The 119,646-nt window shown below is 35.6% G+C and overlaps 13 protein-coding genes across 28 annotated transcripts; 9 read left to right on the forward strand and 4 right to left on the reverse strand.

Moving 5' to 3' along the window:
• Nucleotides 1-6,479: 6,479 nt before the first annotated feature.
• LOC110782727 (uncharacterized) lies at nucleotides 6,480-9,841 on the forward strand. The gene is made up of 5 exons (XM_056843385.1): nucleotides 6,480-6,638; nucleotides 6,868-7,145; nucleotides 7,412-7,558; nucleotides 8,944-9,062; nucleotides 9,386-9,841. Exons 2-5 carry the CDS (start codon nucleotides 6,932-6,934, stop codon nucleotides 9,485-9,487), a joined length of 582 nt encoding a protein of 193 aa, XP_056699363.1. The 5' UTR covers nucleotides 6,480-6,638; nucleotides 6,868-6,931; the 3' UTR covers nucleotides 9,488-9,841.
• Nucleotides 9,842-12,048: 2,207 nt separating this feature from the next.
• Nucleotides 12,049-35,332, reverse strand: LOC110782729 (meiotic recombination protein SPO11-1). 8 transcript variants are annotated; one of them, XM_056843391.1, is made up of 18 exons: nucleotides 35,156-35,328; nucleotides 34,937-35,036; nucleotides 27,743-27,816; nucleotides 27,512-27,613; nucleotides 27,120-27,193; nucleotides 26,654-26,670; nucleotides 25,762-25,831; nucleotides 25,638-25,680; nucleotides 25,448-25,489; nucleotides 25,312-25,370; nucleotides 25,210-25,241; nucleotides 24,966-25,071; nucleotides 24,638-24,758; nucleotides 24,460-24,523; nucleotides 24,263-24,372; nucleotides 22,782-22,855; nucleotides 22,517-22,697; nucleotides 12,049-12,454 (listed from the first exon to the last, which is right to left on the reverse strand). In XM_056843391.1, the coding sequence occupies exons 1-16, from the start codon at nucleotides 35,208-35,210 to the stop codon at nucleotides 22,833-22,835; spliced, it is 1,092 nt and encodes a 363-aa protein (XP_056699369.1). In that variant the 5' UTR covers nucleotides 35,211-35,328; the 3' UTR covers nucleotides 12,049-12,454; nucleotides 22,517-22,697; nucleotides 22,782-22,832. The 8 variants fall into 8 exon arrangements, with proteins under 8 accessions (XP_056699369.1, XP_056699371.1, XP_056699364.1 ...); XM_056843393.1 differs by lacking the exon at nucleotides 22,782-22,855 and having other exon boundaries at nucleotides 22,517-22,781; nucleotides 24,263-24,367; nucleotides 35,156-35,332; XM_056843386.1 differs by lacking the exon at nucleotides 22,782-22,855 and having other exon boundaries at nucleotides 22,517-22,781; nucleotides 35,156-35,332.
• Nucleotides 12,837-13,360, forward strand: LOC110782576 (uncharacterized). The gene has a single exon (XM_021986741.2). It carries the CDS (start codon nucleotides 12,881-12,883, stop codon nucleotides 13,184-13,186), a length of 306 nt encoding a protein of 101 aa, XP_021842433.2. The 5' UTR covers nucleotides 12,837-12,880; the 3' UTR covers nucleotides 13,187-13,360.
• LOC110782728 (uncharacterized) lies at nucleotides 17,028-18,096 on the forward strand. The gene has a single exon (XM_021986955.2). The coding sequence runs from the start codon at nucleotides 17,061-17,063 to the stop codon at nucleotides 17,871-17,873; it is 813 nt and encodes a 270-aa protein (XP_021842647.1). The 5' UTR covers nucleotides 17,028-17,060; the 3' UTR covers nucleotides 17,874-18,096.
• Nucleotides 35,333-40,659: 5,327 nt separating the features above from the next.
• Nucleotides 40,660-48,516, forward strand: LOC110782732 (two-pore potassium channel 1). 2 transcript variants are annotated; one of them, XM_021986959.2, is made up of 4 exons: nucleotides 40,664-40,912; nucleotides 46,362-46,560; nucleotides 47,052-47,988; nucleotides 48,210-48,516. In XM_021986959.2, exons 3-4 carry the CDS (start codon nucleotides 47,078-47,080, stop codon nucleotides 48,400-48,402), a joined length of 1,104 nt encoding a protein of 367 aa, XP_021842651.1. In that variant the 5' UTR covers nucleotides 40,664-40,912; nucleotides 46,362-46,560; nucleotides 47,052-47,077; the 3' UTR covers nucleotides 48,403-48,516. The 2 variants fall into 2 exon arrangements, with proteins under 2 accessions (XP_021842650.1, XP_021842651.1); XM_021986958.2 differs by lacking the exon at nucleotides 46,362-46,560 and having other exon boundaries at nucleotides 40,660-40,912.
• Nucleotides 48,517-48,668: 152 nt separating this feature from the next.
• LOC110782733 (two-pore potassium channel 1-like) lies at nucleotides 48,669-53,356 on the forward strand. 4 transcript variants are annotated; one of them, XM_056843395.1, is made up of 5 exons: nucleotides 48,669-50,635; nucleotides 50,734-50,805; nucleotides 51,496-51,694; nucleotides 51,815-52,753; nucleotides 52,921-53,356. In XM_056843395.1, exons 4-5 carry the CDS (start codon nucleotides 51,846-51,848, stop codon nucleotides 53,096-53,098), a joined length of 1,086 nt encoding a protein of 361 aa, XP_056699373.1. In that variant the 5' UTR covers nucleotides 48,669-50,635; nucleotides 50,734-50,805; nucleotides 51,496-51,694; nucleotides 51,815-51,845; the 3' UTR covers nucleotides 53,099-53,356. The 4 variants fall into 4 exon arrangements, with proteins under 4 accessions (XP_056699373.1, XP_021842652.1, XP_056699374.1 ...); XM_021986960.2 differs by lacking the exon at nucleotides 51,496-51,694; XM_056843396.1 differs by lacking the exon at nucleotides 51,496-51,694 and having other exon boundaries at nucleotides 48,669-49,458.
• Nucleotides 53,357-53,860: 504 nt separating this feature from the next.
• Nucleotides 53,861-63,670, reverse strand: LOC110782730 (DExH-box ATP-dependent RNA helicase DExH12-like). Of its 4 annotated transcripts, none has more exons than XR_008932690.1 (7): nucleotides 63,446-63,670; nucleotides 60,112-63,061; nucleotides 58,578-58,967; nucleotides 55,190-58,473; nucleotides 54,938-55,070; nucleotides 54,672-54,815; nucleotides 53,861-54,186 (listed from the first exon to the last, which is right to left on the reverse strand). XR_008932690.1 is itself a non-coding variant. In XM_021986957.2 (4 exons), the coding sequence occupies exons 2-4, from the start codon at nucleotides 63,055-63,057 to the stop codon at nucleotides 55,291-55,293; spliced, it is 6,519 nt and encodes a 2,172-aa protein (XP_021842649.2). In that variant the 5' UTR covers nucleotides 63,058-63,061; nucleotides 63,446-63,670; the 3' UTR covers nucleotides 54,896-55,290. The 4 variants fall into 4 exon arrangements, 1 of the variants encoding a protein (XP_021842649.2); XR_008932688.1 differs by having other exon boundaries at nucleotides 54,916-55,070; XR_008932689.1 differs by lacking the exon at nucleotides 53,861-54,186 and having other exon boundaries at nucleotides 54,614-55,070.
• Nucleotides 63,671-68,087: 4,417 nt separating this feature from the next.
• On the forward strand, nucleotides 68,088-72,587 carry LOC110782613 (uncharacterized). Its single transcript, XM_021986779.2, has 4 exons — nucleotides 68,088-68,397; nucleotides 70,038-70,138; nucleotides 70,250-70,520; nucleotides 71,075-72,587. Exons 1-4 carry the CDS (start codon nucleotides 68,343-68,345, stop codon nucleotides 71,077-71,079), a joined length of 432 nt encoding a protein of 143 aa, XP_021842471.1. The 5' UTR covers nucleotides 68,088-68,342; the 3' UTR covers nucleotides 71,080-72,587.
• Nucleotides 71,116-72,441, reverse strand: LOC110780705 (UDP-glycosyltransferase 79B2-like). The gene has a single exon (XM_021985039.2). It carries the CDS (start codon nucleotides 72,439-72,441, stop codon nucleotides 71,116-71,118), a length of 1,326 nt encoding a protein of 441 aa, XP_021840731.2.
• A 5,138-nt stretch (nucleotides 72,588-77,725) lies between the features above and the next one.
• LOC110782734 (anthocyanidin 3-O-glucoside 2'''-O-xylosyltransferase-like) lies at nucleotides 77,726-79,396 on the forward strand. Its single transcript, XM_021986963.2, has one exon. It carries the CDS (start codon nucleotides 77,777-77,779, stop codon nucleotides 79,148-79,150), a length of 1,374 nt encoding a protein of 457 aa, XP_021842655.2. The 5' UTR covers nucleotides 77,726-77,776; the 3' UTR covers nucleotides 79,151-79,396.
• Nucleotides 79,397-80,158: 762 nt separating this feature from the next.
• LOC110782735 (cysteine synthase 2) lies at nucleotides 80,159-83,998 on the reverse strand. Of its 2 annotated transcripts, none has more exons than XM_021986964.2 (6): nucleotides 83,653-83,998; nucleotides 83,280-83,354; nucleotides 81,981-82,124; nucleotides 81,470-81,859; nucleotides 81,154-81,389; nucleotides 80,159-80,771 (listed from the first exon to the last, which is right to left on the reverse strand). In XM_021986964.2, exons 1-6 carry the CDS (start codon nucleotides 83,884-83,886, stop codon nucleotides 80,549-80,551), a joined length of 1,302 nt encoding a protein of 433 aa, XP_021842656.1. In that variant the 5' UTR covers nucleotides 83,887-83,998; the 3' UTR covers nucleotides 80,159-80,548. The 2 variants fall into 2 exon arrangements, with proteins under 2 accessions (XP_021842656.1, XP_056699375.1); XM_056843397.1 differs by having other exon boundaries at nucleotides 83,706-83,881.
• An 11,094-nt stretch (nucleotides 83,999-95,092) lies between these two features.
• On the forward strand, nucleotides 95,093-95,954 carry LOC130472437 (uncharacterized). The gene has a single exon (XM_056843398.1). It carries the CDS (start codon nucleotides 95,282-95,284, stop codon nucleotides 95,567-95,569), a length of 288 nt encoding a protein of 95 aa, XP_056699376.1. The 5' UTR covers nucleotides 95,093-95,281; the 3' UTR covers nucleotides 95,570-95,954.
• Nucleotides 95,955-102,173: 6,219 nt separating this feature from the next.
• LOC110782736 (DEK domain-containing chromatin-associated protein 4) lies at nucleotides 102,174-112,931 on the forward strand. The gene is made up of 12 exons (XM_021986965.2): nucleotides 102,174-102,345; nucleotides 102,743-103,763; nucleotides 103,847-103,880; nucleotides 106,759-106,838; nucleotides 108,415-108,474; nucleotides 109,484-109,594; nucleotides 110,023-110,103; nucleotides 110,206-110,274; nucleotides 110,540-111,032; nucleotides 111,641-111,753; nucleotides 112,267-112,297; nucleotides 112,432-112,931. The coding sequence occupies exons 2-12, from the start codon at nucleotides 102,828-102,830 to the stop codon at nucleotides 112,599-112,601; spliced, it is 2,178 nt and encodes a 725-aa protein (XP_021842657.1). The 5' UTR covers nucleotides 102,174-102,345; nucleotides 102,743-102,827; the 3' UTR covers nucleotides 112,602-112,931.
• The last annotated feature ends 6,715 nt before the right edge of the window (nucleotides 112,932-119,646 follow it).

Consider the following 119,646-nt stretch of genomic DNA (forward strand, 5'->3'; position numbering starts at 1 on the left):
TATATATATAATTTATTTATGTGAATAAATAAACCACAATTGGTGGTTGGTTAAGATGGTAATGAAACTTATCTTCTACACATGAGGTCTTGTGTTCGAATCTCATTGCATTAGTTTTGGTTGTCTATGACATGGCATAACACTTGGTGAGTGGATGATGTGGAGTAAAGGGGAGAGTACTATGTGGCACATATACATTTTTCACAACGTCTTTTAATATATTATATAGATGGAGGGAGTACCAATCAACAATCAATACTCTGTATATATTTTTTAAAAAATATTATCGTTTTATTAAAAATTTGCTAAAATGTAGGGTTGCTGTTTAAAGTATCTTAAAACTTGCAAGTTGCAACTACTTCCCATCTTCCGTAACACAAAAAAATCTAAAATATATCACATGAAATATCAGTATGTGGTATGAACATAAAGTAGTGGCCACAAATATTAACACGTAAACGCCAAAACAATTTGTTACACAACTTATTTCATAATTGGAAAACATAAAACCGCTTGAAACAAGTATCCAACACAGAATTTCCACCTCCCATAACGCTACAACTGTCACACGCACTCACAACTGATTCATACGCGACAGTACATTACTTGCGATCCAAGCATATTCCAAAACACGGTTCAATAAAGGCCGGAGAACAACTCACCACCATCTATAAGACTATAAATAAGGGGGTCTTTTTTGGGCGTGTTCGGAGGTAGCGTTTGAGGTAGCGGACTAGCGGGTAGCGGGTAGCATTTTGACCTAGTCAAGACGCTACTTGTAAAATTTGTAAGTGTTTGGTAAAGTAGCGATTTAGGTAGCGGTTGAGGTAGCGGTTGGGTAGCTTTTGTCAAACGTTAAAATTAGTAGCGTTTAAGATAGCGGGTAGCGTTTGACAAATTTATAATAAAGTTTTAAATAATATTCTTGCTTTTATTTTTATTTTTATTTTTATAATATCAACCGCTACTTTTACCGAACACTCATATTAGTTACCGCTACTTTGACAGCTAACCGTTACCCGCTACTATTCACCGCTACTATTCACCGCTACTCGCTACTTTAACCGCTAACCGCTACCCGCTACCGCTAATTTTGCCGATCAGGGCCTTGCCCAATGTAGCGTACTCTATGTAACAACCCAAGGGTTTCAATGTATTCCTAGGTTATCAATCTAATTACTTAGTTGTTACTTGTTAGTATGATCGAATTTCAATTCCAAATCTACTCTTTCTAATTTGTTTTACCTTCTCAAATGTGAAATTGAACATCAATATTTCAATTAATCATCATATCCCTTAGTCCGAATTTCATATCAAATCTTTTTCATAAGGTCAAATAATATTAAAGAAGGTAAAAATAAAAATTATATCAATGCTTAATTATGCATTTATGTACAGAAACAAAATAATGTATATTCTAATAAGAATATCACCATAAATTTAAAAATAGGCTTGGGTAAGGATATACGATCGACTCAAATTATTAGATACTTCATCCGTTTCAAAAAGATATTTACACTTACCATTTGCACGGACTCCGGTGCAATGTTTGACCGTTAATATATCCAATTTTATATGGAAAAAAATTATAAAAATTTAATATTCTCAAAATGAATAACGAGACCAATGTAACAAGATCTTACATGTAACATTTTGATGTATATAATAGTGGTAATTTACGGTCAAATTTTTTATACTTTGGACACATTTTCCAAAGCGTAAAGAACTTTCTGAAACGGAGGTAGTACTCCTTAGTAGGTTTTGGATTCAAATGATAGAGCATAGTTGTTCGGGAACTATATATACTTGTATACATATTGGAGCTCGGCTCAAAATTTTCGTTAGCTACAACAAAGCAATCGACTCGTGAACAAGCTGAATTTATTTTGTTACAATTTTATTCTATCTATATATTATATTTAATTTAAATTAATAATAAAACTTTAAATAATATCGGTGAGAAGTTAAAAAGGAAAGAAATTAGCGCAAATATATATACTTACTTCCTTCGTTCCATTAATTATTATTGTACCATGGGGTAGGGCACTACATTTTTTGTTGTGGAAAAAGAAAGAAAAAATATACAAACTTGAACGGCCATGTGATTGAACCATTAAATTAATTAATCAACAAGAGTTAACATGTGAGGGCATATTGGGTATTTTTTAGTGTGAAAGCAAATATTTATTTCATTCCTAAAATAAAAAAAATGGTTCAATATTTGTGAAAATTTCTCCAAAAGTAAATGATGCAATAATATTGGAATGGAGAAAGTATAAGTTTTAGAATAGGATGAACATGAAATTTTAAGTTCGATAAAGCTCAAGGCTTGGCTCGAGTTTCGATCGAAGCTTGAGCAACCATAACTCGTTCACAATCGTCTCGCTCAATGATCCTCATTCCTCAAAGTCCATATTCCTTTATCAATTTTAGGCTATACTTCATGATCCTAACCTGAAGTTAGCTAGAGAAACCCTACACAACACAAATCAAACCCTAGCCGATTATATATACTCCCTCTGTCCCTTAATACTCGCACCGTTTTGACTTTTTGCACTATTCACATAATTCACTTTGACCCTAATTTATTTATAGTATGTGAAAACAAATGTTAGTATATAATATATTATTGGCTTCATCTTAATATATATTTTCAAAATATTAATATTTTTATAAGTTTTTATAATATGTAGTTAAAGATTTTGATGGTCAAAGATGTACATTGGCAAGCGTGTCCAATTGAAACGGTGCGAGTATTAAGGGACGGAAGGAGTACCGGTATATACTATGTAGCATGCATGATGCATGGGAACACAAATTGATGAAGAAAATGAGTTGGAGTAAAATATCTGAACATAAAGTGGCCACGGATTCTCACACGCAAACGCCAATTAATTTTGATACTCAATTAATTTATGTTAGAGATGGCAAACAACAAAACCATTTAATTTGTACAAGTTTCTAGCAAATAATTTCCATCTCCCATAACCTTCCAGCTGTCACACTTTTATAACCTACTCCACCAAATTATACATTTATTAATTACTTGCAATTCAAGCAACTTTTTTTATTTTTATTTTTATTTTATTAAAATGAAAAACGTTTATTATAAATAGGGGTCTCTATTCTTGTGTAACTTGGTTTAAAACACTTCTCTCAAAACCTTTCTCCTTCTTTTCCTAAGAGTTATATATGGCAATGATGAATTGGGTGTTCAATTATGCCATACCCCACCTCATAACGCAAACAACGATATACTCAAACCACGACGACTATAGAGATTTTAAAAGGTCTACTGAAAGTGAAAAACCTAATAAAAACAACGATGTGGTAACAAAGTATTTTAGGATGCCCCTTCATTATCCGAGGTATACTAAGGAAGATTATTCGAAGATGGAGGAGTGGAAGGTGGATATGCTACTAAAGGAATATGGACTTGAGAATCATATCAAAGGTAGTCTTGAAGAGAAGAGGATGTTTGCTATGGGAGCTTTTTTGTGGCCTGATCAACTTTAATTTCTATTTTTTTTACTCTTTAATTTAGCAATAATATATACAAGTACTATGTACCAACCAACATAAGTTGGTAGAGTTGGTGGGAGTCACAAGTTCGAGCCCCATCAACTGCGATATGCTTGGGAGTGACTCAAACGATGACCTGCGAAGCTGAGCTGGTTTACTGGCCTGTGCTAGGTGCTGGTTTAGTTTAGGGTCTATTCTTCTTACCTATTAAAAACAAAAAAAAACCAAGTACTCTGTTGTGTACTAGGTATGTCGAATTTCAATTTCATGTACAGTAGTATGAAGTATAATGAAGTTGTATTTCATGCCATGCATCCTATTGTTTATCTTTTGTTTTAATGAAATTTAGTTCGATTAACTTAATTTTGACAACTTTGACAGTACAAAGAAGTAGGAGGAAACTTTTAAAAAAGAAAAAAATTAAAACAAAATTGAGCTTTGCAAATGAGCCCTTAATTTGATAATTTCTTACTCCGCAGTCCGCACCAAAATTGACAAGTGAACCCTTTCTCGTCTCTCCTCTCTCCTCGTTGGTTTTTTGTTTTGTTTTAGTACCCGGTTCATCCTTAGGGTTAATCCAAATTCGGTGCGAGTTTTGGGTGGATAGGTTTCAGTCCCCTCCCAATTGTGTAGGTTCAGTGGGGCTGAACTTGCCCCCTACGTATGTGTTTGATGGTGGTGAACTATGGACCCGGTCCATGCTATAATTAGCGTGGACCAGGGTGTTTTTGTAAATTAACAATCAGGAATATTTCACGTGACCTAACATACCTCCATTCCCTTCTTTTTCTCCCTTCCCTGCACACCACCCCTTCCATTTTCTCTCTCCTCCCTTTCCCCATGGTTAGTAACTTGTTAGGCTTAATAATAGTAGTTGGGCCATAAAGGTTGGATTATTTAGAAATATCGTATAGGTAGGCTTAATTAAAGAAAATAGGGCAAAGATTGGATTAATAATTACAAATTTTCCTATTTAAAAAAGATATAATTCTAATTCTAGTTAAGCTTCCTTGTAATAAATATATTTATAATTTTAATAAAAATACGGGGTACAAGTATTACCGACAGTTTTCAGTTTTTTCGTTCTGTAAGTTTTTTTTAATTATTTTATTCAAATGAGAAGAAGAGTTTCGAAATAAGGAAAAAAAGAGCAAGACTAAAACCAGACTAAATTTTTATGCACGGGTTCAATTTAAATCATACGGCTAAGCGCGGAAAAGCCACACCCCTAACATCTTCCTTCAATTTTTTTTGGTTTTGTAAGTCTTATGATTTAAATTGATTCATGAACTAAAAAAATAACCTAGTTATAGTAAGATTGATTTTGAAAAAAGACAATTAAATAGGATAAAGACTCCACTTAAGTCTTGGGAAAACTCACACTAATCAGATTAATTTTGAAAACTGACAATAAAAAAGTAAAAATAACTTTTTATGATTTTCATATTTTGTTTATAATCTAGTTATGTAAAAAGCTGAAAATTGAAAAACAAAAAACGATATGAAAGGAGTAGGGGTGTCAAATCGGATCAACGGGTCGGGTTTGGGTCGGACTCATCGGATTCGGGTTGAAACGGATAGGATTGGGACGGATTAATTTGGCTAACGGGTCGGATCGGATCGGATTGAAAACTTAACGGATTGGATCGGATCGGATTTTTTATGCACGGGTTCATATCGGATCGGGTTGTAAACGGGTCGGATTTTAGTCGGGTTGGGTCGGATCGGATCGGATTGGAACATGACGGATTGTTAAAGGATTTATCCGGACTATAACGGGTTCGGATTCATATTGGGTCGGATTAATCGGGTAACGGGCTAACACGGGTCGGATCGGGTTATTGGGTAGCGGGTTGAAATTCGAGCCGGGTACATTTGGTTCCAAATTATATAATTATAATATCGATGACTTAATTAGGAGATGAAAACGATAACTAACTTTTAAAAGTAATAAACATTTAAGATCAGTAATATAAGTTAGTGAGTATATAATATATAACTTAGTTTAATACTACATCCGTTACTGAAAGTTCTTTACGCCTCAAATCTACATCAATTACAAGTTTCATTTGAGTATAGTATATAATTTAAAGTGAGAATGAAGTACAAGTACACCGTATAACTAATAGTCATACACTTAATTGGTAGTGCATCATAATTAATGTTCTCTTATGGGTTCTGAACGATTTGGGTTAAACGGGTTCAGATCGAAGTTGGTTCGGATTAAACGGGTCATGGGTTGAAACGGTTTGAATTAAACAGGTCACGGATTACAAACTGATCGGATTATACATATTTTCCTCGGGTTCAAACGGATTGGATCATAAACGGGTTTCGAATCGCTTCAGTTCGGATTAAACGGATTCAGGTTGTCACGGATCGGTCTGTTATCGGATTCAGATCTTAATCGGATCAATATTAACGGGTTGGGTCGGATTCGGGTTGAATATAATCGGACCGGATCGGATTTCGGATCTTAGATTACAGTTCATATTCTAAACGGTCGGACAAACCCATCAGGTTTATTGGGTCGGATTGAGAATTGACACCCTGGAAAGGAACTAACAAAATGTAAGTCTTTTTCTCGTGGCAATTATTTACACCCGGTTACACGTAGTTCTACGTGTAACCAGTTCATTTTATACTTTTAACCCCTCAAAAGCATATTTTTATAGTTTAAAAGCACATATTTACAAATTAAAAGCACTTTTTTACAGTTTTAAAGCACATTATTAAAGATGAAAAACAAAGTTTTGCTGGTAAAAGGAAATGAAAAATATATAAGTATGTGCTTTTAAATCATTAATGTGCTTTTTAAGTACGGAAACTTTTGTGTAAGACCGCCTTACCGAAAAGTTTGTATGTAAACGTGCTTTTAAGCCGTAAAAATATATGTTTTTAACCCGGTTACACGTAGAACTACATGTAATCGGAGACCGGGTGTACCTTATAATTTTTGTGTGGTTTGTTCGTCTTACATAAACCAAAGTCGATTTCCCCCCTTTCTTCTCCAAAATAAGAACACTTGAATTCGCTACAGCCGGGGCCTTACACAGTCTATCCACCCTCTTCTCCCCGGCGGCACCGGTAGCCCAGTACTCTGTTTCAGCGTCACGGTATTCAACTCTATCTCTTTCTGTCTCCAAAACTTTTAACCCTTTTGTTTGATTGCAATTTTATCTACTCAATCTTGTACGTCTTTTGAAATTACCAGTACCCTTTTTGTTTCCATTGTAATTTCCTCGTAATAGAACAATCTATGATCTTGTTTCTGTTTTCCGGGTGATAATTTATAGATTCCTGCTTTTCAATTGTTTAATTGTCAAGTTTAATTCTTGTTCCCAGATAACCAAAATAAACCCAAAATTGAAAGTTCCCCAGTTGGGCTTTGTCTAAAACGACGAAGAAAATGAAGTACAAATATGCAATGGTGTGTTCTTCGAATCAGAACAGAAGCATGGAAGCTCATTTCTTGTTAAAAAAACAAGCGTTTGATGTCGCATCCTATGGTACTGGTACCCATGTTAAGCTTCCTGGACCTTCACAGAGTAAACCTAATGTTTATGAGTTTGGTACGCCTTATAAGCAAATGTTGGAGGAGCTTCGTCGCAAAGACCCCGAATTGTATCCTTCTAATGGTTGAGAAGTTCAATTTTTACAGCATTTGAATTGGGTTTTGATATTTGTTGTATATTGTTCTTGAATTTTGGTAGTGTGGATTTGTTATAATGTTTTACATCATACCTTTATGTTTAAATTGGTGAGTTTTCAAGTGGAATAGGTTGGATTTTGGTTTTTCTCTTCTTAAAGATCAGTTATGTGTGTTCTTGAAACTGTATCATGTTCTACTATTGGTTTTGAGCTGATTTTTATCCTTAACAATTTCCTATGTACAAGCGTAATGGCATATTGCCAATGCTGAAGCGGAATGCATCTGTCAAGCTTGCTCCTCAGCGGTGGCAAGATAATGCACTTGATGGTGCATTTGATGTGGTGTTCACATTTGAAGAAAAGGTCTTTGATATGGTTGTTGAAGGTAAGTTTATTTGGAATCTCCCAAAGTTCTTGTGGTTCCTGTAATTATATTCAGATATTGGAAGTGGTGAAATGACTTAGAAGCAAGAATAATGATCTCAATCTTCTTGAACTTGATTAGTTGTGTTTTTTTAAATTACTTTTCATGATGTTTCCATTTGAATTTATGGTTTGAAATATTGCTCCGAGGAGAAGGGATGATGTTTTATTTTATTTTAGCTGTAGGAGTAATTAGTAATAACCTTAAATTGATTTCCATAAGGATATTGAGTTGTGAGATGTTTAGCATGAAATGTTGACCTACTATACCACTTGATAATGACAATTAAGTGAATAACATAGTTTATTTAACCTCTTCTTAATCTAGTATCATGGGCCATGGAAGCTCAACCAAAAGAAAGTCCCTATATGACTGAGATTGACTTGACATCCACTGCATATTAGAGTTCTGTTTCTGTATAGTTTTCTCAGAACAATTGGGATGCAATTAGGTATATCTCAATGTCTTTTAAGTTTTTAAAGGCCTATATATACATCTTCAAAAGTTTCTCATCTCGGGAGGCAAATACTTATGGTGAATACAAGCTTGCATGCCCCCAGATCCACTCATACTACATTTTGTTGAAAATAAAAGGACCTATAAGAAAGATGTGAGAACTAGAAACAGAGTCTGTGATGTATGGAAAATATAGTCTATTCAGAATGCTGCATTGAATTCCCTTCATGGGTTCTTGAATGGTTATACCCCAACATAAGGCTAAATTCATAAGGCTAAGAAATTTGTATCAAAGAGAAAACCCATTGTCAACATTGGATTTCAATTGCTGCTGGCTTTGAGCTGGTGGAACTAAGATAATAAGAGATAGAAAAAGGCATTCATATTTCATGTCATCCCTTGCTGTGATAGTGTGAGATAGAATCATAGTCCTTTTATTTTTTCTTCAGTCCTGACTCTTGATCCTGTATATAATACATATCAGTCTACCTGATGCCTGTTACAATCTGCGCTGTGATTTCAAAATGCTGTATAAAAGTCATTTTTAATTGCTTGAAATTACACTAGTGACTAGTGAGTGCCCGAGGAAGCTTTTACCTTGTACATTGAATAATGGTAGTCAGCATTTTCTGGCGTATTTAAAATGTTTAAGTTGTAGCCTAAGATAATTAGCCTATGTTTTAGATTATTATCATGTTACATATATAGCTGAATCACTTTCATAGTTCATTGCATCACATATTATCTTTTGCTTCGGGGTGGTTTTCATTCACTAGTTTTAAGTCTCAAGCTCCCACCTCTCGTCTGTAGCTTCCTCACTTTGTATCAGTCGAGTCATGCTTGATTATATCCCAGAGCATTCAACTGAAGTATTTCTTGTTTTTGGACAGATTTATACAAGCGTGACCATGTACTTATGAAACCTGTTGCCATCATCAACCTTGAGGTTAAAGACAATCACGAGGAGGCGGCTATTGGTGGTCGCCTTACACTTGATTTATGCCAAGAGGTATGCACTGTTCTCCTCTTTTATTAGTAATCAATCTCTCCATTCTACCACCAAAGCGTGTGTTTCCTTCTATTTTTTCGGTGGTTGGGTGTTTGTGGGTGGGGACTATGTGGGGTGCATAATTAAGATTGGTTTCTTGTTAGTTGTGCTACTCATTGAACATAACTTTTTTCTTTCTACTTACGTTTTCGTTAGCTTTTTGTAGTAATATTTTACACTTGAATTGAAAGTAAAATTTAATTCAAAATGTTTTCTTTTGAACAAAAGCACAACCTAGGGGAAATTTGCATTTACAACTTACTAGTTTGTGTAAAATGATGCAGATTGATGCAACTGATTCCTGGGAGGATAAGATAGATGAGATAATTGCTGCTTTCGAGAGACATCATAGACGAAAGATCGTCTACACTATTTCCTTCTATTGAAGATATTAAATAGACGTTTCAATTTCGCCTCTCACTCTCCGAGTCCTCACCCTTGTGCTATGCTGTATATTTGGTAACCAACCTGCTGAGAAGCCTCAGGAAGCTTTTCTCGTGCACAAAGAATTTTTTACAGAGTGTTGGATTATTACTTGAGACATTGTCTTAAACATCAGATAGTGTAAACTAGTTTTTAGCAATTTTACTTGAATATTATGCAAAAATGATCAGTCGGTAAAAATAAACACCTTTGAATCATTGGTTAGCCTGTCGAAACTAAAGGGTATTTTATATGGTTTTCTTTGGATATTGTATGTCTTGTAAAATTTTCTTTCCAAGTAACTCTTGAAAGGTTCAGGTCTATGTGCCTTTTTAACTCTTACGTAGTACCAGGAAAAATGACTTGAACTAAAGGATGAAGAGAGGAAGAGGCAACACGACAACAATCACTTATAAAATCAAAATTAGAAAATCAATCACACAAAGATTTCCACCTTCATTTCCATATTTTGAGTTGAAAAAACATTCCTCAAAACCACCACCCTTATGTAGATCACAAGAGCTACTACAATGGTATGCATAGCTCACACGAATATTCTTGCGTGGACCTGGTCCACACTAATATTATTGTGGACCCAAAATCAATAATTTTCACTAGTACCTTTTTACACTCATAGTGACCTTTATTGTTTATATAGTAACTATAATAAATTAAACACCAACATTTTTAGACATAGTAACCATTTTTTGAAGCATAGTAACCCTATATTTTTAAAAGCGAATTATGACTTAAAGTTACATCATTCAAGCAAAACATGTATCAACGACACTAATTATATATTTTTTCCCATAATAACCCTAATAAAATGCCAAGATGAATTAGGTACAAATTGTTAACTTTATTTTAAGACATGATCCACATTCGACAATAAATTTAGTGTAGACCAAGTCCATTTAAGAATTATACTAGCTCACAACACCTCTTTATATCCTCTTTAAACCTCACTGCATCAATCGAGTTAAAATGTGGTAATCTCCAGTATGAATGCTAGTAATTGACAAATTTTCTTAAATAAAATAACGTTCTTCTCGTCTCTCTAATGTTATCAAAGCAAAGTTGATCGCCTGACAGTGAATTCTCAAAATGAACCTGATGGGTTTACAACTTTACATATACTGTTGTTTAGACCTACAGAAGCACATTTAAAGTCCATTTTACGGTGCCGTAATTTCTGCACCAAAATCATCGACTGGTTGGTAAAAGCAATTAGCCAATGATAGGTCAAACTAATTTGGACAAATATAAAAGTATATACTCCCTCTGTCCCGGAATACTCGACCCGGTTTGATCGGCACAGAGCTTAAGGGACTTGAATTGACTTATTTAATTTAATAGGTAGTAGTTGATAGTGGAGTATTATTTTAATGTAGTTAGTGGGAAATGTGTAAAGGGGTGGGGTTGGGGAGCGTAGGGGTTGAATTTTTAATTATTTTTTGCATGGAGTAGGGGGTAGGTGGGTTAATAGGTGTGGAGTGAGAAATAATATAATATTGTTAGAATATTTCCATTTTTAGAAACAGGTCAAGTATTAAAGGACGGCCCGATAAGGAAAACAGGTCAAGTATTCCGGGACGGAGGGAGTAACTATCACAAATTCTTATTTACAAGGGTTGTACAATAAATATTGTACACCGAAGTAAAAGTTAACTCAAAATGCTTAAAAGTTAAGCTTATATATGTAAAAGTTATCTAATTTTTAGTGATAAATTTTTTAATTTTAATAAAACTTATTTCTTCAAAATCACTAATAATGTATAAAATTAATAATTGAACTCTTTAAAATGTTTATCTATCAAATTTTTTTACTAATATAAAAGTTAATCAAAACTAAGTTAAAGTTACAAAAAAATGGGTAAAAGTTATCTTGGTGTACAATAAATTTATTGTACACCTTGTGCACACAAGACCTTTTGAGTAACTATTTGCTACAAAACTCTTGATTGCAACAACATTCTCTTATAATGGTAACAGATTTCCCTTTTGTTTGTTTGTATACCACTATTATTCCACCCCTCCCATATTTATAGTAATATTTTTTAAATTGGGTGTTCTAAAATGATACGGAATAGTTCTGTTTCTATTTTTAGCCATTAAGTTCTCCACTTTTCCATAAACTATATTAATTTAAAATACATTGAAAACACAACAAAACTTCCCTCATATACTATATTCCACTTCTCCATGTACTATAGTCCCTACCAATTGCATGTTGGTTCAGTGGTGATTGAGACTGAACTTGGTACAGCAGATCGCGTGTTAGATCTCCGCAACAACAATTGGAAGGGGATTACCAGAACTCGTCCCGAATCCGAATTAGCTAAGGGTGAACCGGGTGGTAACACCAAAAAAGTACTATAGTCCATTTTCCATGTATTATATTCCACTTTCTCATTCACAAATCATTCATCAATGTAGTTATTCCAATTACATATGTACGGTATTCCACTTTTCTTATATTTTTAGTCAAACGAGATTCTGAATATGGGACAGAGGGAGTAGCATATTCATACAAAATTCTGTAATTATTTTTCTACCAAAAGACAAGGTAGGAGAAATTAAGTGTACGCAACACTCACAATTGTACGCGCAATATGGCTGGTTCAGTTACCACTTACAATGCCATTCACTAATGACTAGCCCAAGCCTTAGTGTAATGTTTTTTTCCTGAAATTTATGTCATTCACTTCGGATTTTGTAGGCACATTGCTAGTTTCATCAAACTCACATTACTTTTACAAATTACACGTATTATTACTTTGACAGTTAGTTTCAGACGATAACATATTCAGGTTCCAGAAAGGTTCAAGCAGTTTATACAATCTTCTGCTTACTAAGCGTAGGAAATTTCAAGTCATATATGCAAGAGTTGTAAATCTGACGCGAACAAACGCCAGCAATCCAATCTTACCCTGCACATACACACAAAAAGTAAGAAGAAAGGCCATCAATGAGTATTTGGAAGGACTTGAAAAATCAATTGATTAAGTCAATCCAATTATAATTTAATCAAAATTATGATTATAATTCACAAGTGTGAGCAAGAACTACAAGAAGCAGTTTCTAATAATCCAATGCACTCACTTGCTGGCATCCTTAATTTCCTTACAACTGATATTTCGTACAACTCAAGTTCAGCAATAAAAATAGGAAGCTGTTTTCACTCATTTTCATTCAGAAATATAAAAAAATTAATAAATCAGCATTCATAGTTTTTGATGCGTATAAGTAATGTATCTAAGACCATTATAAATGGGATACTTTCTTCACCTTCCTTGGTTTAATACACTCTTTTCTCATATCTCAAATCCCTTAAAACTTCCCTCCTTCCTCAAAATATGGCGGCCTTGAAGTGGCACTTCAATACTGCCTTCACTCACTCACTCGTACACACACCTGATCAGAAACAAGAAAGCCAAACTGTCCAGAAAGTGAATTTACAAGCCAAAGAGAATGATGTAAGCACATTCCAGATGCCTCTCCATTATCCGCGATACAAGAAGGCGGACTATGAGAAAATGGAGGAATGGAAGGTGGATATGCTGCTGAATCAGTATGGTCTTGATCATCATGTCAAGGGAACCCTAGTTGACACAAAGAGGAAGTTTGCTATGGGAGCATTCCTATGGCCTGACCAACTCTGAATCACTCAGATTTCCAGCACAACCTGTTTCTAAAAGGCCTTTAAGCATTGGAGTTTCCTAGACAGTATGGGACATTACAAGACTTGTTTATGTTTGAAAAATATATACTACTACTACCTCCGTCTAAATTTAGTTGTCACAAATTACTTCTAGACAGAAAGTGATTATCTTATATAGGGAATAATACAATAGATGATAGGTGGTGCGACTAGCATATCGTGCAAGTTCTGTAAGTCCTGGTTGTCCACAGTTTCTGACAACTTAGTATGAAGTTTGAGAGAGAGAGAGAGAGAGGGGGGTGATTTTCAAGTAAGACTATAAGAGTATTCTTAGCTAATAGATTGAGGAGTTTCTTGTTAAAGTATTACCAGTTTTCCTAAAGGTGTGAGCTATGTGCTATTTGCAGTTAATATAGGATTTTGCATCATTTTCATTTCTCAATCAAACAACAATGAGAAGAACCCCATTCATCATGATTTTTTCAACAGAAGAATAAGATTAAAAGAAGAAAAATGACCGTGAACAGATGAACTTAATAAGTGTAACTCATGCAGAATCTTGACAATTTGGACTTTCGAGGTATTATACACAAATGACAAATTTTCAAACTTCCAAACAGTTTCTAGAGCTGTCTAGCATAGGGCATAAAAAAGATATTCAATAAACATGCGAACCCCGCTTCTCCCCAAGCAATGATAATCTACTTCCACAATTAGACAAAAATCACAATCTCAAATAACATTGTTTTACTATTGTAGATAATATCTAAAGACATTTACTTTTTTCTCGATTAAAACACTTGAGATTGATCAAATGAACCACTCCCGGGGTATGAATGAGTTCAAGTGTTCAACCTAAAAAACATACTCGTGAGTTCAAGGTACAGGTACGAGAACAAGAAAATAGAAATGATAGGAGTAACAGGTAAAACTTTTAGTAACATAAACAGAAAGTAATGATAGTAGGGGGAAATCCCAGCATTATTCCTTTTAAGTGGGAGTAAATGGATTTGGGTAGAGGGGAAAAGGTTAAAATATAATTTATGTGGGCTCAAATTAAAGATTCAGCCAAAATCCAAGAACCAGAAATCCAAAAGCATTTGATACTCCACTATTGACTATTTTACTTTCTCAACCTCACGATACTCCAAAAATAAAATACCCACTAGCGCAGTTGCTGGCTTTTGAAAAATGAAAACTAAAGCAGTATATTCTCCACAATTCCAAATAAGCTCTACAAAATGACCGGTTCCTTACTTTGGTCTGGCTATTAATCGCTTCTTTTTTCCTGAAAGCATGGCTACCAATTGCTTTGGTCCTAGCAGAATGTACCATACTCACTATTACTAAATTTTCAACACTCGACCCCATAATTTAGTGTGCAAAGTCAATGGTAGGTAATTTTCTATGTAATTTGGTATAACAATTTTCGCAAGGAAATTATTACAGCAATACCACTACTGCTGATAGAATAATTCGCTAATATACTATGACCAATGATCCGAACCATGGGTGTATCGCGAATTAAGTAACAGGATAGTGCTAAGCTATATCAAGGAAGTAAGGAATCCTAAAATTCACCAGATCAAACCTACTAGACAAGTTTTTGCAAGTATATAAGATGTCAATATGTCATAGATCATATATTCTACAACTTTTCAGAAAGAAGCAAACGGTTCAAAATACTGCCAAGTATGAAGATGGACAAAATGGACATAGCAGAAAGTATCACTATACACATGAAACATATCACGTGCAAGAGGCCTACAAAATGAAAATTTGGTGGATAAGAATGCAGGAGGATTTTTACTAATCAAATTCTACTAATAATATACTTCGTATGAAGATTGATACTAAAATAAAAGTAGCTAGATTGCTAATCACCATTAAAATAATGGAAGAAATTCTTACACCCTTTTATTTAGAAATAAATTATTGATTTCTGAGAACTGATGTGGAGCCCTATGACTGTGAGTCAATACTTACATAAGTATGCACAAGAATACATATACACGCATGATAGCCAAACAAGAGGAGGTTTGGTTAGGTGTTGTCAATTTTATATTGTGTTGTACAATTAAAATTAGTGTGGCTGCCATTCAAGATTTTTTCTTTTCTTTTTGAAAGTAAATACTTCAAGTTAGAACTTCATGAAAACAAGATATTAAGGCATCATAAAAATCTAGCTAGAAGCCAGAATAAATCAATCTTTACCTGATAAATGGACTTGCTATAGTAGAGCTATACAAGCTAACATAACTGTTACTTCTATCAAGGACTTTTGCATTTCAGCAGGAAATTTTGATGTTTGGACATCATCGGACATGGCCAAACGTCCTTTCTTATGAGGTTTTGATTACAAAGTACCCATACTACATAAGATTTATAAGCTATCTACTTGCAATGTTCCCATCCTCCACTGTTTCCCTTGATTTTCCAATTAAGAATGTAATATGATACTTTGTACGGTTTTACAAGAGGATATTTCAGAAAGTGTACGGTTTTACAAGAGGATACGAAGAAAGTTGAGGACATTACTACCATCTCCTCATAACTTTATCGAAATAGAGGTACGCAAAAATGACACCTTTTTTTCCCGAACATCCTAAAAAAGTACTTCATGTTATTATTGTTTCCGAGCAAAAACTATACTCTTGGGTCCCTAACTCATCCTTTTAGGTTTACACCAAGTAGGTTACTTCCCTCCTCGTCTCCTCCAGAACGACACCTCACTCTAGAATCTAGTTGGGTCCATTGCCACTCATCACATAATCAAAGGGACTGAGCTCTTGATCTACAATTCGTAAAGTGACTAAATACACAAAACAGGATGGTATAAGCAACAGGAACATGTATTTTGGACCAGAATAAGCATTGGTAGCCTGGTAGGTTTTATTGTATTCCAAAGAAAGAAAGGAGAAAAAAAACAGGTAATATTATATGCAATTAATGTAATGTATACTATTGATAATTGAAGTCGTGTTGTTGGAGAAGAAGGATTGTCATCTTTCACTATATGGATGACAAACTTCTACATGAATTAGTGCTTAAAATGTGAACTTGGATTTTAGCTCCTAAATTTCAAGTAAAGTAAGAAAAAAGGGAGATTAATCCATCAAAGAATTGCATCTACGCGTCCCTTTTCCTGAAAGGCAGCTAAATATCCCCCACCTTCAGAATGTTGGCAAAGCCTAGTAAGGTGACATGAAGAGGAGGAAAATTAGAGAGAAAGAGAGTATAATTTATTTTAAATGGGAAATGCCAAATCTATTTCTTAGAATAAAAGATGGTAAGAGTAGAAATATTACGTATTAATGATACCAATCAACGTAAGATTTATTATGGTTTCCAAAGTTAGTATTTAATGCTTACGCATAGCTCTTAGAGCTACATATAACAAAAACATATTTGAGCCCGAACTACGGACCTCAACTGCTAGATTAGTTTCTCCTCGGAGGATCTCTCTGTCTCACAATTCTTGGTCCAAAATAAATGCCTAACTTCAATCATGTACCCGGAAAGCAACTCCAACTTGAGGGCAGTAAGCAGTATGCATGAAGGCAACTTTTACCGGAAGGCTTAATGACACATAAACTGTAGACCATACTTTATGTAAATAGGAGTACAAAATGCCCCACATCTTAAAACAAACAAATCTTACATCACATAGATCCAAGAAAGAGGTACTTAATTTGAGGGGCCTTCCGAAGCCTCCACATATATCAATATATAATAATACCAAGGGCAATTATGTCCATTCACATGCATCCCAGGTGTTTTGATCCCCTATATAAGGGAAGCTACTAAACCTTCATGTTCTAAAATCAATCTTTGAAGTTCAGATAACTTCCAGAAAGTTTTCCCTCTTAAATCACATGACACCAGAAACAGAGACAAAAGCAGTGCATCCACAAAAAGAAAAGCTTCAAAACATGCACCAATCTTCCCCATTTTACCAGTTTCTTAAGAAGCTCATCCAATTTTCTATTTCCTTCTCTGTTTTTTCAATCTTATTTATGCACCCATCTTGTACCCCCTTATTCTATTCTCTCATCTCCCACTTATCTACATTTTCATCCCAGCTATTATCCCTTGCGACTGACAAGAACTACATATTCCTGCTATGCAACGGAATCCTAGTTTTCATCGCAAAGTACTCATGTCACACAGTTGATACTTGTCCACCACCCCTGTCCGAGACAAGTCCTAATAATGACTTATATTACAAGGCATACAGGCAGAGTATGCAATCGTCGACAGAGAAATCACTCTTGATGGAGGATGTTGCCACCAATGAAGATGAGAATGAAAACGGATCAGAAGGAAATGATGTCATTTCAGAGGAAGATGAAGAGGAAAAACATGTTGTGTACCAGATCACAGATGGAACGGAAGACGACAATGAAGAAGATGTGATCAGTGATTGTGATAACAATGAGTACATGAAAGAAAATCCTTACAGGTACGATAATAATGAGTACATGAAAGAAAGTTCATACAGTTGGTCTTTTGAGGAACAAGAAAAGGAGGACAATTATGAAAAAGAAGAAGATGAAGCAGAACAAGAAGAAGAAGAAGCAATTGCCGAGATGAGTACAGAGGAATTAAACAGAAAATTTGATGACTTCATTAGAAAGATGAAGGAAGAGCTCAGAATAGAAGCCCAACAACAACTTATAGTGGTTTAAACAGATTAGTGAGATGAATAGATGACTTCCTTGTAACATAATAACCTTTCTCTCTTCCATTATCCTTCATAGTTTATAGACAATTAGATATAAACACTTATTTCATTCTCAATCACGCTTTTCTTGTAGATAAGAGATGTTAGCATTTTACCAAAATTATGGTGTACATAAATCTTAGTTCGTTTGGTACAATATTATCATACACATCTTCCCTTTTCAGTTCTCTTGTCTTCTAGAGACATTCAAGTTTCTACGGAACACGAGAAAGGAAGCCCAAAAACTACAAATACTAACTGTCTAACTCCATAAAAGAAATCGGCATATTCAAAAAATTTATTTTAAAAAAAAGTTGAACACAAACACAAGCAAAAGAAAATGATCGAGTTATATTGGTAGAGACTTTTGATGAACACCGTAAATTGAATAGACTGAATATCCTCATGCAACTGAAGAAGCCCTATTTTCCATTAAGTTTCAACTCCTAACAAACAATGGTGGAAATATGCCTCTCTAAGCTTAAACCTTAAAGTTGCTGACATCTCTATTGCCTATTGGACTGACATTAAGCCCGCACCAAGCAAAGATAAGCAAGAATAGCCGACTAGGCCCATATACTCGTCATTTTCATATAATTTATTCCTATGTGAGACCAAAAAAATTCCCACAGATGCTAGGGAAAATCTCAACAATCTCCATTTCTACCTGTTCACCACTAATGAGTAATGACCATGTTAAATACGAAGTATAAAAGAAGAGTGGAAACTGGTGTGGGCTATCCGTGGAGAAGTGTTGACTGTTGAACAATAACCCAAAGAGAGGTTAGAGAAATCAAATTGGCAAAGAAGAGAAACTCCTCAAGGTTATAAGTTAATAGTAATTATGAGCATTGTGCAACAATTCAATTTGCACATAAATTATACAAGGCTCAACACTTTTGCTCACGTGTTAGTGTCCCTTAAGCAAACTGGAAAAGTAAACATCAATAGTCTTCACTGGGTCTGGACATCCAGTAGAGGTATCTTTTCCAGTTGCATGATTAATGTTATAATATGAAAAAATCTTCTGATAAAATGTAATCGAAGGTTGTTGAGGATGAAAACTGATCCCATGCATATAACAGGATTGTAGTGGTGTTTTCTGAGGATAATAAAGAAGGGTGCATCAAATAATACATCAGCAACTCAGCTGATTTTAAAGTGATAGCCCAACTATATTTTTTTGGCCCTTTTCCAAATTAAAATCACACTCTTTAGACCTCCAAAATAAATCATCAACATGAGGTGTGGGGATAGTTTATTAGGTGCATTTAGATTTATGTGCTGAAAACTCACTTAATGTGACAACAGTTTAGAAAAGCAAAACAAATATGGTCTCTGTCCCAGTGTCCCTAACCCTAGGCTTTCCAACCATCAGGGGGTTAAGACTGGTTAGGCTCGAGTGTAATCACCATCCCTCTATTTGACACATCATAAAAAGTTTCTTTCATTTCCCGAACTATGAAGCATTAGGGCTTGATCCAAATATTTTTTCCCCCTTTAACTTTTTTCCAGATGCAGCCATAATTTAACTTCTTTCCCTTTTCCTGGAATCCAATAACATTTGTATCAAATAGCCGAAAAATGTTTTTGACATCCTCTTACTCAATATATATAACTGCTCTAGTTTCTATTCATTTCAACCCAGGATCTCTATTCTCCAGTCGTCTCATGAATATCACCAATCATGTTGACAAATTCTTAATCCAAATATGTCTCGTATGTGTACAAGATTCTAACCACCCTATAAAAATAACCAACATAAAAAAGGCTTTATGTTCACATAATAAAGTGATAATTCTATTTAAATTTGTGTGAATGATACACGCTTGGAATTGTACCCTCTATTTGGGAGCAATAGCGGTTTACGTTAATATAATGTTCAACAATATCTATCGTAAAATCCTATCATAAGTTCATAATCATAATAAGGACAAATGATTGCTAATTTCAGTCAAACACGAACTCAATTATAATTTGCAATCACAAACCACTCATATTTTGCACAAACATGCAACCATTAAAATATGCTTAGATATTGATAATTGTCAACCAGCTGTGAAAACAATCAAGGATCTGTGATGAAAAGATATCAACAACTTAAATTACCAGACAGAATCAATTAATCCACATGCTCAAGTCATGGTTGGAAAAATTAAAAAAAATGGCTGCAGCTAACATAAATTCTACCCCGTATACGTCATTAGTTTTAATATTATAATGAATTCATTTGACTTGTATAAAAGTCTATTATTATGATTATAATATACATTTAAATCATTGTACGATTGGAAATCTGAAGTAAAACAAGCCACGATACGGGGAGTGACATGGCTTAGTTAGTCTTTAAACACGAAGACAGTCGGCAGAATGAGAGATTAAACCACGTCGAAATCATCTTAAATACTATATACTCATAATACAACCAAGTTCAATCATGGTGTCAAATTAGTCAAACTGTACATGATGATTCATAAGATTTAATAATTCCACTAGCTTGTTTTACTCGGCTCATTTCTTGTTTCAGTGAAATGGCTCAAACTTAATTTTCAGAATTAGTTTTTAATGGCTTTTGAATGAATGAATTACATATTATTACTCCGTAAAAAAGTTTGAATTTTTCTACTAAAAGCTTACTCATCTGTTATACGGAGTACCAAATATAAAGACCTTAATGGATATGAAATAAACAAAATAAAGATTAAATCTAAGAGGATTAGAAAACAGCGGGAAAATAAACCTTTTAGTGTTAGTCAATTGACGTGTTAGCCTCATGAAAAGGTTATGAGTTTATGACCGAGTACATGAAAGAAATAAAATAAATTAATGTAGGAGCAGTAAAAGCATAATCCAAATTCTTTTTCACATCATCAAAAGAATTGAAGGAAAAAAATCAACATGTTCCAAGCTCTCCGGACCATTACCATAAAAATGGCACCTTTTCTTCTTAGAAAAATAACCATAAAATAAAATAAAATAAGTTCATCAAACTGTTTACTGTATTGCAATAGATTCCTCCCTATTGCCGGGGATAGGGTACAGCCGCCGTTTGTACTGACTACTGGGGAATAATCTCCTAAATGGTTTGATATGGGGTAGAAGTCTAGAAGATGGTTTTTTTGGAATGGTTTTTGGCATTGACCACCATGATTGGGAGACAAGGGAAAAAATTATTGTTAAAAACTGTCCCACATTTAAATGAGTTTGAGATATTCATAGGACAATCAAGGACATCATGTGAGCAACACGTGGTTCCAATGGAAAACACTATTTTGACAATGTTTTTAATCTTAAAAATGGATAATTCTAGAGAAGTTGTGTCATTGAACTCGAGTTCTAAGAACTTTAAGTCTTAGACAACAGTAAAAGTTCCTTGGTGCTATACCCTGAACTCCAGAAAATGTGAATTGTGATACTTGTGGGTTGGGTCTCCGTGGCGCTTGGCATGGTTTTTCTAAAAACAGTGGCGGAGACAGGGGATGTCAAGGGTGGGCCACCAACCACCCAATTTTGTAAAAAAAAAACCGTTTATTCCTTATATTTATTAGAAAAAGTAAATTAATACGGACTAAATAACTGTTTTGCTAACATGTCGACTCCCAAATTCAATAATCCTGGCTCCCCCATTGTCTAAAACAATAAGAATGTGTTTGTAGAGTTGTGAAAAATGAAGGGCCTCTTCAAAATATTTAGGGGTGATTTAAACTATTCACAAATCACTAGGATTCATTAGAACCTTTCTTCATAAAACAACCTTTCATAATCACTTAGATCAAACTGTTATTGAGTAAATTGATTATTACAACTACATATCCCACTATTGGAAGGGTATAAAACTATAGAATAAAGTTACATATATATGCAACTTTATCCCTAACAATCAGTCTTAGCCTCTCCGCTATTAAGATGAAAGTACTGGCGAGGATTCACTAAATCCCCTGGCAATAAGTACCCACACTAAATCCTGGGCCACCTTAGAAGCTGAAATCTTTATGAATCTCCACATTTTTGTTCCCACGCTCTGGCCTATTCACAGCTGCCTGATTGCTATTTATATTAGGCTCAGGTCCAAAGAACTCAATGATTAGGGCAAAACGAATTATGGCTCTTCCACAACTTCCAACAAGACGCCACAAACAGTTACTGCCGACCCTCACAAATATAATGAGAAGAAAAAAGAAATTATATATGGTACATTGCTCCACATACCCGAACACGTCATCCATTTTACAATAAGAGACAAGAAAAGATGTCATCCAAATGTATATAGACCTAAGAAATTAGAATGACCAACAACAAGTGGAGGGGGGGGGGGGGACTAAGACGTATAGACTCTATAGTGGTCTCTTAAGCATGCTTTCACATTACTATCAATACTAGACAAATAAGGTAAATGTATTAATCTATCTATTGCCACCTATAGCATGTGTATTTCAGAATTCAGACAATATAACGTGAAACAATAGTAAAATTATGCGAGAAGAAACACTAGCAGATCGACAAATTTGCCTAGGAAGTTTGGTTTTTGGAGGAAAGAAAATAGATTGTGCACCACATGAAGCATTAATTGAAGAGATGGTGAAAGAGATATATCCTTCATTTACTCACATTGTATATCACAGGTGGCTAAAGAATCCATCACATCTGCATACTTGTTTGGCTAAATCTTCAAATGCTGTCGCTTTCCCATTCTTCTGCAGCTTTTCAATATAATCCAAGTTCTACGAAATTTGGTCCCCTAGATCACGGTGAAGTCGATCTAAATTTGATTTAGACCGGTGTCTAATCCCTGGAGTTCAATAATCAATAAGGCAATGAGATAACCCTTCAAATTTAGTGCTTATCTGGAGAAAAATGGTATGACCACCTGTACCTGTTCGCAACAGAAATTGAGACAAGGAAAAACAGTGTGTCACCAGTTCATCTAACGGACCAGTTGGGACATACCTGTTAGAAAGATAAGGGGAGAGGCAGGAGAATTAAGGTAAAAAATTAATTGAAGATTACTGTTAAGTACATTCGTGAACAGTAAATAAGTTAAAATAATGATATAGTACTAAACAGAATTAATTCACCACCAAGCCTCCATAATAAACACGTTCAACTATAAAAGATTTCTCCAAGCTGAAAGTAAGACCTGAATAACACTGTTCCTGAAAGCAATTTAATAGACAACAGAGAAAACTTTTATAAAACATATCAACCAGTGAGGTCCATCAGCATAGTGACTTAGTCTGTCTCTATCACTAGTTAGGTTTAAGCCCCATTATTATGTGGGATCTATGAATCAACAAATCCTAACCACACGAATGTCATAGTTTAATCCATAGAATTGATAGTGGATGAGACTACTAGTGAGCATAACTAAATCATGATGAATTAAAATCTGACTCCCGCAAACTAACAAAAATGATCCACAAATACATCAGTGAACAACAATGGTTAAACCAAATCCATTTTTGGATGTACAATGGTACATAAGTTCTTCTCAGTGAAAGACAAAACAAATGAGGTTTTTAGTAATACAGAGTTGTGCACTCAGGCCACTTTCAGTGTATCTATAAACATATGAGACCCTTTTGTTGCTGCAGGTTGCCAGAAGTTCCATAAGTATACATGAGGTAGGCCATTTCTTCAGAAGATATATGATTGTACAAAAACAGTGAGACTATATCCATTTTTACAGCAATTAAAATGGACGATTCACATTTTAAAATGTTGGTTTATAACTTATAAGCCTTGATGATTCTAGACATAGAAGCATTCCAAGTATTGCAGCCTTGCAAGACATGAAACTGAAAAAAACATTAGGCAAAAGATTCACTTGTGCATTGAGTCCTTTCACCTAAACAACACTCCTAAATAAAATCCAAAAAACAGGTCTTCAATGAGCACTTTGATCACTTAACTTAATAAAACATCTATCTGTCTTCATCCAAACAACACTCGTACATAAAATCCAAAAACAGGTCTTCAATGAGCACTTTGATCACTTAACTTAATAAAACATCTATCTGTCGATAACAAAGTAACAAAAAAAAAATCTAATACTGCATGACATAGACGCCAATAATTAATTTGCATTCTGATATGTGCAATGTGCAGTGCACTTATATGCTTAACTCAATTAATGCCCAAATCACTAGAAGACAGCAACAAACATTCTCACCGCTCGACAGTAAAATACACCATCTAGAAGACTAGAACACATACAAATATGCATTTTATACCCCTTTATATGGTGGAGGTGCTTCTCCAAAGAATTAAGATAGCCATCCACCTAAAAGTAATTCCTAAGCGTCTGCAAATGCTAATAAATTATCTAACAAATTGAAAACTAACATTTTCTCTTACATTGGATTTTCGAAGGCAAATACTCCTTTGTCAAGAAGGAAAGTGAGTTGACAGACAATGCTTCAATCTCAAACTTCACACCTTTTTCCTGCATCCTCTGTAGTTCTAACCTTAAATGGAAAGAGAAAAAAGATCCACAAACACTGAGACACTCTAATGACAAAGAAAAACTACTAAAAATAAGGGTGGTGAAAGACCTCCAATGTGGTTCCTCATGCTGTAGGTAACACCTTTGTAATAGTGCTTCAATTTTATTCTTATCTGTAGGATACAGAAAGCAGAAGAGACGAGCAATTCAGCATATAATTTAGGAAAGTAATAAAAGAGAACAATCTTATTTCTTAATTGAGAAAACCACATATCATTTCCTTTTACCTTCAGTTGTCAAGGGAAGCAGACACTGTGAAGGAAGTGCAAATTTCTCATAATCTGACGTAAAAGCACCAAGCCAGCAGATATTTGGTACGCACAGAAATTCCACATCGTATGCCATTTCCTTGGAAAATCAGATAAAAATATTTACAATTTAAACAATAATGAACACATCCAGAGTTCCGGACTAGCTGACTACAGAGGGGCAATTAGAATTGGTAATTATGTTCATTAAGAAGTTTCACGGCGTAATATTCTGCACACATCACCAGGCCTTATTGTCACATGGATCACAAGAAAGCATCTGAAAACAGCTATAGATGTCACTAACCAGAGAACCAAATCGATAAGTGGCCAGGATGTCAAACCCATATGGATCAGAATCCACCAAGCAATATACGGGAATGTGCAACTTCTCAGCAAGGAGGCGCAAGAATCTGAAGGATGGATAAAATTCATGCATATCATGAAAAATAGATGAGTGACATCGTCAACTGAAATGGTAATCATAGAAATCGAATAAGGAATTGACACGTTCTTTCGAATATGCACACTATCAAAAGGCTAAAAGATACCTTCTTGTAGGAACATCTGGATATCCTCTTCCCTGCAAAAGGTTACAGTTAATACTAACTTTAACTAGTTAAGAAGACACAAAAATGAGCATGCTCCATTACCGTAATGACAATGCACCGGTTGAGGCTACAAAATTTATCATTTGCCAGTCGCTGGAAAACTGCAAAGTTTTGGAAGAAAGGTTAACTTTTTATCAGAAGGATGAGCACTCCAGAGTTCATCACAAAAGGGTAATACCTGACTCCTTCTCAACAACTAAGATATATTCAGCAAAACTAAGGATATCTGATCCAAAAGTCAAGAAAAATCTTATTTCTCAGCACTTGTATATAGTTTGCAAAATGTTAGGTAAACAGGCCAGCGTGTAATGTAAACATGCATATCATCATGTTAGTCATTCAACTCATAGCTGAGCTACTGCATTTATGGATATCTTGAACATCTTCAACTTGGACAGGAACAGGTTGAGCCTGAAGCAAAACACATGGATATGAATCTGAATCTTTGTTCCACCAAATGACATTGTATACCATGGAGGCATGGATGCTTACAGTGTTAGGACTAGATATGCAATCAAATTTCTTTCCGCCTTCAGAATATCGTACCCATCCCATCACCAACCTGAGAAAGAGTTCAAAGAACATGGTATCAAAATTCACAAATTGATAATAGCATACACCAACAACAACAACAAAACCTTAGTCCCAAAATGATTTGGGGTCGGCTAACATGAATCGTTGTAGGAGATCGTCATTGTCACCAATCAAACCAGAAAGGAGCAAGAATTAAAAAAAGAAAAAACAAGGACGAGAAAGTGGAATTAATGAAAGTAAGAAAAGAGAAAAATGTATATATATATATATATATATGTATATATATATTATAGAAGAAATATTGTAAGAGATAATAAAAAATAAGTAAATATTAAAATAAATGAATAAGTAAAATAAGTACATTTCAAAATAGCATGTAAAATAATAAAAAATTGAAAGAATTTTAAAAAATACATAAAAAATAATAAATAATAAAATAATAAAAATAAAAATAAAGAGAATCAGAAACATTGAAGCTGTATAAGTCTCACTGAAAATTGATAATAGCATATGATTTCAAAAAATAAAAAATTGATAATAGCATATGATTTCAAAATTGAAAAAGAAACACAAGTCATGATGCTCGCAGATGTTGAAATTAAGGATGTATGTATGGCTGATTTGTTAGTGCATGGGCTTAATCATCTTAACTTCCCCATTATTTTAGTAAGCCAAATTGGACTAGGTATGATCCCAAAAATTAACCAAAATATAATAAAATAGCCAAACAGAAAAGTGGGATTGCTTCCATCTTCAGTAAGTTTGATGCAGCTGTAACCTAGAATAACCCCACCTATGAAATAGAGGAGAATGGAGGATGAAGAAGTTAACCAGTATTAATTAAACATACCCTTTTGCAACAGACACCTGCAAAATGTAAAGGGATAAAGTAAGTGCCCAAAGGGAGAGAATATAATGATAGACACAGAAAACATAATAGAATCATGGGTTATTCTGAAGATTTTTGGAACTTACAACTTGCTTCTCACAGAAAATAAACACATACCAAAAGAAATTGTGAATGGGCTACGTAAAACCACGGTACAGAAGATAATTAATCAACTAATCGAGTTGTCAGTAATACTACTAGGAGCAGACATGCACGGAGAATTTCACAGGAAACAAAATAACTGTAAATGAGCTGCCTGAAACCTCGGTACAAAATAGTATCATGGAAATTTCAAGTTTCAACTTAAATAATTTGGCCATATGGTGTTAAGTTGGTCTACAGTTGCTACTCTATTTAAGTAACATGATTAACTAAGTCATGTCTGAAAATGGAAAAATATTGAAAGGTAGAAAAGAAATATACTCACAACATTCAAATTGTGGCGACTACACTTTAGGACTATGCATATATCATTTATGGCCCGGTCTACAACAGACTGATCTGCAGAAATGATAAGAAGTACAACTTAGATTTCCAAGAGATGAAAGTAAAAAAAGAAACAAATACAAGTGGAGAAACTTGAGGATAATCATTAATAATATTTTACTCGATTTAACAAACCAGATCAACATTATTTCAGGGGACAAAGATAGCTGGAGCTCTAATAAATGAATGTTTGCACTACAATAGCAGAGCAGTGTCCAATATCAAACTGGTGGCAGAAACATCTATAGATAAAATTTATACATAAAATCTACAATATAATAAAAAAACTCTATGAAAGACTTCTTCTAGAATCTGAAAACAAAAAGTGTGCACCTGAAAATACAGATGGGTATGTATAGTATATGTCTCGTTTTGAAGCATGTTTGTTTTCTTGTAAAAGCTGCTGTACTATTAGCAACACCCTAAGCAATACATCTGTTGGGAAAGAAGGTAAAAATAGTTGAATGGGAATGTGTAGACCTGTTGCAGAATCCGATAATATTCCATGGTAACAAAACAACTACATGCAGTAAGCCTTGTATATGTTCTTAGAATTGAGGTTACCTATCCTATGAGCATGTGGTTGCTTTCGCAGGGTAAGTACCTTAGCTCCTACCGGCACATTGGAGCTGCAGAAACTGCATACAGCAGTAGAAAAAACATAAACATGCAAGTATCATGAAAATGCAAATCCACCATTTGAAAAACTTTTAGTTTGGAGAAATAAACAGTAAAGTGACTCCAAGAGAAAATAATTGACAACTGATTTTTGAGATACCCTGAATTGAAAACTAGCTTATTATTTAATGGAGCAGTGAGACCCTGAGAGCCCTACATATGTTCACGGTTCTTTAAACATATCACACTAGTTGAATTTCTAGCTTTTATCGCGTTCAAAACACCAATGTCAGAACTCATCAAGCTTTTTCAATACATGGTTTGGTTCACATTTCAAGACAATGAGCTTTAGTCACTCTCATAATCTCAACTTTACACAGAGCAACAACAGAAAAAATACTTCTGTTATTAATTAGGTAAGACCACACTGAATGAACTATTTATTTGCTAAACAGAACTTCCAACAAAAAATAATTCAACAGCATAATAGGAAATTCTCCTGAATAATAATATTCATTCAAACTACGTAAAAAACATCAATCTCCTTTATTCCAATAATCGAATCAAAAAATTATAAGGTCAAAGTTAATATGAAGTACTGTACTTTTAGATACAACTTTGGGATCATAAAAACACATTTATTTCCAATTACATAGCATGATGACAAAGTTTCTTATAAAAGAGTAAGCCCGGCCTTCCAAATTATGCATAACACATTGTTGGAAATCCTAGTGAGAATACAAAAGAAAATGAGTGGGGAAAAGGAAATGTGAAAAGTCCCACATGGGAAAAACACCAACTACTTTCAATGTTTATATTTGGGGACTTGAGGGAAACATTTGTTTAAGAAAGCATGTGAGTGGCATGGGTGGACACACAACACACACGCGTGGGCCGGGCCATGGGCCATGGGCCTTGGTACTTGGCGAATGCAGTTCGCGGGCGTGGGGTGGGTTTTGTGGGTCGGGTTATTCTTTTTGGTCAAAGTGGGTTCAATTAATTCTAACGGGCACAAAGAATTAATCAAACCACTAATCCGTAACTGTCCCATTAACCCCACTAAATGTCGTTTTAACTACCCATTAATTACCCAGTAAACGTGGTAACCTCCCACTACTCCACTACTAGTCGTTTATGGCTGTTGCAGCCCTCCTATAAATTCCTTCCTTCTGTTTACCATAAACACACAACTTACAGAAACAATTCTTAGTATTCTCTCTCAAATTCTCAAACACTGTTCTCGTTTTTTTGGGCAAATATTCTGGTCTCCAACAGAGGCTTGTGAGTGCACACAAACCTTGGTGTCGTGTTAACCCCGGAGGGCAACCGCAAGTGATCTACTGCATCGGAGGTAGCGCGGAATTGTCTTTTAGAGCAGTGGTTTGGCCACGGCGCGACAAGTGTTCAGTTCGTACATACGTATTATCCAGCTAAATTGTTCCAATTATTTATTTAGCTAACAATCTAAAAGACAATTTGTTTATTATAGCTATGAATATGCATTTGAAATTTCTCATTCCTGATATGTCGAAATTGGAACCTCTGGATGGAAAGAACTATAAACGTTAGGATGAGATTTTATTTGGAACAAATTGATGTTGCGTATGTAATTTCTGATATTGTGAAACCTGATGATGATGATGATGAATTGCATGATTTTGGGTTGAAGTTTGCTAAGGATGATAGAACCTGTAAGGGAATGTTGTTGCACTACATGTTGAATGCATTGCTTGATATTTATATGGGTTATAATCATGCTAGGGATATTTGGGATGGTTTAGATAAAAAGTATGGAACTGATGATGCTGGTACTAAACGTTATTGTGTTAGTAAGTGGTTAGTCTTTCAAGTTGAGGATGATAAACCAATTATTGATCAGATTCATGCTTATGAGAATATTTGCATTGCTATGGCTGTCGAAGGTTTGAGTATTTGTGATATAACCCTTGCTATTGTTTTAATTGAGAAACTACCACCTTCATGGAAGGATTTTAGAAACCAACTAATGCATAAGAAGAAAGACCTTGCCTTAGAGGAATTTGTAGGTCACCTGAAAATTGAGGAGAATCGTATTAAGGATAAGGGTCAATCTGTGTTTTCTGCAAAAGTTAATCTCGTTGAATCTAAGGGCAATATCTATTCTGATAAGTTTAAGGGGAAGGGCAGTCAGTTCAAGCCAAATACAGAAGTATAAATTTAAGGAAAATTGTTTTGAATGTGGAAAGGATGGTCACAATTCCAGGGATTGCAGGGTCAAGAAGAAGCCAGGTCAGAATCAAGCCCACCTTGTTGAAGCTGTTGCTGATCCTAACAATTTTGTTGTTGTTGTTTCAGAAGCTAACCTGACGGGTGATGTTGCTGAATGGATCGTGCAAACAGGCACATTTGCACCAACATAGAAATGTTCACCTCCCATAATAAGATTGATGGTGAAAATGTATTCATGGGTAACTCTGCTTCTGCAAATGACCAAGGCAAAGGGAAGATCGTTCTCACTCTCACTTCTGGAAAAACTCTCACTTTAACTAATGTTTTGCACGTTCCGGAAATGCGTAGGAACTTAATTTCTGGTAGTTTACTTATGAAAGCTGGTTTAAAGCTGTCCTTTGATTCTGATAGGATTACCCACAATGGAGAATTTGTGGGAAAGGGCTTTTGTAATGGGGGGTTGTTTACTCTTGATGTTTCCATTGAAGTTATGAATAAGAAAGCTAGTACTTCTTCTGCTTATATTGCTGAGTCCATTGATTTATGGCATGCTAGATTTGGTCATGTTAATATTGCTTCAATCAAAAGACTTAAACACTTAAACATGATTCCAACATTTTCTAAAACTGATTTTGCAAAATGTGAAGTATGTATTGAAGCAAAATTTGCAAAGAAACCCTTTAAATCAATAGATAGTCAGACAGAAGTACTAGAACTTGTTCATAGTGACTTGGGGGATTTTAAAAACTATGAGAGCAGGGGTGGTAAAAGATATTACATTACTTTTGTTGATGACTGCTCTAGATTTACTATGGTTTATCTTCTCATGTCAAAGGATGAGACCGAGGAGATGTTCCTCAAGTACAAGGTTGAAGTTGAAAATCAGCTAGATAGGAAAATCAAGAGACTTAGGAGTGATAAGGCGGTGAGTATGCCCTAACACTCTTAAGGCGTTTTGTGAACAGAATGGTATAGTTCACGAAACTAGGTTCCTTACACACCCGAACAAAACGGGATTGCTGAAAGGAAAAATAGAACTTTAAAAAATATGATGAATTCAATGCTTATTAGTTCTGGGCTTCCTGATAATATGTGGGGGGGGTTATTCTTTCTGCTTGTCATGTTTTGAACAGGGTGCCTCACAAGAAGCTAGACAAGACCCCATATGAGCTATGGAAAGGTCGATCACCAAGCCTGAAATACTTGAAAGTGTGGGGGTGCTTAGCATAGGTTGCCATACCTAGTTTCAAAAGGGACAAGATTGATCCCAAAACGGTTGATTCTATCTTTATTGGTTATGCTTATCAAAGTGCTGCTTATCGTTTTCTAGTTAAGGGTGCTAACAACTCTTATGCAAGTGGTATTGAAGCAAGAGATGCTGAGTTTTTTGAAAACACTTTTCCTTTAAAGATCTCTTGCATTAGTAATGATGTACCATCTTCTAGCACTTCTAATGTTTTACCCATTGCTCCCTCTTTCACTATTAATAATAAGTCTGACTTAGAGCCAAGGAGAAACAAAAGGGCAAGAAAGGAAACAAGTTATGGTGATGATTTCGTTACTGCCTTTCTAACTGAACCTCTTTTAATTACTAATGATTTTGTGTATGTTTTTATTTTAGAAGACGACCCTATAACCTATGAAGAGGCAATGAGGTCAGTTGATGCAGTTTCCTGGAAAAAGAGGCTATTGATAGCGAGCTTCAATCAATCCTAAGTAATAATACTTAGGAATTGGTTGATCTGCCTAGAGGTTGCAAGCCCATTACTTGTAAGTGGATCTTTAGGAAAAAGTTGAAATCATGTGGATCCATTGACAAGTATAAGGCCAGAATTGTGGTAAGGGGTTTTACTCAAAAACATGGCATTGATTATTTTGATACATATTCTCCTGTAACCAAAATCGCAACCATTAGAACCTTAATTGCTCTTGCATGCATTAATGATCTTGTTGTGCATCAAATGGATGTGAAAACTGCATTTTTGAATGGTGATTTAGATGAAGAGATTTATATAGTTCAACCTGAAGGTTTTGTTGTTCCAGGTCAAGAAAACAAAATTTGTAAACTAGTCAAGTCATTGTATGGGCTTAAGCAAGCCCCTAAGCAGTGGCATGAAAAGTTTGACAAGACAATGACTGGTAATGATTATCATGTAAATGAAGGTGACTCTTACGTTTATTATAAACATGATTCTTTTGGTTGTGTGGTTATCTGTCTTTATGTGGATGATATGTTAATTTTTGGTACTGATTTGGATCGAGTGAATGAAACAAAAGAATTTTTGAGTTCAAAATTTGAAATGAAAGACATGGGTGAGGCAGATGTGATTTTGGGAGTAAAAATTATTAGAACTCCAAATGGCATCTGTCTCAGTCAAGCTCACTATGTTGAAAAACTTCTTAAAAAGTTTGATTCATTCGATGTCGATCCAATCAAGACCCCCTATGATATCAGCATCCATTTAAAGAAAAACAAAAGTGATCTTGTTTGTCAATCTGAGTATTCTAAAATTATTGGTAGTGTTATATTTCTCATGAACTATACTAGACCTGACATTGCCTATTATGTAAGTAGATTGAGCAGGTACACTCATAACCCAAGCAATGAGCATTGGGGTGCTTTAAAGCGGTTGCTTAGGTACCTAAGGGGTACCATGGATTGGGGATTGCACTACTCCAAGTCTCTAGGAGCGTTGGAGGGATTTTGTGATGCCAACTGGGTATCCGGAAATGATGAAGTCAACTCCACTAGTGGTTATGTCTTCACCCTAGGGGGTGGAGCTGTTTCGAAATCTTGTAAGCAATCTTGTACTGCTATGTCTACTATGGAATCTGAGTTTATTGCTCTTGAATTGGCAGGTCATGAGGCAGAATGGTTGAGGAACGTGCTTGCAGATATTCCACTGTTGGGGAAGCCAGCTCCTTCAGTTGCACTTCATTGTGATTCGCAATCTGCTATTGTCGTGGCAAACAACCAAGCCTACAATGGGAAGAAAAGACACATTCGTTTGAGGCACAAGGCTGTCAAAGAATTGTTGTCAAGTGGAGTGATATCACTGGACTATGTAAAGTCTGAAAAGAACATCGCGGATCCGTTATTGAAAGGCCTATGTAAGAAACTAGTTTTGGAAACGTCGGAGGGGATGGGTTTGAGGCCCATTGGATGAATTGTAAGGTAATGAACTCCTACTCACTATGAGTTCAAAGGGGAACATTATGTAATAATTCAGAAGCACAAATTTTTGTTTTTTGTCCATCCCTTAGATGTTTATGATGTGCTTGCTATTATTGAACGAGCTTGAGCATACAGCTCTTAATGAACCCATATCCATATTTTTGGTGGTGTGATATAGCTCACACTTGATGGGATTCAACTACTTAGGTGTGGAAGTGAGGCCGCTTCCTATGAGAATTGCATGGGCTATTCTCTAGAGCACCTACGAGCATCCAGGTTATGGACGTATGACCAGTATAATGCGTCACTTCATTGGCGGAGATTCAGAATATTATACATGTTCAATTGTGTGCTTTGAGTAACGGGTTTCTAACCTCCTATTAAGTTCAAAACGTAAGTCACTTGGTAGGAAAGAAATCCTAGCTTGAATGTCACTAAGTGTTAATTCAAGTCACAAGACATTGACACTTATTCAATTGTTTGTTTTGCACAGAAATTCAATTCTTTAAATCTTTTCTTTTTATTCTCATCTTCGGACCTGGGGGATTGTTGGAAATCCTAGTGAGAATACAAAAGAAAATGAGTGGGGAAAAGGGAATGTGAAAAGTCCCACATGGGAAAAACACCAACTACTTTCAATGTTTATATTTGAGGACTTGAGGGAAATATTTGTTTAAGAAAGCATGTGAGTGGCATGGGTGGACACACAACACACACGCGTGCGCCGGGCTGTGGGCAATGGGCCATGGTACTTGGCGAATGCGGTTCGCGGGAGTGGGGTGGGTTTTGTGGGCCGGGTTATTCTTTTCGGTCAAAGTGGGTTCAATTAATTCTAACGGGCATAAAGAATTAATCAAACCACTAATCCCGTAACTGTCCCATTAACCCCACTAAATGTCGTTTTAACTACCCATTAATTACCCAGTAAACGTGGTAACCTCCCACTACTCCACTACTAGCCGTTTATGGCTGTTGCAGCCCTTCTGTTTACCATAAACACACAACTTACAGAAACAATTCTCAGTATTCTCTCTCAAATTCTCAAACACTATTCTCGTTTTTTTTGGGCAAATATTCTGGTCTCCAACCGAGGCTTGTGAGTGCACACAAACCTTGGTGTTGTGTTACACTAGAGGGCAACCGCAAGTGATCTACTGCATCGAAGGTAGCGCGGAATCGTCTTTTAGAGCAGTGGTTCGGCTACGGCGCGACAAGTGTTCAGTTCGTACATACGTATTATCCAACTAAGTTGTTCCAATTATTTATTTAGCTAACACACATAAATCTCCGAAACGCGAGTATTAATTCAGACAAATCTAATCCCAACTAGCAAGGACATGGTTCCAACTCCACACGTAATTTAAATCAAAAATCAAACATTTCAAGAGAAAAATAAATTTAAACCGAAACAATTTCAGAAGCATGTTTAATCAAGTTGCAGCATGCAAACTTTCTTAAATAAGTACTGTAATAATTAATAAACATAAGCTCAACCTTCCAAGTTATGTATAAACACAAATCTCCGAAACGAAAACACTAATTCACGCAGAAAACCCAACAATAAACTCAACAATGACATCTATTTTGTATTCATGTTTGATCGTTATAACAAACTGAATGAAAGCATAAAACCCAGCCTTCCAAAACATGTACGTACTTATCATACATCAAATTAAATCAATAGCATCTACTTCGAATTTCGCAAAATTGAAATCTAAATTGGAAAATAGAGAAGAAGAGGGGGGGAAAAGTTCAACCAGTTTTCAGCTGAATTCTTGCAGTAAGTTCTGAATTTGTTGATAAAAATCACAGGAGATCGGCCATTGCAAAGATCTACGAGAATCGAACGACTGAACTCTGCAAACAAAATTCAAAACGGAAAAAAAAATGAGGGAGAAGATTTAGCAGGAATTTTCGATTTGAAATTGTGGAGATTAAATTAGGGTTTCGATTATGATGTTACAATTCGAATATACCTCTGATTTTTTGAATCAAATCGCTGGGTGTTGGAGTTGAACGCTTTCCCTCCATTTTCTCGCACTTTGGTACTCCCAATTCAGTGAGTTAATTTTATCTAAAAATTGAATTTCTTGTGCTATTTATACTCTCCAGTTTCTACAGCGGCTGAATTTTACTCTGTATATGTTTTCTTTCGGATCTATCGTCGGTTACGGACTCGATATAATCGGTTCAAGTTATTGATAAAGGTTTATAGGTTATGGTCAGTTCGAGGTATAATTTTTTCGGTAATTTTTGTGTAACATCGCCTTATCGGGAAAATCATTTTGATTGTTTAACTAATTGGTTCTATTTAACTAATTAATTTTATTACTTAACTAATTAGTTTCAGTGCTTAATTAATTAGTTCAAAAATTGTTTAACTAATTAATTATAATTTTTTCGGCAATTTTTGTGTAAGACCGCCTTATCGGAAAAACCATTTTGATTGTTTAACTAATTAGTTCTATTTAACTAATTGGTTTTATTTAACTAATTAGTTTCATTACTTGACAAATTAGTTTCAGTGCTTCATTAATATTTCAAGTACGTGCTTAACTTCTACTCTTAACTAATTAGTGTCAGTGTTAACTAATTAGTTTCAGTGTTTAACTAATTGATTTCATCGCTTAACTAATTGGTTTCGTTGCTTAAATAATTGGTTCAATGCTTAACTTATATGACACCAAGGTGGCATTTTGTCTAAGACCATCTTGTAAAAGTTTATATAACTTCTTTTATGCAGGGTAAATAGTTATATTATCGGATTGCAGTTAGATCGTGTCATTTTCTAAAAGCTCTTAGACCCTATTCCTTTTGTTTGAATTTCATGAATTTCAGTTCAGTTCGATCCAGTTCATTTTAATTATTTATTTATATTGTTTTTATTATTTACATTATTTTTTATAATTTATTACTAGTATTTATTATTTACTATTACTATTTATTACTTGTATTTATTATTCAATTTATTATTTATTATTTTCTCTGTTCTTGTTTACATGATACAATTATTTAGTCACCTTTGTCAATGCACGATTCGAAACATTAATATATTCAATTATGGATAAGAAAAAAATATAAAAAAATTATATTTAAAAAATATATATTGAGACGAATCTAACAAAATCCCACAACGATTATGTTTTTTTATTAGTATAAATCACAAAAGGAAGTCAAAAGAGCTTGTTGAATAGTGTCCAAAACTCAAATGTGTCATGTAAATAAGAATGGAGTAAGTATTTCATTAATTATTTATTACTCATATTTATTATCTATTTTTTAATTTATTGTTTATTATTTAGTATTTGTATTTATTATTTATTACTTATTTCAGTTCAGTAATATTAAGTTCAGTTAGTTCAGTAAAATCCAGCTCAAAAGAACAAGACCTTGGTGGTAGGTAATTTTAATGAATAGGCCATTAGTCCTTCAAAAAAAGAATAGGTCATTAGTGTGTTCCATGGATTTGTGTAGTCGTCCGCTGGTTTATATCAATGGAGAGCCCCAAATTTAATTTTGAGTTTATTTTTCTTGCTTTGTTTTGTTTTCAGGCCTACAATAATGCTTCCTCCGATCCTCTTGTGAAGAACGTTTCTCCCTCGAAAGACAAGTATTGTGTTCTCCTTTTCTTGTGCGAGATTTTTTTTCCTAATGTTCAGGACTACCGTAAATTGTTTCATTGATAAATTTTATATGGGATCGCACTGAAGGAAATAATGCCCTTGGTCCAAGTATGCATTCAATGCTAAGTCTAATAAATGCAGTTCAGTATTAATTAAACAAGTTAATAAATTCAGTGAGATCAAGTGAGCTGAATGCCTAGCTAGAGACCGCTTCTGTTCAAGTGGAATTAATAATATTAATCAACAACTTACTCTTGACTGAACCCGTAGGGTCACAGAAATAGTACATGAACGGATCAAGTATTTAAGTGAATATATTATTCATTAATTACTCCATTTATGAACATTCGGAAACGACGGATCTCGGTTCCAGTGGGAGCTGAAATCGTCAAAAGGCAAAATAAAGAATACTCCGGAAATGATGATATTGCCGGAAACGGAAATATGGATCATGACGGAAATATAAATATTATCCAAGTCGTAGATGTTGCCGGAAACGGAAACATGGCTTGTATAGGAAAATATTATCGAAAATAGAAATATTGCCGGAATCGGAAATATTGCTGGAAACGGAAATATTACCGGAATCGGAAATATTTTCGGAAAAGGAAATTATTTCCGGAATCGGAAATATTAACGGAAACGTAAATATTTGTTCGAATCATATCGAAATAAATTCCGGAACCGGAAAACGAATCGGAAGCGCGACGTGCGAATGCTCGACGAACGAGCTTGCGAGACGCAAGGCCCAACGCAAGCGTCAGGCCCAACGCCAAGCAAGCCCGCGTGGAGCAAAGCACGCTTAGCTTGGGATGAGCAAGACAGCAGCGCCCAGCGCATGGGCCGCGTGTTGTTGCTGGACGTCAAGCACGCTGGGGCCGAGCAAGCCAGCAGCGCCCAGCTCATGGTCGCGTGCTGTTGCTGGACGCCAAGCACAACGCAGCAACGTGGGCTTAGGCCACACGCTGCAAGGCCTTGGCCGGCCTGTTGCTTGCAAGCTAAGAAAGCTTGTGTGCCAAGCTACTTGCGCGGCAAGTAGTTTGGGCCACAAGTTATTGTTTTCCTAAATCTACTAAAATTAGACATTAAGGGTAAATCTGAAATACCTAGTATTTAATTTGATTGTCCGTAGAATTCTAATGTTATTAGTTAACTAGAGTCCTAATGAATTTAGTTAATCGATTGCTAGTAGGATCACAACTCCTTTATTTCCACCCTATAAATATGTGATTCATGATCACAATTTATTATTCTATTCCAACACATTAAATTCAAGAGAGAATTTTTGCCTATCACCATTGTGAGTTTCCCGAGTGCACATAAAACCTTAGAGAATATTTTAGTTGGTTGAATCTAAGGCGGATCCGAACGTGCTGCGAATCGTGAATCTATGATTGACATATTGTATATGTTGAACAATTTTAAGGTCTAATTTTGTTAATTATACAACCTAATTTGTAATTATAATTAATTTGTTGAATTTCAAATAATTTAGAATTTATTTTGATTTTCATAATTAATTGATAATTTAATTAGGATCTCATGATTAAAAACCACCATAAATTTGTTAAAAATTGAAAATTTATAAAATTTTATGACCTAGATTTTAATCCCTAAAAATACATGTAATCGGAAATTAATTTGAATAATAAATTTTCGATTTTTTTGCCTAAATTTAGTGAAATTAATATGGATTATTAATTTGTCGTTAAATTTAAAATATAAAAGTTATTAATTTTTGTAAAACGATCACAAATCTTGCACGCACGAAGCAATGGAAGTTAAGTGTTACCCTTAAGGGGTGTTGCATAGTGCGGGCATGTGTCCCGATCTTGCAAAAACATCCAATCATGCAACTATGAGGGACCAATTCCCAATAAACCCTAGCACTATAAATAGTGCAGATCCCTAGGTAAAAGGGCATTCAATTCATTCCCACCAACCTAAAACTATCTTTGATCTGCCTTCTCTCTACAAATTACTTATCTCTCTAGCTTATACTTACTTAAGCATCGGAGGGAATATTCCTACGGGAATATTCTTGTTTTGCAGGTTGCCAGAGGTTCGTGCCAGCTCATACTTGATACCTCCGAGGAACGCGTGACACGTTATCACCGTAAAAGATCCCACAACATTGATCATTGTAACAATGTAGCGTGGAACACACAATATTACATAGTTCTTAAAATAGATGAAATTTAAAATATTAGCTGTAGGAACTTATTATTTGTCGTTGCCCTCTGGGCTAGTTTTGGAACTGAAAGAGTGTTTCCATGTTCCAAGTCTTACTAAAAACATCATTTCTGTTTCTTGCTTAGATGCTAAGGGATTTAGCTTTTTAATAAAAGACAATAGTTGCTCGTTTTATTTTAAAGAGATGTTTTATGGATCTTCTAGATTAGTCAATGAACTTTATTTGCTAGATCACGACAAACAAATTTCAAACATCCTAAAGTTCCGCAAACCACTCAAATAGTATGAATAACTATTAAGTAGCTTCTAAATCGTAGTTTAAAGAATTACCACCTTACATTATTATTTAATGCAAAGCAGCTCTTAAACTAGAGCTCTGCAAATACCACTTTGTAACACCCTAATAATTCCTTATATTTATAAAACCATTTTCCCACTTAATATAATGGAATTACCCAGATATTACCGCCACTATGATAATGGCTAAGGCTATTTACCAGAATTACGCAGCGAAATTTAAATCAGTATTAAATGCAATTTAAATTTCTAATATTCGTAAAAATACTTTGTAAATACATTAAAATATATTTATAAATTTCAAAAAATACTAGGTATTACAATACTATTATAGTAATTCATTTATTTGAATAAGAAAATGGTTATATAAAAGCAAGGAATTATTAGGGTGTTACACAATGCTTCTTTTAAAAGTACTCTCTAGTTTTGGAAAAACAGTTAGATCTTCATTTGGGTTTGTAAGTGCATACAAATTCCGGAGCTTTGCTAATCTTGGAGGGTGATCGCTTTTGTTCTACTGCACCAGAATAACGCAAAATCGTGGCGTTCAAAATCATTGCATCATCAGATAAATTTATTATGATCACATCTATTATATAAGGGAACGCCTAAGGTCATTATGGTAAATGAACTAGTTTATTCTGATTATCTTTATTATATAAGAAAAGCATCTGATTGGGAAAAAAGTCAAAGCAACATTATTTAGTGACAAGTTGACAACCATTATTAGGACTAAAGATGAAAACAATACATGTAAGCATGTAATATTCAACTTTTTTTTAGATGAACGTTGTAAATAATAATGTTTGCCTATAATTTATGGTGATTATTATAATAACAAATTTTTAAATACTCCTACACGCACCACGAAGATCAAATTTTATTATTGTAACATTGTCGTCTTAGAATATGTACATTGGGGCTCTTGTAGTGATTCTCCAAGTAGTTCTCCAACAAGAATTATATTTTGGCCAACATTATGGCTCTTTTAGAGGCTCTTGAGTAGCCCTTCATGGAGAGTTACTTTAAAATAGTTGTTGATCAATACACCGCCAATAATTGATTCTTATTGAAAAGTGGAGAGTAATTTTAGTTGTAAAAGACAATTATTATTGATATGTGGACCACTAAATAGTAAAAAATAAATTGAAGAGATCTTTTGAAAAACCAACCAATGTTATGTGTTTTTTTAAAGGGATTCTTGAGAGTATTTATAAAGAGATATCAATTGCTTGTTGTTTCAATGTTGATTGTGGCTGAACTTGGTAGGAGGACCCGTGTTCGATCTCCTGCGATAAAAATTGAAAGGTGAAGAGAACCTATCCCTCAAAATACGCCCCAAATCCGGATTAGACAAGCGAAATAATGGCGTATTTCTGCAATGAAAAGAGCGGCCCACGAACCCCAATCGGGCAATCGGCCACTCCCCGGTTTATCCTAATCCTGGCCTCTTTTAACACTTGGCTCACTATTTGGATTGTCGATTTCTCGTTTCTTCCAATTGACCATATCGCTTATCTTCCCTGTCATTTTCTCTGTCTCTCTCCACTACATAGCCAAAATCGTAATAATTTCAAATTTTTGATCTTCATTTTGGACATTAGCCTAATTTCAAAACTGGTAAGAGTTTTTTTTACCAATTTTAATTAATTACTGTCGTTAGCTTTTTTTTTCCAGTCAATGTTCTTTTAGTAGTATAAATGCTTGTTGATTTATGATATTCACAATATTCTGTTAAGTTTGTTGATTGAATTCTGCAAATTAACCATAATACTGTGTTAGATTTTAATTTTCCGAGCCAATTTTGGAATTATTATTATTATTATTATTATTATTATTATTATTGTTGGGGTGTTAAAATGGGCCCACCATTTTAACCTAAAAGCCAATAAAATCCACTCAAGCCCAATATCCCTTACAAGGCCTCAAAGGCCCAACAAAGGCACTATATATACCCCTCAAAGGGCAAGGTAAAGGGGCCATTCTCTAACCCTAGAGAAGCCACCCTACTCTCTCTCCCCTAAACACCTCATTTTATACATCAATTGTACTGACTTGAGCGTCGGAGGCTCCGCCTCGGGGACCCCCCTTGGCCCGGAGTTCATCTTGCAGGCACCGCACGAGACCGGAACTCAAGATACCAAGGACGCTCCTACTATCGTTTCAACCCCGAAACAATTTGGCGCCGTCTGTGGGGATCGAGTACAATAACCCATGAAAATCCACTTTTCATAACCACTGTGTTCAGCCATAAAATGGGCGGAAATCTGAAATAACCGACCAAGAGCTACTGCTTGTGAACAGATCGGGTTATCAAATTCGATAGTGGTGGCAAGCTCATTTGGGATTTACCAAAACAAATAATAAGTGGCCAATATGGTCGCTACATTTTTGAATGATCGGGTAATTAATTTGCTCAAACTTTAGCCCAGTAGACCTCAAAATACGCACAACTGCGAGTTGAGTAATCAATTTGCTCGATTTACTTCAAAAGAGAAAACCATAACATTAGATCTACTTTGCTAAAAGTCAAAGATGATGTTGGGTGATATCTCTTGTTCTTCGGCTACCACAGCAAAGATGCTTTCTTTTTGAAAAGGAACAAAAGCACTGAGATGATAATAATATCAAGCATTTGATTGAGCTCGGTGCCGAAAAAACCAAATTGCTGGAAGTTGGAGCATCTTCATAATAGTTCAGTAAGCTACTTCCCGAAAATGGATTCTTGCTACACCCAAATCACCCGAACGGGTCAAAACAGAGGCGATAAGTGTCGATATTGAAGCCGACCTTTCCAGGTTGAAGTTGATCTCCCATGGTTGAAACTGACTTCTCAATGCCCGAGCCAGGACTTCTCGAGTTTGACCAGTGGTCTAAAGCACCGCACCGAGGTCAGGCAATTGGAAATATCAAGTTGGTGCCCACAAGGTGTTTGGAAATATTATGCCAAGTTAAGTAGCAAATCAGCTCCTACAACTTACGAAGGCAACTCCATCATCATCAATTCAGTTGTGCCCACAACGTGTTTGATAAAATGCTTCAATGAAGTCAGGTTCATATTCATGCTACCATTCTACAGTGAGAGGTTATAACTGATCTCCCGGAGTAGAACAAAGTAGTTCCAAGCATTGCCGAAGCTCCGAGGCTAGCGCCAAAGCTCAGTTTGCCGAAGCAGCCTCCCGAGCTAAACTCTTGAAGCTCATCTCCCGAGCATAGTGACCCCGAGGCTCAAACAGCGATGCTCAGTGCCGAAGGTGAGGTCGATCTCCCGAAGTGGAGAAGCTTCCCAAGGTCAGCCAGTTGAGCTGAAGCTCCCGAGCTCAGCCTCTTCGGGCTACCGAGGTTGACCCGCCGAGCTCCATTCCTCAGTCACAAGCTAAGAGCTAAGTTTCACCATCTATTTTTTGATGTTTGAAAAATTATTATACCTACATCTATTTTGATTGCTGCGCATTGCCTATGCATCAAGACATAACTAAACAGATTATGTTATTAATTGAGTAAAGGAGACATTAACTACTCATTATATAGCTATGCTAATGCCATTTGCAAAGGTGCCCACCAAATGTTTGTCAAAATGCTAAACAGATAATGAATGCTTAGTATGTCATTTATTGTCTTGCATAAACTCATGACGATGATCTGACTTGTACAAACTACTTGTTATGAATGCCCCCCCCTTCGGATTTGAAGAGCGAGGTTAAAAATCGCTCCGAGATTACAACTCGAATCGACGTTACAATCCGAGCCGAAGTAAAGAAATCGCTCCGAGATTACAACTCGAACCGATGTTACAATCCGAGCCGATTTTAGAAGCACGTTCTTGAACAGATCTTCGGATTTGAAGAGCGAGGTTAAAAATCGCTCCGAGATTACAACTCGAATCGACGTTACAATCCGAGCCGAAGTAAAGAAATCGCTCCGAGATTACAACTCGAACCGACGTTACAATCCGAGCCGAAGTAAAGAAATCGCTCCGAGATTACAACTCGAACCGATGTTACAATCCGAGCCGATTTTAGAAGCACGTTCTTGAACAGATCTTCGGATTTGAAGAGCGAGGTTAAAAATCGCTCCGAGATTACAACTCGAATCGACGTTACAATCCGAGCCGAAGTAAAGAAATCGCTCCGAGATTACAACTCGAACCGATGTTACAATCCGAGCCGATTTTAGAAGCACGTTCTTGAACAGATCTTCGGATTTGAAGAGCGAGGTTAAAAATCGCTCCGAGATTACAACTCGAATCGACGTTACAATCCGAGCCGAAGTAAAGAAATCGCTCCGAGATTACAACTCGAACCGATGTTACAATCCGAGCCGATTTTAGAAGCACGTTCTTGAACAGATCTTCGGATTTGAAGAGCGAGGTTAAAAATCGCTCCGAGATTACAACTCGAATCGACGTTACAATCCGAGCCGAAGTAAAGAAATCGCTCCGAGATTACAACTCGAACCGATGTTACAATCCGAGCCGATTTTAGAAGCACGTTCTTGAACAGATCTTCGGATTTGAAGAGCGAGGTTAAAAATCGCTCCGAGATTACAACTCGAATCGACGTTACAATCCGAGCCGAAGTAAAGAAATCGCTCCGAGATTACAACTCGAACCGATGTTACAATCCGAGCCGATTTTAGAAGCACGTTCTTAAACAGATCTCCGGATTTGAAGAACGAGGTTAAAAATCGCTCAAAGATTACAACTCGAATCGATGTTACAATCCGAGCCGAAAAAAAAAAAAAAAACCGCTCCGAGATTACAACTCGAACCGATGTTACAATCCGAGCCGATTTTAGAAGCACGTTCTTAAACAGATCTCCGGATTTGAAGAGCGAGGTGAAAAATCGCTCCGAGATTACAACTCGAATCGATGTTACAAACCGAGCCGAAGGTAAAAATCCGAAGGACAAAACCGAGCCGAAGGTAAAATTAACTTTCACTGCCAAGTGATCAAAATCAAAACCCAACCCATTTTTCAAATAGAATTGGGTCTGGGGGGCATTTGTTGGGGTGTTAAAATGGGCCCACCATTTTAACCTAAAAGCCAATAAAATCCACTCAAGCCCAATATCCCTTACAAGGCCTCAAAGGCCCAACAAAGGCACTATATATACCCCTCAAAGGGCAAGGTAAAGGGGCCATTCTCTAACCCTAGAGAATCCACCCTACTCTCTCTCCCCTAAACACCTCATTTTATACATCAATTGTACTGACTTGAGCGTCGGAGGCTCCGCCTCGGGGACCCCCCCTTGGCCCGGAGTTCATCTTGCAGGCACCGCACGAGACCGGAACTCAAGATACCAAGGACGCTCCTACTATCGTTTCAACCCCGAAACAATTATTATTATACAAAGTTGGATGGGAGCCTAGCCACTAATTGGGCTCCAATTTTAGAATAATTATTATTATTATTATTTGTACGATTGTACTATAGATCATGATTAGGGGATGTTAGAGGTGGTTTATTGGTAGCAATTATTAATGATTACGGATTACAATATTTTTCTTTTTGTTTTTTTGACAGCAACACTCTGTAGAAATGAATCCAATTTTTTGTTGTTGTTGTTGTTGTTGTGGCTGCTGCAAATGAGCCACAAGGCAATAATAATTACAAACATGGGAGGGGATTCGAACGTGAAACCTATCATAAATAGACACTCAGTATTAACCACTAGGCCAAGACTTCATTAGTACATGAATCCAAATTTTAAATATTGGGTCTGAACCGCTGACCCTGTGATGTGTTGTTTTTGCGGGAAGAGTAATAATTCTTTATTAAGCAAAAATAACTCAGTTTTGGTGGGTAGGAATTGGGAAGGTCAAGTTGTAATTAGTCTTACTAAGAATTTCAATGTTCACTTACCTGAAGGCGCGAAGATGTGTCCAATCACATAGTATATGCATTGGCTATGGTGGTGGTGTTGTCCATTATTGTGATGGTATATCAGTATATGTTTGTGGTGGATTATTTAATGAATTTGGAGATATACAGACTAATAGACTCTACACTATAAGGCGAGGTGATGATGGTATTTACATTTTACAATGAATGCCCCATTCTCGGTGGAGGGGGGTGTTCGATTTTTTGACATCAAATACACTATAAGGTGAGGTGGTGATCGTATTTACTTTTTACAGTAAATAGGTGGTGGGTGGTTTCATGGCATTATGTTTGCGGAGGTGTTGTTAAAAGTGGTTTATACCCTTGGATTGAACTGTGTTCGTACCTCCAACCTCCCTGGTGGGTTTCACTGCATTACGATTGCAGAGGTGTAGTACTAGTAGGGAGTAGTAGTCTTCAGTTTGCATTTAGCATCCCGTACACTGATACGCGTCAGTCAATTATGCTGTGCTTCACTGTGTTGGAGACGCAATGATTAGTGATTCATACCAATCATATTTCCATTATAATGATGCTAAGCCTCGTGTGTCTAAAAAGAAGCAATCTTTTGTTTCCATAAGGAACCTTATATAGTGACATTATTTTTCTTGTGGATCATTTGGCTGTGGGATGTAATGGACTAAATCAAAATGGCTCTTAAAACTTCTTCGCTTCCTTTCCATGAAGTAGAAGATGGTCTTCCCGTTGTCGTCCCGTTATCTCTTTTTGTTCAATTGGAAACAACCTCTCTGCAATTGCAGGGGTAAGGTTGCGTACACCCGGCCTTCCTTACCCCGCTTCTTGCGAGAGCCTATTTGAGGCAATGGGGTAATGATAATGATAATGATGATGTGATAGCAAATATGTTTGGTTTATATTCTTATACAAAGATTTTGCTACTGAGGTGTCCTGATTCTCATTTATCCCAAGTAAGGAAATGTATCTTGAATTCTTGATGGAAGATGACTGGCATAGAGTATCACTACTCAAACCGTCACAGACCTACATTCAGTACCCAAGAAACTTACTTGACTTTTAACAAAGTAGCTTAAAATCGGGTTTATTTGTATACGGTCTTTAATAAAGGTTGGAATGTGGAAGTCAAGGGTAATTTGTAGCTACGGAGTATTAAATTGTCTGATACACTACCATTATTATTTTACACTCCCCTGTTTATTGGCTTACAGTTTGTCACAGTGTCAAAATAATATGGAAAGCAAAGTGAACAGTTAGCTCCTGAGAAGTTTATACTCATGTTGAATTGAATGACAAGGCATTAATGAAGGAAGGAAACTTCCAAACGGAGTAACAAATGGTCTTTTGGAGGGGTCTGATCGAATTCCTAAATGAAATTAAAAAGTTTGCTGACTTAAGGAGAATATTTAGGTATGTAGGTTATTGACAGTCAATTTCTCAAAATTAATATTGTTGTGAACTTGTGAAATTAGAATAAGTTCCTTCATTAAAGCTCCATTGGGATTAAGGATCTTTCTCTCCTCTTTTATATTTGATTGCCGAACTTTTATGCCATTTGGTTCTTCAGTATCTATACAACAACGATATGAATAGGTACGCCTCCGAGAAAAGTCACATGGAGAATTAGACACTAGGCTAATTACTTGAAATTGATCATAGTTTCCAAAGTTAAATGGATGTATTTGGCTAAAAATCCAGACATTCGTTCTTGACCTCTTCGCGCTTCAAACTTCAAAGTTAATCCTTGTATAACCATTTCTCTAGAAAGAATTCTTGGGCAAAAAATATACTGGTATGTTATGATAAGATAACTATGATGCATTGTATGTGTATCCTTGTTTGTGTTTTCATGTTGAGACTGCTTACTCTTTTAATGAGAAAAAGCTTCTGGTGTTTTGCAGGCAATAGCTGGAAATAATTGTTGGTAATGTGGCATAGTCTGATGGCCAGTAACGACTTAAAAGAGTCCCTAATATCGCAATCCTTCCATGGAAAGGAATCAAAGAATGCAGTCAAGAGGAGGAGGTTTCGCCGGGTAAAGAGTGCACCTCTCAATGAGCTCACCCTTGGAGAAATAGATGGCAGTATTGCTTCAACTAGAAGATGTGAATCCCAATTTGAGAGTCTGCATCCTAGTTTGACGGGAGTAGCTATATATTTGTTCATTTACCTGGTTATTGGTGGTATTTGCTTTTACTTAGTCAGACATCAAATCAATGGTTTAAAGACAAATGGCATAGTTGATGCTCTTTATCTCTGTATTGTCACCATGACTACAGTTGGGTATGGGGACCTGGTGCCACAGAGTGTTCTTGGAAAGCTCTTTGCTTGTGCCTTTGTCTTCATAGGAATGGCTTTGGTGGGATTGGTTCTTAGTAAAGGAGCAGATTACCTTGTTGAGAAGCAGGAGGCGTTGTTGGTTAGAGCTTTGCATATGAGACAAAAACTCAGTCCAGGCGACATAATGAAGGAAATTGAAACAAACAAATCTAGATACAAGTTCATCTTGGCATTAGTATTTCTATTGATACTCGTCATGACTGGAACAATCTTCTTGACATGTGTTGAGAAGTTGGATATCATAGATGCATTTTACTGTGTTTGCTGTACCATTACTACGCTAGGTTATGGTGATCGCAGTTTCTCGACAGAAGGAGGTCGTTTATTTGCAGTTGTATGGATTCTGATGAGCACAATATGCTTAGCTCAGTTTTTCCTCTATCTTACTGAAATAAATACTGAAAAGAGACAAAAGCACCTTGTCCACTGTGTTCTTACTCGACATATGACCAATGTGGATCTTGAGGCAGCTGATATCGATGAAGATGGAGTTGTTGGGTAAGTGAATATTATACATCTTAGCTTCGTTATTAGCCCTTATCCAAACTTTTTTTTTTCTTAACTGAATTTGGGTAAACTTTTAAAAAATCATGTTTCTTGGTATAACCTCTCTTTTTCTCTCCCCTGTCTTTATTCTCTTGAGGATTTTCATACTTTTGGTTCCTCAAAGTAAGTCATGTGCTCCCATTAACTTTGTTCTGTATATTGGATTCTTTCAGTGCTGCTGAATTTGTTCTATATAAGCTCAAAGAGTTGGGAAAAATTACTCAGGATGATATATCTCTTATGATGGAAGAATTTGAAGAATTGGATGTTGATCAGTCAGGAACTTTATCAGTGTCTGATTTAGCACTAGCTCAATCATCTCCACAAGCAAAAGATTTGACTTCTGATCAGGGGAGACCTTGTTGACAAGTCATTTCTGAAAATATCCAAGACTTTGATTTTTCTATAATTCTATATATCTGTGAATATTCAAGAACACATTAACTGTGTTATAAGTGGTTCGATCTCTGGTTTCACTTATTCCTCGGCATATTGCCCATTTCCTTGCATCTTAGGCATGCTTTAATCATGGTTCTGATTCTCATTTTTAATCCGAGAGTTTTCACTTCATATCTAACCCAAAAATATAATGCACTAGTAATATTCTGATTCTCGGTTTTAATCCGAGGGTTTTCACTTCATATCTAATCCAAAAATATACGGAGTAATATACTAGTAATATTTGCTTAGCTGTTGTTTAGCTGCTATATATCTGAAAAATGTAATGGGGGAACTAGTTTCGGACTAGGATATGATAGTTCATGATTATGGTTTACGATGCTGTTAGCCTGTTATATAAAAATGTCACTTGAATTTTATTCTTCACTGTATAGTAAACTTCCTGAGTCTTAAGTCTATCATACTCTGCAGCATTCCGCATGCTTTGTTCATCATTTTGGAGGGATCTTTGCATATATGCCTTGAAACTTTCCTGGATAGTACATCATTCTTGTTTATCTCAACTGTCAACTGATCTAGTATTTTGGGCAACAAAAATACAACCGTTTGTCGCGTAGTTTCAGAAGTGATGTAGCTGAGGTCATATTCTACCACTCTGTCACTGTTTTATAATGACCTATTTGCTAGAGGTGGAAGAAAGGAGAATATGGAGGAAATTGAAAATTATCCTCAGTTGGGATTGTTGGAAATAGTCGATCCATGACTTGTATTCTTGTACAGTTGTACTGTGTATTGGAGCAGAATATATACAGGAGTCATCCAAGTCACGATTGGCTGGGTAAAATTGTTTCAGGTTCTATCAGAGTAATACTTAGAAAGTAGAAGAACCATTCAATCTTTGGATGATCTTCCGGACATACAGACTGTGCAAGATCTCTTATGGACGGACACGGTGACCGAGTATGGATGTGAGTAAGTGCATAGCAATCAGGTATTACCTGTGATGGCCCCTGCAGTACTCAAGTAAGTGATCATAGTTTGATAAAAAAAAAGATTCCAATTCTAATGTGGCCTAGAATCTTATTTTCCAAAGTAATCCACTTCAATACAGGTTGCCAACTTTTGCTTTTAAAATCAAGATTTCTATATTAGTTTATGTATTTTGAAAATAATTGCTATTACTTATGCTAAACCTTTTAGGATTTTCCCAGCAAAAGATGGTACTCCCTCTGTTTTTTTTTATGTACCCATTTCCTAAGAAAATGGTGTTTTATTTTTAATTTTATGTACGCATACTTTATACTATTTTTGGCAAACATATTTTACCATCTTACCCCATTTTCCCACAATTTATTACACATTTCAGTCATCACTCTTCTACTTTACCAACCTTTTTATTTTACTGCTTCTCACTTAGTTTTCCACATTTTTCTTACACCCACTCAACTCTTCTCGAAACAAGTCTCCAGTAATTGGGTATAACAAAAAATTAAGAACTGAAGGAGTACAAAAACTGAATTTTTTTAGAAGTTACAACTAATAGAAAATCAAAATATTAAGTGAACCTTTAATTATTATTTTTCTTTGGTATATAAGGAGCCATAAAAGTACTCCCTCCGTCCCAAAATTATAGTCCTGTTTTCTAAATCGGGTGTCCCCAAAATTATAGTCCTGTTTCCAATTTTGGCTATTAAGGTCCCCACTTCCTCATGTACTATATTAATTAAAAATGCATTGAAAACCCCACCCATGTACTATATTTCATTTTCATATGTACTATATTCTTTTTTTCATGTATTTATTCCACTTTTCCATCCAACTCAATTATCATTTGTACTTCATTATACTTTTTCATGTAATTCCATTTTTCTTAAAACCCGTGTTTTTGGTCAAACGAGACTATAATTTTGGGACGGAAGGAGTAGTAACCTAGACGGAAACGATCTTGGGTAGGACGCAAAGTACTTCGTATTAAACAATCTGCTGAAATAATCCAAACTGTTTGACAGCCGATGGAGAAATGGCAGGGGCGGTACTTGTTGATTATTTTATTTCTCTTTCTTTTTTGCTATTATTCTCTGGGAAGCACAATCATATGTGAACGTGAACATGGAACTTAAATGGAGGAGAAGTAAATTACGGAGTACTACATATTTATTTTAAATTTGAGCCTTCAATCAACACAATACCCAATCCCCAGGTCAGTCCAGGAGTGTCTTACTGATTTTAATAGTATCTTACTTTACTCCTTGGGCTGTTTTTTTTTTTTTATTATTATTCATATGTTTGGATTTTCAGATTTTCTTGCTTTGTGATACCATGAATTCGCTAGTTGAGATTGTTCTTTGACATAATCTCCATTTTAACTAGGTACAACCTACTGTTCCCTCTCTCTCTGCTATTATGTTTCCTACTACTTTATTACAGTACTTTGTATCAAATAGAATATAGAATATTTTTGACTAGCTCTTATCTGTGGGCTTTTGGAAATACTTCAATATTGGCAAGGGGTAAGATTATGGGATCGGATCCTTATGGGGTAATTGTTTCCAGTTTGAAAGATGCACGATGACGATTCCATCTTGGATATGGGCAAATCAATCCAATCTCAACGGATTTTTTTATACCCCACACATACTTAGGGACGTTTTGGAATTTTCCTTCACTAATTATGGTCACTTTGGAAGAAAAACTCCTAAGATTCGATGATTTTGGCCATTTGCCATACTTGAGATTGTTTATCATAATTGAGCTCGTTGTTATTGGTATTACAGTTAGAGCTTCTGTTTGGTTGGGGAATGAATTTGTGGTCGTATTCAATGTGGTTTTTATTAGATGTTGCTAATTAAGTATGACTGAATTCCATAGGCATTTATCACGAGTAGTAATGTGAGAAACAACACCTATATAACAAAATGTCTTCATTAAATATAAAGTGTGATTTGTGTAGATATCTTTGTTCTCAAAGTCTAGGTAGATGGCTTTTGGCTATCATTGTTCTGTATTTTCGACAAAACTGCCTAGAATTTTTGTAAGACCAGAAAATCTTGTCTTCTCCAGCCACATTGTCCATCAATAAATTGCTGAAGATGGTAATCAAAATGCATTCTGTGTGAAGTAGCACGTTCATCTTTTCGTTTGAGATGGCATTCTCAAGGAGTGGAATACAAAGGAACAAAATGTTTCTAAATGCAAAACATGTAGTTGTACTTTCCAAGAAACGGAGATAGGGGCTTACCTAAATACCTAGTCTCCTCCTGTAAGTAACTGGATTATCCTGTGGGAAGTTCAATTTCTTGCAGTTAACCAAATCGTTTTGGAACTTACATAGAATTGCAATTTCCTGAATTGGATCACTTAATCTTCTGATGCTTTGCAGGTGTATTGGTGTTGTCTTAAGTCTTAACCGGATGACCAGTAACAAGTTTAAGGGAATCGTATCACCAATATCTTTTGGACCTAGAAAAGAAAACCGCCATCGGAAGGATGTTGCCAAAAGAAGGAGATTTCGTCGTGCAAGGAGTGCCCCTGCTGTTAGGGAGCATACAGGAGAAGTTAATGGTGATGCTTCTTCTACAAAAGGTACTGATTCCCTAATGAACAATATTCATCCAAACCTCAGAATAGTAGCCACAATCTTGATTATATATCTTAGTGCTGGTGTTGTTTGTTTTTACCTGATCAGAAATCACATCAGTGGTAAAAAGACAAATCCTATACTTGATGCTCTTTACTTTTGTGTGATCACAATGACTACAGCTGGTTATGGGGACCTAGCCCCAAATACTGACCTTGCAAAGCTCTTTGCTAGTGCTTATGTCTTCCTAGGGTTGGCTTTAGTTGGATTGATCCTTGGAAAAGCGGCCAATTACCTTGTTGAGAAACAGGAGGTGCTGCTTGTTAGAGCAATGCATATGAGTCATGATTTTGGTCATAGGGACATTATGAAGAAAATTGAGACAAACAAAGCGCAGCATAAATGTGTCACAGTTTTTGTATTTCTCTTGTTACTCATAATGAGTGGAACCATCTTTCTGAGGTTTGTTGAGAAAATGCGTTTTTTTGAGGCATTTTACTGTGTGTGTGCTACCATCACCACGCTGGGTTATGGGTACCCGAGTTTTGGTACATTGGGAGGTCGTGTTTTTGCTGTCTTGTGGATTTTGATCGGAACTATATGCGTAGCGCAGTTTTTCCTTCATCTTGCCGAGTTTAACTCTGAAAAGAGACAGAAGCATCTGGTTGAGCGTGTTCTTACTCGACGCATGACTAATTTTGATATAGAAGCAGCTGATCTCGATGATGATGGAGTTATTGAGTAAGTCAGAAAATTAAGATATTCCTATCCAAAACTATTTCTATATGCCCCTCAAAGTTATTTATATTTGGAAAGATGATAAAACACGAGTTTTAATCAACCCTTTTCCTTTTCATCTGCAAATTCTATGGTTTTGTAACTTTACTCGATTGTTTTTTAACGTGCAGTGCTGCTGAGTTCGCGTTATATAAGCTGAAAGAGATGGGGAAAATCACTCAGGAAGACATTTCACTTGTAATGGTAGAATTCGAAGAACTTGATGTTGATCAGTCAGGGACATTATCTGCAACTGATATATCATTATCTCAATCAACTCCACAAGCAACAAAATCGGCTTCTGAATAATTTTGAAGATATACTGCAAATTCGATGCTTGTTTAAGAAACACTCATGTGTTCTTTATTCATGCGCTCTGCTATTTGCACCATACTTCTTATCAACTCTGCTTCTAGTGCTCTCAAAAATACAATATCCGTACATTTACAAAATTGATCTCAGTTCAATTCAGCTTATGTTTGAAGAATAAGCCAAACAGATTGATTTTGATTTACGTCATGTCGTATTCAATTAAGGTCGCATTTAATCGAGTTGTTCTTGGTATAATGGTTGCTCGTTTTGTCTCTTAACCAATTGATTGGAAGTTCAAATCCCAACTTTTGGGAATGAAAAACAATTATTGACTAGCCCTCTACCCTTAATTGGAGCATGCAGAGCGAGGGGACTATTCAGTTGTCAGTGGCCGGCGGGTGGGGCACTTGGTAATTCACCTAAAAAAAACATGCAAAAATGAGATTCAAGACTTCTAACAAAAAAATATGTAGTTAAAGAAATTGGTGGTCAAAGTTGTGTATTGGCAAGCGTGTCCGGTCAAAACAGGTCGAGTATTAAGGGACGAAGGGAGTACTCTGTATGTGTTTACCTAGTTATACCACTTCTACATAATGCTCCTGTCCTCTTAAGCTACATTACGCAAAATGTAATATGTATTGATAGCTAGTATGAAAGTAAGAATAAACATTGATTAAGACCCTGAGAAATTGTTAGTCAGGGCTCGGAGAATAACGTATGGTCCTAAAAATTGAGGGTGAATGGAAGATCCTATACAAGTTATATAACACGTAGGGAATAGATTTAGATGATAATGATATGGTTAGCCAAGAAAGTAGTTGGTCTTACATGTTCATAGACACATTATGTTGTACGTTGAACCAATGATATCTTACTTATGTACAAGATCTAGAGTTACACTTAAATGGTAAAAACAATAATTGTGATTTAATTGTACTTGGTCATGTTTTGCAATATGTTCTGCAGTTCAGGTACATCCATATAGTGTTGTAGTATAATGTCCATCTGTAGACACAAATTCACCAAGTTGTAGTACTAGCCCCTTATTCCTTGCTGTTTATAGGGGGCGATTTTGAAGCCTCTCACTGATGAATAAAATCACTTGATAGCTTAGCTTAGTTAACAGTCACCAGATTTTAGAACGCAATAGCACAAAAAAGTTGCTTCTGATTAAAGAGTACTCCCTCCGTCCCTTAATACTCGCACCGGTCAAACCGGTGCGGAGTTTAAGACATTTGAATTGACTTATTAATTTAATGGGTGTTAGATGATAGTGGGGTATTTTTTTAGTATAGTTAGTGGGAAATGTGCAAGAGGTGGGGAGTGGTGAGTGGAGGTGTGAATTTTTAAATGATTTTTTGTAGGGAATAGGGGTGTAGGTGGGGTTAAAAAGTAAGTGTGAGAAATAATATAATATTGGTATAAATTTCCATTTATAGAAACGGTGCAAGTATTAAGGTACGGCCCGAAAAGGAAAGCGGTGCGCGTATTAAGGGACAGAGGGAGTATGTATGAAAACATGGTAATAAAACGACTCACTTTATCCAGAATTAATCACACAAGGGCATACCTCGAGTGATAGACGACCATAAAGCATGAAGCCCATTACTTCATTCAGCTTCAAATAAACAATTGCTGCTTACTAGCTTCATATAGACCATTTACTAAGTTACTACTCTTCCTAAAACACCAATACGTTTCTCTTTCAACATGACTGGAGAGTCGTGCAAGAACCACATGTAGATTGGAAAAACCAAGTAATAATTAGGGAAAGAAAGAAAAAGAAAATGTAAATGAACAAAAAGTTAAGTTACCGGATATATAAAACCCCAAAACCTGTCCATTAGCAGAATAACACAGTTTATACTTTATAGCACTGCCAGATCCTACAATCAGGAGCCACCATTAACAGCAACAGCAACAGCAGCTGCATATTAGACTTAACATGCAGCAAAAGTGTAGCATTTCCCTGAAAATACAACCACCAAATATTTTCAAGACATTATTCATCAGAAACTGCGTATACGTCAGACGGTAATAATAGTCATAATCTTCAAAAGCCACAAAAGTGTTCAAAAAGAGACGTACTAAGTAGTGGTTCTAAACAAGAAGCAGATTATACTACTATAACAGGATCAGTCCGCATTACTAGTCAGGCAGCCATTGAAAGGAATACAGAGCTCCTCCTTTCAATTGCCATCTTCAACTGCTACAGACTCTTTGACATCGATTGTAAAATTATACTCCTGATCACACCCCAGGTACGAATCACACATGTAATACAAAGTGTAAGTCCTCTTCCCCGCATCAGCAGGCGCAACAAAATCAAGCTTGACTTTTGACTTCCGTTGTAACGTAACCCTCTTAATAGCTAGCAGCTGGTTGCTCTTTATGTCACCCACCACCAACCACCAGCCTTCTTCTTTTGCTTTGGGGTATCTAAGAGCATCAACGGCCCCCACTTCTGACCTCCCTTCGAGATCTCGTTCAAGGGCAACCACCATTGTGACATCTTCCCCAGCACTGATGTTGTCACTATCAACCACCTCATAAGTCATATCAATGTTTGGGAAACGATTACAGAAACGGGCTATATCCAGCAACTGTGAATCAGACATCTGCAGCAGATTCTGCCTCTCATCGTCCTCCATTTCCACCAGGTCAAAGACTGTCTCAATGGCTTTACCTGGGTTCTCTTGACATCTCTTAGCTAAGTCCTTGGTGAAATGTGGTAGCTGCAACAACATGGAATCTCGCTCCCACATACCCTGTGTCACCATCTGACTTACTTCCATAGCAAGAAGAGCAAGATTTAGCCAACCATTGCTGGAAATAACATCAACCATAGCCTGAAGCAATCTACTAGCTGAAAGGAGCACTTCACGCTGGTCAGCAGCCAAGTTACCACCAACTGGATGCCTTGAAAAGTGGGCTTGCAGCAGCGCATTTGCTTTTACATGTGGATCAGTGTACTTTGGATTCTCAAAAGAGAATCTTTGATGATGTAACATTTTGCGAATTAAGTCATCCTCCCCGGGACGTACTGGCAGTTGTGAATACTCTGAAGCTGAAGCCAAAATCTCAAGAAGACCTTTCAACTTTGTTTTAGAGGTCAAGGAGGAACTGAATCGTTCAATTGTGGTATAACTGATGTAGTAATATGATGCAATCATGCCAAGGTTCAAAGGAGAGAGATCCATGTCATCTTCAATAGAAACACATTTACTTGCTTCAAGATCACTCAACGTGTTCTCCACCAGCTCTGATAGGTAATCTGATAGATGCCTATGGCTCACACCCTGAAGATTGTAGTAATTAGGATTCTGAGCAAGCCTCCTGTACATAAATGTCCATGTGAGATAATCCACAGCATCTTGCTTATTCTCAATCACTCCAACTACAATTTCTGCATTCAGATTGTCATGAAGGTAGTGGTGCAAATGGCTTTCCACAGGGAATGCTTCATACAAGAACTTCTTGTAGTATTCCTTCCGTGGAGCATGGCAGAGGATAACACACTTTCCAGATTTGTCTAACAAAGGCCGACTAGCATGACCCATCATCTGCAACAGATCAGTGACTGGATAGTCCGTGTGAGCATTTTCTTTCCCATCATAGTACTGAGTTCCCATTACCACCACCAAATGTGCCAACAAAGGTACTCCCCAGCACATTGAACTAGTCATAACACAAACTTGGATCCACCCAGCTTCAAATAACTGTGAAACAATCTCTTTATCAGTGCTAACTAATCCTTCATGCAAAAAGCCCACACCATAGCTTAGAGTGGTCTTCAGTGTTGAATCCTTGATTTTATCAGTAAAAGGCTCCAGCTCCTCAGATGAATGCAATAAAAATATTGGCTTCTCTCCACTATCTGCACTAGCATATGTGACAAGATCAACTGCAGTAAGCGAAGCATGCTTCCGAGTTGGAACATATACTATAGCAGGTTTCCCATTCTTAGCATGTAAGGAAATATTTGTGTAGGTTGGCTTGGTCATAGCCTGCATTCTTGCCTCAAAATTAGCTATATCTATTCCCTGAATATGAATCTCAAGAGGCACAGGACGAACCCCTGGTGGAAAATTGAAAAGACCATGTGACGAAGCGCCTATCCACTCACCAAGGTCCTTAGCATTAGCAAGAGAGGTTGATAGAGCAACAATACGAATCTTGTTCTCCACTTGACTCGCTATGTATCGCATCCTAGAGACTATCACTTCCAGCACAGGACCACCTTGACCACCAATCAGATGAAGCTCATCAATGACGAAAAGGCTGACTTGCTGAACATACTTTCTTTGTTTCCAGCGTCGAGATAAAGCATCCCATTTCTCAGGAGTACTTATTATTATCTGCCCTTTCTCAAGTAACTTCAGGTCAGTTGTTGTCTCACCCGTAAGTTCAACCACTCGCAAACCAAGTCCTCTTCCAAATTTCCTTTCCCAATCACGGTAACGTTCCTTGGCAAGAGCTTCAATAGGTGCTATATAGACAACACGCATGGTGCTATCAGGACCTTTTTGGTGGTTCCGCAAGATAGCAAACTCAGCACATATCGTCTTTCCACTACCCGTTGGCGCAGCAACCAAAACGTTGTCATCTGCGTTGTACAGAACTGTGAAAACCTGAGTCTGGACGGGATTAAAGTGCCTAAATTCTTGATATAAGGCTTCATACGACGGATTTCTCAATGCAGTCACGGGCAATGGTTGCAAGTCCAACAATTCAGTTGGCGGAGGATACTTCTCGGGCAAAATAAGATGCCTAAAAGAAACAGGCAAAACAGTCTGTGATCCCAACCATCTATCAGAAACAACGTGAATAAAATATTGTGGGGGTAAAGGCTCTGATATTTCCACAGTGAAACTTAGTGTATGGTCCTCATCAATATATTGCTTCTTCAGCATGAAATATTCATGATGAAGAATGTATTCACCATCATTATCCTCCACAATAACCCAAAAAGGCTCCACATATCCATGAACCTTGTCATCCCACATGAAATCTGGTGTAATTGTAAGCTCCACTCCTAAAACAGAGCGAGTAATTGGCTGCACATGTGCTGCAAGGTTAAGCTTTGGGAACTGGTGAATAAACTTATGAAGCGTCCTTCCCATCTTCTGTTGTCTTATGAGCTCCCCCAGTTCTTGAGAGGAAAGGTCATAAAACCTTTCCCAAGCCAGTTCCTTCTTCTCCAATTTCATCAAAGTTTCGCTAGATATTCCAGTAAACTGACGGAGTGGTGTCTGGACACCCCACATCCTCTTCTGAACCATTTTGCACAAATTCAAGGCCTTCTCTGCCAATTGGGCCCATCCTCGTTTCAAGATTATCTCAAAAAGTGCTCTCATAAGACGCGCTGCACTCTGCATCAATTCAAAAGCCAAAGTAAGCAACTTTAGACAGAGGTCTATAAAGTACAGACATTAAAATATCGTTCACCTATTCATAAAGCAGCATACGGGCATACCTGTGTTATATAAACCATGTCTGATGTCAGAGACAGACCTTCAAGCTTCAACTGGGAAATATATGCTTGAAGTAGAACATTAATCTTAGCGCTGGGCTCTTCTAAGCTCTCTTTAACAGGGATCGGAACACGTTCCAAAAGCTTGGCCAATTCCACCTTCTCATCTTGCCTAACTGTAACATATTTAAATTCCTCACTGAGGGAGAATAGCCGGCAGAGCTCAATGTCACCCATGGTTGGCTTTAAGTGCTCATTGTAAGTGGATATTGTCCCATGTGTAATGTAATAGAAACTGGCAATCCTTCCCAAGTCAGTTACCTGGAAGTAACCACTCTTTCGATCATATTTTATCAAGTTATTTTTGTCCAAAATAGTTGCTGCCGAATGAATCTGAAAAATTAACAAAGTAACATAAGCTAACAGCTGTGAAAGGCTTTCACCAAAGTTATTCGTAATGAAATCAAAATCATCAATAACAACACCAAGAGGTAACAACAATGTATAACACTACAATTGTAGAAAAATCTAGAGTGCTTGAATAAACCATCAACTAAATGTTCACGGTGAAAAATTACAGTTGCCAAGTGAACTTTACCAAGTGTTAAGCCATGCCAAGATAGAGACTTGTATTCAATTTTTGTTGAGGAAACCAAAGAACTCTCCTTTAACCTAGTGTAAGACTATTAAACAAGAAATACATAGCATTAAGTATAATTACAGTTGTTTATTCAAGGCTATCCTCCAAAATAAATTCACTACACTCCTTTTCAAACTTGTTAAACTTACCAAATATTAGAAGTTGACTATACAGTTAAGACATTAAAACTTGGACGATGATTTGAATTAAGATCATCAGGAAATTTCCAGTTCCATACTCCCAAGTCCCAACACCCCCCTACATACAGAGCCCTGGGTTTGGTCAATTTTCCAGAGCACTGGAAAAGTGCCAAATTGACACAAATTGAAGCTTCATTACTACTTACTTCATACCAAGCACACTCAACCCCAAACAGAGAAGGAAAAAAAAGAGATAAAAGGAATTCTCCAACAGCCTACAGATTAAAAATATCATTAGTTTAAAAATATCAGTTCACCTGCACACATAGCAATTTAAGGGTATATACTTGGGCCAGTGGGCCTAAATGAGGTGTGTATCCAAAGGACAAGGAATTGAAGTTTTATGAACTACAGCTAATTACTTTCTCTTAAAATCTTCCCATTTTGCCTGACAAGCACATGTTGAGAATTGCATTACGTTTCAGGATATTTTCAGACAGAAGAAAGCTGTATTCCCATTTTAAAAAAAAAATTGAAGGTGTCATCAAAGAACATACATGATCTAATACTTCATTATTTCAAATAAAACAACCATCATTTTCTAGCTAAGGACTGTTAATTGGACGTCTTAAACAACAGAAAAACAAGTACACGGGGAAAAATAAGCACAGGTATGACGTATCAGATGCAATGATTTGATAGCAAGAAAATAGCAAAAAGAAGAAGGAAACAGTGATATGTTAGAACAGAGGCTTACCAGGTCAGCTCTCCTCTCTTCCAGTGTAAGATCCCTATCGAGCACATCAGGTGCTAAACCATAAAGAGTAGGATTACGTAACATCCGGATGTACAGGTATGTGTAACCAATCCAATTGAGGGCTTCTCTAGCATTTTGAACAGTGCCAAGAACAATTTCTGCATTCAACTGATCAGCCAACCTTGAAATAAACTGGCTTTCAATAGGAAGTTGTTGATTCATCAAAGAAAGATAGAATTGCAATTCAGTATGGCCAGTAATGATTATTCCCTCTCCATAAGTATCATACTGCGGTCTACCAGCACGCCCAAGCATCTGCATGACATCAAGAGGACTCAATTCCGTCCAAGCTCCCTTTTCAGGATTATAAATCTGAGTTCCCTTAATAATTACCGAGTGTGCGGGCAAATTGACACCCCAAGCAAGGGTGGCTGTAGAAACTAGGACTTGCACGTGACCATCACCAAACAGTACTTCCACAAGCTCGCGGTCAGCCCTATTCATCCCAGCATGATGAATTGCAAAGCCGTAAGGCAAGAGATCTTTGAGGTCATTATTCTTGACCAAATCGGTATGATCATGAAGAATCTCACGACTCGCACTATCCTCTTTCAAAAATTTGCCAAGGGTATCCTTAGCCAAAGCTGTGTCCCTTATTGCACGAGCAGTCTTTGCAGTCTCTTTTCTTGAGTGAACAAAAACAAGAACCTGGTGCTTTCCAGCCACAGCCATCACTTTCTCATAGCAAATATCGTTCATCAACTGGAATCTCTGCAGTGGCTTCTTCACATTGATTCCAATGTACTGCTGTGCAAGCGGGCAAGGTCTATAGCTGTTGTCAAAGTGGAACATCCCTTTTTCTACATCAACCCTCAAGAACAATGCCACGTCCTCGTAGTTCGGAAGGGTGGCTGATAACCCAACTAATCGGATATTATCTTTTGTTGTTTCAATTTGCCTAACTGTCCTTGCAACAATACTTTCCAGCACAGGGCCTCTGTTGTCATGGAGCAAATGTATCTCATCAATGATAAGAAGTTTGACAAGCTGAGTGTATGTTCGATCACCTGACTTCCTTGTTATAATATCCCATTTCTCAGGGGTCGTAACAATTATCTGTGTTTCATCTATCTGTTGCTTGGTTAATGACTGATCTCCACTTAACTCTTTCACGTTCACACCATAATGCTTCAACCGGTTTGACAAATTACCGACCACTTCAGCCACAAGAGCTTTCATCGGAGCCACATATACAATCTTATAACTGCTGTGGTCAAATGATCCATCTGGTGCCCTGTTCAACGCAATCTGCTGCAATATGGTTAGGACAGCAACATTAGTTTTTCCCGCACCAGTTGGAGCACAGAGAAGAATGTTTTCAGCTGAAAAGAGTGCAGTTTGATAAACTTTACTCTGCACCCTATTCAGTTGTGTCATTCCTTCAAAAGCTGGTTGCGCCCATTCTGGCATTGCAGATATCTTCACGAGTTCTTCACCCTTCTCAAGTGGCTTGGCTTTTAATGCAGGAATATGAACTTCCTCATATCCTTTAGCCTGATGACGAAAGGATCCATCTGGAAGTATAGTCTTCTTATTTGCCATGAAACGACCACCCTGGTTGAAAGCAAGGTTATCCAGATCAAGCACTTGGCGTTGCCCATTCAACCAACCATTATCGACATCTCTATCAGTCAATCCTCTATGGCCACGGTCCCCATCAACTGCATTCTCATCCTTTAAACGACGAGCCTCCTCTCTTATACTCTTCTCCAGATTCTTCTGCCTCTCCTTGGCAGTAGCCCTGGTGGCATGCAGCTGCTCCAGGATGGCAACCAAATCTGCACCAGATTCCATCATTTCTTCTTCAATCCTTTTCCGTTCCTCCTGATCTTCAGCTCGCGCCAAGCGGGTACACCACACAATTTTTCGCCTATTACGCACAAGGAACCTGACAAGGTTGAACCTATCATAGTCAAGTTTAGTCAAAAGCGTATTCTCAATCTCCCTATCCTCCCCTTCAGCAAGCAATTTAAGTGCATCTTCAGCAAGATTCTGGCACTGTTGTGGATCAATCTGTTGATCATAGGCTTGAGAAATCTTCCTCTGAAGCCAATATGCATCAATGTCCTGAACATTCAGGTTCATACCCTCATCCGCATCTGGCATATCTTCATCGCCAATCCCACCACCCATTTGCATACCCCCTGCTGAATCGGTGATATCTTCATCCTCCTCATCATCATCCTGCACTGAACCAAAATCACTCTCATCGTCATCATCATCATTCTCCTCAAACTCCACTGCAACACCTACTTCATTATCAAGACCATCCCCATTAGCAGATGGGGCAGCTTCACCACCCTCTTGATAGTCAGTAATCATCTTCCCCGAATTAACCAAGCTATCAAACACAGAAGAAGGTATTGAATCCAGCATCTTCTCGATTTCAATCTTCTTGTCCGGATACTTAATAGCATCGTTCTTTAATACAGCCAAAATCTCATCAGCAGCACCGCTAACAATACTGAGAGGCAGCCCTCCCAGCTGCTGCTGAATGATACTTAGCATAGCTTCATACGCGGCCCGGGTTTCTTTTGTTTTCGGCTGGTAGACACCTTCTTCAGTGACATTAAGAACACTCTCCTCCTGCATACGGCGTCTCTTGCTCTGCCGAGCCGCCCCAGGCTCTGCGTTTATTTCTCTTTCCTTCTTCTTCTTTTGTGAAGATTTCTTCATTTTTTCCTCAAGCTCGGGAGGTCTTCCCTTGGCAACCCGGTCCCCAAACGATTTTGGGTCAATTTTACCATACAGAGACTCCGGCTCACCGGTGGGTTCGTGGGTATCCCTCGGCCGCGAATCTGTAGTGAGCACTAGACTCGAATTCGCTCTGTATTCATACTGCTTAAAACGTGCGTGTGCCTCCGCACCACCTCCCAGATTCGACATCTATCTACAAAGATGGAAAACAAAACAACGTACTAATTTAGGGTTCATTCAAAAAATCTAGGGTTTATACAAAAACCCAACAGAAAATATTTATTTATTTATTTAACAATTTGAAGAGCATCATATTAGGCAAAATCCATCAGACTAAACACTAAAAGTACAATAAAAAAAGTTCCAAAAAAAATACAATTATCCTCAAATTGAACAAATCATGGCACAACTTAGGTGTTCTACAGGCCCTTCCTTGAGCCAGTGCGCCCAAGAACAGGTGAACGGTGATTGTCAGAAAATCAAATCATATGAAAAAGGATAATACGAATTTCAATATTTTTGAAGCAATAATAAAATCAACAGAAAATTGATAAAAAAAACACTTGTAGATAATTACCGAGATAGCAGCAGAAGCAGAAGCAGCAGAGGTGGTTGGCAGAACGGCGCCGACTAGAGATACAACCACAACTACAACTATAACTATAATAACTACAAGATGCTGCTTTTGTTGTTAGGGTTTTACGAGGAGGAGGATGCGATTGCGGGAGGAGGAGGAAGGAGATGCAGAGGAAATGAGATACTATGCGATTTGCCAAATTTCGAGCTTGATTTTTAGGATTATTGATTTAATTTCATGTTTTTTTTGACGGGTTTTTAATTGACAAATTTACCAAAATTGACCTTTTATACAACGCGCGGATGGTGCAGCCGTGCAGGTGCAACAAAACGCAAAAATATTAAAACAAAATGCAAAAACAAAAAAAAAAACTAAACATAAAAAACATTAACCAAAACCTGAAAAGAACACTAAGGGTGCGTTCTGTTCACCTTAAAAAAATAAGTTTCAGTTCCAATAAGTTCAGATAAGTTTCAATAAATTCCAATAAGTTTCAATAAATTCAGATAAGTTCCAATAAGTTCCAATAATAATAATAATAATTATTAATAATAATAATAATAATAATAATAATAATAATAATAGTAATAATAATATTTGACTTTGTTAGCATTTGTCTTAGTTATTTCAATCATGTGTGAGTAGTCTATTTTCTAGGGTTTGGGGATCCATGAATTAATATGAAGGGATGATTGAATGTTGTTGACTATTAGTATTGTGGTTAATTCCTATTGATTGGTTTTATTTACTATGCAATTAGATTTGCGCAGGTTTAATTGTATTAGTCAAGCAATATCAAGTTAAGATTCGAGAGATGCAATTTGATGTTTAGGCTTGTGTCAATAGGTAGGATTAGAATTAATACGTAGCGAGAGCCCGTTAATTCTGAGTCTATGATTATTATCGATTCGAGAGAGCATGCTAGTCTAATTAACTGTTCTATTGATTGTTTTCAGTTGTCTATTATCCTGGATTGTTGTTCATTGGTGAACCTATGCCCTAGATCTTTTAATACCTGAATTCTTATTTGTTTAATTATTGTCGTAGTTTTAGTATCAAAACCAACCCAACTCTTGTTCGCAATAGTTTAGGCTTTATTCTCAGTAATAGAAAGAACGATGTTTCCCTGTGGATTCGATCCTGACTTCCCTTGCTACCTAGCTAGTGATTTTAGGTTTATCTTTGATTAGATGATACGACTTAAGCCTGTCACAACACTCAGGTAATCACCTATCAAACGAAGTCTAACCTCAAGATCACAAGATTGGGATTGTCCTCCCATAAATCGGGATGAGATGCTGAAAGTTGTACAAGGCCACTCGGAGAGCTAGAAACTGAAAATTGCATGGCCGTGCTCAGATGAATCATAGGCTATGATTATCTGTTTATTTGATCAATTGAACTCTGAAACCGAGAAATACCTCTTGACATAATAAGGATGACTACTCTTACCTTATGTTCATGAGAAAGCATCAAGCGACAAAGGAATTAGGCAATGCACACTTGTCCCTAAGGACAAGTTGGAGACTGAAGGAAATAATGCCCTTGGTCCAAGTATACATTTAATGCTAAAGTATAATAAATGCGGTTCAGTATTAATTAATTATGCAAGTTAATAATTCAGTTAGATCAAGTGAGTTGAATGCCTAGCTAGAGGTCGCTTCAGTTCAAGTGGAATTAATAATATTAATCCACAGCTTACTCTTGGCTGAACCCGTAGGGTCACACAAATAGAACGTGAACGAATCAAGTATTTAAGTGAATTAAATACTCTATTGATGAACATTCGGAAACGACGGATCTCGGTTCCAGTGGGAGCTGAAATCGTTAAAAGGCAAAATATGAATACTCCGGAAATGATGATATTGCCGGAAACAGAAATATGAATCATAACGTAAATATAAATATTATCCAAGTCGTAGATGTTGCCGGAAACGGAAACATGGTACGTATCGGAAAATATTATCGGAAATAGAAATACTGCTGGAATCGGAAATATTGCCGGAAACGGAAATATTAGCGGAATCGGAAATATTGTTGGAATCGGAAATAAATTCCGTAATCAAAAATATTAAATATTTGTTCGAAAATAAATTCCGGAATCGAAAATATTAAATATTGTTCGAATCGGAAACGAATTCCGGAATCGGAAAACGAATCGGAAGCGCGACGTACGAAATGATCGACGGACGAGCTTGCTAGACGCAAGGCCCAGCACGAAGCCAGGCCCAGCGCCTAGCGAAGCCTGTGCGCGCAAGCGAGCAGCAAGGCAGGCCCAACGCAGCGAGCAAGACAGGCCCAACAGCAGCGCCCATCAATGGGTCGCGTGCTGCCAGCGCCCAACCTTGGGCCAAGCCGAGCACCAGCGCCCCTTGTGAGCTGCATGGCTACAAGGCTTCGAACGACCAAGTCCTTGGTCGTTTAGGATTGCTTGCTTAATATCGTTGTCCTAATTCTACTCGAATTGAATGTTTTTGTTAAATCTGAAACACTTAGGTGTTTGATTAAACATTAAATTCTAATGATTTAATTCAACTAGAATCCTAATGGATTTAGTTATTGGAATCCTAGTAGAATTCTAAGTACGTTATTTCCACCCTATAAATACGTGGTTCATAATCACAATTTATACAACAATTCAATAAGTATTCACATAGATTAAGTTCAAGTAAGAATTTAATAATTTGCCTAAATTAATAATTAAGCTTTCCGAATAAACATAATACCTTAAAGAATATCCTAATTGGTTGAATCTAAGGCGGATCCGAACGTGTTGTGGACTATCTACGGAGGGGGGGACATTTGGAGTCCTAATCTTGTTCTTGTTCGGTTCGGGAGCAGCTAGGGAAGACACGCATCACATGTATGTACCCTAAATTATGCTAATTGACTATGTGGCAATGAATTTGGATTCCTTGCTTTATGGTTTTTCCGCATGAAATATATTGTTTATATTTGACATAACCTAATAGTGTCGCCCCTCCGTAGAAAGTCCACAACACGTTCGGATCCAGCTTAGGTTCAATCAACTAGGATATTCACTAAGGTTTTATGCCTCGGGTTAGGCTATAAACTATGTTCTCCCTTGAACACAATCTAAGTAAAGAATATGATATGGGTACGTTGTTGAATTATGAGGGCTAGCCTCATATTTATAGAGTAGGAAATAAGGAATTTGAATCCCATTAGGAGAACAATTACCAATCTAATTAGGATTATAATTATTAATCAATTAGAGTTATAGGAATAATTAAACTCCTAATAATCCAATTCTAGTAGGACTAGGAAAACCAAACTTAACACCCAAGTTACTTGGCGACTAACGCACAAGCCTTGGTGCACAAGGACTCGCCACCAACGCAGCCTTGCAGGCCCACGCTGGCGCGCTCCTTGGCTTGGCCCAAGCGAGGCTCACTGCTGGTCGTGGCCCATTGCTTGTTGTTGCTTGGTCGTGGCCCATCGCATAACACGCCAGCACCATTGCTGGGCGCTAGGCCTAGCGTCGGCGCTGGGCCTTGTGCTCAGCGTCGTCGCTGGGCCTTGTGCCTTGCGATGTGCGTGCGGCCTTTGCTTGTCGAGTGATGAGTCGGCTCGCTTGCCGGCTTGTCGCTCGTCGAGCTTCTGATTCGTTTTCCGATTCCGGTATTTATTTCCGTTTCGAACAAAATTTACGTTTCCGTTATTATTTCCGATTCCGGTAATAATTTCCTATTCCGACAATATTTCCGATTCCGGTAATATTTCCGTTTCCGGCAATATTTCTATTTCCGATACGAATCATGTTTCCGTTTCCGGCAACATCTACGACTTGGATAATATTTATATTTTCTTCATGAACCATATTTCCGTTTCCGGCAATATCTTCATTTCCGGAATATTCTTTACTTTGCCTTTTGACGATTTCAGCTCCCACGGGAACCGAGATTCGTCATTTCCGAATGATCATAAATAGAGTACTTAATGAATAATATATTTACGTAAATACTTGATCCGTTCACGTACTATTTGTGTGACTCTACGGGTTCAGTCAAGAGTAAGTCGTGGATTAATGTTATTAACTCCACTTGAACTGAAGCGGCCTCTAGCTAGGCATTCAGTTCACTTGATCTCACTGAATTATTAACTTGTTAATTAATACTGAACCACATTTATTAGACTTAGCATTAAATGCATAAATGCAAATTTGGACCAAGGACATTATTTCCTTCACATTATGCTGTAAAAAAAATGGTATACTTGAGCGAAGTACGGATTATATACTTCTATACTAAGAGCAATTAACAATTTAAATAGAAAAAGTGATAGTAATTTAAATTTTACAAGTAACTAATTAGGAGTTATGAAAATTTGTATAGTATCGCAATGTATTATATTATCAATAAAATGCATATAAATTTCCTAATTGTTCAAATAATTCAGCTGCATGATTAACATTTACTTTTGCCAAACAATTATTGTAATAGGTAGCTTATCAGTTTTAGCTACTTTCAGAGTTTCAGGTACTTATCAGTTTCACTGGCCACCTTCTCAATTTCATGCGACTTATCAATTACAGGTCTAGTTCAGCTAATGTTGCCAAACATAGCCTTATTGTTGCTCTTAACAATCCCCACCAAAGGGGCATATCAGGCATTTCAGTTCCCCACACGTATCAGATTCGCCACATCTCTTGTCCTTTACCTTTCTCTCTCCTTCCATGAACTCATTATCAGCGATTTCTAGGGTATTCTCTCTGTCTCCCCTAAATTGAAGAAAGGTTTTGGCGCCAATTCAATCCTGAAATTGGTGTCAATTGCGCTAATTAAAAACTTAAATTAACGTCAATTGATAAAGAAGGTCGTTGTGAATTGGGCTTAATCGCCCTTAGAGTGTGCAAATCGATGATCGTCATTGTTCCATGGACCAATCTTCACTGCACTCCACTTCCGCTGTTGAAGAAGATGATGAGTGGGGTATGCCCCTTTCCTCTTTCTTGCTAATTTTAAATGCTTATGTAATCTTTAACTTGTTTTTAGCGGATTATTGAACTTGCAATATATGATTTTATTTGTTTTGGCAGCAAGAAATGATTTTGTTTGTTGCAGATTAATTGTTTACAGTGGTTTTGAAGCAATGAATTTCATGTTAGGGTATCGATTTTTCCAGTTTGATCATTAACTTTTTTTTGCATCGGTTTAATGTTGAGGTTGAGAAATTTTCTGGCCGTTTGTAGACATTGACACGAATTTGTCCCTATGACGAAAACAACACTTAGTTTCCAACTTTTATGTGATGAGGTAATGTGAGAACTGAGAAATCGGGTATTTTAGGCTTTCACTCACGCTTAGGTTAACTATTTGATCTGCATTCTTGTGTGTTTGGCCATTAGATTTTGATTTTGTTGAACTCATTTTTGAGGTTATTAAGAAAACTGATGAAATGGATATTTCAACAACACAAGAATAGTCCATAAAGACTCAAGGGTTACTGATGTTTCTTTTATTGATTGTAGTTTCTTTTGGTTGTCGTAATCAAATTAATGTTGACCTAAAACTAGTTAGGTGGTATATCCTACGGCTTCTTGGTCTTGATCTTTGATAATCTTACTGCATGTATTACTTTATCGATCAATATAAGTTCTCTTTAATTGAAAAAACTTAATGAGTATTCAAGTCTATGCATTCTCTTCTGTAATCCGTAAATCACATCAGTTTTTTCCCCTTTCTTTCGCCTACGTGTTAGACGCTTCTTTGACCAAATGAGACAATTTAGACACCACTTTTGGTGTGTCAGTAGTTCACAACAAGGGCTTTGCATTTTTCATATCAAAGAGAAATAGTTTAATCAAAAGATGTTGGGAAGCCGGTAGTTGATTAAGAGATTTCACTACTTTTGGCTAGGGCATCTCAATATTTGTATTGTTGTTTCACATCATGCATTCATACTATAAGATTGACGACACCTATACGGCTATACATCACGACTTCACCTTTCATGTTGCCTATTTCAAGGTATATGCAACCTTGGTCAATAATGGAGAAGTGAGTTTTTAAACAGTAGGAACCTTGTTTGCTTTAGTTGGCTTGCATTTCCATACCCTGCAACTAGAAACTTGGAACATGGAAACTGGTACTTCTACCTCCCAAAGGATGAGCTGTTTTAGCAATTACCATGAATACTGAAAACCAATTCTTTCAACCGCTCAGACATCCATCTCATTGCCCACCCTTATGCCTCATCATAATAAAGTTTCTTGCTGGAAATTATCCATTATTGATTGACCGTTTGATTTGACAACTTGTAAATGCCGTTTCATGACGATTTCATGTTGCACATCAAGTTCATACGGAGTGTCTCATTGAGTTTCAAAAGCACGCTTACCAGCGAAAACCTCTGCCACAACTATCTTTGATTTGAGAATTTGGAAATTGGAAAATGTCCTGTCCATTTTTGTCCTTAGAAGACATTTTAATCTTATCTTGCTGAAGTTTTATGTGCGAGCTTCTCATTTTGCTGTTGCTTCTATACTTGTAATTAGGCTGGCTTTGTGTTGTCAAGGGCATTGTTTTTTTCATTGTGTTCTTTCTTTAATTCATTCTCATTCTGCTTCCAGACACTGATGGATTTGTAATTCCAAGCTTGGGAATAGAGAACCCTGACCAAATTGACTCCGAGCCTCCTACTGTAGAGGTCACCAAGTCTCCTCCCTTGAAGGTAAACCTTTAGACATATTCTTTTCTTTTTTTCTTGTCTGTATTCCTTGGTAGCTTGACAGATCAAACTTACCAACTCTTATTGCTTGTAAAAAAAAATCTGGATGGTCAGGATAAGCTAGAAAAAATTTACTTGGGACCCCACGGAGCTCCACCTCAACAGAAGCAACAAGAACCAAACTTGACAAACCGTAAGCAGCGTTTCAAACAGAAGCTCAAGGAAGCAGACAAGAGGATTGGCAGCACAGGGCGAGAGAACAGACTCGAGAGTTTAAGAGAGCTTGTTGGTGGGAGTGGCAAGTCGAGTGGAAAGATGGCCAAGGGTTCGTCCAAGGATTGGCTTGACCCACACTGTGATGAGTCTCTGTTTGATGGACGAAGTGGTTAGTAATTATATAATTTGCAAGCTTGAGATTACTTTTCGTACATTTACTGGTTTTGTTTTGTAGAATCTTTGAACCTATTTGCGTTGCAAAGGGTATTGCTGGTATAGGCATGGTGCTGGTGCACCTTGATAATAAACCTGGTTATAACGTTTGTTTTGCTTCTTTTGGCTTATCTGCATCAGCTGCTAATATCCAATGGGTTTGGACAGTATACTTCTTAAATCATCTGCTATAGCCGTTAGTAGTCCCTAGTTCCTGCAGTTTAGCCTTCAAATTTTCCTTATTTATGGCGTCTAGATTATATGAATTGCATAGTATTAGGGGTTTACTCGGGCATTATCTTCTGTTTCATCCACCTTATATGTCTCATCTTTTTTTCAGTAGGCGAGATGGTAGTAGGTTACATTGTGCTAGAATGGACCATATATCGTGCCTTGGTCTTGCGCCATTATAATTTGTTGACGGACATTTACAGTATTTCTGATGACTTAAGCAATGAGATGGATAGGCGTCCTGATTACGTAGTATCAATTTTTTTTTTGACATAACAGATTAATTTTATTGACGCTCTTGGCGAATTACAAAACAAAAATTAAGGAATAAGGGCTTGTAAATCCTTGATGAAGTTGTCAATGTAGTCGGTGATAAAGCCTGGGCTAATCAACATACTTCTGCATTTAGCATGATTCTTCCTCACTACATGACTTACATCACTATCTTGATCCATCACTCTGTTGATGGCTTCACATAGACCTTGCTTTGACACCCACCCGTTCTGTTGTCGCTCCACCTTCACACCCACCTTGAGCTCATCTGCCATCAAGTTGGCGTTCAGAGTTTGGTCTGGCAGCTGTGGGAGTAATACCAGCTGACTTTCACTACTTAACCCCTCCCACATGGACGAAGACCCACAATGGGTCACAAAGCACCCTAACGATGGGTGCGCCAGTATTTGCTGCTGCTGCACCCACCCACCGTGAACCACCCCTCTCCCGCTAACCCGATCATTATACCCTTCTGGAAGCAGCTCCTCCAAGGTGGCACAACCCACAGGAGGCTTTACAGCCATCAAGAAGGGATGTCCTGTCATTTCCAGGCCAATAGCCAGCTCCTGCAGTTGGGGTGCGTCTAAGACATGCTGACTACCAAGGCAGACAAAGATCACTGACCCGGGGTCGTACCTGGCTAGCCACTCAGCCCAGTGAGTCTCCAACGGGGGGGAGAGTTGAAGATCAGGCAAGGCGTGGCCAGTGACAAGGACAGGCTTGTTAAATGTAGCAGCAACACGGTCACAATATACCCCTTCAATCTCCCTGAAGGTGCGGATGGCTATTGCATCCGCAGATGAGAGGGAGATGACAGACCGTTCAAGTAAGGTAATCCCTTCCCCAAAATAGGGTGATGAGTCCTTGAGACACCACCCAGGGACATTATTGACTGGCCTTTCAGGTTCAGCTGCTTTTGGAAGGAGGCTAGGCCTGACAAAGGACAGAGAAATAGCACATACAATGTTGTATGACACTGACTTGATCCCGAGCTTGCTAGCAATATCGGGTATCCAATGGGCCATGTCGTAGAGGACAAAGTCGGGCTTGTGGGTTGATAGGATAGACTCCACGTCAGGCCTAGTGCGGTCCATGGAAATGGACAGATCGCCATGTTGGTCGAGGGAGATATCCGCAGTTGTCTGAGTGGCAGGAGGGAGAGTTTCGAGGTGTGGGACAGTGATTGAATGGAAATTAATGAGAGAAGGGTGAAGGTTTAGTGGGTCCAACTGAAGCTTAGCTTTGTCAGGAAGCAAGAAGGTGATTTTGTGGCCTTTCTCAGCAAGTTTATTGGAAAGGTGTAGGTAAGGGATAAAATGTCCAAAGGCAAACCATGGGAACATCACTATCCGCAGCTCTTTCTCTCTACCCATGTTTTTTTTTTCTTAATTAATTTGTAATTATTATGAGTGTTGATTTTAAGGAGCTAGTTCTTCAAAATACATGGAGCTCGTGAGCCTCGTGTTACACTTAATGGTACCACATGGCCACATATGGGTGTCATGACTTTGACTCATTATACGTTATATTTTTACTATTTAAATAAGGTAGTCGATATAAAATAAAACTAGCTTTTGGCCCGTTCTAAGCACGGGCTATATTTAAGGAAATTCAATTGAAAAATGGTAAATTGACATACCAAAATGATAAAGGTATAAATGTTTAATACTTCACTACAAACTTTCACTAATAATTTTGATAGTACGTAGACAAACTAAAATTTTCAAGATATATTGGGTGGAAGGATTACTTTTATGGAATATGTTATGAGCTCCCACAAGACCACAAATACATTCTTAGTTTAGGAGTAATGCTTTTATCCAAGGGGTTTTAAAAAAAAAATGAGAATAAGAGAAATATGCTAGTACGGAGTAACTAAGCTAAGCATATGTATTATTTGGATTAAACCAAAGAAATCCACAAATCTTTAATATGCTAAGAAATTCACGATTGTTGTTTGTTGAATTAAAAAATTATGTTTCAATTCATGAAGTTTCGCACCCTATCCTTTGCATCACAATCAAGAAAACTACCAAAAAGGAAAATGACCTAAGAATTAAGAGTTGTTGGTCAAGCTAACCAGACGTGATATGTCAAAATTCTAGAAAATATCAAAGACTAAACCATTTTTTTAAAACTCGAAATTATGCTTACAGAGTTAGGGGTGTGGTAGTAGTAGGCAAGCCATGGGAATGTCACTATCCGCAACTCTTTCTCTCCATCCTTTTTTACTCTTTTATTCCCTCCGTTCCTAAATACGTGTCCAGTTCTCATTTATGGCGTTCCCTTTTATGTGTCCACTTTCCGTTTTTGGACATATACCTTTCCCACTTTTCTATACAATTTTCCAACTTTTCCATACACTTTTGCCACTTTTCTATACATCATTATTACCTTTTCTTACACATTCTACACTTTTTCCACTTTTCAATCACCACTTCCACTTTTATTTATACTTTATCAATAAACAATTATCTACTTTTTCCTTTCCAAAAAAAAAAAACATTCTCAATCATTACCTCTTACACACCATTCAATTTTATTAATTACCGTGTACATGTCCAAAGTAGACACGTATTTAGGAACGGAGGGAGTTTTAATTATTGAGAGTGTTGATTCATAGGTGTAAAACAAGCTACTCCCTCCGTCTCTTTTTGTTTTTTACGTTTTTCTTTTTGGGTATTTCAAAATGTTCTTTACATTTCCTTTTATATTATCACATGAATAACTTGGTATTCTATCAAAATTTGTGTCCAATTATTATTTTAACCAATCAAATTAATTGGGTCATTTAATCTTTCACACTTTTTCATTGGGACATTAAATTTTTTCTCATTTCCCAATATCAGAATTTTGATAAAAGTGAAAACATTATAAATAAACGTAATTTATCTCGTTTAAATAAAAAAATTGAGGGATTTCAATGCAAATTAATTATTCGTTAAAACGCGTGAAAAATACAAAACGTAAAAAACAAAAAGAGGCGGAGGGAGTAGTTTTTCAAAATACATGTAGCTCGTGCGCCTCGTGTTATTCTTGGTAATTGTAATGTAGTTGTTCAAAATACATGTAGCTCGTGCGCCTCGGGTTACACTTAATAATTGTAATGTAGTTCTACAAAATACATGGAGCTCGTGAGCCTCGGGTTACACTTATTAATTATGGCATCTGACATGTAAGATGATTGTCTAAATACAACATCCTCACCTCGATAGAGCAAGCTGATCCGAGAATTCAATCTGAACCGATCTGCATTCGTAACTGACCGGACACGAAATTTTAGTTATACTGGTAACTGTAACTTGATTTTTATCCGATCGATAAGATCGGTTACCGAATTAGATCTGATGGTTTATCATACGAACTCGAAGCGACTACCAGCCCGAATATAACCAATAACATAATTAAAACAATTTGAAAATGACCAATGATCGAACTAACATAACCCGGTAGTGATCTAAACCCGAAACCAGTTATAAGCCGAAGCACCGTGTTATTGATCCAACATGCAACAAACCGTTAATCAATTTTGCCTGACTTGTCATTGAACCGTAACCTTTAGTTGCAATTGACGATTTTTTGGATTTGAAAGACCTTGAAATTACGGTAATTTTCGCTTTTTCCTAGTTTTTCGAGTCTTTTCATGCCATTAGTATAAAATAAATACTTCCATTTTGTACAGATTGAACTAATTAACTATTTCGTACATATTGAACAAAATATAATTAATCATCTCATATAAATTGAACATAACATAACTAAGCACATTGTACAAATTAAACATAACGAAAACGGGTTTTATCGCGGCTGCTGATATAATAACTTTGGTGAGAATACGTCTATTATTGGCAAATCAGTAACTCATTGTTTAATGATTGCATTTTTTTTATAAATGTGCCATGGTGGGAACAGATCGTGTGGCCAACAGAAGTTGTGACCTGTGAGTTCTAGGGTGTCAAACCGGATTAACGGATCGAGTTTGAATCGGACTCATTGGATTTGGGTTGAAACGGATCGGATTAGAACGGATTAATTTGGCTAACGGGTTGGATTGGATTGGATCGGATTGAAAACTTAACGGATCGGATCGGGTCGGATTTTTTATGCACGGGTTCATATCGGATCGAGTTGTAAACGGGCCGAATTGTAGTCGGGTTGGATCGGATTGGAACATGACGGATTGTTAACGGGTTTTGCTGGACTATAACAGGTTCGGATTCATATCGGATCGGATTAGTCGGGTAACAGACTAACACCGGTCGGATTGAAATAGATTTAGTCGGGTTACATTAGATTCAGTTTCATATCGGTTCGGCTTATTATCGGATTGGGTTATTCGGTAGCGGGTTGGAATCCGAGTCGGGTCCATTTAGTTCCAAATTATATAATTATAATATCGATGACTTAATTAGGGGACGAAAACGATAACTAACTTTTAAAAGTAATATAAGTTATTGAGTATATTGTATATAACTTAGTTTAGTACATTCGTTTCTAAAAGTTCTTTACCCCTTAAATCCACATCAATTATAAGTTTCATTTGAGCAGAGTATATAAAGGGAGAATGAAGTACAAGTACACCGTATAAATAATAGTCATACGCTTAATTGGTAGTGCAACATAATTAATGTCCTCTTATGGGTCGTGAACACTTTAGGTTAAACGGATTCAGATCGAAATTGATCGAAATTAGTTGCCATATCAGTCACTGTGGTCTTTGTTGATAGTACTCCCTCTGTCCTGGTCTTTGGTGATACTTCCTCGTCCTTAATTTCTTTATTGCTAATTCTGGTGGCTCTAGTATAATACAAACCGTCTACGACTTGCATAATGACGTCATTGCTAAGCTTTTTTTTAACGCAAAAACGACGAATATTATTAATTAATAATTAGAGAAAGTCGGGAACAAGCCTCAGTACATGATGAAAGTAAAAGATGAAACCCACCCGATCATTTCCTAATAAAGTCTAATCCCCCTCCTACGCAAAAACTTGTCAAAAAGGGATTCTTCATCTGTTGTAATCTGGCCTTAGGAGATATGCTAGAAACCGATAAACTTACACTACTTATAAACATAGAAACAGAAGCTAGAAAACGCCATTGCATCAACTTGAAAATCATGCTAAGCTTGGTATTACATTTTCTTGCATAACGGCCACCAAATACATACACGAAGTAACATTTTAAAAAACGCCAAGGTAATATTAGTATTTGTAAACACCAAAATAAACATCAAAATCTTAAAAAAAAAAACACCAAAATAAATAAAGGTATTTATAACCCACAAACCTAGGAAATAAAAAAGAATTTGTTTTAAAAAACCGGTTACTAAATGGTTCGAATCTAAATTAGGGTATTTATAACAACTAGTCAAATGTACGTGCTTGCACGTGGTTGTTTTTTTTTTGAAGCGTAGTCGTACTTATTTGCGCTCTTTTATAGTTTTATGTACAAAAATTTAAGAAAATAGCTTGTAATTGTACTAAATTGCTAGCTATATTTAGCTTAATACCTCTTATACTAAGACTCATTTTGTTTCAACGAACAAAATTTTTAAATGAAAATGATTTTTCATGGAAACAATTTTCAAAGGAAAACATCAAGCCATCAAGGGATGAAGTTTTTCTTTTACTTTTTTCCTTACAATAAAAGTCATAAGCCTTTTTCAAATCAACTTTCATCATGCATCCAGGGGAGCTGTTGGCTGAAGTGACAATAGTTACATTGAACCCTCGTAGAAAAAAAACATAGAAATGAAAATGAGATATGGATAGCTGGAGAGAAAAAGAAGTATAAGGGGTTAGAGAAGAAAATTAGCATACCTACTTTTCTAAAAAGAAAGTTGTGTTTCATGTAAGGAAAGTTTTTCGTCTTTGGAAAAATTATTTTTCATCCTTAAAAAAACAAACAAAGAAAAATGGAAAAATAAATTAAGGGTAAAGATCTAGTGGAGCATTTGGCATACTTCATACGTAGTACTTTTCAAAACGTGACTCCTAAAAAAATATTGTCGGAAGTAATAATTGTGACTCCTAAAAACATAGAGGGTGTACGTAACAAAAATGACGGTTGACGTTAGAAACTAAAATCTTTAAAATCAATACTGTAATAAAAATAATTATATAAAAGGGCAAAATGGTCCCAAAAAAATTACGCCAAAGGAATTATTGTTGGGGCTTTTTATTATAGAGAAGACATGAATCGAATAATTGATCATTATGGTCCCATTGATTATTACGGAGTATGAAAAATGATTTTCAATGGAAAACATTTTTCAAAGACAAACTATTTCCTTTGATTTGTTCCTTACAAGAAAATAAAAAGAAAAAAGAAAAAAGAAAAAGGAAGAAGATGATAGAAGATTGTTGGGAAAAAGGGAAGAGGGAGGTAAGGAAAAAAAAAGTAGAAAAGTGATTTCCCATCCTTCCAAATGGAAAAGGTTTTTCCACCTTCAGGGAGTTATTGAAATTGTTTTTCACCCCGTGCCAAACCAAACAACGTAAATGATTGAAATGGAGAAAATTGTTTTTCCCGAAAACGTTTTACACCTAACCAAACACAGCCTACATGTGAGGAAAAAATGTTAGAAAAACCACTAATTAGCATTAAAATAAGAATATATTATAATACATGTAAGAATTTTGATGTCCCTATAAAATAGAGAGCAAGGAGTATTAAAAATGTAGAGTGAGTCAGAATTAAGAAACCATGGGTAAAACAGTAGCAGCTTCAGAGCAGTTACACATAGTAATGATCCCATGGTTTGCTTATGGACACATTCTTCCCTATTTTGAGCTTTCAAACAAACTTGCTGAAAAAGGCCATAAAATCACCTTGGTAGTTCCAAACAAAGTCAAACTTGATTTAGAACCAAAGATCCGTCATCCTTCCTTAATCAGCTTACATGCATTCACTGTCCCACACATTGAACCCTTACCTCCGGGGACTGAGACATGTTCAGACGTCCCCATTGAACTTCAGCACCACCTTGCTGTTGCCATGGACAGGGCCCGGCCTGAGGTGGAGTCCATCATATCAGCCATTGACGATCCGAAGCCGGATCTGTTGTTCTACGATAACGCTTACTGGGTGCCTGAGATAGCCACAAAGCTGGGGATGAAGTCTGTGTTTTACCAGATTGCATGTGCTTTAAGTATCACCCGCATTAAGCAAACCCCGAGTGCGAGTGCGAGTGCGAGTGCGAGTGCCAAGCTCTTCACTTTACCCAAGTGGGTGCTGACGCCTAAGGTGTTAGGCGACGCAAGAGCCAATTATGGAGAAGGGATCACCTATTACCAGAGAGTGAAGAAGGCTCTAAGTTCCTGTGATGCTATCGCCTTACGCACATGCCGGGAGATTGAAGGGGAATCCTCTGATATCCTGGCTGCACAATATAACAAGCCAGTCTTCTTAACAGGTCCGGTCCTACCCGAGGTTGAATTCCTCCCCCCTTTGGACAATTCCTGGGCTGAGTGGCTAGCCAAGTTTGGGCCTAAGTCCGTGGTTTTATGTTGCTTCGGAAGCCAGTACGTCCCTGACAAGGCTCAACTACAGGAGATGGCCCTTGCCCTTGAGGATACTGGTCTTCCCTTCTTGATGTCCGTTAAGCCACCCACAGAGTGCGCCACCATAGAGGAGGCGTTGCCAGAAGGGTTCTCAGAGAGAGTCAAGGAACGCGGGGTGGTTCATGGTGGATGGGTGCAACAGCTACAAATACTAGCTCACCCATCAGTGGGTTGCTTTATTTGTCATTGTGGGTACGGGTCAATGTGGGAGGGGTTGTTGAGTGATAACCAGCTAGTCTTATTACCACAGCTTCCTGACCAGTTAATGATGGCTCAAATGTTGGCAGAAAAGCTCAAGGTGGGTGTGATGGTGGACAGAGAAGAAGATGATGGGTGGGTTTCCAGGAAGAACTTGTGCCAAGCAGTCAAGTCTGTCATGGATCCTCATTCCGAGTTTGCAGCTTTACTCAAGAACAACCATGCTAACTTCAGAGACAAGTTGCTAACCAACGGTTTTATGGCTAATTACCTTGAAGTTTTTGACCAGGATTTGAAACGCTTTCTTACTGCAAATTAAAAGCTAGGTTCATGATATCATAGATTCGGTCAAGTGATTTCGAGGAGAGTTTCATTCTCAGGTAGGCTAATCCACTACGGGTTAGCTTCGTTTGGTCTATGTAACCTAAATCGTTTGGTCTTCGTTTGGGACTAAGGCTTTGTTGTTGTTGTTGTTGTTGTATTTATATTTATGTAGATTACGTACTCTCTACTTGTTTTGATGGTTTATTTGTTATGGAATGATTTCTATGCCGTTTATAGTGTATTACTAGTACCATATTAGTTAAAAACCACAAAAATGACTTAACACTAACCTTAAAATGTCATGTCACTTTTTTCTAACAATGATTTCAATGCCGTTTATGGCTATATCGTACTAGTACCATATTAGTTAAAAACACAAAAATGATTTAACTCTAACCTTAAAATGTCATGTCACTTTTTTCTGATAATGATTTCATAGTACTTACAAGATTAAACCCATTACAATGTTCATACGGGTTGTTTGGTTATGAGAGGTTTGATACAAAAAGAGCTTTTTGGACTAAATTAGAGGTTTGATCTTTGAAAAAGCTAATTGAAAGTGTTTGGTTAAGAAAGGCTTGGAAGAGAGTTTTGGGGTTAAATGGCTAATTTTGATAAAGCTCAATGTAAGAGCTTTTTGCAATTAGAGGTTTGAGAAAGTGAATGAAAATGACTATTTTGTCCTACTATTGCCTATAATTACAACTACTACCAACTTTCGTAATCTACATTATTTCTCTATCTCCTAGAAACGTACATTACTCACGCTTCCTTCATTTCACCCTATTTACTAGACTATTTTTTTGTTGTAATAAATTTATATTAGTACTCTGTCTTTTGAAGCACTTGAAAGCTATTGCAATCATGCTTGTAATATCATTAGTAATATTCTTTATTTGCAAATAATATATTATTTAAATTTAAAATTAAGAATATTTTTTTTATATAAGAAATAAATTTGTTTTATTATTCAGTGTTTATTCAAAAAATAGAGTGAAAATAATTAACACAATAAAATATTTGTCTAATATTAATAAGAAACAAAGTATGTCAATGTCATCATTTTACATTAAACAGCTAACAACTAATAACTAATTTACCAAACACTTTTACACAAGCAGTTAATTCAACCCGTTAGTCAAACCAGCTAATACAAACGGCTAACCGCTAACAACTCCTAACCAAACAGGGCCACAGTAGTTGATGAACAGCAATTTGTCTTTCGATGTGTGGCAACATCAATAACCAAACAATACATATATTGAAGAGTGAAAGCCCTTGTGTGCCGAACAAAATTTAGTCTAAAAATTTCAGTGAATAGGGTGAGTATGTCACTTACAATTTTCTCTGGTGAAAATAACTGTTGTTTACCTATCTGGCTATCTCTCCCTTCTTATGGAAGGCCAAGAAATTCCAAAGCAGTTGCAGATGGAGTCAAACCCAGTTGAGAGAGGTACTCTGCTTTGTAGAACCTGCTCAGATGCCTCATCCCATTGTCGCACAGAATCGTAACAATAGTATGGCCAGGACCCAGCGCTTGTGCCACTCTAACAGCTCCAACACAGTTCATGGCTGAAGAGCTGCCTAAGAAAATCCCATCCTTCTTCAACAGGTACCTGACCGAAAAGAAACCGGGAAACAAAAATAAGGGAGGCAGATAACCAACACCAAAAAGTGTAGGGAAACACTGAAACAACATCAGATTTCTTGTAAGACACTTATAACCTGGCATAGTTAATATCGGGGGTTAGAGGTCTATAAGAGAGAAAACCTGAAGCTAGGTCAGTAATCCTAAAATTTTAAGGAGTTGTTTCCCTTATGATTTAGATCTATACCAAACATGCTCTTTGAGTCAACTCGTATTAAAGAAAACATTTGGGAACGTTGATATGCTTCATTGTGTTTTCATGCAAGTATGCAACTGCTGTCGAAAGGACAGGTTCTTTTTCAACTGATCGAGAACTAAACACTACAAAAGGTGTGAAAGCATGAGCTAACCTAGACATCTCAACAGCTTCCTTGTCTGTGCCTCGGAAAGCACCATCTAGCCTCGCCATCATAAAATTCTGAGTTAACCTATTTATTCCAATGCCTTCAGTAATAGTGTCAAAGGGGTTCCTTAACCTCTTTCCTTCGGCTTCCTCCTTTGAGTACATGACTCCTTTTGTTACTCTATTGAACAAGCCAGAACCAGGAGGGTCAATGAGAAAGCACTTGATATTTGCACTTTTCTCCTGTAGTAGGGAGGAATCATTTAGTACTTTCAGCAAATAAAATAAACAACTAGTGAAAATAATAAAAAAGCAGGTCTCACCTTAAGAAACTGAGAAGCACCAGCTACTGTACCCCCAGTTCCAGCAGCAGCTACAAATGCATGCAGCTTTCCTTCGGTTTGCTCCCAGATTTCAGGTCCTGTACCTTCGTAATGGGCTCGAAAATTGGCTAAATTTTCAAACTGGTCAGCAAAGAAACCTCCAGTACAGTCCCTTGAAAATTTAAGATTTTTCTCCTGCTCTTCAGGAATTTCACCAGTAGTTTGCTCTCGGTCTTTGTTAGGTGTTTGACTAGTTTCCCTATGTTTTAATGCTTGTTCATTAGCTTCTGATGCCCGTCTTCTAGCTACATTTACAAAGTGGTCTCTGTGAGTAATCGACACTGGTCTGACCCGCTCAACTGTAGCTCCAAGGGCTTCCAGAATCTGAGACTGTTTTTTTAGGGGGTTGGGGACAAGATACATGAATGAGTAAGACTGAAATCAAAATGAAACTGTGAACAGAAGTTAGTTTTATGCAATCATGCATCGGTTAAAGAAGGGAAAAACGTACCTTCTCAATAGCAACATCATCTGGAATCACAACATGACATTTGCATCCGTATGCAGGAGCAACTGTCGCAAGACTAATAGCAGTGCTTCCGGCACTACCTTCAATAACCACTCCACCAGGAGCTAGTTGGCCAGATGCTAATGCCTGAGCATTTTCCACGTATTAGAAGACACAGAAACCAAAGAAACATATGCTATCGACATGCACTAAGCCACTAACAAGAAACTCCTAACCGAGGGTAACTTATGTGAAATGTAGTGTTTATATTAGTACACTGCCATGATTTTCCTAGATTAGTATATCTTTGTTGACTCTGTCTCAGTCCTGAGAAGGTTTGTCGACTTTAACTACTCTCGCTTTTTTTAAATAATTTACATGATGCACCAGAAAATTTGTGGTACGCAAGGAGTAGGACAGTACCCAGGTTGTTGCCTACACTACATTGCTTGAAGAATCCTAGTAAACTCTCTCAAGTCTCAATGTACCAATACTGAAAATGTGCAACAATATTAAATGAACTATGAAATTGGCCGTGAAACGGAACATGTTACCTAGCACATAACAAAATACAGCTAAGACCATCACTTGCTTTTCGAAGTCATTAATCATAAGGTAAAAACACATGGATGTCTTGAACGGGAGGTGAATACCAGGTCCTGAACTGCTACCTTTAATATGCATTTTACTCAGGCAGCCTTAAACACTTCCTATCCTGAACCAAGCTTCGAATAAGGAAGCTAGAGATACCTTCTAAATCCTCATTCCTGAACTAATTTTCTCATTACCCCAACCAGACATATTTCACATCCGTTGTTAACTCACAACATAATATGCTGCAAATTCCATTACAAAATTTAATCTATAGTTACTTGTGCATAGCCAAACTATACCCATATCTCCTCCATCTAAAAGAAGTTCAGAACTTATCATCCCCCAAATCAGTGTGGACGTGTGGTTATGTTCATTTCAACAAAATGGAATCAAACAAAATAACCCCGAATATTATTCCTAGTCTACATACAGTCATACATCGTGCAGGTATGTGTCCGAAGTATACGCAACCTTACCCTAACAAAAGGGCAGTACACATACAATTTATGCGATACTCATGGCACAACCTTACTCCGGCGATACACGTAACAATAGTGCAGTGGCTGCATAATTTATGGGATGATACTCATGGGTTTTGCCAAGATTTGAACTTTTCAATTACCTAAATGCAGGACCCTAACTAATGCAAATCATAATCAACTAAACATAAGCTGCATAACAACATGAAAACTCAGCTAATTAGAATACCTCTTCAATGATTTTAACAGCAATTCTGTCCTTGACACTTCCTCCTGGATTCAAAAACTCAGCTTTCCCAAGAATCTGCCCAAACAAAGTTTTAAATAGGGCTTAAAGTATACAAAATATTATATCAAACAAAAAAAAAAACCAGCTAATATTTGTTTAACTAATCTAAATACCTAATAAATAATCATCTCTGAAATTCTATTAAAAATATATATATAATAATTCTCCCTGAAATCCAAAATTTAAACTTCCCCCCAAAATTAGCATTATTAACATTCAGCAAATCAAAACCCCAACTAAAAAAGAAGCCCCACATCACAATAACTCCATTAAAAATCAAATTAAGCTAAGTAAAGATTAAAAGAGAGATTACTTCGCAACCAGTGGCATCAGAAAGGCTATTAATTCTGATCAAAGGGGTATTACCAATTGCACCAACAATTCCACTTCCATAAGTTTTACTGCAAATGGGTTTTTGAGGTTTTGATTTGGGATGCTTGAAAGTTCGTTGTTGGATGTAAAAGAAGTAAGAAAGGGTGGCTAAGGAGAGAGAAAGTGCGGCAACACAACCAACCATAGCGCCATTGGTGCAGTTTACAGGCGCCATGGGTGGCTTGATGGGTCGGACAGTGTCTTCTCTTTCTAACCATTGTGGGTCCGGTTTGTGGTTCTAAAGAGTTGGGAATTTTGAGAATCCCATCGGCCACCGCCACCCAAACACCAAATTTGGGTTTGGACTTCGGATTAGAAGTTTGGGCCCAACGGTTGAGTATTATTTTTCCGTAAATTTTTGGATGTACCCGGGTACCGCCAAAGCTGTACTCCATCTAAAACGACGTCGTTTTATGTTGTTTAAAATAAACATTAATATACTGGTATAACAATGAACATTTATTTATTTATTTGGAAATGAACATTTACTATTTTGGAAATGAACATTGACTATTTTAGAAATGAACATTTATTTACTCTTTCAAAGATGAACATTTATCTAATTATTTGGAAATCCTCATTTGTTCAACCAATTTAGAAATGAATATTACTGATTGTGAAATGAGTATTTACTAATTTTCAAATGAACATAGTTAATGTATTACTATGTTATTACATAGATCATTATATTTACATATAAGGTGCAATGAAATCATGTCAAACAACATATTTTACCAAAAAATGAACATTTTAGCCATTGTCTATGTAAAATTGTAGTTGAATTACAAGATGCTGGTAAAAATCATCCTCTTATTTTTCTATATCTTCAATCTTGAATCTTGCTTTTGATGTAGTCTTGAGTTCTCATACTTCTGAATGTGTCTATGAAGTGTGATTTGAACACAATATTTTACCTTCATGGTTTCAATTTCCTCATTGTTGTAGGCTGAAAATGAAAAAAGTAAGTAATTTGATATGATGATCACAACTAATTTAAAAATGAACATTTACTGATTTGAAAATGATGAGCATGCAAAATGTTTAAATGATAATATACAAGAATAATCAATGTGAATTATATATATATATATATATATATATATATAAAAAATGTGCTTACACTTGATCGAACATTCAACAGCTTATAAATGTACATGCTTAAAATGAATATACACAATTTATATATGTATTATTTACTAAAGTCAATATGAAAATGTGTTTTTGAAAATAAAGAGAGAACTTATAAAAAAAATGAACTTAAATAGTTATACTTTGAACATCATACATCATACTTAATACTTAGAGACTTTTGGGGTCTTGGATTCGTTTCATTCATTTATGGACCATGTTTTATTATGCATGAATTAAATGTTTAATAGCTTTAATGATTGCATGATTGCATGAATTAAATGTTTAATAGCTTTAATAACTTTTGTATTTACTACCTTATGAAAATTTTATTTTAAATTACTACCTTAAAGTTCCAATTTATTTTTATTTACTACCACTTTACAATTTTCTCATTTTAAAATTGAGATATCTCTTTCATTTCTTAATCATTTTAAGTGATTTAAAGCCCATTCTTCTCATTTATATGTAAGGATTCCATAGGGATCTTGCTTTTAAAATTTTGTAAAAGATAAAACGAATTAAATATATTTGTAAAAGTTTAAAATATATATGAATTATCAAACGAATTGTTTTGAAATGTCGTTCTCAATGAAATCCCTATAGAGAAAGGAGAATAATGATCTTTGAATCACATTAAACGATTAAGAAACGAAAGAGATATCTTAATTTTAAAATGAAAAAACTGCAAAGTGGTAGTAAATAAATAAAAAATGGAAGTTTAAGGTAGTAATTTAAAATAAAAATTTCATAAGGTAGTAAATGCAAAAGTGGTGTATTTTTAAGGCAGTAAATACCAAAATTTCCTTATTATAATAAAGTAAATCTCATTCAAAGTATAAAAAACTCGTTTTTTTCATTTTAAATTGAAATCGCACCAAGTTATTGTTTGCAATTTGGACTTGGTGTTCAGTTTTATTGCTATGAAAATCCAAAATTAAAGTTTATAAATCCTCCACATATTTTATTATGGCGTTTTTAATATTTCGAGTACTTACCTCTAAACTTTAACCCTCTATACAGAGCAAATATGAGAAATTAGAAAACAAATCATAATTTTTTTGGACCCCCATTTATAATTTTCTGGGTCCGCCCCTGACTAGGGTTCATTTCCTTGCCTCTTGTGCTAGGAAAGTAGTCTAGTCGGTGTGTGGTTGTTCATTACAACAAAAAAAGTTATTGAATCTAACTTGGAGGATACGGAGTATAATTATAGGGCCATTTTTTTTGGTTCTACTACGAGGAGTTCCCACCGCCTTCGGTGAGGTAATCTCACGTGGGAGTTTGCATGGGTACCTCGATGGGCAGCATCCCTCCCAGTTGAGATTTTTTCCATTCCCAAGAATCGAACCCGAGACCTTGGTTAAGGAGCAAGAGGCCCTTAACCACTCATGTCAACCTCAACTGGTTAATAATAGGGGCATTGACTATAAAGACTCTAAATAAGACGACTTTAGTCAAGGCAGTGCGATCCACCAAACACTATTCATAGCTTTCACCAACCAAAAAGATCCAATAATATAATTACGAACTAATAATGGTAGGATCCCTCAAAAAACAAAAAAAACTAATAATAGTAGGCCACAAATTAAACTTGAAGCAACTTAGAGAATCTAATCTTATGTGTATTATTGCAGAGAAAGAAAGATAATTATTCTTAAACTTGGATTCATGGAATGTTTTATTTAAAAAAAGGGAAGATTGAATCTCAAAAATATGCAAAAGATAGAAGTTAATGGAAATATACCTTCCCTAAACCCTACGTTGTACTCTACTACTAGCTTAAAAAATAGAGAGTAAACTTTAATTTTTGTCCCTCTTTAAATTAAAAAAGAGTTTGCAAATATGTCATGTTCATATTTTGTGGTAACTCATATTTCACAAAAGTGTACTAAACTCTATTTTAATTATTAAATATTGTATTGTCGGGGCGATGCTTCGTTTGCTACTTTAAATAATTAAAATTCATTATTCTTTTTCAGCTTAATATTTGACCCAATACATGTAGTCCATAAAAGTGAAAATATTTATTAAGTCAATCAAATACACATGTATACTACGTCATTTATCATGCCAAGTAATTTTCAATTAGATCATCTTACAATTCGTTTGCCTTATTTTCTAAAGGAACTAAGTGCTTGAAATTAATAAACACCAAATTAGATATATGTATGGCATTTCTATAGTTGATGTTTATTAGACTTACGATATCATGTTTGATTCATGGTAATGCTTTAACTCTTATTTTTATTCCAGTTTAGTCCATAAGAAATAAAAGGTAATATAAAGATTTAGTTATTTTAAGTTTCATGTTAACAAGTATTTATAAATTAATGTGTAAGGATAAATAACAAGTAGTGGTTGGTTAAGATGGTAATTAGAGTTATTTTTCAAACTTTTGAGCTCTTGTGTTCAAACCTTATTGTATTGATTTTTGGTTGTCAATAACGTCACATAACCTTGGTGATTGGATGACGTGGCGTAAACATGAGAGTTTTACGTAGCACATAAACTTTATTTACAATGCCTTTTAATATATTTTTATTATATAAGTGAAGAGCTGGAGTTATTTTAGTAAATCCAATTTTGATGTCCCCCTTGGATTACTAAAATACCCTCCCTACTTAAAGAATAGAAAATATAATGACAACCTACCCAATAGGAAAGCCCAAAAAAGTATTTTAATCAATTTAGCCCCTAAAATACATTTCAATCTGTTTATATGCGTTCGGTTCTATCTAACTAATTGTTTCTTACATTCGCCACATCACATTTATTTTATACTTTTTACATGTTATTTCAGATTTAAATATAATAACATAAACCTGTTTTTTATATTCGTATACATCGCGTGCATATAAGACTAGTTAGTATAAGTAGATAGGATATTATAGATATATAATCAATCTCGGAATGGTACGAGTAAACAAGCTAAACCGTCACAAACAATCATGCATTCGATTTGCTTCCTACGTTAACACCGCTGTTACCGGTTTTTCATTGCTATGGTGGGGTCATGTGACTCATGTACAAAAAGTGTGCGGTGTGATTTGATATACAAACCAAAACTTGGTTGTCCTACATGAGACATTTGCTCATTTGCTTGCGCATTAACTCATTGTATTGTTTTAAATTGTAAATATTCCGTTAATTAAGTACTTGTTCTGCCAACTAAGGTTGACATGAGTGGTTAAGGATCTCTTGCTTCTTAATTGAGGTTTCGGGCTCGAGCCTTGGAAATGGAAAAAATCTTAACTGGGAGGGATGCTGCCCATCGAGGTACCCATGCAAACTCCCGCGGACTACTGGAGAGTAGTCCACTCGCCGAAGGCGGTGGAAACTACTCGTAGTAGAACAACAACAACAAAATAATTAAGTACTTGTTCTGTTTCTACAGAAAAAGGCTACATGTACATCTAATGTACAGGATTCTCATGTACACCACCATTAATTTGTTGATACATCATCAAACCCACCAAAAAATGAGAATGAAAGATAATAAATACTTCCTCCGTCTTTTAATACTCGCAACGTTTGTTAGTTTCACGCATGTCGATGCACAACTTTGATCAATTATGCAAAAATTATAAAAAGTTGATATTCTGAAAATACACATTGAGACGAATCTAACAAGATCCCACATGACTATGTTTTATCTTATATAAAAACACTACGAATAGTCAAAGTAGATTATATGAATAGTGGCAAAAGTCCAAACGTTGCGAGTATTAAAAGACGGAGGAAGTATGTTATTTCAACCAATAGAAAAGCATGGTGTACAAGATGTCTTGTACACTAGGTGTACATGTAGTAGGATCCGTTTCTACAAGATTCTATTGTGGCCTTGTGAGTTAAGCTCGAGAGTTAAGAAAGTCCTCCGTATTATTTAATTCTTGAATATTTGTAACAGTTTGACTGATATAATTGTCAATATACCGATTTGAACATAATTATATGTGATTACATATTGATAAAAACTTTAAAATATTGATATTTGTAAATTATACATTAACACTAATCCAGTAACATACACAATAATATTTGATTCTTATAGAAATTTGGTCAACGTTAATGTAAATAGTACAAAAGAAATTGTTGCAAGTTTCATAAACAGAAGGGGTAGGTAAAAGGTGTGAATCGTGTGATATGATTTACTCCGTACAAAAATCATGTAAAATATCCACAAAACCAAAAAAAGGAATTTTGAAAATAATAGTAATATCTATTACTATCTATCTATCTATTACTATATACTAAAAAAGACATCAGGAATGACACATGTCATTTCCTGGTTCGATTTTTTCCCGCCAGAATGTTTTTTTACTTTAAAATAAGTAAATGACATTACGTTTTTTTAGGAAACTAAGATAAAAATATATTTTAATTACCATAGATGTGTACTGCATAATATATTATTGGAGGAAAGCTAAATCAATATTATTTTTTCCTTTATGATATAATTTTATTTATGCATTATTATAACTTTTTAATCTGATAAGAAATATAAAAAATATTGATAAATGAACTTCTAATGTTAGTCTACTATTAATAATATAATACGGAGTACATGGTAACTGATAAGTAAGAATGTTAATTAAAATAATAATACATGGTAAGTAGACTAACATATAAGTTTATTTATCAAGATTTTACTCAATTCAAAAATGTTGTATTTGACTAACTCGGTTATGCTCGGGTCTTTTTCGAAAATTAGTCTTGAGTCATTCTGGTTTGGTTAACGTTGTTAGATCGTTCTACATACAAGTAAACGACTATTATTTTTAACTTTGTATAATAATATGCAAATTTAGTTCATTTGAATTTTTTTTACACAACTTTGAATTTATACTTTTTCATATATCCTTTCACTTTCATGTTTTCCTAATATCACAAGTCTTTTAGTTACTATTAAAATAATAAATTGTTTTAGTAGTAGCCGTGCGTTGCACGGGCCCTAAACTAGTTATTCATATAAAAACTTCTTCCGTTTCTTTTTGTTTTCTATGTTTGACCTTTCACACGTTTAATAACGACTAATTGATGTGCATTGAGATTCTCTATTTTTTTTATTGAAATAATAAAAATTACATTTATTTATAATGTTTTCACTCTTATTAAAATTATGATATTGGGAAAATGAGAAAATTTTAGTATTCCAATAGAAAAGTGTGAAAGATTATATGACCCAATGAATTTAATTGGTTAAAATAATCATTTGACACAAATTTTGATAGAATTTTAAAGCATTTATGTGATGATATAAAAGGAAATGTAAAGAACATTTCGAGACACCCAAAAAGAAAAACGTAAAGAACAAAAAGAAACGGAGGGAGTAAAAAATAATGTATTTATCCTGTCGTATTAAATTTACTTCAATATAACTAAAACAGAGGGATAGTGATAGGATTACAGGTGTGCAAGAGTATCTTGTACACCACCAATTAAACAATGTCACGTCATTTTTAAAAGATTCCCTTGCCTTGAAATTTTCAGTTTAAAATTTGAAATTTGTTTTGAAATGTTAATTTTGAATTTCAAATTTGTTTTACCTTTTCAACAATCTGTGATTTATTATAATTACTATATATATGAACAATAAAGGTCACTATGAGTGTAAAAAGGGTGTTAGAGAAAACTATTGATTTTGGATCTACACTAATATTATTGTGGACCTGTAAGAATAATCCACTATTATTGATAGATCACATTACCACGTCTTAATAGATCCCATTTACAAAAACATTGGTAAAGAATTTGGAACAAACAGCCGACGGTCCGACACAACAGTGAGCCAGTGATGTAGACAAAATACATGTGTGTGTATGGAAAAGTTTCTTGCTTTTTTCTGCTATTTTCCCTCTTAAAACTATTCATTTATCTAATCGTACTAATCAAATGGTTAAAAAAAAAATGATATTCTTTGTTGAATTACTCCTTCTGTCCCTTAATACTCGCACCGTTTTGACTTTTTGCATTATTCACATAATTCACTTTGATCCTATTTTATTTCTAGTATATGAAAACAAATATTAGTATATAATATATTGTTGGCGTCATCTTAATATATATTTTCAAATATTAATATTTTTATAAATTTTTATAATATGTAGTTAAAGATATTGGTGGTCAAAGATGTGCATTGGCAAACGTGTTCAGTCGAAACGGTGCGAGTAATTGATTTTTGGTTGAATTTTAGTTCATATTATTGACTATGTAGTCACTAGATTGAAATCATGTTAATTTTTTACGGTGAATATAGTTAGCTAAACAGTAAGCTATAGTTAACTTGCTCCATGCCTCCGTTGATACTCCGTATATAGGCACCTTAAATTCAACGAAAGAATTAAGATTATTATTGCCCGGAAATCCTTATCCTTATCCCTAACCCATTATTCTGAGAAAGAAACGAGCCATAAGCTAAACATGTTCTTAGGTACTCCATAAACCAACGCTCGGATGGTGTAGGGGCCTGCACGTAGATCTACGTGCACCTGCACCAAAACGCAAATATATTAAAAGAAAACGCAAAACACAAAAAAACGAAAAAGAACATAAGAAACTAAACAGAAAGAACATAATAGAGTAAATGAAAAGAACATTAACCAAAACCTGAAAATAACACTAATGTTAAAAAAACTAAAGAAAATGTACAAAAATGAAAATAACATATTCTCTCTTTTCATAAACTATAAAAAGAACAACTATTTTTCAAAAAGATCATGTGAAAAATGCAACAGAAAAACAAAAAAAAATATTATCGATAATATTATAAAAATTTAAAAACAGTAAAAAAGTTAAAAGGAATACAAAATAATTAAAAAAAATAACAACATCTTGTTTACAAAACACAAAGAACAAAACAAAAGAAAAATAAAATAACAAAAACCCAAAATTTTAAAATAAAAATAAAATAAAATAAAAACGACAACAAAAACAAGAAAAAAGATTAAAACACAGGAAAAAAAACAACATTTTCTTTTTCCTTATCAAACAAAAGAACAGAATGAAAGGGACGAAAAGAACAACAAATATATGTTCTTTTATTAGTTGTATTTGTTCTTTTCAAAACACTTAGTGTTCTAATTAAAAAGACGAAAAGACGAAAGGGACGAAAATGATGATGATATCAATAATATATGTACGGAAAAGGTTTTTCAATGACAATTTGTCAATCTCAAAGAAAAAATGACATAAATACCCTTCTTAAACGTATATCTGCGCATGGATGGGCCTAACATGTGTGTCATGACTTGGACTCGATCCAACGAGTTATTGGACTAGTAGTTAAGACTGAGGGCATGTATACGATGGGTTCAAATTCATATCCCCTGCCTCTATTTGTAATTTATATTGCATTTGTGGCTCATTTGCACACATAATTTTATTTATTAATTAATTAATTAATTTATTTATTTTTAAATTGAAAGGAAGGAGGAAGCTCCAAAATGAATGAAAAAACATAAAAGAAACGAAGTATTATAGTTCCATGTAAAGATGGTTGTGGGTCGGGTCGGGCTTCGTGTCGGGCCCACGGGCCGTGGGCCTAATCGTGCCGGGCCCACGTTGTTTCGTGCCATGTCGGGCCGAGCCGAAAAGTTAAAAATAAGGCACAGGCCCGGCCCAAGCCTACGTGCTTTCGTGCCGGGCCCACGTGTCTAAGGCTAATTTGACTAAATTTAACGTGCTTTGTCGTATCGGGACGAGTAGTGCCGTGCCTTGTCGTGCTTTTTCCAAAAAATTAAGGCCCTGGCCCGGCCCACGACCCACGACTTCGTGCCCGTACCGGGCCGTGATTTTTGCGTGTTCATGTCGGGCCGTGCTTTTTTCGTACCGCGTCGGGTCGGGCTTCGGGCCGGCCCGGCCTACAGCCATCTTTAGTTCCATGCATAGATATTGTTTATGAATTAGCACATGACATAATGTGTGCCTGTGTGGCATATGTACTAGCTCGCTCATTTTTACCATGAAAATTTATGTATTCAATAATCACAATAATTAGATGATTTTAGAATTTATTCTTTGTTCTTTAATTTTATCAAAATATCAATTTACGCATTTGATTTATCTAACCCAAGCTCAAGGAGATGACGTTGTAAAGCTAAGTAACCCAGTATTATAGTTTGGCCTGAGTCAAAATTAGTCCAACATACATGTCAATAAATCATACGGAGTACTATACTATGGGTGGGTGTGTTTTCTTCAATTTATAAGGTTTTAATTTATCTGAACTTATAAGAATTTATCTGAAATTATCTAAATTTATAGGACTTTATTTAACTTATAGAAACTCATAGGATCTTATTGCAACTTATAGGATCTTATTGTAACTTATACGACCTTATAGGACTTTATATGACCCTATAAGAACTTAATTATAGTACCTTATAAGATCTTATTAAACCTTATTAGACCTTGTTTAGAGTTTATTAGATTATTACTAAACTTTTAACCATTAGAATATTGAAAATAATTATCCAAAATTTATACTCTGATGATTGAAACAATCAATTGATAAGATAGATAAGTATCATTATTATTAAGGAAAAAATATCTTACCTCTAAAAATTTACATGCGGTGTTGCAAAACGTTGTGATTACTACTACGTACATGTTATTTGTTGTATGTCTCACCAAAAAGATCGTAAATTAATAATAACATATTAATATTTACAAATAATTGATAATTATTAACTTCAATTAGTGATCACAATTCAAAGAATTTTAATATAATAACATAAGTATGATGTATTTAATATAACAACGCAAATAATCATAATATTACGTATTTTATTTAAGAACTTATAGTAACTTATACGACCTTATTGAAACTTATAGGTACTTATTGGACCTTATTAGAACTTATAGGACCTTATTCAAACTTATTGAAACTAAACTTATTGGAACTTATCTGAACTTATCTGAATTTATACGTACTTATAGGACCTGAAAATAAGGTCCGATCCTATAAGTTGAAGAGAATAATTAAGGCCACGTGGATCAACAAATTGGTCCAAATCAAACTAAAATGAATTATCACTTGAATTCGACCCAATAGAATGTATACAAAATTAAAAGTGGAGCGCTAAAAATTGCCCCATATATTTACCCCATCATTTATTTACTCAAAGCCAACACCGCCGGCCACCACCGCCACCACTTCGCAGGCAACAAAAAGCGTAGTAATGTTTACATGACCGAGTCTACCGATGGAACGTTGAATTTACAAGAAATATTATTTTTTTGTCTGGAAAAAATTTCAGAAACTTATGCAATTTTAGATTTTACCGTGGTTCAGGCTTATGAATTTTAAGCTTGTACCATGATACAGACTTATGAGTTTTTAGTTTCGACCGTGATATAGACTTATGCACTTTAAGCTCGTACCATGGAAGGAACTTAAAATTCATAAGTCTACGCCATGGTGTGAGCTTAATATGCATAAGTCTATATTATTTAAGGTTTTGATTTGTTGTTGAATTTGATTTAATCTACTTGGAAAAAAAATTGAGAGACTTATGAATTTTTAGCTTCGACCATGGTACGGGAATATGAATTTTAAGCACGTATGGGAGGAGCTTAAAATGCATAAGTCTGTACCATGGTCGAAACTGAAAACTCATAAGCCAGCTTAAAATTCATAAGTATGTACCATAGTACAAACTAAAAATGCATAAGCTCTAAAAAAAATTCCGAAATAAAAAAAAAAATCTTACGAATTCGACGTTCCACCGGTAGACTCGGCCATGTAAACATTACTACGCATTTTGTCGCCGGCGAGTGGTGGTGGCCGGTAGTGTTGGCTTTGAGTAGATAAATGAGAAGATAAATAAAGGAGGGTATATGGGTAAATAAATGAGACGGTAATGATCATACTATCTCGACCAAATTTAAATGAATATCGGATAAATCTAATCCGAATACGGATTATTAAATCCGGCCCATACCGATCTATCAACATTTTTTTTTGGTGTTAGCACCCAGTTTACCCTTAGGGCTAATCCGGATTCGGGGAAAGTTCTGGGTGGATAGGTTCCAGTCCCCTCCCAGTTGTTATTGCGGGGGATCGAACACGGGTTCTCCTACCAAATTCAGTCTCAATCACCACTGAACCAACAGACAATTGGTACCGATCTATCAACCTAATTTACTGTGGAAACAAACAAAAAATCGTCACTATTGGGCCATAAAAACCACTAAGAAAAAAAACAGGATGAATTAAAAGAAAGCACAAGTCTAATGAAACCCCAAATAATGAAAAACTAAAAATTTACAGCCCCCAGTACTACTCTCAGAGAATCTCTGCAAACTCACTCTCTCTCCTCTCATTCACACTCTCTCTCTCTCTCTAAAAACCCGGAAACCCCATTTGGGGCTCCTCTCTCCTCTCTCAATCTTTCAATCAAAATTCATATAGAAAATATCCCCCAATAAAATTAATAAAAATGGAGATCCCGGAACAGCTGATGAAATTCAAATTTCATCTAATTGCTGGGATATTATTATCTGGGTCCATTTTTACAATCGTCAGAGTTGCTCCCAGATTTGTTGACCTTTTGGCTTACTTTTGGCCACTTTTGGCCTCAACGGCTCTATTTTTGGCGGTGGTTATCGTCTTCAGCCGTGTATCGCCGCCGTCTGCCGATGGTCCTGGTGAGAAAGCTGCTGAAGGTCTCTTGGATTACGTCGCCGGACAACCGGATATTATCGGCGAAAGTTTCAAGCCTGAGTGAGTGAGCAACGTTGGAAAAAAATAAAACCTTATTTTAATATAATTTTTTTAATTTGTAGAGTAGTATTTTAATTCCCACTCCCCATATGGCCCTATTTTCTCTCTTTTTCTATTTCATTTCATTTCTTATCTTTTCCTTTTATTTTCTTATGATTTGTTAGAACTTATAAAAATGAAATGTAAATTTGTAGGGGGAGAATAATGTATTAATAGTGCTTCCTAAGTTCCTTTGTTGGGATTTCAATGGGCATTGGAAAAAAAGTAAAAAATGTAGGTCGATGTTTTTTCTTAGATTTTAGATCTATCGTACAAAGGGAATCAATGTTAATCACATATTATTGTACCAATCATAGTTCGGATTTGTTAATATTGAAAACTTTTGCTCATCGTGTCTAAATGACCAAATACATTTGCTCATCTTTTGTAGCTTACCCAAATGAGCAAATATTTTGCTCATTTTTTAAATTTTAAAGTTCGGATTTGTTAATGTGGAAAATTTTTGCTCATCGTGTCTAAATTTGCTCATCTTTTATAGTTTACACAAATGAGCAAATATTTTTGCTCATTTTTAAAATTTCAAAGTTCGGATTTGTTAATATTCAAAACTTTTGCTCATTTTGATATTTTACACAAATGAGCAAATATTTTTAAAAGTCTGATTGCTTAACTTTAAAAAAAAATTGCTTATGATTTTCCTTTTGTTCAATTCAATAGTAAATAAAGAACTTGTAAATTAAATAGAATTGATTCAAAAGTAAAGAATAATCAAGTAGGAGAACTAATATTATAAACAAATTACAAAGAGTTGCCTATGTAGGATTCGAACCTACATCATTGTACAATCGCACAAAGCTCTACCAATTGAGCTAATAGGCATTGCTTGCATGTTGGTACCAACACAACGCGAAACCATTTTGAGTTTGGTTAAGGGGGAATGGAAGACCAAGAGGCTGGTGGTGCAAACTAACTGGTGTTGCGCCCATAACAACCTAACTATGCAAGAATAACTTTCCGCATTTCACTGGAAAATGAGAGTCTCTTGTGTTTGGCATACTGGATTCACAAAGGCCAGTAAACCAACCCTAACAACAAGCATTAACAACCACTACCCTTGCAACAACAATACACAAACAACACAGCTAATAGCTGCCAAACAAGAGCAAAGGTCCTTCCTCCTCGACTGATTTAAAACAGTCCGTCCAGCCTCTCGGAAAAACAAACACCCTGCAACAGCAGCTTAGCAACTACCCGAGACAAACACTAATCTATAAAACACCTATGTTAGCCCAAAATGATGAACATGAAAATGCAGAAACCAATCTGTTGTTGGTGTTAGTTTGAAGAGGGTGGCAGGACACTATTGTGGTTGTCGTTGACTGGAAGAAGCGTTCTGAGCACGTGGAAGACATTTGAAACCTGTGGAAACCAAGATTTGTGTGGTGAAGAATCTCTCTGATGTAACATGGTTGTATTAACAAGGATAATAATGCATCATGTTCTGTAGGCACCACATGTACTGTTGTAGGCTCCGTAGGCCTATTGTCGGAACTGAAGTAGTTTCTGCACAAACCAACACTAATCAGATATGTGGGCAGAAACAGATTAACGGAAAGTGAAAATATTAAGATGCTGGTAGGCTGAAAGCTAAAGATCAGATTTATTGTTTGCTCATTTGCACATATTTAAAATGGTATTTTAAAGTTTGTAGACATTGGTTATATCAACTCCCGAATGATCATAATGCTTAGTCTCTCTCCCCTGTCTCAAGGCCAAGGGATGAACAATCAGTTATTTTCCTCAAACTTGAACAAAACATTGGAACATTGCTTCATATATTCTAAAAGAAAAGCATTCAACCAGGCCTTAATCATTTGACAAAATATCAACAATACAAAAAATAAACCCAACACACTTAGTATCTGTATAGTTAACACAATTGTTATTTCCTGAAAACCCTTCCTGTTAATTGATCTTTAGCTAGCAGTCTCGACAGATTTCTAAACATATCAACTTAAACCAACAACTAAGAGTGCTAAAAGGATACATTAAGATGCTGGTAGGCTGCAAGCTAAAGATTAGATTTACAGTTGTTTGCAGGAAAACACATTTACATACATGAGTAAATCAGATTTATGAAATTTTCTCATGTATGTAGGCTCAAGCACTCGTTAATTTGCTCACATGATTCATTGTAATACCCCGAATTTTTAAAACTTGATGAATTATGCTTAATTATTTTTATTTAACTTAAAATCGTTTTAAATCCTGATTTCGAAATTTATTTTTAATTAACGAAGTTTAATTTCGCTTGAATTTTTAATATTGTTACACAATTTATTTTTTTTCAGATTTTATAATTTAATTCTACGAGCTTAATTACCTTTTTAAATCTTAATCATTTTCGGATTTCTAATAATTTCGAAACGTTCTTATTTTATTTGGAAACTAAATTTATTTGTGTTATCGATATTTTTATAAATAATTATTTCAAAACTCTGTCAATTATTCATATTTACCAACATGCCCCTTATAACTTCACTGTAAACCAAGTTTAACATCTCTTCTTCTCCTCCTCTCTGCCGTGCAAACTTGAGCACCTGGCAGCATTAGTTTTTGCCATATATTGCATCTACTGATAATAGCTTTGCTGAATCACCCCCTAAAACCAGTAGATTACAATAGTCATTACTTACTTTTCCTACTCCTTTACATCTGTCATTTGTATCTTTGCAACTTAGCACTTTCTTCACGTCAATTTCCACCATTCATCTCTAGAAATAGATGTTGAACATTATCATTGAATTTCAAATATTAAACAGCCATCAACATCTTATTCACCATTGAATTTCAGGATTAAAACAATAAAGTTTATTACCATTTTATTTTCTCTTTGGACAAACTGCAAATCACAGCCATTAGAGCCACCCTCTTCGCCCCTTTTCCGGCATAATACCGCCTGCAAACCACCACTTTTGTCACCTGTAACCACCGTACCACCACCTCCTTATTTCTCGGCTTTCGCAAACAACCCACCTCCACCACGCACCTCCCTGTCTCCCTCGCCCTTGCGCCCAACAGCCTGCCTTCCTCTCCTCCACGCAGCCACCACCACCAGCATCGCCCCTTCCATCCCCTTTCTGACCATCTCGTCGGCGACCAGCACCACCCAGTCGCCCCTCTTCTTTTCCTTCCTATTCGTTCGTACTCTTGCTCTCCCCTGACTTTCCACCTCCGCCACGGCGCAACCCCACCACCATCAGCGCCGCCGCGTTTTTTTTCTCCCCTCCGGCAGCAGACCGCCGCCCAAGCCCGGTCACCACCTCTCTTTTCTCTTCTCCGCTGCTTTCCTTGCTCCTTTGCTTCCCCTGCTCCGTGCCCAGTTTCACGAGAAACAAGTTCCAGTATTGGAACTTTGTTCCTTTAAATTATTCAAGCAAGCCCAACTTTTCTTTTGGCCCAATAACTCAAGTGACTTTTGTTAACATGTCCAAATACTTACTTATCTTAATATTTTATGAAAATAAATGATTTCTTAAGCATTGAAATAAAATGGATTTTTAAATGATAATTTTAAATATATACATACATACATACATATATATATATATAAATTTACAAACTAACAAAAATATATATATACATACATACATATATATATATATAAATTTACAAATTTCAAAAAAAAATATATATATATAAATTTACAACTCATAAATCGACATGCATGAAATATTATTTAATTTTATAAACTAACAAAAATATTGTTTAAATCAAATTTTCAGTCCAAATATATATATATATATATATATATATATATATATATATATATATATATATATATATATATATATATATATATATACGGACTGAAAATTTGATTTAAACAATATTTTTGTTAGTTTATAAAATTAAATAATATTTCATGCATGTCGATTTATGAGTTGTAAATTTATATATATATATTTTTTTTTGAAATTCGATTAATAAGATTTTGGTTAAATCATGAAATTATATATTTTTATATTAAAATTCATTATTTATAAAATCATTACTTATAAAATTATTTAGTTATAAATTATCAATTTTAGATTATTTATAGTTTTAATACTAATTCAATAATTTGATATTTTGAAAGAAATTGGACTCGGGGCTCAGGAAGGACGATCCATCAGACAGGAAGTATAAAAAACTACGGTTGAGGTAACGGTTATTGCTAGTACCCGCAATCCCTTCGAAATGTATTTATGAATGATGTTATGAATGATTGATGTTTTATAATGATGTTTTATGATTTGCGGGATTACAAGTATGATTTGATTGAATTGTTTTACGATAATGCAGCTTTATGCAAAGTACTGATTTAATGAATTATTATTCCTGAAAGAAATGATTTTATGAAATAACGAGATTTAATGATTTTATTGAACTATCCTGAATGAATGAGATTTTCCTGATTAATTTCCTATTAAAAGAAATGTAAACATGATAAAGGAAAGTGTAAGAACTGGTCAAGTTCCCCTGATATGGAGCCCAGGCTCCCCCTGATAAGAAGCACTGGCTTCCCCTGAAATGGAACCAAGGTTCGTTCCCCCTGATAAGAAGCACTGGCTTCCCCTGTTATGGAGCACTGACTCCCGCTGTTATGAAGCACTGGCTTCCCCTGTTCGTAGGAGACGTCCTACCATGTTTTCCTGTAAAGTCCTGACGACCAGAATAATACTGTTAAAAGGAAAAAGACTAATGAAATGATGTTCCTGAAATAATGTTCCTGAAATGATATTCCTGAAATTATATTCCTGAAATGATATTTCCGAAATGATGTTTTTGAAATGATGCTTCTGAATTGATGATTTATTAAATGTTTTACTATATTCTATTCTCCCTGTTTATTAAATAAAATGAATTGAAATGATGTTACGATGCTAGGGTAACTCGTTACTGAGTCTTCGGCTCACCGTTTTGTTTTTCGTTTTAGGTACTGCTGGGGACCACAGAAACGAGTAGTGGCGAGGATTTCACTATTACCAAGTTCACCTATGTTAATGTTAAGTTGTAACAAGTTTAAGTAAAGATTCTTGATTAAGTTACGTACTTTATTTAAGGAATTAAAAAGGATTATTATACTAATTTGGAGTTTAATAGTGATTAATATGATGGTTGCCTTGTAATTCCCAAGAGGGAATTACGGCAGTAATGTCCCGACCAAATTAGGATAATTCCGCTGCTAAGTATGCCTTAATAAGTGATTTAGAGGTCGGGGTGTTACATTCATACACTATGAAATTTGCACATAATTTAAATTGCTCATTTTTTAAAAACATGAGCAAATTAGCAAAAGTTGTTGAAATTTGCTCAATATTCCAATTGCTTAAACAAAAACACATACCATATTATATTTTTGGATGAATGTGCAACATTTTGAGGTAAAAATGCGCTCCCTTTTTTGGTGCTTCAACTCGCACTTTACAAAATAAAAAAACAGGGCTTAAACCCCACGAAATTCTACATTAGCAAATCCAAATTTAATAATTTCGCAATCAAATTCACTAATCAATTCCATTTCGCTATCAATTTGAAATTAGTTCAATAATTTCGAAAGCCTAATTTGAAAAATAAAAACTACAGAGTAATTGATTACAACAAAACAGAAAAAAATACCTTCATGCTGGTGAGTCGTTGACAATTAGGAGGAACAATGGATTTTGAGAGGTTTAATTTCAGCCATGGAAGAGAGCCCAGCAAGAAAGGGAGATAAACGTAGGAAGAAGAGCGAAAATCGTGTCTTAGTTCTTTTATTTGGGTTCAATTTTTCTTATTTTCATGCTTCATATCACAACCTTTGGATTTAGTTTGTTTGGACGGTGGCGATCGCTTCTCATTCTTCTCATTTTAGTGATCTTCTCATTGGAGGGGGACCCTATATATCTCTCTATATATAATATATATAAAATTTCATTTCTATTACCAAGTAAAATATTTAATACAATTTCGTTTATCGAACGGTTTTAAAATTAGTCAGATACAGGCCCTGTTCGGCAAAATTAGCGGTAGCGGGTAGCGGTTGAGTAGCGGGTAGCGGTTAAAGTAGCGAGTAGCGGTGAATAGTAGCGGGTAACGGTTAGCTGTCAAAGTAGCGGGTAACTAATATGAGTGTTCGGTAAAAGTAGCGGTTGATATTATAAAATAAAATTAAAAGCAAGAATATTATTTAAAACTTTATTATAAATTTGTCAAACGCTACCCGTTACCTTAAACGCTACTAATTTTAACGTTTGACAAAAACTACCCAACCGCTAACCGCTACCTAAATCACTACTTTACCAAACACTTACAAATTTTACAAGTAACATCTTGACTAGGTCAAAACGCTACCCGTTACCTCAAACGCTACCGCCGAACACGACCACAATGTGGAGATGCTCGAAGGAGATAGACGGCATGAAATTCATTCCGCCAAGAAATTGAAGTGCAAATAAAATCCGGATTTGAAATCCGAAAAAGATAAATCCCAACACACAAAGAAAAAAAAAATAAAAAAAATAGAACGAATGCTCAGAAAATACCCCCACTTGAAAAAGAGTCAAGATGCCAAGTGTTGTGAAAGTAAAAAAGAAAAGAATTGCCCCTTCCCTCTTCTTTTTTCTCACGTAAGAGGAGAGAGAAACAGAGTCTTCACAAAAAGAGGAGAGAGAAAGTGAGAGAGTGTGTGACTGAGCGACTCGTTGAACTAGCTCGCTTCGAAGCTTCGAATCGCTACTCTTTTCCTCGAATTTCACTGTAATTTCTTCAATTTCTTGTAGTTTTCACTCGATTTGTAGTTGTTTTTTAGTGTTAATTTTGTGTTTTTTGTGCTAATCATCTTCGTCAGATGTTGCGGTTCGTCAGCTTAGGGTTTGTGTATAAGCATGAATTTTGGTTGATTTATGCGTTTAATTTGCTCTGAATTTCGTGCATTTAGCTTGCGTAGGTTAGTTCTGCTGTGATTTGAGTTCTGGATTTGGTTGTTTTGTGTTGTTTGTGGATCTGACCTTGTTGATTTGGTATTGGAAGTGGTGAAATAGTGATATTACGGCGTCTTTTTTTTGGAATTTGTGTGTTCGTGATTTAGTGATGTGTTATTCAGGTTCTATATTCTGCAAATTTTGATTTTTATTAAAAATTCTTTGGTTTTCAGGATTTGGAAAGTTGTTGAGGGTGAAGTTAGTCAGATTTCTGCTGAAAGAAAGAAGCTTTAGTTTGAGTGGCAGCGGGATTTGATAATGGGCGAGGAGGATGCGAAGGCGGAAGTTGTGGAGCCAGTGACAAACGGGGCCAAGTCTCAGGAGAAGGAGGTTAAAACCGTGGTGGAGAAAGAAGAGAACGGAGTGACAGAAATGGAAGAGGATAAGAAAGATGAGATTGACGGCAAAGCGGAGTTAAAAGCAGATGCCGAGGGGAAGGGTGAAGAGAAGGTGGATGGAGGCAGAGAGCCTAAAGAAGAGGAAGAGACCAAAGTAAAGGAAGCCACAGAGCCTAAGGAAGAGGAAGAGACCAAAGTAGAGGAAAGCACAGAGCCTAAAGAAGAGGAAGAGACCAAAGTAGAGGAAGGCACAGAGCCTAAGGAAGTGGAGGAAACTGAAGTAGAAGAAGGTAAAGAAAAGCCTGAAGCTGAGGCAATGGAAGAAGAAAAGAGCTCTAATGAAAATGGGAAAGACGATAAAATGGCTGAGAAAACTGAAGTTGCAAAAGAGAAAACTGAGGGTTCAGAAGAGAAAATGGATGAAGAGATGGTGACTCAAGATGAAAAGGTAGAGGGTAAGGAAGAGGCAATGGAGAGTGGGGAGGGAAATGAAGATGGAGAACATGAAAAAGAAGAGGCAAAGGATAGCGAAAAGGAAAAAGAAGAAGAGGAGGTGAAGGGAACAGAAGATGAGGAGGTGAAGGGAACAGAAGATGAGGAGGTAAAGGGAACAGAAGACGAGGAAGTAAAGGAAAAAGAAGAGGAAATGGGGAGCAAGGAGGAGAAATCCTCAAAGAAGCGTAGTAGGGGGAAGAGTGCTGAGGAAAAGGGTGCAGATAAGAAAAATAAAGTTGTCCAGAAGGAGCTTGAGCCTAGAACTCCAACTATTGATCGCCCCGTACGTGAACGAAAATCTGTAGAAAGGTTGGTTGCGACAATTGAGAAAGATACCTCTAGGGATTTTCACATTGAGAAGGTACTGTTTGCATAATTCGCTATTCCAGTTTATGAACTCTTTATCTCCTGGAATTCAGTTCTCATTTTTGCTTGACATTGCAGGGTCGCGGCACCCCACTGAAAGAAATTCCAAATGGTATGATGAAGCCCCTTTCCCTACTATTCTGAACAGACCTTATTTTAAATCTTTGTTATTAAATGTGCGTGACCACTTCAGCGTTGACTGGTTGTGTTGATTTTAGTTGTTTTCTTCCTGTGATTTTGTTTTATGAAAATTATGTTCCTTGTGAAAAGAGAAATTATTTGGAAAGAAATTATAAAAAGTAGTCAAGTAACTGTGTTGTGTGTATTTGATTTCTAACCAAAAGTTAACTTCCACTGTCAGTTCTTAGGGTGTTTTTCTGTATGGTTCATTGTTTCTATGATGTGATATTTATTTACTTAAACCGTGAACATTATGAGGTTGTGAAAAAATAGTTGTGATTTGTTTATCTCAGTTTCTAGTATTGGTAGTTTTTCAACATATTATGGTGATAGAATTTAGCACCAGTAAAAATGGACCATCATTTATTAGCCTTCTGATGAGCAGATAGTTTTGAAATAAAAAATTAAGAGAGACTTTGGATGTCTTATAATCCTTGGAATTGTTGTGTTGGCAGTATGTTCATGCTTAATGGTTCTAGCATCTCTGTTGGTCAGTCTGTCTTTGTAACTGAATCAGCAGTATGGCTAAAATTTTGAGTTGTACTTCATTTCGGAATTTAAAAAACTGATACTAATTTTTGACATTTGTAATCAGAACTTATTCAAACTGTGTCGTATGAGTAGCCAGTCTTGCATTAGATCTTGTTTCAGTTTTTCAAAATGTGTAATTGTATGTATGGGGAGTTCGGAAGAATGGAGATGTAATAGAGTGGATTTATTGATTCTGCTGCGTCTGTAGGGTTGTTTCTTGTTTGTTTATCCGAAGAAGAGAGAAAAATGGTTTTGGAGTGAGATGCTGTTGCAGAGTTGCAGCTATATTTGTTTGTGCATCTTTTTGTTGCTTAGCAGCCATATATATTTATAGCAAGCCTCTATTGCACAGAATGAGAGATTTTGGGTTTTCTGGTGAGCGGGAAGGAAATTGGCAGACTTGCTTTTACTCTGTTGTGCTCTCTTTGGGTACAAGCAGGATATTATATGTGAAGTATTGTTATGGGATATGTATCCTGAGCTTCTTGGAAACCCATGCCATTTTGGCTTTCTGGGATAAAATGGCGTTTGATAAAGTGAATCTTTTTGATAGTACATTGATGTTATTGATCAGGTGAGGGATGTCGAATGTAAGAGAATGATGTGCAATGATGCATGAATCGGTTTAAAATGTGGCCTTAACATAACTAATATGATTAACTACTGAGTAATTCGCTAGTGGGAGATTGGATATGGGTTGGAAATTCTCTACCTATTTTGATAAATTAGGAAAAAATGTACCATTTTCATATTATTATTCACCCTTTACGATTCACGGTTTGTGGGGATTAGGGCTGTTAGGTGTCATCTAAGGCTTTAGATGATTCAGCCAGGTAGCAGTCTTCTAGGTTTGTCTGTGTGTGGCATGATGGAAATAAGTATTTCTCTATTATCAAGGAAAGTAGATACGAAGTAGTAAAAGTTTTGATTTGTTTATTATTGCAGAAGGAACTGTCTGTTTGACTTGAAAGGTAATCAGTCATGGTGTGTTAAATTTTTATCTTTGCAACTAATTGCTTTGTTATTTGTATGATTTGTATCACTGTAAGTGTGTTTTCTTGCCATAATTTGTGGTTGTAAATTGTATTATTATGCGTACATTGCTCTTCCGCATCTTACTGTGGACTTGGTTTCCACATTGTAAATTCTAATCTAGAGCAACCTCCAGGATGGAAAACCTCATGCTACTGTCAGGCCTCAATTTGAACCTGGATATGTGAGGTGACTGGTTTTAGAGTCTTGTTTAATGTTGTAACCTTTTCTGCTGCATAAGGATATTTTTCTTGTTATGAAATATAGTGCCTTTCTGTCATGTCTGCTGCGTTGTTTTAAAATGTGCTATTCAAAAATTATCCAGAGTAGGATGTGCTCATATTGATCGGTGGAAAAAGAGCTATATGTGAATTGCTGATAAACACTTTTCACTGTTATTATCGTTTGAGGTTGTTGTAAATGAAGTTTCTTTATTTTGGGATGTTGAGAGATCAATATAAAATTCTCATAATAATTTTATGGAAGTTTCCATTCTCTATTATGTTTACTTATCGCTCACATTTGGTCAAATGGCTCACTTATTTGTACTTTGTTATTTAGTCATGTTAATGAATAAAGAGTCATTTGCCTGAGTTGAGACTTGAGAGCCTAATTAATATGGGTGACTTTCAAATGACGATTAAATTGTTTCCTGACACCTATTCTTGCTATGAATTTTTGGCGTTTTTTCAAATGAACTAATTTGCCACTTTATGTACTCGATCAACCATTTAGAGTTTGCCTCAGTAAAAGATACAAACATAGGGAAATAGCCAATGAAGAAAGACTTGTGTACTGGCTTTTAACTTAGTAAGTTCATTTATTACTCTCTTGTTGTACTGCGTGGTTGTATGAAGTTCATTTATTACTCCCTCTTGTGGGAATGCGGTAGTTGGATGAGAAAGAAACAGGATGAAGAGTTAAAAAGCATATCAATATGTCTCTTACTGGTTTTAGCAGGTAGGCATGGACCCTCCACCAGTTGCTTCCTTTCCGATGTTAGCTATGGAAACCCGTAAATTAAAATTTCTCAACCTTTCACAAGGAAGAGAACAATGTTCAATTGATAGCTATCTCTCTCAGATATCATATTCAAAAACCATTGATGCGAATCCCGCAGTGTCAAGTATGATGTGCTTTTTTAATGTTGGATATTTGACCTTCCTTTTCCCTTTAAAAGAGGTCTTATGGTGTTTGGTTCAGAACGATGGTTTTACCCCTTGTGCTGATGTTCCTTTGCATTGCAGTTGCATATAAGCTGTCAAAGAAAAAGACCGAGGACACCTTTAAGATGCTACACATGATTCTGTATGGAAGAAGAGGGAAGGTGTGTTTTTCAAGCTCTCAACTGATAAAGTCTCCTATTTTCCTAAAAATGCCGTATGTCTTGGCACAATCATTTGTTCCATCCAAATTGTAGAATTAATTTGTCATTCAAATTTCCCTATTAGTAATTGGTTGATTTTATAAAACTTGACTTACTGGCCTAAATGGACATTGAAGTTATGGCAATTGGTAAAAGTACAACAGTATATTCCCTCTGTTCCATATTAATTGCCACCTTTTCTGTGTGAGGTTGAACTTCGACCGTTAATTTTTCTCGTCTGATATTGATTTAAAGTATTTTTCTGCGTGTGTGTGTGATAGAGAGAGAGAGAGAAGGGGGGGGGGGGGGGGGGGGGAAGGGAGGAAGAGGGGTGGTGGCCAACTTCTCACGTGATTTAAGCTCCACATTTTCTTTCTCTCTTCCCTTTGAATATGAGAGGACATCCGAGGTTCCTTCGGAGGTTTCTTTTGTTTAGTGGAGAGTTCGTAGGTAATACCCGGATTCCTCAGCTCAGGCTAGAGGTCACCCATTCAATTTCACTTTCACTTTCAACCCAATGATCTCTTATTAAGATCAAATTTCGAGTCCTTCAAAAAAATAATTGTATCATGAAGTTTTGATCTCAATTACGATTTTGTTATCATACTTCTGATTTATAGCTTTTCATATTTGAAACGCCGTCCAATCTCACTCTGTATCTCTTCGTCTTTCTTGTCCATGGCTGATTTGTTTTAAGTGTTGCAGATCTGAAATGGCTCATATTTCTCCCTCATAGACCACAGTGTTTGTAGTACCTATAGTAAAATTTTGATTTATCAACAAAGATTTTTGATATATCTAAATTTTACTTTAATAAAATGTTTGATGAATGTTTTACACTTCCTTCGTTCTTGAATGTTAGTCCCTTTTGGAATCTAAAACAATCCAATATAAGTACACTTGTCACATAAATCTAACCCATGTGGGTAGGAGAGACTAGAGAGAAATAATTAAGAGGGTTAATGAGGATAAAAGGTTTATTTGGGAGGAAACAAGTGCGCTATCTAGATATTTATGAGGGTATAATGAGGATAAATGTTGGACAAATAAGGAAAGATTCTAAAAGGGACTAACAAAAAAAACCCAATACGGAAAGAGGACTAAACATTCAAGAACGGAGGGAGTACTAAAAGTTGATCCTCTGCTCAGGTTTAATTGTAATTTTTTTTTACCTTTGTTGAATTTCAAAGTTTTTCTTTACCGGGGTAATGAATTTCTAAGAGAATTCACTTTTATTCGTTGATTCTAAATCTTTTTTTTTAATTAGCAATTTCAAGAGGTTTGAAAAAATAACGAGTTTCTGATTGCGATGATTACACTGAGAAATTGCAACTTTATGATTGATTTTTGTGAATTAATGATTCAATCATGTGCATTGTGGGATTTTCATGCTTCTCACCTTAATTCTACGGGACATTCAATTTATTTTGTGATGCGCTTCAACAAATTCCATCTTTCTTCTGATTTAACATTATTTCTTTTGGAAAGAAGGGTGGGGGATTGGATGTTGTTCTGATCAATTTTTCTTATCTCGCAGGCAACTCAAATTAAACATAATATATCGCGGTTCTCAGGTTTCGTCTGGCATGATAATGAGGTAAATCACTCTGCGCGGGCCTTTTCCCTTGTGCTCCTTTGTCTAAAGGTTACTCCGTATTTAAGAACTAGACTTCCATGCTTCTGTGTCTTTTTTTCGCTGTGTGTTATTGACTGGTGATTTACTTGGGCATGTGGCACCACTTTGTTCAATTGTTTAGTGATAGTGAATTATTTCTATTATTTTCTCAAGATTTGAAAGAGCTGGCTCCTTTTGTTGTCACTGATTTCACCATTGCATTTTAGGACATTGGACCATTAAGATGAAACAATGGATTGGTCTATCTAAAACTCAGTTGAACACCCTGGGAATGAAATAATATTAGTACTGTAGGCATCATTTAGAAAGAATTATATTCAATAATATAAAAATCAAGGAAAACTATGAGCTTCTCAAAATCTGCAGTTGAAGTGATCTACCATGATTTTTTATGGAAATGAAAAAGCAAAATTTACGGGAAAAGACAAGCGCTTCCACTTTGCAGATGGTTGTGTTTGTTCCCCTAAACTTCAACAATATTGATACTCCCTCCGTTCCTAAATAAGTGTCCTATTTGGAAGAATGCGCGGGGATTAAGAAAAATGAGAAGTGTGTAAGAAAAACAATGATTGAAAGTGTTTTTTTGTGGAAAGGATAAAGTAGATAATTGTTTATTGATAAAGTACAAATAAAAGTGGATGTGGTGATGAAAAAGTGTGAAAAGTGTAGAATGTGTAATAAAAAGCAATCATGAAAAGTGCGAAAAGTGTATGTCAAAAAATGGAAAGTGGACACTTATTAGGGAACACTATAAATATAAATAGGATACTTATTTAGGAACGGAGGGAGTAATTGATAATCGAAGCAGGGTAGCATGTTGACTTCTTCTTTTCTTAGCTACTGCTGCACCTGTGTTTGGATTTTTGGGGAAGGCACGTCTAACTTTCCTAGCGTTCTTTTGTTTATTACTGCTGCTCCTTGAACTTGATTGACTTGGGGAAGGTATTTCTAAGTTTATTTATATTTGCAGGAGAAGCAAAGGATGAAAGTCAAGGAGAAATTTGACAAATACGTCAAAGAGAAATTGCTGGAATTCTGTGATGTGCTTGACATACCGGTTACTAAAGCCACCATTAAAAAGGTGTGTCAAGTATTTTTTTAGGTTCTTTGTGTTATCATAGTCATGTTACTTGTCCTTAAACTTTGGTGCATTTATCTATATCATCCCCAGTATCAGGTAGTCAAATGCGGTGATTGAGAAGTGAAATTGGGTTTTATTTGTCCAAGGCTCTTACTGACCTTCCTCAAACAAAATGCTTTTAAAAAGTAGATTGTCAATGTTTTTTCTGAATGTAAAAGACTAGCATGCACATCAGCACATGCCCTTAAGCAGATTGGCAGAGTTTTGGGAGTTAATCCTATTGAAATATACTACAGCATGATTTTTCTGATCAACGTATTTTGTTTCAACACGTATTCATGTACATCTGTTAGGATTGAACATCTTTGGATATAATAGTTTACTGGAATTGGGAATTTTTGATACTGAGTGTCAAAAGTTTTGTACAGGAAGACATTGTTGTTAAGCTGCTTGATTTTTTGGTTGCTCCTTATGCTACTACTACAGATTTACTTGCGGAGAAAGACCAGGTTTGTTTCAAAGATTTTGGAAGTGAATCTGTCAATTATTATACTGCGTATTTGGTGCGACGCAATTACCACTTCTGATTGTATCCTGTTTGGACTTTTTAGGGCAGGAAGCGCAAAAGGTCTGCCACAACAGGTGGAGCTAAATCAACATCACCTAAGGACTCTACCAAGGTTCTGCTCCCACTTCTTTTGCTTGCCATATTTCAATTGCTCCTAGAATTCTATTATTCTACTGCTTTAATCTTGTCATATTTCTTATAAAAATTCTGTCATATTGATGAAGATAAATATTAGCAGCATTTACACTGTTTTCACATGACGATTAGTTTCATTATGATGGTTCATGACTTCATGTTAGCCGACCCCAATCATTTTGGGACTAAGGCTTGGTGGTTGTTTAAGTTAGTATTTTTTTTTTTGTCTGTCATTGTTGTAGAGTCGAAAGAAGGCAGGCGATGCTTCTAATAAAGAAGAAAAAAGGACTAGTCCAGAGACTGATGACGAGTCTGCGGATGAGGAAGGAAAGAAGGAGAACGGAATTGCAGAAAGATCTGAGGATGAGAAATCTGAACAGTCTGATAGTGAAGATAAAAGGGACATGTCTGAAGATGATTCTGAAGAAGATACACCAAAGGAGAAGGCAAGTTCAGGAAAAGAAAAACAAGAAACCAAGAAAAAGACTTCAAATGTAGAATCTTCAGGAAAAGCTTCTAGCAAAATAGTTATCACTCCTAGGAAAGCCAGGTCAGTTCCTAAAGGTTCAAGAAAACCATCATCAAACAGTTCCAAGGTTGTTGAGAGCAAAGACACAAGTCCGAAGGTATTCTCGAGGAAGAAAAAGAAGGAGGAGCCAAAGGAAGAGCCGAAGAAAGAGTCAAAAAAGGAGAAGTCTCCAGCTTCGAAGAAATCTGCTACAAAAGAAAAACCTGGTAAGTGTTGGGAATTGAGCACCTGTCCAGGAAAGGGACTGAAGCACCACATGGTTTCTTTCCGAATGTCCTGATAATATTGCACCTCTACTGTCCTGCTTTTAACCCTTCTTCCAACCTTCCTGACGGGGTTTTGTTTTTGTGTTTGCGCTTTCTTATATGTTCTCCGTATTTCAAAGGGTCTGGTGTTTATTTACACAATTAGAGATATTTTTTCAGTTCATTCTTTGACTGCTCTGAAAATCAGTGATGAAAGTATTCAGTTCAGGTAATATACTGAGTCAGAACAGCTTCATAAGGGAAGTCACAGAAGCATTATGGACAAGTTTGTCTGTCTTATTCAACTGCAAAGCTGATCCTAAAATTCGATTCTGTTAAGAAAACAAAAAATTATTGAGTGGGAGAAAATACTTGTAGAGATCTATTGAAAATAATAATGTTAATTTGTAACATTCACATCTACAATACCTAAGGCAATGGGTTTGACTGGGTTTCCACACTGATATCTGCCTGAATGTATTCATATTGAGGTTTTACATTCTTCCATTTAGGTCATTTTTTCAATCCAGAATCAAATTTGAACTGTGTTTTGCTTCATTTCCTTGAAGGTAAAAAGGCCGTGAAAGGGAAGGAGAAATCCAAAGAAGACAAGTCGAAGCCAAGTGATGATGAACTAAGGAACGCAATATGTGACATTCTAAAACAAGTTGATTTTAACACGGTAAGTATCCAATGTTCTTATTGCCTTTATGTCTGATACTCCGGTACTGTTAGAGAAGGTTTCTGATTTGTTTTAATGGGGTATCCATCTCTCGTGTTGCTATACGCCAAATATACTAGCATTTGGTGCTACTTGACCTTAAGTTCTGCTTTATTTGGGCTATCTTGGGCTTAAGTGACAATGCTGCCATCACCATGCTATGACGATCCCACTCTTGTGATGGCTGATGGGGTAGTCAGCTTATACTAAGCCTTATCTCTAAGCTGGAGACTAGCAGAGGTGGTATCGTTAATCATGCCTAAACTGTACAAGTTATTAGTCCTGATCGAGTTTTGTATCAAAGTCACCGCCATTTTGGGTCTTTTCATGGCTAGTTGCAATGTCACACTGGGATTTCTTGTCTTTGTTTGGATTTCTTCTTCTTGCAGTTTCATTTGTGGAAGTTAAATATAACTGTGCCTTGCACGATCTTTGGAACTTATGACAGTCACTGATCTGTATTTTCATCTGCAGGCAACCTTCACTGATATTCTGAGGCAACTCGGTAAAATCTCTCTCTCTTTAGTGCCTACTTTTCTACAACATCTTACTAATTGGTGGATGTTAATATTTAAATATGGTATTTTCAGCTTTTTTTTATATAGCACCTGTCATTAAGAAAAGTTGCTTCTTCTGCAGCCAAGCAATTCAGTACTGATCTCGCATCCAGAAAGTCATTGATCAAGCTTATGATACAGGACGAGCTTACCAAACTAGCAGATGAAGCTGATGACGAAGATGATGAGGGAGATGAAGAGGATGCTGAAAAAAATGAAGCCGAGCCTGCTGCCAAAGAGGTGAAGACCTGATTGATACAACACAACACAACACAACAGCAGAACAAAGTGGGTAAAATGCGCCTGTCCATACCTTTCGATTCTGCCCTGTTGTCAAAGAGAAATAGATAGTATTAACTTTGTTTTAGTAAACGGCCCTTCTTGTTTTAGTCTGTAAAAGTAGCCTGTAATCTATCGATAGTTGTTTATAATATTCTGGCAAACAAACTAGTCTTTTGCTAGAGATAGTCCTAGAAAAAGTTGATGCCCATGCTGCAGGATGCAGGTTGTAATATACACATTCATGAACTTGTTAGGTCTTTTATTTTTGAGCTTTCTAATTTACACTGACTTCTGTTATCATTTTTCGATTCGGTTACTTTAAAACCTGTTTTTCAGGAAGAGAGTCGATTGAGGGATCATTCTTTGACTCTTTATTGGCTTAATTTTTCAAATGTTGCACCAGTTTTGTCCATCAGATAGCAAAAGATACATGTCTAACGTATCTTGTCATCTCATTTTTCCTGCTAAATGAAATACCTGTTGCGATTGATTTGTGGATGGCCTGAGATCTCGAATGAGTAGTCGTGTATTTAATACTGAAGAACTATATTATAAAATTTTGTACTCCCTCTGTTTCCTTTTTACAAAAAAATAAATAAGGTGTTTATTTTTTATGTATTCATTTCTACCTCGGGCTGAAGACTGAAGAGTGTCCCCATGAGTTAGTTCAGGTGTATACTTGCCTTCTATTTTATTCTAACGTTGGTATTAATTTGTTACCGTCTTACCCCTTTTGTCCGTAATAATTACACATTTTTATCATTTTATCTATCACAAATTCTTATTTACAATGGGTGTACAATAAATATTGTACACCGGAATAAAAATTAACTCAAAATGCTTAAAAGTTAAGCTTATATATGTAAAAGTTATTTATTTTTAAGTGATTTTTTTTTTCATTTTAGTAAAACTTATTTCTTCAAAATCACTAATAATGTATAAAATTAATCATTTAACCCTTTAAAATATTTATCTATCAATTTTTTTTTACTAATATAAAAGTTAATAAAAACTAGGTTAAAGTTACAAAAAAAGAGTTAAAGTTATCTTGGTGTACAATAAATTTATTGTACAACTTGTGCGCGCAAGACCTTTTGTTTATCTATTATCCATTAATTTATTACATCTCTTTGATTTTTTTTCAATTATTATTCCTAGAAATAAGGTGGACAACAAATGAGAACATAAAAAAAAAAGAAAAAAAAAAGAACGGAAGATGTAATATAGTCAAAGACGCGCAAGCATTTTTAATTTTTTATCAAATAAATTTTCTAAAATGTGGCCTTTTATGATTAGGAATTTACAAATTTTTAGGAAAGACGGTCTAACGGTTAGACCACTTTTACGTATGCACTTTAACTAATTAGTTAATAGCTGAAATCAATTAATTAACCAACGAAACCAGTTAGTTATGTAACTGAGCCTATTAGTTAAGCACAGAACGAATTAGTTAAACGATGAAACTGATTAGTTAAGATTTTATGAGTTTTAGTTATTAATAAGTTTGTTCAAAAATAATAACTATTCGACTCATAAATTTAAATATTTGTCTTTATACCTTAACTATTTTGTTATTCGATTAGTTATGATTTTATTACTTTTAGTTATATTTTACAGTACTTTAGTTAGTACCAAAAAATTAGTCTAACCGTTAGACGGTCTTACACAAAAGCTTTTGGAGGAATTTAGGGTCAATTACTCAATTGGTCGTGAAAGATACCAGTGTCATGCTGGCATAGTGAGTCATAGGATATTAGGATACCGTCTACTGTCAAAAATCAAATCATGGTTTCAACTATGGACAAAATTGTTTTCCACTCAACATAGTGGAGCATTTACTGAAAGTGTGAAAACCCTCAAATAAGGGTACAAATATACAGAAGATTATGATAATTATATGTCTTGTAATGAGATAGCTAGGTTGATTCTATTTTATAGGATGTTCTTGTCAAAAAAAAATATCAAACTTATAAGAATTTAATCGAATTTCTTTCCGTCAAAGGTTACACAAAAGTTATTTCATTGTCTCTGTTTTATTAACTTATTTGTTTAGAATCTTAATTTATTTGAACTTATCGTATTTTATCTAAAAATAACTTATTTTTCTTAGAGTAACTTTTTTGTGCGTGAAAATATCCTTAAAAAACTTATTTTTTGTATACCTAAACTTATTTTAACTTAGTTTATCCTATCTGAACTTATTTTATTTGAAATAGGTCAAAGTAAGTCGAACATAATATGTATTCAATTTGAGTTTTGAGAATTAACTCTAACCTCATGTTATTATTCAATACCTAAATAGTTGGTAAAACTATTGATAAGATATCGTATAAAGAAGTATTTTCATAATATCACTTTTTTATAGTTTTTTTTAAAACATATTGAGTTGACCATAATTAATTGTTTAAGATATCAAAAGACAAAAATAATAATATTTTAGTAACAGAAAGAGTTACCTAATTCATTCCGAACCATTTTTTTTTTAATTATTTGAGGGAAATCCCTTCAGAACTTATTAGAATAATTATTGTTTAGGGTATGAACTTTAGAAAAATTATTGTTCTATTGGCATGGTGTAGGCGTTATAGATATAATAATGTTTTAAAATTAAATGAAAATTGTGGATTTTTAATTCAGTGACATAAAACAACCTTAATCTAGTACTACTATCACCTACTCCATTGTTTAAGCATAATAGGAAGTATAATTAATTGTAATTCTTTTTATCTTTTTATTTTTATTTGTTTCTCTTTGTTGTAACACTGACTTTCAAGATAAGTCTTTAACCGGCCAAACATAGAGTCTTAATTTTTTGGAAATAAATTACTTTCTCCGTCCAAAATTAGTTGTTACACTTACCTTTGCACAAAGTTTTAGGTGACAAGTGATTATTTGTTATCAATTGTTATTTTATTGAAAAAGTAGATGTGATAGGAGTTAGTGGGGTATTTTTTTAATTGAATGAGAGAGGATGCGGAGACAAAAAAAGTTTTAGTGGGAAGAGAAAGAAAATATAATAATTGTTTGTTCATTCCTAATTTAAAAGTGTAACAACTAATCTGGGACGGACGAAAAAAAACGTGTAACAACTAATCTGGGACGGACGAAAAAAAAACGTGTAACAACTAATCTGTGACGGACGGAAAAAAAAGTGTAACAACTAATCTGGAACGGACGAAAAAAAACGTGTAACAACTAATATGGAACGGAGAGAGTATCTGAGTTTTATTGACTCGTTAATGAAAAGATCATGGAAGGGGGCACTTTATGACCTCTGAAGCTGGGAAAAGCTGATTGAACATTTTTGGCTTACATAAATTGTTCCATGTTTTTGAGGAAAAAGGCATTCACTTTTTAAGATCTTAGTCTAAGTAATATCTTTGCATCATTTTCATGCATCTATTCCCTTTTTAGCCTGCCTTTTTTAGTCCATAATATATGCATCAAAACTCAGAAATTGAATAAACTAAACGAGAGAACGATAGCTAAATGCTCTCTATACAATAAGTTTCAGATTTGAATTTCTCGTCCCATTTTTAATTTATATTTATGACTCTTTCACATCACACTAAAGAAAAACAAGAATCGAATCTTATATTATGAGCCTATTTATATTACAAATTTTCTCATATATTATGGCCAAATGATTTTTTTTACACACATTTACATTTAATTAATATTTGTGTTTTTCACCGATCAGAAAACATAATAAGAAATGGAGGCAGTAATACTTGAAAAGTTAATGACAAAAAAATTACTTGAAAAAGAAGACGAGAAAAATGACGAGTGTAAAATGTAAAGTAGGAGAATAATCCAAGTCTACAACTCTACAAGTAATCAAGAGTGACTCTGCAGCCTTTCCTAGACAATTGGATGCTTGCCATTGGATAATTTGCAAAGAGAAGATATTTGCACTCTCTAAAATATCTTCTTCACTTTGGAACTTTTTAAGAGCATCAATATTGGCCTATTGGGGTGGACATTTATTGGGGGTAAAGGGTGCACATATTTTTTTAAAGACTTCTTAGGAGTTAGGACAATTTTGAATTTAGAGTGCCCTTAAGTTCCGTGTGCACCTTTTATGTCAATAAAAATACATAGGATCTAAAAAAAAATTCGGACAAAAAAAAAAAAAAAAAACTCTTGTGAAGACTCGGCCACTTTGTCGCCTACGACATGATGGTAGTAGCCGGCGATGGTGGCCGGAGGTGGTGGTTAGATTTGAGGCGGGTATATGGATAAATGTTGAATGAGGGGAGTAAATAAAGAAGGGTATATGAGTAAATGAATGGGGCGGTAAATAGTAAGCCCCTATTTTATTTACAATCACATAAGATATAAAATAAATTTAAATATTGCGTGATCGATATTCCTACAGAGAATATAACAAATTCTAAAATTATAGATAATGAAATCTTTGTAATTTCCTACTAAATACCTTGATTGTATTATTAATCAAATAATCATAATAAAGAAATAGCAAATGATACATCATTATAAGTGGCATTTATTCTAATACTAATTAAAAAAATTATTTATGTCTACATATTACATGGAAATCATTATTGTTGATTCTACTTATCTACTCCATACATATATTATCTATTTATTAGACTAAATCTATGTTTTCAATTGTTGTACTGAAACTTCAATATTTAGCGAAAGCTAGTTGATTGCATAATTATGTAATTATCAATTGATAAAAATAGAATTAATAAAATAAATTTGGTAGCAAAAAGATCCTCGGTTCAAGACTAGAAATGTTATTATTTAGGAGAAAATATTGTGCCGAACAAATTTATTGAGTGGTTAGTAGGGAAATGATAAATCCAAGGAAGAATTTCACTTCTTCCAAGGAAATCACCTTTAAAAAAATGTGGATTTCCTTGGAAGAAGTAAAATTTTCCTTGGATTTATCACTAACCGTATGTGACTATTGTTAAGAGTTTATAAGACAAGTTGTTAAGAGTCTAAGTTTGTTGTTAAGAGTCAAACAAACTGAATTAGATAATCCTTTTTTGATTGGATATATAGCGGAAATGTATATAAGGATTATTTTCATCTGACTTGTGCATCTAGATTGAAGATATACTTTTAGAACGAGAACTTACAAAATGCCTTTTTGTTTCGATTTTGTTATATTATTATGATATGTATTTTATTTTATTTTTGTTATCTCTCTCTAATCTAACCTTCATTTGGAGGGGAAAAGATAAATTTGAAATTAGCATGATCAAAAAATGTTTTGCATAATATTTGAGAGTTTAACATTTAAGCGTACTCAAGAGAGCTAAATAAGACTCAAGATATGTACACGTACATAATTACTTCATCCGATCCTTTTTATCCTTTAAGCTTGGTATCATGGACACGGATTAATGAATAATTAAAGTGGAAATAGATTATTTTTTCTTTAAAAGAATGCAGAATTTACTTTCATTATTATTGTCCACGGTAATTGACAAGTAGACATTTACTTATTTTGTGGTTGGATTAAGTAAAAGGGAGCCTTATAGTTCCATGAATCAAAGTATTGTATGAATTATAAGAAAATGATTCACTGAAAATAAAAAGGATAAACACGTGTTTTTTGTGATGAACAAGATTGAAATGATAATACCTATTTCTCTTATATTACGTTCCTTTTAAAAAAATAATATTTATTCTACATAGTTTTCAGGGGAGATTGATAATTTCTCCAGGGGTAATACATGGAAGGTTGAACCTAATGAAATATTTGTTCTGCAACCTATATAGGGTCCTTACTTTTAGATCCAATGATTTTATGATGGTACTTACGAAAAATTTGTCTGTCTTCTCGGTTTAATCTTCATTCATACAAAAGGGCCGGTAAAATAAGATAAATGTAACAAGTATATAATATACCTAGCTCTGTTTCGAATTTATTTTATTCGTCACTAGAACGTGTATATTGCATAGAATAATACTTTGTATATTATTTTGAGGTAGTGATTAGTAATATAACATATTAACAAAAAAAATTGACCAGGTAAAAGAGTCTATTATTACTCATTAATTATATTTTAAATATTACAATTTCAAAATTGTATTTAAAAATCGCGTATCTTTAAAAACATGAACTTCTATTACTTTTATAGCCTTCTACTTCGATTAGTTTATAATTTAAAAGTTTTAACTTTTCAAATAACAGAAAAATACACACAAATCGGTCGTATAATGTGATAATGGAATTGTGTAATATATTAGTGATGTTGTCATATGTTGTAAATGTCGAAGCACAACAATTTATTTTCAATTCTATCATAGTTGATTTGTTACAATATTCACATTTTTTAAATGTTTTATTAAAAATAAGACCGTTTAGATTTCCAAATTAATATAAACTTAATATTTGATCTTTTTACCGTGCAATTGCACGGGTACTATACTAGTATTATATCAATATCTCACTTAGCCAAGGACCCACCTACATTACTACTCCCTAAAAAAACATTCAAAAATTTCGCTACCCCCACCCCACCCCACCCCCTACCTCTTTAAAAGTTTGACACACATCCCACTACCTATATTAAAAAAAAAATCCCACTACCAACTACCATCTAATTGAATTATAAGTCAATTACAATGTATTAAACTCTATGCCGGTCAAACCGCTTCGAGTATTCCGGGACATAGGGAGTCATTATTACCATTGATAATTAAAGATATTGATAGAAATATTGCATTGACAAACGTGATAAAGAAAATTATCATCTAAAAAAGAACAAAGGGAGTAGATATAGAATGGTCAAAGTTGTACTCCCTCCGTACTTTTTTAAGAGTTACATTTCCATTTTTAGTAACTTTTACCTTAAAATATTACACCCAAGGTCCCCACTCCCTCATTGTTTATTATTTCTCTATTTCATATGGTCCCACACATATTCATATCATTTTTTTCAAAATAAATTATTCATCCACTATCAAATATTTACAATAAATAATTAACATATCCATCACTTACATAGTTACATCATTGTTATATGAAAATCAA

Source organism: Spinacia oleracea, chromosome 4, assembly GCF_020520425.1.
Source record: "Spinacia oleracea cultivar Varoflay chromosome 4, BTI_SOV_V1, whole genome shotgun sequence".
NCBI classification, from domain to species: domain Eukaryota; kingdom Viridiplantae; phylum Streptophyta; class Magnoliopsida; order Caryophyllales; family Amaranthaceae; genus Spinacia; species Spinacia oleracea.

Bases quoted from the DNA above. Each gene is read 5' to 3' on its own strand.
- LOC110782727 (XM_056843385.1), top strand. From the start codon at position 6,932: ATGAAGTACAAATATGCAATGGTGTGTTCTTCGAATCAGAACAGAAGC. The intron at 7,146-7,411 runs TGTATCCTTCTA...AACAATTTCCTA, and splicing joins TCGTCGCAAAGACCCCGAAT to TGTACAAGCGTAATGGCATA. The intron at 9,063-9,385 runs GTATGCACTGTT...AAAATGATGCAG, and splicing joins CACTTGATTTATGCCAAGAG to ATTGATGCAACTGATTCCTG.
- LOC110782576 (XM_021986741.2), top strand. From the start codon at position 12,881: ATGGCGGCCTTGAAGTGGCACTTCAATACTGCCTTCACTCACTCACTC.
- LOC110782728 (XM_021986955.2), top strand. From the start codon at position 17,061: ATGACACCAGAAACAGAGACAAAAGCAGTGCATCCACAAAAAGAAAAG.
- LOC110782729 (XM_056843386.1), bottom strand. From the start codon at position 35,210: ATGGAGGGAAAGCGTTCAACTCCAACACCCAGCGATTTGATTCAAAAA. The intron at 25,490-25,637 runs ATAAATGCAGTA...GATCAGATATCC, and splicing joins TGAAGATGTTCAAGATATCC to TTAGTTTTGCTGAATATATC. The intron at 25,242-25,311 runs GTAATGGAGCAT...AACCTTTTGCAG, and splicing joins ACCGGTGCATTGTCATTACG to GGAAGAGGATATCCAGATGT.
- LOC110782732 (XM_021986958.2), top strand. From the start codon at position 47,078: ATGTGGCATAGTCTGATGGCCAGTAACGACTTAAAAGAGTCCCTAATA. The intron at 47,989-48,209 runs GTAAGTGAATAT...GGATTCTTTCAG, and splicing joins GATGAAGATGGAGTTGTTGG to TGCTGCTGAATTTGTTCTAT.
- LOC110782733 (XM_056843395.1), top strand. From the start codon at position 51,846: ATGACCAGTAACAAGTTTAAGGGAATCGTATCACCAATATCTTTTGGA. The intron at 52,754-52,920 runs GTAAGTCAGAAA...TTTAACGTGCAG, and splicing joins GATGATGATGGAGTTATTGA to TGCTGCTGAGTTCGCGTTAT.
- LOC110782730 (XM_021986957.2), bottom strand. From the start codon at position 63,057: ATGTCGAATCTGGGAGGTGGTGCGGAGGCACACGCACGTTTTAAGCAG. The intron at 58,968-60,111 runs GTAAGCCTCTGT...TTAATTTTTCAG, and splicing joins AAGAGAGGAGAGCTGACCTG to ATTCATTCGGCAGCAACTAT. The intron at 58,474-58,577 runs GTATGCCCGTAT...GAATTGATGCAG, and splicing joins ACATGGTTTATATAACACAG to AGTGCAGCGCGTCTTATGAG.
- LOC110782613 (XM_021986779.2), top strand. From the start codon at position 68,343: ATGGACCAATCTTCACTGCACTCCACTTCCGCTGTTGAAGAAGATGAT. The intron at 68,398-70,037 runs GTATGCCCCTTT...TTCTGCTTCCAG, and splicing joins TGAAGAAGATGATGAGTGGG to ACACTGATGGATTTGTAATT. The intron at 70,139-70,249 runs GTAAACCTTTAG...CTGGATGGTCAG, and splicing joins CCAAGTCTCCTCCCTTGAAG to GATAAGCTAGAAAAAATTTA.
- LOC110780705 (XM_021985039.2), bottom strand. From the start codon at position 72,441: ATGGGTAGAGAGAAAGAGCTGCGGATAGTGATGTTCCCATGGTTTGCC.
- LOC110782734 (XM_021986963.2), top strand. From the start codon at position 77,777: ATGGGTAAAACAGTAGCAGCTTCAGAGCAGTTACACATAGTAATGATC.
- LOC110782735 (XM_021986964.2), bottom strand. From the start codon at position 83,886: ATGGCGCCTGTAAACTGCACCAATGGCGCTATGGTTGGTTGTGTTGCC. The intron at 83,355-83,652 runs GTAATCTCTCTT...TTGTTTGGGCAG, and splicing joins CTGATGCCACTGGTTGCGAA to ATTCTTGGGAAAGCTGAGTT. The intron at 80,772-81,153 runs GTTAGCTCATGC...CTTTTCGGTCAG, and splicing joins GAAGCTGTTGAGATGTCTAG to GTACCTGTTGAAGAAGGATG.
- LOC130472437 (XM_056843398.1), top strand. From the start codon at position 95,282: ATGGAGATCCCGGAACAGCTGATGAAATTCAAATTTCATCTAATTGCT.
- LOC110782736 (XM_021986965.2), top strand. From the start codon at position 102,828: ATGGGCGAGGAGGATGCGAAGGCGGAAGTTGTGGAGCCAGTGACAAAC. The intron at 110,104-110,205 runs GTTTGTTTCAAA...TGGACTTTTTAG, and splicing joins TACTTGCGGAGAAAGACCAG to GGCAGGAAGCGCAAAAGGTC. The intron at 111,754-112,266 runs GTAAGTATCCAA...TTTCATCTGCAG, and splicing joins AACAAGTTGATTTTAACACG to GCAACCTTCACTGATATTCT.